Raw genomic sequence first — 144,179 nt, forward strand, 5'->3', positions numbered from 1 at the left:
GTATTGATGTGTTGCCTTCCTTTCTTTGACTAATGTTCATTACTCCTTCTCTAGATAGACCCCACCCCTTTCTTGGTGGCCAACCAAATCTAGGAACTCATGTTTTCCTTAGTCAGGCCAGGGGAAGAATTTGTCTCCTTCTATCTGGAGACCCAAAGCTCTATAGGAAGTACAAGAGAGCAGCTCCAACCCAATACATACAGAAGGGTGATTTTGCTTGGTTCCAAGCTGTTCATGATGCCATCCTGCTCCATAGATTCCATTTTGCCTTTGTGCCACAATATTTTTCAGGGTTTCCTAGATAAAACCTTCAATGATATTGATATATTTAGTAATACATGAAGTTATATATTGAAAAATTCAGATTAGTTTTATTAACAAAATTTTTAATATTGTCAGCAGTGCCTGTTTAAATGATAATACATTAAGAAGAAATTGGTGCCAGGCATGATGGCACGCACTTTAATCCCAGAAATTGGGAGGCAGAGGCAGGCAAATCTCTGGGAGTTCAAGGCCAGCCTGGTCTACAAAAAATGTTTCAGGACAGCCAGGGCTGTTCCACAGAGAAACCCTGTCTCGAAAAAACAAACAAAACAACAAAAAACTCTAATGAACAAACAAACAAAAAAGATGAGATTCCAGTTAAAATTGCCATTATTCCAATGAGATTTCTTCCTCTGAGAGAAACTATTAGAAGGCATCCATATTCATGGAGACTTTTTGCTGACTTATATAATTTGTAGTTCCTGCCTAGCTATGACTTCTCAGCTCAGCTGATCCTAAGTCCATTCACTACTGTAATGGAGTGAATTCAGATTTTTGGCACTACAAAGAGCTTTGCTGACAGGTGGAGCTGAGAGGAATGAATTCCCTGAAAGACAGGGGTTGTAGAAACAATCAGTTTTGCTGGCAGTTGCAGCTCGCATCTTCCTAGGGTTAAATGGACGCTTTTGAAACTTTCCTTTCTCTTAAGAAGGACTTGGTTCTTATCTTTCTTGAGTCTGTCTGCCCCTCCAATCTGTTGTCTCCTTTTTAGTGATCTCTCTTTCCCAGCTTGTCTCAAATCAGAGCTATTAAGGTTTACATAAACTGTCTCATGCTGAGAACTTGAAGTACTTCTCCAGCTCTGGAAGCATGAGACCCCACAGAGGAAGACTGATCAGACGCCCACCTGGCTGGAATTGCTATACGTAGCTCTTGTCTTCTCCACTCCCATACCCACATCTTTTTCCTTTCCCTGTGTAATACTGGAGCTAGTGTCAATGTGGGAAGAGACTTCTCTTTAGATGTTTAGGTGTCCCAGTTTGGGGAAGCGAAATCATTTCCTTTCCTGCTTGAGTGGGAAATGTCCTATCACAAGCTCCTGTGGTTGAGGGCCTGGTCCCCAGCTGGTGCTGCAGTTTGGGGAGGTTGTAAAATTATTAGTGGTTGAGGTCTGGTAGTGTAAGTAAGTGACTGTGTTTAGACCTGTGAGAGTCACAGCCTGCCCCACTCCTGGTCCTGAGTTCTGTCTCTGCCTAGATGCAATGGGGCAGCTGGCTGCTACACAGTCCTGCCACTGTAAGCAGGGCCAGTGTCTTCCCCACCACAGCAGGGTGTCACCCCTGACACCATAAGATCCCACCAAGGCAGAGTGTCACCCCTGACACCATAAGATCCCACCAAGGCAGTGTTACCTCTGACACCATAAGATCCTACCAAGGCAGAGTGTTATCCCTGACACCAAAAGATGATATAGATCTGCCTCCTCTTAAGTGGTTTTCTTCAGTATTTTGTCATATTTACTAGAAAAGGAACTCTTCCTTTCTCTCTCTCTTTATCTGACTCTTTTTCCTCCCCATTGGACTCTACAATGAAGATGCCCAAATTTGATATGAAATCCCCAGAATCAATTCTTTGGCCTGTAGCAGCTTTAGTTTGAGACACTTCCAGCTCCATCCCTTACAGCCCAAGAACAGATCTTCTCCGTGAGCAGCAGAATAAACATAGGAATGTGGCAGTAGTATCTAAGAATACATTACCTAAAAAGAAAAAAAAAATCTAGCAGTCCTTAAGCACCTGCTCAACCTGAAAGCATTAGCACCCACAGCCTAAGGTTATAGAGGAGAAAATTATTGTCTGTTGATTTATCTCTTCTTGTTTTACCCTAGCCAAAAAAAAAAAAAAAAGTATGAAGCACACAATATTAACTGGATTCTGTATTAGTTCCAAACATTGCCTAATGCACTATCCTCATTAATAACAAAGTACAAAGGGCTTGGTTTGGGGTCCTTATACTGCATGGACACCAGCCAGTCCTCTTGGAAGAGTAGGAAAGCAAGGAGGAATGATTCTCTTGCCTGTGGCTGCTGCCAGGCTTTTCACTAATTCCCTGCAGAAGCCTAATTCACCTCTGACCTTTATCCCTCCTGACAGGGCAGAGGAGTTACTGGCAGGAGTGATGTAATTAAATGAAAGGTCCATAAGGACTTTGGGAAGAGAGAGAACCAGCAGCAACATCAGCTCCTCAGTTTAATTAGCTAATGAATGCCTGAGTCGTTTTTATTGATGTAGAGCCTTGTTCTTGACACTCTGTCTGAATACAGAACTTCACATCAATGGAAGGAAGCAGGCTCTTAATCCTTAGGCCCACACTAAAAATTCTCCATGATCTGGATTTAACACAGCTATATACAATCCTCAGCAACTATGTTTCAATATGCCTTCTGCATTCGGGGGGTCACTCCACCTTAGCCTGAATCTTTGAAGAGGAAAACCCGAGACAAAATTCCATACTGATATTTTATTGAAGAATACAAAGGAATACAAGACACACACACACACACACACACACACACACACACACACACACACACACAGGTGAGGAATGGATGGGAAATGGCAACCCCATGAGATGCTGTTTCATGTAAAAGTGCAGTCAGCAGTGAAGGGTAAATCTAGACTGCTGAAATGAATGGTTCACTCACAGTGGGAAAGAACACCAGGAGCTTTCTATTGCTCTACCGCTTCCACCATAACCTGGTGTCAGCTGCTCTATTGTATTAACAAAACTGACATAGAGCCAATGAGAATGATGAACAGTTTATTGTGGTATTTCACCCAAAAATGAAGAAAATCAACATGCTCAGGGAACCTTAGGACTATGTTACAAAAGACAGTGGGAGCGGGAATAGAGCCATGTAAAGGCCAACTGTGATGTGTTCCTATTGAGATCACTGATTTGATAACAGCATACCAAAGTTCTAGTGGCTGGCTCTTGTTCTTTAAGAGCGATACTATGTCTGCTGTTGGAGCCACTTTTCAGTGGCCAAGGTTCCCACATATCTTGTGAGCAGAGGCGTGGGTCCCCCTTTGCTCCAGACTATATTTTCAAGGATGTTTGAATCAGAGTCAACCTCAAAAGGCAGAGTGCCTTCTCCTCAAACAATAGGTTTATTTCTAGTTTAGAATAAGAAAGACAATATGTCTCACCAAGTCAAAGATCAAGGAAGATAGGGCTCATTATAAAAGATTCAGGATGTCTAAGCTTGAGGCTCCTGTCTTGTAACACATCCATTAAGTAGGTAGATACCTTCTGGCTGTCCTGCTATTACCTTTGGCAAATGAAGGCTGGACTGCTGATGGATGTTCATTCTGACTAGTGTTCTTTCCTCAAAAACAAAGCAAACAAGCAGAAATCACTCTATTTTGTCTCCTAACTGTGGAGTATTATATTTTCTGTCAACATTCATGAAATGTAGCATATTAGCTTACTGACTAGCAAGTGGAGACTTATCTAGAATCCTTCACAGTCCTTGACCTCATACACAAGTGATTACGGAAGTTACAACTTGGTTGAAATTATATAAGTCTTCCCACATCTACTGTGGTCCAGTTGTTTGTGACAAAAAAATCACACAGTTGAATTGATTAGAAAAATTATGGTTAACAATTCTGACAAAAACCAGTTCTACAATTTTTAAGCAAGCTTTAATTAAATACTGACCAGGATGGACTTTGGTCAGGACCACTCCCTGGAATTCCCAGCAAGTGGTAATGAGACACAGATACATGTTGTTGGGGCTTTTAAGGTCTTGAAAAGACCGAGTCCTCAGTGTGGTCTTTAATTTAGACTGCCTTCTTCTGATAAGTGGCAAGGTCAGTTTCTCTGATAGAGATCCACTCTTTTCCCTTGTCACAAGAGGTCCATCAAGTTCACATTTATTTCTCTTCTGTAGCTCTCTCAATTTGATAATTACAATTACTGCTGTAACGATCAATTGTTGGCTTGCTTCGTGACAGAGATCTTACTGTTTAGCTCCGGTTGGCTTGAAACTCATTATACATCTGAAGCTGTCCTTCAGACTCTCTGAAGGCTCCTGCCTCCTCCTCCTCCCAAGTGTTGGATTACAGGTTTGTATCACCATGCCGGGTTCTAAGCCAGTCAACTAGAACAACCATTCACCTCTCAGTGGCTGTCCATCTGCAGTTCATTCTACTCAGCCATAAGTGAATAATAATGGTGACTGTGATAAGGGCCAGTCACAGCCACTTTGCTTAGGCAATAATTGGATGAGTCCCTACATCCAGAACAGGCACTGTAGTCTCAGTGTTTGAGTAATTTCTTCGGTTAACTGTTTGCCTGAAGCCAGGAGAAACCAGAAGCTGCAGGGCTTGCAATACTCTCATACTGTATTGGGGATCTTGAGGTTATTGGGAGTAGAGACCCAGGACAGATAGGGCAGAAAAGAGAGAAACATTAAAAGGTAATGGCTTTTTCCTTACTGTCCATGTGTTTGCAGAATATATAGGACCATGTAGGTCAAGTATATTTAGTAGTAGGAACTGTCAAAGCCTTTCCTACAAAATCCCAATTTCTTCAGTTGTTGCCAGGACGATCCTCTCATTGAATTACCTAATCAACTGAATATCTACATAGTCTCTTTCATCCACTGACCCACATCACCATGGCAACACTGCAGCCTTGAACACTGTAGATTTCTAGTAAGATAGGGAAGTTGTTTGCCTCCACCAACTTTGTATTTGTCCCTATTGTTTTTTGACAAGTTTAGTGTTTGCATATCTATATTAATTGTCAACTTCTACCCCAAACACTAACTTTCAGTGGAACTGCACTGTACATATATAGATCAAATTGGAGAAAATTGGCCTCTTAGAAAGGTTCATTTTTCAACTGGGGAACAAGGGACAGTTCTCTACTTCAGATTGTCTTCAGTTTCAATGAGCAGTCTACAAAGGTGATGCTCAGCTTTGAAGCCTTGCTTACCTTTGACAAACTTCAGCTTAAAACGGATGCCCCTTTTGGTGCTACATTAAAGGGTGTCAATTTAAAAAATTTCCAACTGATTGTGACTAGATGAAGATATAATTATTTATTTATGTATATTGACCTTATACTTTGTTCTTGGCTTTTATTTCTAGTAATTTTTTTTTTAGATTTCTTATGGATTTGTTGTTTAGACAATCATAGCATATATGTAATAAAAACTACTGTTTTGAGCGATGCAATATAAAGTGTGGATAACAATTGGAAACTGGTAAGAGCTCCCTAGTACTGTCTTCCTCCCAAGTGATTGATAGTATTACAGGCATGTACCATCACACCCAGCCACATTGCTACTTATATTTTACCCCGTTTGTATACGTCTTGATTTGATTTGCTCATATTTTGTTCAAGACCTTTTCGTTTATCTTTATGATCTATGTGGGTCACTGTTGTAATTTTCATGCAGTCTGTCAGGTTTTATACGTGACCTGGTACATGTAAAGAGAACTGTCCACGCTTTCTCCTCCTATGCAAATCTTCAACACTTCAACCACGGAAATTTAGTTTCATTGTGTCACTTGGTATTTGCTTTCATTATCATGAAATTTACATCTACATTCATTCAAATGTCTGTTCATGCATTTTTATGTAGTTTTACTTCCGTATTGAGGTTCCCCAACCAAGAACTCACAAGGCCATGTATTTCCCTCTGTAGGTCAATAATTTACATGTAATACTACCTTACAATAATCTATTTATGCCCTATTAAATCCAGAACTTGGGCCATCTCAATCTCTGGATTCATTTATTCATTTTTTTTTTCACTTTTTACCTTTTTCTTTTATGTCCACTTTTTTCACATCTAATAAATTTTAGTTCGATGTTGGGGATTACAAGGATATTTTTGTAAAAATACATTATGTGATTTTTGGAATAGACTTTCTTTTCATTTTGTTTTGTGTCAGACAGTTGATTTTTCTAAATACTTTTCATTTCACCAAGCCTGGATTCAGGCTCTTAGACCATCTGCAAAGCATTCATTGTAGAAAACTTCTTTCTTACAAAAGCCTTGGATGTGTGGGTCATTGCTGTAAAAGTTTTAGTAGTTTTCAACTTAAAGATTTTTTTAAATTAAGATCTCCCTCCATACACAATTTTTAAAGAATATTTGATAAAAAGCACACAATCAAAAAAATCTTATGAATTTGGTAATAATTGCAAATAAATTCATATTTACTACTTGAACTCTCATGTTTATGTAAACATTTAAAACTTGCTTTATGAGAAATTTGTCACTTGTGAAGTCTTCAGATAGTTCTTTGTACACATATGAATTTATGGAGCTTTATGATAACAACTCCAGTCTAACAGAGATTGGGGAGCTTTATAGTAGTCCTGCACCTGTAAATTATCGGGTGGTGGGGGTCATTTTACCAATGCTTCTGTTTTCACAGTAACCTATGAGATTAATTATAAAGATCACCAAGGACCTTGGAAGTGCGAGACACGATGCCTCTTGGAAAAGGAAATCAATTTACCATGAACATATGTATAATCGGTAGCAGATTATTTCTGTTTGTGATCCTGCTGTGAAAGTAACTCCGAGGAAGACTGGCAATTGGATCACGTATATCAGTTAGGGAGAGATTATCACAATGGGATGCAGATTATAAACCAGTGAAGAAGGATGCTGCGGGGAGGGAGGAAAGTCAAGTGGGAGTAATTACAAAATGGGAGGGCAAATGGATTACAGGCTCTGGTGTGGTTGTAGAACAGTCAGAGTTGGGGTCCTAGTAACAGGAGAGACCTATGAGGGATTGTAGTATGAATAACATTGCTGCTAGTTGGCTCTGGGAGTGTCTGGTTGGGATGTGGGTGGGGCAGATCTTTGTAAGTGCTATTATACTTGAATCCTGGCCCACTCTGTTGTGTTGTAGTTTCCATCCCCACTGTGAGGATAGAAACAATCCAACTGCCTGGCTAACATGTCTAAAATAAGGAGAGGTGGGAGGTTCTTGGGTTTTGATAAGGCTGTCAGGATAAAGTTCCTGTGATTAAATAGTGTTGCCTGCATACGAACAAGGAAAGATATGTAAGCATGCATGTGTGTGTACGCGCACGTACACATAGTCATATACATCTTACCTCTTGCCGTGTGATGCTCTGCACTGCCTCGGGCTCTGTCAGCAGGAAGGTTACTATCCGATGCATCCATCTTATCTTGGATCAGATTGTAAGTGAAGTAAACCACTTTACTTTGTCCTTTACCCAGTCTGTGCCGTTCGCAGCAAGGAACTGACAAAGATAGGAAGGTAGGAGGTCAAAGATAAAGAGATGATGTTACCAGAAGGATTGTCTGTGGAGACACTGACGTCAGTGAGGTACAGGATGACAGGACAGTGAGAAAGGGCTATCAGTTTTGAGGGGTGAGACGTTACCCAGAAGTACAGGTAGCTGTCATGAGCGGTACAGTGAGAGATCAGTGTGAGCCTCAAAGAAGCCGCAAGTACTTAAGAAGAGCCGTGGACCACATTCTGTAATAGACAATGAGGTGAAAAGAAGATCAAGAGGCATGTTTGGGTCCAGGGGTTACTGGTACTTAAATCATATGGTTATCAATTTAGGGAACTGATGTGGCTGCACAATCTTCGGATAACAGTCTTTATTAGGAATGGAAGGAAAAGGTGATGTATAACAGGAAGCCAAGAGGATTTTGGGGATAATGGCTGGTGGATTATTCTGAAAGGGATTGGGTAGCAGGGCTACATGAAAGTCTGGTTAAGGCTCCTGAACTCCTGTTCAGTACTGTCACCAGCAGGGACAGAGGCACAGGTCCACTCCACCATACACAGCAGCCTGAAGAGTTCCCTTCTCCCTTCGAGACCTCTGTTCAGGCCAAACCAGTGACTTTGAGGAATGAAAGAATTTGAGGGGAGCTGAAGACATTTGTGACACAAATCTTTTTGGTTTTGTTTGTTTGTTTGCTTTGATTTGTTTTGTTTTTGAGACAGAGTTTCTCTGTGTATCTTTGGATCCTTTCCTGGAACTCACTTTGTAGCCCAGGGTGGCCTCGAACTCACAGAGATACGCCTGCCTCTGCCTCCCGAGTGCTGGGATTAAAGGCGTGTGCCGCCGCCGCCGCCGCCGCCGCCGCCGCCGCCGCCGCCGCCGCCGCCACCACCACCACCACCACCACCACCACCAGGCTTGAGACAGAGATCTTAAGCACAGGGTTTAATAGAAAAAGAGGAATAGAGGAATTCAGGAGAAGAATGAGACACTGCTGAGCATGAGTATCGGCTTCTTCCAGAAGAGCTGTAATTAAGTAGTGACTTTGCAATGGTATGTGAAGGATTTGGGTGGCTCTCAAGTCACACCTCTTAAAGACTGCTAAGAATGCTTCCCACTTTATTCATTTCTTTACTCCAAAATATTTTATTTTATTTTTTAAATTATGTCTATATGTGTGCCTCTGTGTGGGTATGTACATGGGAATGCATGTGCCTGAAGAAGCCAGAAGAAGAGATAAGATCTTCCCCTGGAGCTGGGGACAGACAGCTGTTATCTGCTTGACATGGTTGCTGGAAACTGAACATAGGTCTCTGTAAAAAAAAAAAAAATACATATATATATATATATATATTCTTCTGGAAACAAAGCCTGTGTGATGGGTTTTTGAGAGTTATTGTTGATGTAGGAAAGGGGGCAGTTCTAGAAACACGAGGCTATACAACACTTTGTCCCACAAGTAAACAGGATTTACTTATTGTCCTTAACAAGGTGTCTTCTGGTGGCATCTGCAGTTTCTTGTCTTTCTCAGCAGAAAAGGCAGATCGCAGCCTAAGAGGAAGGCGCCACCTCCCCACTGCTTCCTTCTGTGCTCTCTCCCACAGTTCCCTCTCCTTCTATCCCGCTTCAGCGTGAGGGTCTGTCTGAAAGCTCTTTCCTGCCTGACACAAACAAACGTGAGAAGAACGCTGCACTTGAGATCGTGGTAGTATCTGTTCATACTCGAGCTATGTATCTCCCCAAAAGAGATATGTTGAACGGCTAACTCCACGTACTTCCGAATGGGATTGTATTTAGAGGCAGGGCCTTTCACAGGAAACTAGGTTAAAATAAGAACGTAAGAGTGGGCTCACTCCTAACACGACTGATACTTGTGAATAAGAAAAAGAAATGTAGGCATATTGGTTGCATACACATGGAACGAAGATTTCACGGGAACCCATGGACAAGGCAGAAGACACCTACAAGACAAAGAGGCAGAGGCTTCAGAAGAAACTAGATCTTTTTTTTTTTTTTTTTTTTTTGGTTTTTCAAGACAGGGTTTCTCTGTGTAGCTTTGCGCCTTTTCCTGGAACTCACTTGGTAGTCCAGGCTGGCCTTGAACTCCCTGAGATCCGCCTGGCTCTGCCTCCCGAGTCAGCCGTTAAAGGCTAGGCTCACAACCAAAAATATAAGAAACTAGATCTTTTATACTTTTTGATACAGCAGGTCTAGCTTCTAAACTTGAAAAATATGTCCTTCATTTAACCCTCCTATTGTATACTGATATTGGGTCTGGGGGTGGAAGGAGGACACACGATCTCCTTGATGTAGGTAGACTATGCTATTCACAGCCTCGCTTTGGAGCAGCTCTCTTATCTCTTAGGTACATCCTCTTGAAGAGGCAGGAAGAATTGGTTGTCAAATAAGAGATAGGAGTCTTTTCTGCTCTGTATAACTTGATGTGAAGCCCTTCCTTCCTTCCTTCCTTCCTTCCTGTGTTGTCAAGGTCTAGAGTCATTAATTTGTTTGTCAGTGTTGTTTCCTGTTCGTCCCTTTCTATTTGTGAGGTTTGTTGATAATACAATTGAATAACTTTGTCCATTTCTAACCAATAGTTATTGAATGCTTATTATGTATGAAAGACTAGTCTAAGTATTAGTGAGGATGGTCAACACAACAGATATGAGCTTCTGCTGTCACAGAGTGTACTTTCTAGTTGCTCCAATTTCTGTGGTCTTACATTTTCCAAGTAGATTTCTAATGATCATTTTCTACACAGTCCAACAGGTGATTTTTTTATTAATATAAAATTATTCTTGCCTTGCTATTTTTTTCGGGGGGGGGGGGGAGATGGGTACTGATAGCCCAGGCTGGTTTCAAATGTACAGCCTGCTGCCTCTATCTCCTGTATCTGAAATTGAATATGCCATCACACCAGCTAACCTTCTTCAAGTTGAAAACCTATCATATCTTTTTTAAAAAAGTAATTTTTGGTACCCATGCTTCTTCATGGATAAAAGTTCTTATGTGTTAGATCGGCATTCAAAACTGACATTTTAGGATACTAAAATACATGGTTCTGGGAATTAATCACACATTCATTCCTTATTAAATTCTTTTAAAAGCATCTATTCCTTCATGTTGCTTTGAGTCCCCTGCTAAAGGTCCTCTAACCCTGAGCTTGAGTTGTTCAGATTTGGGGCAGATACAGTATGGGTATGAGTCACTGATGGCAAGTTCAGTCAGGCTGGGGGTTTTCAAATCTTCAACTCTAGAATCTGGATGGGGAACCTAGTTCCTTTGCATTACTTTCTCTCTTAAAAAGCAGCTGATTCTTTAAGAATAGCCACCACTTTAACTTTTTTGTTTGTTTCCATTTTCCTTCTGGCCAGAAATGTGGGTGTTTTAAAGGAAAGCAAAGCCATGTCCTTTTGAATACCTCACTGAATTAGTCAGCTTCTAGACAGGAAACATGTTACAATCAACACGATTTAACAGAAAAAGAACACAACTGAGAGACTGTTCACAGGGGTGTTGGCAGGAGCCAGGCAGCTAGCAACACTGGGATGGGAAACCATTCCACCCAAGCCCTGCAGGGCATTGGAAGGCAACATGACCATTAGAGACCTATGCCACCCTGAAGCAATAAAAAAGAAGCTGTCAGGCTCCAGTTAAACCTGTCATTCTCATCCTCAGGCTCAACCTACAAGGCCATCCCTTAAATCCTTTTATGAATCCCAGACCACTGAGGACCCTCCCATCCTTCATCATCCCCCATCTCACCAGGGAACTACTACACACTAATTGGATAAGTCCAAATTTGTCTCCTATCTTGAGTTTCTCCTGCTCAGGGAGGCCTCCAAAAACAAACCAAATCAACACAAAATGAAACAAAGAACAGAACCCCAAGAAACAATCCCCTTTCCTATTTCCCCATTGCACAACCAGCTCACTCCTGCCTTTCTGCCCTTTTCCCTGGTTGGTAAAAACCTTTTCTCTATGCCAAGCCTGCTGCTTTGCCTTCGTATTTGCTGCTAGCTTTTCTAATCATTATTTAGAAGGACATATCCATAGTGCACCCTCTTTTACCTACCCAAAGAGATTCCTTATTTTGCTCTATATTTTTGGTCTTTGTGTCTTTCAATGGCTAATTGATCTTACTTCTTCCGAAATTAAACAGAGTCTATGTTAAATGGCTATAAATATCTTCAGTATTAATCTAGACTTTGACCCACTCGAAACCTGATTAACTGGGTTCCAATACCTCCTAACGTTCTCCTTTTATGGCAAACCTTAACCTCATATGGGGTCAGCCATGACTTTCACCTTTCTAATGTATCATTAAAATCATCAACAACTTAATTTTTTTTTTATCTCCTGCCTCAATACTGAATGTGTCATATTTTCTTTGTGGGATCTAGACCTATCTCTGCTGCCCAGCCAATAGAACTGAAATATGAATCTTGCCATCTATCCTTCTCAAATTACATTTAAGAATAAGAGTATATATTCCTACAATTGTATACATCTCCAGCCCAAACAAAAAGTCCAAAAGCTATCGCAGTGTTAGTTTCTTTTGGCCTCATTTTAGCCATATAGGTACAAGAGTGGGGAGGCCTTATGAATGCCCAGAGCTCCTTAGAACTCACAAGGCAAATAACTACAATAGCCATGAACTCTCAGTAATATGGGACCAATTAGATTTACTTATAGCCGTCATACTTCAGACCTATCATACTGTAGATTTACTTATAACTGCTTAAGCCAGAGCCTGTTTATAGACAAATGCGTGAAAAACCTTTGCTTTTAAAGAAAAAGTTTGAACAAGTACAACAAAATCTCCAAAAATATCATTAAAAACACCAGTGATTTTCAAAAGCAAGGAATAAAATGGAACCTTGGCTGGTGGGTTTTTAAAGATTTATTTTTATTGCATGTGTTAGTGTTTATCTGCATCTGTGTATGTATGTGCACCACATGTATGCTCAGAGCTTGTTGAAGCCTGAAGAGGGCATTGGATCCCCTGAAACTAGAGTTACAGACAATTGTGAGCCACCATGTGGGTGTTGGGAACCTAACACAGATCTTCTGAAGAGCAGCTAGCACTCTTAAAAAACTAAAGCAACTCTCTGGTCTTAACTGGTAAATTTTTAATAAATGTCTGTGGGCCTGTGAGATGGCTCAAAGTGTACAGATGTTTGTCTCTGGTCCCTGGAAACCGGTGGGAGGAAAGAATGGGCCCTTGCAAGTTGTCTTCCAGCCCATCATATTTACATTTAGCATACAGGAAGAAGAATGTCATACAGACTCTCTCTCTTTTCTCTTCCTTCTGATTTTTATTACTTCTGGTCAAACTCAACCGAAAGCACAAAAGAGTAGCCCCAAGTGGATACATCTATGGATGTCCGTCTCCCAGGGTAGAGCTTGGTAAAAAAGTTGAAATAATCTAGGGAGAAAAAAAGAAAAGAGGAAATACTGTCATTTTAAATGTTCCCTAGAACTACAGAAAATTCAAATCAGAACCATATATGGCTGGGCAGCTAAAAATATCCCCAAGCCTGCTTTGCTATGCTTTTCTACTTCACACTTAGTTTAAAAAGTGCTCTATTATAGGGATGTGCAAATTTGTCTTGTAAAGGCTTTGATAGTACTTTAGACTTTGGGCTTAAAAGGCAAAAATCATAAAAAGATTAGATATTTTTAGTTCTTTAAAATGTAGTATTTAAAAAAATATAAAAATAGTCACTCAAATTCAGTGCGCTGGATTTGACCAATGGGCAGCAGCTTTGTCAACCCCTGACCTAATTTCTGCTCTAATTTTTTGCTCTCCGATTTTAATGTCCCGACCTCTCACACTAGGATTCTGAGCTGAGATGGATCACCAGCTCATGCCAGTGGCTGAAGTGATCCAGTGGACTTTGAGAAGAGGCTGGGGCGCGATTGCAGGGTCTAGCAATCCTGGGAGCAAACCTCACCTTCAAGCTAGGAGGAGGAACTGTTTTGTTACTGTATTTCCATCCGAAAGTGCCCCTTGCTTTGCTTTCTCCTATCCTTGGTTACATTCAGTTCAGTTTCGTTGTCTGCTAGTAAGAGTGACCTTTCACTCAGGAAACAGAATACTAATTTGCTACCCTGCCCTTTATGTAGCAAGCCCTGCGAAGCAGTCTGCTCCACCCGATTTGGTCTCACACCCATTCTTTAATAAATATGCATGGCTTGTGGACTAATGGACTGAAAGATAAGAGCAGTGATGACACAAGTTTAGGGCAGGCATGTTCCCTTCTGATGAGACAGTTCCCAAAGGAAAGTGAATGCATACCCACGGGGGAAAAGCATATCCACACGAAAGCCGGCCCATTTCAGGGAAGCACACATGTCAGAATTACAGACCAGTGCATGGCATGTTGGAACAGTGGTAAGCCAGATACAAGTCACAATCTCGCCACCCCAATACCGAACATCAGATTTGGTAGACATTTATTGGTTATTGCTTAATGAAGATGACTCACATTTCCCGGGTGGTTGTGAATACTCTCCCCCCCCCCCCCAGAAGGGCCCAGAATTGTTATTAATTCTGTGTGCTTCAATTCAATGTGTGGTTTCCCCCTTTTTTTTCAAGGTGCATATATACGCTCAAACCCTGGATACAAGAGAGCCGGCTTGGCACTCAGTAAGCATTTTATTTAAGTCTCCAATCTCAGAGAGGTTCTCAGACAGGACCGATCCCCGTCGGGCTGGCAGGTGCAGCCTGCGGTCGGGTCCCGGGACCTCCAGGACAGGGAGCTGCGGCCGGCTGGCCGGGGCTGGGCGCGGCAGGCACACAAGCGAGGAGGAGGCGGTCTGGCTCGCACGCCTGTGCGTGCGGTGCAGCCCTGCAGCTCCCGCCCCCCCGCCGCTGCTGCCGCCTCCACCGCCGCCGCCGCCGCCGCCGCCGCCTTTCTGTCTCCTCTCTCCCTCCGTACTGGACTCCGGTGCATTTCCGGCCCGGGGGAATTTGGCTTCGACCCGGCCGGGGCGCGCGGGTGGCTGCGGCCGGGGCCCGCGGGGTGGGCGTGCGCCGAGGTCTCCGTGCGCCCGGGGCCGTGAGGCCGCCATGGCCGACGTGAGTGTCGATCAGTCCAAGCTGCCGGGCGTGAAGGAAGGTAGGCCGGGCTTCGGGGGTCCTGGGCAGCGGGGTGGCACCGGGTGGCGCGGGGCGACCCGGCCTGGCTCGCCCGGGGCTGCGGGAGGCCCTCGGCCCGGGCCGCGCGCGGCCTTGTTCTGTCCAAGGAACGCTTAATGTAGCAGAAACCACAGCCAGGCCAGGCTGGCCGGGGCCAGGGGGCGTTCAGAGTGGAGTCTTTGTTTTGAAACATGACCCTCACCCTCTGCTCTTTCTGCTCCCCTCTTCTCCCTCCTTTCTTTCCTCGACTCCCTCCCTCCTTCCTTCTCTCCCTCCTCCTCTCCTCTCCCTCCTTTTCCTAGCCTAGGGTTTGGCTGGCTCTGGGTTTTAAACATTGCAGGCTTGCAATGGCCTTAAATGGATGGACCCCCCGAGTCCTTAGAAGCCTGTCTCCCCTTCTTTTTAATGAAGACCAGAATGAAAGGGAGTGTTGTGTGACCCTCATTTTTCATGGCTCCCTTCGTTGAAGTCCAGGAAAATAAGACTGACTAGTCCTGGCCAGGCCTAGCACTGCAAATAGCCTTCATCACATGCCCTCCGGCCTAGCATTTTTTTTTTTTCTTTTTTAATTATTTTGGTTACTGACTCACCTTAACCTCACTCATTGGCTCACTAGTCTTAGGAAGCATTGAAGTTCCAGACTTAAGCATTTCAAAACCCAGACTGTTCAAGAGGGCTGTGGCAGAGCCAGAAGTTGTTCTACAGGGGCCTTTGTTATGGATACCATTTGTTTCATCTGGGATCTGTGGCCAACCATGGGGCGTGTGGAAGTGATAAAGAGTTTGTTTTCTTGGGACTTGGGGTTTAATTGCTAACTTAATGTGACTCAAATGGTCTTGATCAGGCCAACCTAGAAATCCCAAGACTATTAGTGACTGCTTGGCTGCATTTGCCCCAGAGTTTCAAAGGAGCCAGTGGCTGGTAGTCAATGATTTTATGTTCAAAGTGTAGTAGATTTGGATCTGCTCCTTTGTTTCTAAAGGGTAATAATGTCCTCAGGCTAAGCTTTTAGTGTTAGTATTTTTCCAGCATTTAGGTTCTTAGCTTGACTTTGGTTATTACAGTTTTTAGTTCACCGAGACTAAGGAGCTGAATGTTGGGGAAGACAGATGGGTTCTTTACCATGAGACCTGTCTTAGAGCTTGTCTCTCAGAGGTTGACTCTTGCCAGATAGGGGTTTTGTGTACATGTGTGTTGGTTGGTTTTATGTCTGAAGAAAAAGTGTTCCCTTGGTAGTACTCTCTTTTTTTGTGGGGGTTGTGGAGGAGGATGAGACTTGGAGTTCAAACAAAGCCTGACACACCAAGTTTCAGCTCCCTGGTGCTGTGCCTTCCCCAACCAACCCTCCATCTTGTATCAGTGACTTGGAAAGAACTTAATGTTTGTGTGTGCTCTGAAAACCTGAGGTCTTCTGATTTCTTACTAAGACATGCCTCATTCGTGCTAGTATCTTATTTCTCCAGGAGTTCCACACTTTCCATCTAAAACTGTTTTTCATCCCCAAACACTAAGAGTTTTAATACATTCCCGTTGGTTTTCATTCTGGATAACATGCCTGGCAAACTCTGATAAATTGATGAGGAAATTTAGTCTGGCTCTTTCACGTGTTTTTGTTAAATTGAAATTTGCTGCTTGCTCCCTTGGAAGGAGCCAGAAGCTGTTGAGATCATTGTCCTTGGGAGCACCTGCTTCTCTGGCGCTAAGATCATCAAAGGACATGATGGGTTTACTAGGAGCTCCCCCACAGTGGGGAGGTTTTGATCTGGGAAGTAGTCAAGTCTAATAACTTGTATCTTTCTTTCATATAGTTCTTAATTATGGCCCAGTTACCACCTAACAATATCTTCCCCCTAATTAAAGAGATCTCGAAGGTGCCCATGATGAAGCAGAGCATGCCCTGACGCTGTATAGCCCGAAAACTCTTAGCTAAGTCCACGGGATTTAGTAGCACTTTGCTTAATATTTTGGTTCAGGTTTTTGAATTTCATTAAGAAGATTTCTATCTGTGTTTTCCATTTTTCTTTTGAGTTTAAACCTTGGTGAGTTTATGTACAATTACAGTTGACATTATGGTTGGTTCCAATAGAGGCTGCGAAGAAAGTGTGTGCCCTTCCCACTGCCCTTTCTTTAAGAGAAGGTAGGACACTTTGATCTTTGATGTATCAAGAACAGAGATCAGGGTACCGGAATATTTCCAAGTCTTGCCTAGGTTATGGTTTTATGGATGTCAGAGCTTCCTTGGGAAGACCCTTTATACACACAGCTTGGAAGTGTATATGCTCAAAACCAACAAATTAGGAGACAAAGGCATTTGAGTTTATACAGGTGAAAAGAGTTGAGTCAGCTAAACGTCAGTGCATTCCTGTTTCCTAATCAAAGTAGATTTGGAACATCCATATACTTTTGTAATGGAAAACGACTCTTCTCTGTCAGTCTTTTCTTTTTCTTTCCATTCAGTGGTTCTCCAAATCTTGTTTGGTGTTCTTATTGTTCAGATGCAAGGCTCATCGTTTGCCTCGTCCATGATAATCTGCACCCTCCACCCCATTGTGTGCATGTGAGTAGCAACATGCTTAACATCTAAAATCAGTGCACCCAGGAGTGACCTGTTTTTAGCATATAGGCCCTGTTTATGAGCCAATGCTTTTTTATAATCAATAAAATTTAATACAGTTTTAGAAATAGCTATACAAAGAGTCATCCCTAGAAAGTGCTGGTTGATTTTCAGTCTAAGACTCCTAGGTGACACAGTGGGGTAAATTAAATGAATGGTGTAACTTCAGAACTTCAAGAGGAAGATATTCAAAACAGTGCCTGGCACGGTAAATTACCCTGTAGTTTCAGAGATCCAACACTTAATGCCTGCCCTTTCAGCAGCTGATATGGTATCAGCATTTGTCTGGTTCCAGGGTGAGTTTACCTTTCTTTTTCTTCAAAGATCCACAGCAGAGTATGACTTTTTTTAATGAGACCCTGATTCGTCTATTTGGAACTTTTTTTTTTTTTTTTTTAATCTCACTGTATTCTCCTCATCTACATCCATGGCTTTTATGGAACCAGCAATTATTCAGGCAATATTTGAATATGTGATTGAATGAATAACTGAATGACTACATGTATTTAAGATGTTCCCTATATGTTTAGAAAATCCATCGTAATGTAACTCTTTCAGATTCCTTCTCAGAGTATAGGCTTCTAAAGCCATTTAGTTATATCACATGCCAATAATGCCACCATTGAATTTAGAAGGACATACACTTCTACATACACACATACATATATACACATTTATGTTCATATCTATCTTGTAAGTAGAATTCATCTAATATAAACATGTAAAACATACAAAAGAAATTTCTTGCTTTATATTCTGGCTTTGGAAATAATATTGGAATAAAATTATACTAAAACCATTATTTTCTTAAGTACAAAGCAGTGTGACACATTTGGGAGCTGTATGGACAGATTTTTAAAAAACCATTTTTTTATTTTATGTATTTGGGTGTGTAGTCTGCATGTATGTCTGCACTTTGTGGGTGCTTGGTGCCTGTGGAGCGCAGAAGTAGGGCATCGGAACCTCTAGACCTGGCGTTATAGAGGGTTATGAGCTGCCATGTGGGTTCTGGAGATTGAATACAGGGCTCCTGGAAGAGCACCCAGTGCTCTTAACATTTGAGCCATCTCTCCAGCCTCCACAAATAGATTTTTAAATAAATCTGCTCATTGCCAGTGAGGGTAGCTCCATAATACAAGTGCCCTGGGCTATACATGGCTGTGATCTTGACTGCAGTTTATACTGCATGGAGTTATTTCTGATTTTGAGTGCAGTTTATGCTTCTTGGAGTTTTTTGTTTTTTGTTTTGTTTTGTTTTCTTTTCTTTTTTTCTTTTTTGTTTTTTTGGGACAGGGTTTCTCTGTGTAGTTTTGGTACCTGTCCTGGATCTTGCTCTGTAGACCAGGCTGGCCTTGAACTCACAGAGATCTGCCTGCCTCTGCCTCCCTAGTGCTGTGATTAAAGGTGTGCACCACCACCACCACCACCACCACCACCACCACCACCACCACCACCACCACCACCACCACCAAGCACATGGAGTTGTTTTAAACAATCCCCAGATTGAGCTGTCTGTGCCATGCCTGTAATCTCAACAAGCAGGGGGATTCTACATTTGAGTCAATTTTGAGCTATATAGTGAGACCTTTCTCAGAAACAAAACAAACTTATACAAGTTACAGTCATGTGTGTTCTAAAAATACCTCCTGCTAAAGAGGTAAAAAGCCCATCACTTTATTTCACTATGCAAGCAAGTAATAGTTTCTTGAATGAATAAAGTGAAAGTTGTTTGTAAAATAGAAAACAACAACAACAACACACACACACACACACACACACACACACCTCTACAATCCTGCAGGTATAGAGAATATAATTGCCATTTATGAAACATAAAGCTCACTGTCATTTTTTAAAAGATAGAATAGAAAGCACTACAAGCTATGTATGCTGGCCAAGTATTCCTTTTCATTATGAAACTCCGGGAACCAGAGATGGCAATGAGTGGTAGGACTGAACAAGTGATGTCATTAGTGGGATTTGCTGCTGTCAGTCTTCCCCTCCTTCCCAGCCCTCCTTCCCTCCCCTCCTTCCCATCCCTCCTTCCCACTCCTCCTCCCCACGTTTTCCTTTTGAATTGTTGTGTGGATGTCTAAGTAGAACTTCTGAAGTGCTTCCTGTAGTGTTACCATGTTTAAAAAGTGGAATGAAAATTATGCATGACTAGACTGTTTCAGGGATTTTTCTGAGGAGTTATTTTGGGGATAATTTTTCCTATGATGCTTCATAGCCTTTATTTTTTAACTGAACATTTTTTTTTTCATGTTTGAGCAAATAAATTATTGCATGAGTTACTGAAAGTCACACTTTTGCCTCAGTGTTTCTCTGCTTAAAAAAACAAACACTTGTTTTTTCTTGTATACTCAGTCTTCATGAAAGGGTTAATGTTTAAGGATATAAACTGTCTACAATTAAACTTTTTAAGGGATTAAACTTAAGGGAAATCATAATTCATGGTCTTTCCTTCCTATATGCATTTTCCAGATAAATGAATTTTACTTCAGTGACCCAAAGCACTTTGGGAGGTAGTCACTGTTAGTGCCTGGATGGACGATTTTAACTGGTGACACACTTAAAGGTGTCCTTGCTGCATAAATAGACAGTTAGGACACCTAGATCTCTGATAAGACCTACAAAAGGTAATTGGTTTTATATTCAGGAGGACTGTATTCCAGAGATTATTAATATCCAGGAGATTATTCAGATGATTGAAATATGAAACTAGTGTAAATGAGTGTTCAGATCCTTTTTATTTTTTTAACAGATGACAAATAAGAACTCTTTCCTTTGACACCATTTCATTTAAAAGCACGTACACACTCACGTACTCACGAGCATGAAGATGTGTGCACAGGGTAGTTGGTGACCATAGTGTCATGAAAACTTTATGGTTTACACAGTCCTTGTTTTCATATTGCACCTCTTCTTCCTTTTCCTTTGCTTCCTTTTTCAGTAGAGTTCATTGCGTTATGATTTACATACAGTCAAGTATCATTTGTTTTAGTATATGGTTGTGAATAGTTGTAGAGTCTATTTAAAAAGTTTGCTTAGTTTTGTAAATAGACTTCTGATTGAAGTTGGACAATTCTCTATATATTCTGTCTGTACATCAATACAATTTACAAATGAAGCCATTTTAAATTTTCATTTAATATCACAGCATTGTGTGCAGCTTTATTAAATACCTATATGTAACCCTTTAAATGTTAGGTAGATCTCTTGGAGATGGTTCCAGGAAGTTGTCTTAATACACAGGACTACTTATACATTGAGCATTTGGAAAATACAGATGGAGAATATTGTGGCAGCCTCAGTCCAAGGATGCTTGAATGTTTAGAGCTTTTGCAGTGACTATATATATGCTTTTCCAGCAAGTGAACAGAGGGTGCTTTCTGAGGTTTTAATGGTGCAAAAGAGAATTTGATTTATTAAAGCTGTAAATTGAAATTTTAGCAAGTAACGTGTTGTAGGGGCGGTCATGGCAGAGACGGTTCTTTATAAAGTACAAACAAAAGGTATCTTTAAACTTAGTACAAACACTATTGTAACCTTACTTTGATATCAAACTCGGGGCTTTACCCATGCTAGGCAGACGTTCTGCCACTGACTTACAGACCTAGTCCCAGGAGACTCAGCTCTTAAAATAGATTTGCTCATTTCTCTTTTAGCTTATTGCTCAGAAATTGGCTGCTTTCAAATTCTCTTCTGTGCATTTGCATAGGTGAAGTATTACTTCAGAGACTGTGCCAGAGGTGTACCTAGACCAGTTTGCCACCAAACCTTGAAAGCTTTCCATCTGATAGACATTTGCAGAAGAAGCTCTTTAATGACAGATAGGACAGATAACCAGGGAGGTCACCACTGGACTTCCTTACTTTGTCTTTGTACTGAGTCTTCAAGATGGGGTTAGTTTCCTTCAGTTTACTCTAGACATGAATATAGTAGAAGTGTGAATGGCATCGGTCTGTGCTTCCATCCCTTCTGTCTCTGCGTCAGCAGCATAGTCAGTCTTGTTTCCTGACTGTAGAGGCACTCACATTTACTAAGAATCACATTCTCTAATTTTGACACCGGGAAGCGAGGCAGAGAAAGGACTCAGTTAAGGCTCTGTTAATTCCCTTTTGTGGTTCTCATTTGTCCTCACATCTGGGCTAGCAGCTCTTTTAGAAAGTGTCAGTGTCTTCGTTTATAGGTCACATTCTGGCTTTGCCTACAAAACGTTCCTTGTTTCGTCAGTGATAGCAGGATTCTCAGTTGAGGTTTGCTTCTACTGTTTTCCCAGATGTCTGTTGTCTGGCTTCATTTTAAAAGGGGCTGTATTGTATGTGCAACTCATTCTTCTATTTTGTTGTTGTTTTTTCCTTTTATTGAAAATAGATTCTTTTCTCATATGTTATATCCCGGTTATAGTTTCCCCTCCATTTCTCCCAGCTCCTCTCCACTTCTTCTCCCCTCCAGACCCCCCAGTCCCCTTTCTGGCTGTCATTAGAAAAGAACAGGCTTCTAAGAGATAACAACCAAACAGGACAGAATAAAATATAATGAGATAAAGCAAAGAACATCACTTTAAAGCTAGACAGGGCAACCCAACAGGAGAAAGAGTCCCAAGAGCAGGCCCAGGAATGAGACACTCACTCGTTCTCACGCTCTGCGAAGTTAAAAGCTATGATATCTGTGTAGAGGACCTGGTGCAGACCCACGTAGGCCCTGTGCTTGCTGTTTCAGTCCGAGTTCATATAGGACTTGCTTAGTTCTCCTGGTGTCCTCTATCCCCTCTGCTCTTACACTTTTTCTATCTCCTTTTCCTTGGGATTCCCTGAGCTCTGAGGGGAGAGACTGGATAGAGAAATCCCAATTAGAACTGTGTGTTTCATGGTCTTTCTCTCTCTCTGTATAATATCTGGCTGTGGGTCTTGGCATCTCTTTCCATCTGCTGCTGGAGGAAGCTTCTCTGATGGTGACAGAATAAGACACTGATCTATGAGTATAACAGAATATCATTAGGAGTCATTTTATTGATACTTTTTTTTTTTTTTAAGACCAGTAGCGTTTGGTTTTACCCTAGGTATTTGGGCTATCTAGCCTCTGGTTCCTGGTTACCACAGCCGTGTTGGGTATGGGTTCCATCCCGTAGAGAGGGTCTTAACTCAGCAGACATTAGTTGGCCAACCTCACAAGTTCTGTGCCAGCCTTACCCCAGCAGTTTTGCAGGCAGGGTGGATGAAAGGGTCAAAGGTTTTGTGACTGGGTTTGTATTTCTGTTTCCCTGTTGGTAGCCTGCAGAGTACCTTCCCACACCAAAGTCACTACTTTTGGTTGCTGACATTAAAGGACTGCGGCCTCTAGGCTGCTGTTTCCTCCAAGGCTTCTGTGTTGTCCTCTCACCCATCCTTTGCTCTTGGGCTCCAGCACCTGAGGCTGCTGGCCCCATGCATGCTGCCCATTCCCTTGCTTGCATGTGCTTTCCAGGTGACTTGTGACGGGCCTCCCTGTGTCGCATGTCAGGCATTCTGTATCAAGGTTGTCGTCACTCATACCAGTTGGTGGGCGGTGCATGAGCAAGAAGGTGTCCTTTTGTTTTGTTGTTTTTATTGTTTCTCCATTAAAGCTCCATAGTGAAAGTTATCCACAGGAAGGGGGCTTGGGATATGATGATGGAGTAGGATCCTTGCTAGAAACCCTTCCTGGCTGTGTAAATGCAAAGCTTCATTGGCTGGTGAAACCTGAAGGCTACGTGTCTCCCAAGACTGTTTTGACGGTCCTAATTTGTTTTTAAGTTCATAGTTATTAAGTGAAATATGAAGTTTGCACTAAAAAATGCAGTAGAAATGATTGAGACCTCATGCACTTAGTACCAGGTTTACAAAGACTTTCCTTGTCTTTAGTTAGCTCTCTGCTTGCTCTCTACTTATGGGTTTCCCTGTGTATTCCCTAAAAATGTGGGGAACAGATGGCGAACTGATTTTGCCACACAGGAGTGATAAGAAATGTGTGCGTTTCTGGTTCCCCACGAGCAATGTATAACTCTCATTTTTATTTTTGTTTTAAGATCAGGTGTAGGAGGCTACTCCTTTGCTGTACCCATCTCTGCTGTACACTTTTCCTGTAACTGAGCCTCCCCTAGAATTACTTTGCAATATTTGTTCCAACGTCACAGTAAATTCAATTTGACATCTGCTTGCAGCGTAAAATTTCAATTCTGTCGAGAAACTTCTTTGTAAAGGAAATTACCTTGTGCCTAGATCTGTAAGACCTGGTTTTGTCTCTCTTCTTTACGATTACTGTAGCAGTGTTCTCAACCTGTGGGTCATGACCCCATTGGGGTTGAAGAACCTTTTCACAGGGGTTGCCTAAGACCATCAGAAAACACAGATATTTACATTACAATTCACAACAGTAGCAAAATTGCAGTTATGGAGTAGCGATGAAAATAATCTTATGGTTGGGGGTCACCACAACATGAGGAACTATGTTAAAGGGTCACAGCATTGGGAAGGTTAGGAACTGAGTTGCCCTAGCAACTCAGAAATGAGTCCTGTCTTCTGGTTCCCATTTCCTTATCTTTTCCTCAGAGCTAATGTTTCCTGGGCCAAATCCATGAGCTTGCTGTGAGAGTTCTCCTAGAACTTGACATTTTGTGCAGTATAGTGGTGGACATTCTGGCTGTTTCTGCTGTCCAGGTCACTTGGTAATCACGCCAGCATTGTTTCAGTGAGCCCTAATCGTAGCCCTCTGCCTGGAGTTGATGTCTCCACTTTGCAGATGGAGCCTTCTCCATTCACAATCCCTGGCCTACCTATCCTAGCTCAAGTGTGTTTCCTTCATCTACACGTAGCTACTCAGTTTTCCGTGCATCATTTGTTGAAGGAGCTGTCTTTTCTTCAATGTGTATTTTTTGTATCTTTGATGAAAAATGGCTGTAGGTGTGTGTTCTTCTATCTGGTCCTTTGATCTGTAGGTCTGGATTGTGGCTGTGCCAGGCTGTTTTTACTGCTGTAATAGTGTAGCTTGAGAACGGGGATGCAGACCTCCAGCAGTGCTGCATTGCTCAGGATGGCTTTGGCAATCCTGGATGGTTTTTGCTTCCCTATGGATGTAAGATTGTTTTTGTTTTGTTTTCTTTTTTGTTTGTTTTGTTTTTTATTTCTGTGAAGAGTTGTAGTTGGAATTTTGGTGGATTTACGTGCAATCTGTAGTTTGTTTTTCACAATATTCTACCAATTCACAAAGATGGGAGATCATTCATCTTGTATTTTCTTCAGTTTCTTTACATTTTAAAGTTTTCATTTTTTAGGTCTTTGATTTCCGTGTTAGGTTTATTCCAAAGTCTTTAATTTTATTTAGGGTATTGTGAATGGGATTATTTCCTTGACTTTGTTCTCAGTGATTTTTGTCTTTGGTATGTTAGTTTTTGTATCTGTCATTTTACTGAAAGTATTTATCAGCTCTAGGAGTTTCTTTGTGGACCTTGGGATCTCTCATGTACAGAATAGTATTATCTGCAAAGGGATACTTTGACTTCCTCCTCCTCCTCCTCTATATCTAATCCCTTTTACTTTCTTCTCATTTTATTTCTGTAGCTGGGAATCCATGTGCTTTATTGAATAGAAGTGAATATAGTGGACCCTTTGTCTTGTCCCTGATCTCAGTGGGAATGCTTTGGTTTTTGCAATTACATGTGATAGTAGTCCTAAGTTTGTGGTATAAAGCCTTCATTGTATTTAGGTATGATTCTTGTGTTCCTAGTCTTCCCCAGGATTTTCTTTTATCGTAAGTGGATGTTTTATTGTATCAAAGGTCTTTCCTGTGTCTGGGAGATAACTGAGTGATGATTTCTGTCCTTGATTTATATGTATATATGAGTTACACCCATGTCCCTAACTTGGTCTTTTGGATATGTACTTGAATTTGCTTTACAAACATTTTGTTGACAGTTTTGCATCTTTATTGATCAGGGAGATCATGTTACAACTGTTTAGGATGTGTCTTTACATGGGATGGTATTGGTTGATACTGGCTTTCTCAAAGGCTTGGAAGTGTGCCTCCCATTGCCATTTTACAGAATAAGGTTTGGAGTATTGACATTAGTTCTTCTTCGACGGTCTAGTAGACTTCTGTACTGAATTAATCTAGACCTGACTTTGTGTGGTAGGGAGTTTTTTTTTTTTTTTTTTTTTTTTGTTTTGTTTTGTTTTGTTTTGTTTTGTTTTGTTTTGTTTTTTCCGAGACAGGGTTTCTCTGTGTAGCTTTGCGCCTTTCCTGGGACTCACTTGGTAGCCCATGCTGGCCTCGAACTCACAGAGATCCTCCTGGCTCTGCCTCCCTAGTGCTGGGATTAAAGGCGTATGCCACCACCGCCCGGCGGGAGGTTTATAATTACTGCTTTTACTTCATTGCATGTATAAATCTTTTTAAATGATTTACTTCATCCTGGTTTAGTTTTCATAGATCTCCTCCCATTTCTTTTAAACTTTTCAGTATAGTGAAATGTAAAGTTTTAAAGTATGTCATGATTTTTTGAAATTTTTTGGTGTCTTTTAATTTATCCTGTTTCATTCCTGATTTTACTACCTTATGCCTTCTCTCTGTCTTTCTTTTGGTTGATTTGTGCAAGGGTTTGTCAATGTTTATCTTTTCAAAGAACCAGCTCTGATCTATTGATTCTTTTTATTGTTTATTTCATTTCTATTTCACGAATTTCTGACCTTTTTAAGGTTTCTTTCTTGATTCCTCAGTGTACCATTCATTTTTCCATAGTGTTTCATTTAGTTTCCATGACTGTATACTTGCTGTACTTGCTCTTGCTGTTGGTTTCTAGTTCGATCTCATTGTGGTCAGATAGAATACATGATGTTACTTCAATTTGTATGGATTTATAGAGACTTTGTTTTGTCCCATACATGATGTGCTTTAGAGAAACTTCCATGGGTTGCTGAGAAGCATGGATTCCTTTTGTCTTCTGGTCTGGATTTTACCCTGGGAAAATTTGTATTTGCCAGTCCTATACTTGTCTCTTTTGGGTTTCCAGCTCCATTTCTGTGTGTAGTTTTCATATGGAACTCCTGGCACAAACAACTGTGAGCTCGAGCTAGCAGATTGACGATAGTAGGGCCATCTGCCAGGATAGCTGTGTGGTGCCTAAAGGATTGTTGAGAGCATGTGTTTACTTCCCAAGGTTTTGTCATCCTTGTTGAGGCACTATGATGACTCTGGCAGCAGTCACTGCAGACCCATTCTGTAAAATCGACACTGCACTGCTTGGTAGATTGCATGGAAGAACTCTTTTACCCACTGTGCAGTTAATTGCTAGCCTGAGTTTGCCAGATTCTGCACCTGTAAGGCTGATGTATTTGGTGCATGCAGTCCCAGCAACAAGTAGGGTCCCTTGGTAGAGGACAGTTTTGGGTCTGGTGGCAGAGAAACTTTGTTGGGGCATTGGTCAAATGGATTCTGGGGACTAGAGAGGCAGCTGGTGGAGAGAAAATATTCCTGTTCCCTTTGTTTCCTAACAATAATCAGCCACTCATTCTGACATAGCTTCTAGCTCACTGTCTTACCTGGAAAAAAAATGCTGTATTTCTAAGGAGAGATATAAGCCTTTTTAAGTATCTAAATAATATTTATTTATTTTTGGTGCAGGGCATTGAACCATGGGCCTCTGGACCTGCTAGGCAAACACTGTACTCCTGACCTATCTATCAGTCCTCCCTCCAAATAATTCTTACCTTTTATGTAACAAATGACAGTGTAGTTTAGTAGTAGAGCTTTTGTCTTGGCTCCAGTACATAAAACAGAACAAAATAAAAATACCTTTAATATTCACACTTGTACACACACACACACACACACACACACACACACACACACACACACGGACACGGACACGGACACGGATACGGACACGGACACACTCTAGAGCAATAAAAGTGAAGTCTATTTTCTGCATCAGAAAAGTATGTGGACATCTTGTCTTTCTGTTCAAGATGCAGGCAGCCCTTTTCTGTTCAAGATGCAGGAAGCTGGCTATTATTGTGTCATTTTGACACAAATTAGAGTCTTTGGTGAAGAGGGAGCTTCAACTGAGAAAATGCCCCCACCTGCCAAGCTGTTGGCAAGTGCCTTTAATCCTGGCATTCAGAAGGCAGAGGCAGGCAGATCTCTTAGTTCTAAGTCATGCTGGTCTACAGAGCAGATTCCAAAACAACCTAGGCTATACAGAGAAACCCTGTCTCTGAAAACCCAAACAGAAAAAGAAGGATAAAAGAAAATACCTTCTCCAGATTGGTCTGTGGGCAAGCCTATACTGCATTTCTTTAATTAGTGATTGATGTGTGGAGAAGGCCCAGCCCATTGCATGTGGGGCGTATAAGATGGCAGGTTGAGCAGGCCTTAGGAACAAGGCAGTAAACAACACTCCTCTATGGCCTCTGCATTGGTTTCTGCCTCCAGGTTCCTGTCCTGACTTCCTTCAGTGATGGACTGTGTGTGACTTGAGAGTTTTTAAGAAGAGATAAACTCTTTCCTCCTCACTTACGTTTGGTGATGGTGTTCATCACAGTAGAAACCCTGACTGAGACACCTGTAGTGTAACTGAGCTTCCAGCCCCAGGAAGCCGTTTAGCAAAAGGAGCAGTCTGCATTTGTAGTCACCAGACAGTTGATGACTGATAACACGGTTTCCCTTTACCCTGATAGTGAATGCTTTGTGAGGATTGCTGGTTAGAACAGGAAAAGCTTACCAACAGAAGGTTATTTGGGGGTTCACTGATGAATAAAAGTATTTGTTGCTTTGATTATTGAAAAGAGCTTCACAGCAGCAGTGTGGAAACAGTTATTTGATGCAGGACAAGGTTAGCACTTCAGTTAGTATATGTGGGCAGCCTTCATGTAGGCTACAGTGGACAGATTTGTATCATTATATTGAATAACTTCGCTTCCTTCCACCCTGTCTTGGATGAGTTCATGGGGCTACTGTAGACTTCCCTCCATAGCCCAAGCTCTTAAGTAAGAAGGAACCTGTCATACATAATTCACTGTTGGTCAGCTGCCAGAACTTAGCCTAAAACTCTGCATGTTTTCTGGGAGCAGGTGTACCTATGTGTTACAGTAAGGTCATTTTATTTCTGCATATTGGCTAAACGATATCAGGTTTCCTACAGTTAAAGATACCAAAATGGTATATAGATTATGTGGAAAGTTTCCATTATGAGGCAATTCAGAATACAGAAATTAGGAAAATCCATTTAGTTTTAGTTACACGATACCTTTTCCTCTACATTTTAATGTGTTAACTTGGATTTTGCATAGCTGTGCTTCTCAGTATGCAACTGTAATTTATTTCAATTGTGATGCTTTGATGATTGTTCTGTTTCACAACTGTAACTGTGATTTTCATAGAGAATGTTGCATTTCATTGTTAATCCTAAGCATTTGACTGTGAAAATTTGGAATGGTGAAACTAATCAAACATTTTAGACATTCTGGTTTCCCCTCAACTTACACTTACTCTGTTTTGGAAATGTGCTATCATTCTGTTGGATGTTAGTTACAAAGAGGTTCTTCTGTTTCTGTCCCCTCATAATCATAATTGAGTGTCCAGCCTTCATTGAAAATAAAGAACTATCAAGCATCTGCTGTGGGATGTTCTGTATGTCCTGTGGGAGCCCATTCTTGGGTTCCTCGTAGCTTTACCCAGCAGGTCTGCATAGAGGATGATTAGGACCACGGGCCTGAGTGCAGGTGTCTGAGATGGTCTGCACTTGGCTGTGTTGGGGGGTGGTCTGTATGTCAAGTTGATCTGATTGGTCAATAAATAAAACCTGATTGGCCATGGCTAGGCACAAAGTATTAGGTGGGACTAACAGAGAGGAGAAATAAAAGAACAGGAAGGCAGGAGGAGTCACTGCCTGAAGCCGCTGCCAGGACAAGGAAGATTTAAAGTACCAGTAAGCCACGAGCCACGTGGCAAAGTATAGATTTATGGAAATGGATTAATTTAAGATATAAAAACAGTTAGCAAGAAGCCTGTCACGGCCATACAGTTTGTAAGAAAAATAAGTCTCTGTGTTTACTTGGTTGGGTCTGAGCGGCTGTGGGACTGGCGGGTGACAAAGATTTGTCCTGACTGTGGGCAAGGCAGGAAAACTCTAGCTACAAGCATCCACCCCTGGAGCTGGAGAGACGGCACAGCAGTTGGGAGCATTTCTGCAGATTATTAAAGGCCCAGAGTGACTACAAAGTCCAGTGTAGAAGCCTAGATCTGAGTTACCAGTGAGTTAATAAGACCTGTCTAGAAGAGATGCTTAATAGAAAAGAGCTAATTATAAGACATTATTAACTTTGATGACTCCAACACTAATAATAGGCTTTATTGAATTACTTCTTGTTAAATGGAAAATATTTACTTTACCCTTCCTATGGCATAATTTATTTTAATAAAATGCCCCTATTTAAAGAAAATATTTTGTGGGTATAAAGATAAATAATTGTACATACTTATATCCTGTTGTTGTATACGTGAATACATAACATAATGCTTAAATCAGAGTAAACACCTGTGCAAATATTTATCAGAATCCTTTTAGCCTATGGAAATATTCATTTTATTGCCATTTTATGTGGAGTTGTACTGTTCCATAATGCACCAGATTCCTGGTCCCTAGAACTTAGTACCCACTCAATTATATTTCCCAGATGAGACACAAAGTGATTAAAGGATTTGCTTAAGGTTTTTAGTTGATGAGTAAGTAATATGTGAATCCTGATCCATGTAGTTCCAAAGCTGATGTTTTGTTTTCCTTGGAAATAGTTCTGTGAAATAATAAACAAAATTCACAACATATCAATGTTGTCACTCAGTGTGCTGTTTACCTTGGATCTTAGCATCCTTACTGGAATCTATTTCTGTGAGCTTTGCTTTCTCCCTTCATAGTAATAGCTGACTTTCAGCTTTTGTTAAGAAAAGAAAGCTATCAAGACTCCACATGTGGGGCTGGAGAGATAGCTTAGCAGTTAAGAACACTAGGTACTCTTTCAGAGGACCTAGATAGGATTCTTCTCATCCACATGGAATGAAAGCTCAGAACTATCTCCACCTTCAGTCCCAGGGGAGCCAAAGTCCTCATGGCCTACTTAGGCACAGTATACATGTATTGTATACATATTAGAAGCAATACACCCATACACATAAAAATAAGTAAAAATTTAAATAGTCATAGCAATTTGAATACCAATAAGATGAATAAGGTTTTCTTCCTCAATAAATGAACAAAATATGAACAAAAATAAAAACTTAACCTCACTCAATTTACATAATCTTTTTCTAAAGAGCTTTGTGCATTCCCTCATTTTTTTGAATTGCAGTGTTATGGTCATGCTGGGAAACACAGGCTAGTTTCTTCTTTGCAGTTACTGCAGGGTCTCTACATAGACTTTATTTCTGGAGTAGAATATATAATTTTAAAGTAAGTCTCCTTGTCTGGCAGCTAGGAAAGTAGTTCTAATCTGTGTGGATACCTACATCATTGTGAGACTGAGTTGGTTCTAGGAAGGTGCCAGTCTTAGGGTATCTTCTAGGTACATTTTTTATCCATGAATATGACCTATTTCTGAGATATGATGATATGTCAGAGTGAACTTGTGGGACTCTCAAGACTTGCTCATGTGTTTCTGACCTAATTTTTAATTTACGTATTCCAAAGTTACTGGAAACTTGTGTAGATTCTGAAAGTTACCAGAATGCAAATGTGAGTTTTACAGTTGATGGGAAACTTTTTTAGGGATATTTCACTTCGTTTGTTTTGAGTATTGGTTATTTATTTTTACTGAAATTAATTTATTAATGATAATAGGGGAAAGCATATTAACCAAGTATATACTCCCAGAAGAGAAGTTAAGAGTATACAGTCTGGCTCAGGATAAAAAAAAAAAATCTTGTAGGAGCTAGTACTTAAGGCTTCATAGAACAACTCTCTTGTTCTATGAAGCCACAACCCAATAGGGTTTTTTCCCCCGCTCTGGTAAGTTGGGTTGAATGTGATCTTTTGGGTTTTAATGAGTACCACTGGGTTTATTCTACAGAGGTTTAAGGAGATGAGTGGCTTTTCTTTCTAGGCTAAGGCAAACAGAGAACTGGTTGCCAAACCATAAGAGGCCATAAAAGTGCCAGAGAAATACTCAGAGAGGGAAACAGATGGGTGGAGTTTCTTTCAAGATACATAAACTCAAAGTAGGATAAATAGATTCTTATTGTCTGGATAATTTTAGAGGAAAAATGCTTTAAAAAAACCTTTTGTATGTTACTGATTATATAATGTTGTATTCTTTTGAGGATGCCCTATAGTTAACAATAGTCTTATTTTTTAGACAATGTGACTGTTTCTATCAGAATGAATACCTTTAAAATAATGATGCTCTGTACTGCTTAAGTACTTAACTGATGGTTACTTCTCTCATACTACAAATGAGCAAACTTGTGTTCACACTTATGTGTTACCAGAATATTCAGTTAGAGAATCACAGAGGCGGTCTTGATTAGCCCTTCCTGCTTCTTTGTGCATTGTGCATTCACTGAGTGCCTCATAGAACCAGGGTTGTACAATATACTATGGAAATGTGTGAGAGCTCCATCTTTTTATAAGGATGGTTAGGAAATTTTATGTTGATCTGAAAATAATGAACATTTTAAAACAGGTACTTCCATTTTAGTAATTTTTACGATAGAAATATTTAATTATTTTAAGTACAAATATTTCTGAATTGTTACAAAGTAGATCAACCATATAAAACATAATTATGTGTATGGGATGCAGGGAAGACAATAACATTTAGGAGAATGCTTTTTCAATTGTGACCACTTGGATTTTTCAATGGTACAAGCATCTGAAGCTAAGTTGGCTAACACAAGAGCAACAATGTGCTCAAGACCCCTGATTGCTCGTAATTGCAAAGTGATTTAGAAATATTGATTAAAACAGGTGTACCCCCATATGTACCTGGATACACACATACTCACACATATGTGCACAACATATGTACACTTAAAGGTGGTATTGGTTTTAGACATTTATGTTGTAGAGCCTAATCCAGGTTTGACTGATCCATTTATCTAAATGAGCACTGTCCCATCTGTCCTGTTCTAATTATTATCGAGAACACTGTTACACAAGAAAACTTAGTTGATAATGAAATTATTCCATATTCTATATATAGTATATATTGTATACTATATATAGCTATTTAGTACCACCAGCCCCATGTAACAGTTTAGCACTGGAAACATGGTTCATGGAACTGAGAACTCAGTTTTAAAGTTTTGATTATAATTAACTGAGGCTGAAATAGATCCATGTGACTAGTACAGCGTGAGACATTATTGTGTCCCTAGGTCAGAGATAAATTGTACCTCAGTAGAGCCTTCAGCCTTTGGTCTTCACATGAGCTCTCACCTGATACTGTCTACCCAGTGTTGGGCCGTGTAGACTGCACATCACTGCAGTGTTGAAGGAGCCCTGTGACTAATGGATGGACCAAAAGAAGGCAGAGCTCAGCCATCACTTCGGTGATCTTCTGATTGAACTCATCTCAGACTGTGGGTGTTCTACCAGGAGAAAGCACATGCTGCTGTTACTGGAGTCTCAGTAGTTCTATCAGTCTGTGTGTCCGCATTTTCTGAGAATAGACAGGATCTGAAATGTAGCTTGCCTAGGGTAGATTTAGGTTCATTTCTGCAACAAAGGAAGTTGATGGAGTTGTGTTTTCTAAACTCATAAGGGCAATTACCTTTGGAAAGTTGTCTCTAAAAGGTGTTATCAGTATGAGTAACAATTCTTCATCCCCCTGTTGCTTCCCCCAGAGTTTTCATTGCTGCTCTGAGCCCCAGTCATTTTCCATCAGATGGAAATTCCTGACTCAGCGTTTTCTCTTTTAGTTCCTTACCCATTTTCTCTGTGGTCTTGATAATGAAGTAGATGGCTTGTGATATTAAAGTAGTACTTCTGATTTGATGACTTGTATCATCTCAGCATTTTCAGAACTGCTGGCCTGTAATCTGCTGTGTCTGTGGTTAGCTATAGTCCTGCTTGCCAAGTAAGTGGTTGAAGTTACTGGTTTTACACTTAGCTTTGAATTTGGAGGGGGAAAAAAAAAATCCCAAAACAGTGACTCAGAAATTTACTGTGATAAATTGCATAATAGTGAAAATGTTTGGATTAGATAAATTGTTTTACTTTAAAAATATCTCTCCTATTCTTAGCCTTGTATGGTGGTGGTGGTGGTGGTGGTGGTGGTGGTGGTGGTGGTGGTGGTGGTGGTGGTGGTGGTGGTGGTGGTGGTGGTGGTGTGTGTGTGTGCATGCGCCCGTGTGTGTCTTGTGTGTATCTATGTATGTCTGTATGTTTTGTGTGTGTGTGGATGTGTCTTTGTATGTGTGCATATGTTTAAACTCATACATACTATTTTTCCATTTTATTATTTAAGTTCTAACATGAATTTACTTACATATTTTATGCTAATAAACAGTTTTTCCAAGTGAAGAACTAGCTTTAATTTTCTTTTCTAGTGATAAGAATGAACTACTCTTAATATTTTACCTTTGCTGCTTCAGAAACAATCAGAAAAATTTATGTAAATTTTATTTATTTGTGTTTTTTTATAATACACAAAAGCTCTAATGGAATAGTATATATTGAATCAATAAAACCTGCTGAGCTTGATTTTTTTCCTGTTTGATGCCTTACATTTAGTTATTTAAATTACAGTAAAAACACATCTTATTATATGTCTATAAAACATTTTATTATAAAATGATTTGAAGGGATTATGGAAAATAATTGGTAAATAGAAATGTCCCAAAAAGAAAGGAATTTCAGTTACATTGTAATCCTACAGTATATTACAAAGATTTTTATGCTTTTCCGTTCTGGAACGTTCTAAAAATTCTACTTAAGTTGAAAAGTCAGACATTGCTGTTTTAGTCAGAGTATTCGATAAGGCTCACCAAGATCACTGTTGGGCTCTGCTTGTACCACAGAGAATAAATACTTGGCTTGTGGATTAGCCTCTTATAAGATACACTGATGGACATCTGTGTGAAGGATAAGCTGTAATACATAGTGCCAGGGTGGTTCCATTGTGTGCTTTAGGGAATGTGGATGCCTTTGGGCTAAAACTGAGACCCCACTGTACAGGATACCCACTTTAGGCCAGAGGATTGTGTTTTTCTGAAGACAATTTACTTAGTTACTTAACAGATTGGTTTGAGGAAGAAGGCTTCATGCAACAGAAGTATTTAAGAGCAATATAAATAATTGCTTGGATTGAACAGGGAAAGCCTTGATTTGACAACCACTGAAACCTTTTGTGATTATCACTGTTAATTAAAATTTGCTTGAGGTGATAAGTTATTCACCTTTTTTTGTGAATAGTGACTGAATTTAAAAATACTGCAATGAGTTCAGTCATCCAATACCTTTATTCTTGACATTCTCTCGGGATTAAAGGTTTCTGATAATTGATGCACTGGTGCTCTCACTGAGATGGTGACTCTCAGTTACATTTGCATTTGGAAGGACCTTGCTGAGGATGCTGGTATGGAACGTTTGAGTACTGAAGTCGTTGTCTGTCTGTTGTCCTTATTGCAGGACTATTACCTGTGAACTGTCTTTTTATTACTAGATTTCTTTAAGATTTTGTTACTTTTCCTTTCTGTTTTTGTCTTGTGAACCTTGACTTGTTTTTGTTTTCCATACGCTTTATTGATATTTTCTAGCTTTAAGCGTATTTGGCAACCATCAACTTCTGAGTCATAGGATAGATTTTCAAACCAGTGACTCAAGAAAGTGGTTCGAAGTTCTGCAATCTCCTATCACTATCTTAGCACATATTACATTCTTTGCTTCAATGTGCCACCTACATCCTAAGTCTTGCTGCTTGCCTTAACGGACTTAGACACACACACACACACACACACACACACACACACACACACACACACAGAGTTCTACATTTGGGCAGTATCACTATTTCATGATCTTGGAATATCAGGTTTATCTTATTTCTTTTTTTTTTTTATACATTTAGTGGTATGTTTTATTATGGCCCAAGGAGACAAGAGTTGATCACTGAGTAGACCATCTCCTATGTCTAGGATTCTGTCACATACAGCATACTGAATTTGGGTTGACAGAATTCGCTGTTGCTTGAAGAAGTGTTGATAGACATGAAGCTTCTTAGCCTTGTTTTGAGTAAGGTAGAGAATGTGAATGAGTCAGTATGCTAGATGGATATGGGTGGGAAAGTTTGTGTGTGTGTGTGTGTGTGTGTGTGTGTGTGTGTGTGTAAAATGAAATTATCCTCATTCTCTATTTAAAAAGCATTATCCAGACATTGTTATAGAGTAGAAATAAAGTGACTCATAAGATACTCCTTCTCTTTCAAGGTTTACAACATATGCTGGAGACCGAGATGAATGATAGTTGTGTCATGCATTAGTGCTGCAGTACCAGCATATAAACCTCATGTTGATACAGCACTGAAAAAGAGCAAGCATGTCAGATGGGTGCTTAGGAGCGAGCTAGATGTGTTGGCATAAGTTTGGATTATTGGAAATGTGGTATTTGAAATGGATATTGAAAGCTGATTATGCTTTTTCTACCCAGTTGGTGCTTTGGCAAATAGGATAGACTTCTCCCTCCCACCATGTCCCCATCACATATAATGGTGGTATGAGCTTTTCCAAACTTGCCGGGCCTTTCCTTTCTCTTTGTTCTATATATGCAGCAACCAGACCAATGAAAATGAGAACTAGTAAAGATAGGAATCATTAATTAGCCTTTTATTTTAGACTTTAAAAATTTTATATATATGACAGTTTTGTGTGTATTTATGTTTATGTACTGTATACATTCCTGGTACCCACAGAGACCAGGAGAGACACTGGATTCCCTGAAACTGGACTTAGAGACAGTTGTGAGCTTCCAGGTGGTTACTGGGAATGGAGCCTGTGTCTTATACGAGAGCAATAAGCCCTCTTTAACCACCGAACCACCTCTCCAACACCAGTGTCCTCAGTTTTACTGTGGGTTCATATTACTTGATCTTTCAGTATACAGAAATATACAGAAATAAAAGGTTTTAGTTTTTCTGATTTCCACAAAGAAATTTTAGAAGTCTTTTTGTGCTTTGTGAGTAGTTCAGTAGAATATGATCACATCCTAACGTAGACAGATTTTTCTTTGAGCACCAGCTCACAAATAATGAGATGGAGACTTATTATTAATTATGAAAGCTCGGCCTACAGTTTAGGCTTGCTCCTAACTAGCTCTTATAACTTAAATTAACCCATTTCTATTTATTCACATTTTACCATGTGGCTTTTTGCCTTTCTTTATGTATGTCCGACTCCCTCCATGTCTTGTTGTTATCTTTCTTGCTCCTTGATTGACCTATTTCCTCTTATCTCTGCCTGGAAGTCCCGCCTATACCTCCTGCTTAGCTATTGGCTGTTTGGCTCTTTATTAAAACCAATCACAGCAACATATCTTCACACAAATATCCCACAACATACAAAGGATCATGTGTGACTGAATTATGGATAGATGTGATTGAATTATACACACACACACACACACACACACAATTATATTGTGGATCTTGGCCAGGAAGGATCATCTATTTCCCAGGCAGGTGGAGCAATATTGTAAAGAATAGGATTTGTAGAGTTGGTCAGAGAAACAGTATCCCTGACTTTGTTCTTTTGACCTGGGACAAATAATGGAAGACGGAGCACTTGTGCATTTTATCTGTTCAGCACCTGCAAAAATTCCTCGTTCCCTTCTTTCTAGCCTAATGTAGTTTGAATTGGTTAGTTTTATGTGAAGGGATTTTTAGGCCACTAAAAGAATCAATGACTTCAATCATCCTCCATTCCACAGCATTATAATTGTTCAAACATCACTTAGACATTTCTTTGTTTTCAACTTTCTCTTGTCATTTGTCAGAGAAACCAATTATCCAGAGTTTTATTTGCTATTTTGAGGTTCAAAATTGGCCAGATGGTGAAGAGAGCAGTGGCTGAAGGTCTCTTATGGTCTTCTGTTTCAGCCAGTGGTTGTACAGATGATGGTGGGTTGGTGTGGATGTCGGTGCCAGTGATGCTGAAGTCATCTTGCTGCGCACACGCGCGCATACGTACATATATACATACACATGTGATATATATCTTCAGTATTTTTCAACTTTCCTAATGATGTGACCCTTTAATACAGTTCCTCATGTTGTGGTGACCCCCAACCATAACATTATTTTTATCACTACTTCGTAACTGTAATTTTGCTACTATTGTGACTCAATGTATATACCTGTGTTTGGCGGTGATGTTAGGTGACCTCTGTGAAAGGGTTGTTCCATCCACAGGTTAAAAACTGCTGTCTTAGATATATTAGTCTAAAATTCTTTAGTACTATCTCTCCCCTGAGGGGAGATTCCTTGATGTGAAATGGAGGACCAGAGTGGAGGAGGCTGGGTTTGTGAGGTCCCATAAGGGAAATTATCCTTGATTTTTCTGCTCCAATAAAAAAATGACTACAATGTTCTGCTTTCAGTCTCCTAACAAGCATGGCAGATACCTTAACGTTACTGCTTGTCCAGAGTGAATTAATTGAGGTGGAGTCTTGCTGGTGGTAGACGCCTACTCCAAGTAAAGACTGTGGGAAAGTAAATTACCTCCCATTGGTTCTTCTGGGGCACTGTATAAGTACATATACATACCATCTTTCCTGAAATTTAATTTCCTTCTTCCTTCCAAAACCCACACATACATTTGTATTAATCTAACTATCATTTAATACTACCACTCCTTTATGACATTCTGAAATGCATATTATTTATCTCAGTTCAAATTTTATCACACTAATATTTCAGACCAGAAGAGGTGAATATAATTAATAATGTTTGTTTGCTAGGGGATCTTGCTCAAGCCCCTTCTTTTTGTTTCAGTTTCTTCATAAATCAAAAGAGCATGTTGATAAACCTTGATATTTAGATGATTAGGAGAAATAAACAGGCAAGTCTTACAGATGTCAGCTGTGACTGTCACACATTCTCCATACGGAATATGTTTGGAATATCCTCATTGAGTGACTGAAAGCAAACACAATGCCACACCCCTCTCTCAGAGGAATCAGTGAGTATTCCATCTGATGTTAATGATATTTACATGAAAAAGGACAGTACATAAAATTCGACCATTTCATAAAAGGGGAGTTGAAGGAAATAGTCTCTAGTGAACACATTAGTAGACTAGGCATTTGTATATGGCAGTGCTTCTGGCTTGTGTTGGATAGGTTGATTAGTGTGTGTGTGTGCGCGCGCGCGCGCGCGCGCACACGCGCACACCCCCCCCTATATATTTACTATGTGTATATTAATTCTGTAGCTACACTGGAGTGAAAGGGAGAGTTCTTACCAAAAGAATATAGTTTAACTAAACTTTTGAGTGGAATTAGTTTAGCAAAATGTTACTTTAAGCTTTTGAACCTTACTAAGACTTTTTCTTACCACTGTAAATAAATTGATGTTAAATGCTTGATATTTGGCTAAAGTTTGAGAATGAGTTCATTTGTTGGAAAAGGAAACGGAATTTCTGCTTGCACTTGGATATGTTCATATGTCTGTGCATGCTTGTAGAGGAGCTAGGAGGGATTCTTCTCTTTGACTACACAAAAGGTAGGAGAATTCAATGACTTAGGCTCTGTCACTTCTAAATTTCTCAGTAATAAAAAAGGTTACATCCTCAAAACAAGTTTAAAGAGAGTACTTGGCTCACAAGCAACAAACATATTTTGAATGTGCTTTTTAAACCAACACTTTAAAACATTTTATGTAAAATACAGACTAATGTTTTCCTTTATAGGTAGAAAACTGAGGTGGTCATAATATGTTACTATTAATGACTAAGAAAACATTTTAAAAATACTATTTTAAGACTTTACACTTGGTTTCTTTGGGCTGGAATTCTAATCATTGATAGTCAACTTTTCTAAGTTGTTGATATTTAAAGAAATTTCCGACTGATTGGCAAGAAGAGGATGGATGGGGTGCTATTTGTGTAAGATGTAGTTCTGTAATTATGTGTGTGGAAAGTCCCACAATTACTGTAGGGAGAATTGGGAGACAGGCAGTGTCTGAAGCTCAGAGGTGAAGCTGTTGAGCAGATATGTTTGTAGGGACAAACGATGAGAAAACATAACAAGAAACAAGTTAGTGATTGAAGAAGAGGAAAAGAAAACCATAAAGGACAGTTTTTTTGTTTTTTTGTTTTTTTTTTTTTTGATGCATTTCTTTTAGAAACTGCCCCGGGACTACTGTGGGGTTTGCTGATGCATAAGCTAGCATCCGTAGGGTCTTTGCAGCTCACTCCACTTGCTGTGATTCCTAGACTTCTGTACTTCAGAACACTGAACTTGAGGAGATCTGAGGCAATTTTGTGTTTTGCATTCGTTTTTTTAATTAGTTTTAACTTTCCTTTGACACCCATCTCACATGTTAATTTAGAGTTCTTTGGTCTTATACACAGGAGTAGTGTAGCTACTTTACATGCCAGTTCATTTTTAGTTTTCTGAGGAATTGCCACTTATTTATAGTGGCTGTACATACATTATTACATTCTTTTTCTTAATGAATCAATTTTTCATACACTATTCTAATCACAGTTTTCCCTCCCCTTTGGTCATTGATTCAACTAGATGTAACTCATTCCTGGCACTGGAGGTTTTACTTAGTGCTGAAAGATGTCTGGTTGGAGCATTGTCTTCCCTGTTCTTTGGTGACTCCATTCATAGTTATTCTTATATGTGCATATTATAAAAAGCTTCTACAGTAGTAGATTTCCATATGACCTCTCAGATGACCCTTATCGTTAGTTATCCTCCTTCATATTCACTTCCTTACCCTGTCGTGCATCTCCCTTCCCATTTAATCTTCTTGTTCTTGTCACACCCCTCACTGCATCTCTCCAATATGCTATTATCCTCTTCTTGGGGCATCCTCTTTTCCCTCCTAGTTCCTTACTCAACACCTAACCTTTGTGATTATATGGATTGAATCACGCTTATTGGAGACTTAAAAGCTAATATTCACATGTAAGAGAACATGTACAATATTTACCTTTTTGGATCTGGGTTACTTCACTCAAGATGAGTTTTTCTAGCTCCACCCACCCATTTACCTGCAAATTTAAAATTTTGTTTTTTTTTAAAACTGTTCACTAATATTCCATTGTGTAAATATATCACATTTTTATTAGCCACTCATCAGTTGATGGACATCTAGGCTGTTTCCAGTTTCTGGTTCTTATGAATAGAGCAGCAGTGGACACGAATGAGCAAGTTTACATTCTTATTGACACAGTGATAGAAGATTATTTCTTGTCCCCATCGTCACCATCCTTTATCATTTGTTCTCTTGATGACAGCCATTCCAACAGGTGAGATGGGATCTCAGACACATTTACTTTACATGCCTGCTGGCTAAATAGTCAACAATATTTCAGCTCTTTGTTTTCCTTTTAAAAGGCATCTGTTGAATTCACTGGTTCACTGGCCAATTAATTGACCCGTTGACTTTTTTTTTTTTTTTTTTTTTTTTGTATTTGCTTATGTGTTTAGACATGATCTCATGTACTATAGGCTTTCCTCAAACTCATGATGAAGCAGATGACGACCTTGAATTTATTGATCATCCTACCTGTATTTCTTATGCTTGGATTACAGATGTGTGCAGTGGATAGAATCCAGCACTTGTGAATGCTAGGCAAGCACTCTACCAACTGAGTTCTACTCTATGCCTTCTTGGTATTATTTGTCACTCTATATATTCTGGACATTAATACCCTGCCTGAGGTATACTTGGCGGAACATTTTCTGTAGGCAGGGTTATGTTCTCAACTGTTTTCTGTAGTTTGCTCTTTTCAATTGTCACTGCCTACTTAGAGCAGTATTTCACTCTGGGGTGGTGGCAGCTTATTTTCATACACCTGACTTGTCGGTGTATTCTTTTTTCAGGCTCCCACATCTCAGGATGGTGCCTACTAATGGACCTTGAAGTCACACAGTATGACAGAATAGTTCCTCTCCACTGCAGACCCATCCTTCAGTAGGATTTGAGTGTGTGACTGCTATGGGCTTGTTCTGAGTCTGGTCTCTTCACCAGGTCTCCAGGGCTAATCCTTTGGATGAGGCTTTTATTTCCCTTGCTTCTGCCAGGGAACTATGCTGCTGGAGGTGTTTGGCTTGGCTGCTTCGGGCTGTGTTGCCTTTCTTATTTCCCACATATTTTAGCTGTTGTGTCACTCACTGCCTGTGTGAATATTGGAAGCTCTTCCTCTTCTGTCTTTGGAATAGTCTATAGTCTGCTCTTTCTTATACTAATTTTTTTTTTTTTTTTGGTTTTTCGAGACAGGGTTTCTCTGTGTAGCTTTGCGCCTTTCCTGGAGCTCACTTGGTAGCCCAAGCTGGCCTCGAACTCACAGAGATCCGCCTGGCTCTGCCTCCCGAGTGCTGGGATTAAAGGAGTGCGCCACCAACGCCCGGCTCTTATACTAATTTTATTAGCTGGATCATATGGAGTGCCTTCTAGTTAGCCATCTTTCCCAAAACTATCAACGTTTGCATTTAATCAGCATCCATTAGTTTTCCTGTGTGCATACATTGTGTAGAGAAGGTATGGAGATAAGCCCCACAAAGTCCCTGCCCTTAAGATTTTGCAACACATGGAAATGCCTGGTGAGTGAAAGTGAACATATCAGTGAAGAAAAATTTGAGAAGTAGGTACATTAAATTCAGTTACCAATGCTTTGTCATATGTGCCTTAAGATGAGCTAGAATGCTAACACTGCTTACTTCACCTGGAGTAGGTTAGAGAAGGGCCAAAGGTCTCGTCCATCTGCTGAACTTGGCCAGGCTGTGAAGTGTTTTCTGCAATGCCATTCTGGTTACTGATTTACAAGGATGCCTGCATTTGTAACGCTTCAACTTGCTTTAGGGTAGTGATGCAGTGAACTCAGACGGAGGCCTTGAATAGAAATGCAGTTGATACAGAAGAATTGTGCATCAGACTAATAGTATTTCTGTCTAAATGAAATTATGTATTTGGAAGCTGTTAGAAAACTCAGTAAACTTTGGAATTTTATGTCAGTCTGTGTGTTTGACAGCATACACTTCCTATGATCGTCTTACCCAGCCAAAGTCCTAATCATACTTTGTAGATACCGATTCAGCCTCTGCAGTAAAAAGACTTAAGGCCAGTTATCAGTGATTGAATATGCTTCAGTCCAGCCATTTTGGTATCTGAAAAAATCATTAAAAAGAAACAGTATTCAGGTGAACGGTAATTCTTTGAACTGTTATAGGCCTCAGTATATCTTCATTTTTGAAGATCAGCCAATATATACTATCAAAATAAGTGAATTTAAAATTGTACTTAAAGAATCTGAAATTAAATATCTGAAATATAAGAAATACATTACAAAAAATTTAAGAAATACAGAAACCAAGAATCTGGTACATATAATTTAGGTACATGTATATTTATTTATATTTGTATCTGTAATACTGAAAAATAGTTTTTCCAAAGCATAGTCCCATGTACTATGTATAATAGACTTTGTTTTTTGTTAATTATTATTCCTGCTTTTATATGGAATCTCACTGTGTGCCTCATGCTGGCCTGAATGTTCAGTCTTTCCTCATTAGCCCCCGAGTGCTGGGATTACAAACTTGCCATTCTTCCTGCACCCACACTTCTCTTTTCAAAATACTTTCCTCAGATATAGTATTCAGAGAGTAATGTAAAAACCTGACTTATTTTAGGAGCGTAAATGTTTCCGTTAATACTAGACTAAAGGTCAGTAAATAAGGCCGTGCATTTGGTTATATTCGTCATTAGCAATACATTGAGAAAACTTGTTTCCTATAAATTGAAAGCACACATGGATTAGCCAAGAAAAATTCTGTATTAATTAGTTGAAGGGTTTTAGAGACTCCATGTTAATTAATTAATTAATTAATAAGAATATAGTCTTGTCTTTTACAGTTTATTGGAATTAAGAAGGGCTGTCAAATTGTCGGGGAAAGAATGAGCTCTTACTGATTAACATTGACTTGAATTCCAGCTTTCCACCAGTGACGACATTGTAGAGTCCTAATGTGGTTCATCTGTTTGTCCCAAGACATAGCATAATCTGAAAACACTTTCATTCTGTGAGCTAAAGAGTGACTCAAACTGGGCCTCAAGTCGTTAGAATTTTCTAAGAATATGCCTGATGAGAAGAAAACAAATTTCAACTGGAATTTATTGGTGAAATTATTAAGGCCACTCCACGTAGTTAAAAGGAAGATTTATTTAGTAGGTAACTTACAAATGAAGGGATAGGTAGATTGCAGGGGTCTGGGGAAGGTGTATTGCTGTCCAGCGGTGTTCTCTGGAGCTCTGCTCAGTCCACCTCCACCGTCTAGGGTCCAGGAACAGAGAGAGCGCTCGCCCATCCAGGTCTCGGGTCTCCAGACGCCTCCCCTGGCCCCACCTTGTAGGGAGACAGTTGCCAGAGTCTCAATGGGGGTTGGAACTTCCAGATCCAAGCTGGAATGGCTACCCACTACAGGAATTACTAGTTTAACAGTTACATTTGAAAAGGGATAAGTGGATTATATTCAGTTTAACATGTCTATTGGGCAGAAGTGATTCCTATGCTGTGAAACCATTTCAAAATAATCTTGACATCTCCAAGACCCCCCTACATGTTTTCACATGATCTGTGGCTGTTAAATTAGGGCCAGATCCCTGGTCTCGAGGATTCCCATTTTCTTTGGATTGCAGATTATTGGGGAACAGCCCTTGGCTTGCATAGAACTAGAGATTCCATTCTAACTTATGTGTACAGACATTAATGAAGGTGACTATCTTCAGAGTAGAGATCTCCAACCCTGAGAAACAAATAAAGTGAGATCCCCCCAACCCGCCCCACCCCCTGAAATAGACACACCTCTGTAGAAGAGGATCACTGAACTGTGGGTTGAGGTTTAGTAAGATGCTGTGACTCTTGACCCTGCCAGAAACCAGCTTTTCCGTAGCAGCAATGTGTAAAGCATTGTTGACTGGTTATTTTTACTGCAACCTATAGAGGTGGCTGGGAATTTATAAGACCTTTGCCATCTGAGGCAGGGGAGGAGAGCTAACCATTGTTTTGTGGCACACTTCCTTCATGTTTAGCAGGCACTATTTTTTATTTTATGATTTCTTCATTTTTGTTTTCTGTGTATGAGTGTTTGTGTGCATTTTTGTATGTGCAACACATGGGTGCCTGGTGCCTGGTGCCTGTGGAGCCTGAAGAATGGGTTGGATCCACTGTTGTAAGCTGACATATGAGTTGCTGGGATTCAAACCAAGGTCTTTTGCAAGAGCAATAATTGTTCTTAACCACTGAGCCATTTCTCCAGCCCCATCACTAGAAATTTCTGTGAATGATGAATTAACACTTTATTAGACATTTTATGCATTGCGATTTATTTAACGTAAAAACTGCAAAATATTAAAATTGTTTTCTTGAAGTACACAGAATTATTTTTATGTAGAAGCACAGTAATACTAATAAGTTCTCCATTCTGTTGTTCTTCTTCAGTGTGTCGAGATTTTGCTGTCCTGGAGGACCACACCCTGGCTCACAGCCTGCAGGAACAAGAGAGTGAGTAACAGTTCTAATTCATGAGCCTGCAGCTTTCTCTTTAGTGGCAGCGTGAGGCTGGTTTCTTCCTGTGAGGTAAGGAGAAAGTCAGTAAGTATACCTCACATCTACCCTGAAGGATAGGTCTTGGCAAATGAGAAGGGTGAATAATGAATTCTGCATGTTTTGAAGTGAGTCAGGGTAAGAATAGTGTTTACTGTCTGGAGGAAAAGGATACACAATCCCTTCCTTAGGAGGGAGACAGTGGTTGTAAATATATCTGTATGTAGTATGTCAGAGGCTTGCCCTTGGACTAGAAACAGGGGCATTTTCTACAGGCAATTCTAGTGTCTATGTTAAGTTACACTGTGGATTTGTTTGTTGTTTGAGATGGGGTCTCACGTAGCCCAGGCTGATCTGAAACACCCTATGTAGTCTGATCCTCCTGCCTCTGTGTCCCATGTGCTGGCATTACAGGCATGTAACACCACACACCCAGTTGATGCCATGTTGAGGATAGGACTCAGGGCTTCCTGCATGCTAGGCATGCACTCTGCCAACAAAGGTGTAATCCCAACCCCACATGGGGGATTTTTCTGAATACTTATTTAGTCTTTTAGTGGAAAGTAAAACTCAATTAGATGGCAATTTATGAATTCATGATTTGTGAGTTCTTGGAATGGCAAGCGAGTTTAGTAGAAAGAACAGAAATAACAGTGGCCAGCTTAGAGTGTCTATATAGACATCCTGGCATTGCTACTTTTATGTCACATGATCAAAGGCAGTGACTTACTCCTTTTGGTATTTTTATTCAGTGGAGTAATTTTTAAAGTGCTTTTATCTATTGTTAAAAGCATAAAATGGAGTGGTGGATATATGGCGAGGTTCTTCTTAAATTAATTAAGAGTTTTTTATTAGCCAGTCAACACGTGGTAACTCCTCTTTCAATGGTTCTTCCAGTTGAGCATCATTTGGCATCAAACATTCAGCGGAACCGTCTGGTCCAGCATGATCTGCAGGTGGCTAAGCAGCTCCAAGAGGAAGACCTGAAAGCCCAGGCTCAGCTCCAGAAGCGCTACAAAGACCTGTGAGATCTGGGGAATGTTGTTGATATGAGGCCTGCCTCTGGGACCAGCAGCTGGGGCAAGGAGGCCCCTCCTGGCTCTGTTTCTTTTCTGGCTGCGATTACAAATTGGGTGGTGGCTGTCCGGAAGTTTTCTTTGGAAATTTTTTTTGTTACTGAAATATGCATTGGGAAGTGTTAGTCACAGTAGGCATACTTTTAGCTCTATGACTTTGAGCTGATTGGCTGGTCTCTTTCAGTTTAGACCTTGTACCCATGTCATGAAGAAAATAATCTCTTCTCTTCTGACTGTAAGCTTGTTTGGGGAAAGCACAGGGACAACGAGCACCGATTCCTTGTGTGCCATCGTGGGCTCCTTTAGTTTTCGTTGCCATGTTTGCTGCTCTGTCCTCCTTTGATTGCCTTGCTTTTCAAGAAGCACAGTGATCTAGAAAGCACTGAGTTGTAGTATGATAGGTTATAAGTGTTAAATGTGAGAAATGCCACATTTCTTCATAGGACCCCAAGGGTGGGGGCTCCTAGGCAGCTAGAAATAATGGCTTTCAGCCTTTGCTCCCTGGCTAGCTGGCACACTAGACATTTTAATTAACTAATGGTACCTTTCACTCTGATAGGGACTTTTAGCTACTTCTGAGCCAGGGTGACCAGTGTTGACCGCTCTATGCTCAGGTAGTCCTCCTTCCCCATGGCTCTGTATATTTAGCCCACTGAGCTAGAAGTAGCCCGATCTAGAAGCAGGCTTTGAAGTTGTGAAGCTAAGCCTAAGCTACACTTTCATGTGTTCTGTATCACGTGTGACCTTTGGAATTTTGATCGGCTTTCCACACTGTGCTTCTGCCTTCTTCCTGTTCCTTATCACCTTGTTTAAGGTTATTCCTTTGTTTTCATGGGTAAGATCCTAACGTACTTGACCTGGAACATGAAAGTCTAAGCCATTTTTTATAACTTCTTTAGTGGCATGAGAAGTCATGGCATAGCTCATGTCTGACCGAAATCAGGTCTGTAGACTTTTCATTTAGGGATTGTTTCTTTGCTACCGTGTCTTAAAACGAAGTCTGATGTGAGCTCTTGTATTCCCTTGTTTGTTTTCTACCACCTAGTGTGTGTATACACATTAGTGTGTGTAGACACACTTCTACTTTTAGATACATCTACCAATTTCCAAGATTATTCAAAACCAACATTTTGTGATATAATCAAAAATGATTTTTATCTCCTTGGGTTTGTTAGAATACTTGGGTTTTAGTTGCTCCAGAGAAAGTTAAGGTTCCCCTGACAATACTTTCTAATGTAACATGCTGACTCTGAGTATTGAGTATACAACCATGTCTAAAAGAATATTTAAAGTTCAGTTATTAGAGGGAAAGTGAAGGGAGATGTATTTATTTAGCAGTTGAACTGCAAATTATAATTTGAATTTTTTTCTAGCTTGTTTTGAAGTAGTCATTTCTAAGCATAATTTTGTTCATCTTTCCTAGATGCTACTTTGTACAAGAGATAACTCCCCAGAGTTATCACATTCTGGAATTTAAAAATTCTCATTTTTCTTAAAACCTAAAATCAGAAGACTCTGTACCAAGGATCATACTTTATAGTTACTTCTGAGAGAATCAGACTTCTTCAAGATGCTAGGAGAGATGGCTCAGTGGTTAAGACAACTGGCTGCCCTGGGAGCATGCTCACATTACCTTCTGTACCTCCAGTTCTAGGGATCTGATGATGTCTTCTTGTCTCCTTGGGCACCAGACATGTATGTGGTGCCTATTCACACATGCAGGCACTCAACACAAACACATAAAATAATTGACTATATCCTAAAGGTGCTATTCTAAAGGTTCTTTTTTCTTACCAAAACAATTGCCTTGGTTTCTCCCATCTGAATATATAAAAGACTTACTTTTTTTTTTTTGTTTCCTCTGTATTGAGCATCGTGTTGGGTCCATAGTAGTATTGCTTTAATTTTTGTTTTATGTATTAATATGAAAATCAAACAAATAAGAAGAAAACTAAAAACAAGAAACTATGCTAGCAACAGTGTTTCTAATGTCCAAAGCATTGAGAAAACTGATATTTTTCAAAGAGGTCTCCAATTGTTTACTGTTAAAGAACGCAAGCTCTTTTTGTCCTTTTAAATTTTAACACATCTTTTAGTGTTCATTTCCAAATTTAAAAATAATGCAGATCATGTTTTATTTATACAACACTTTTAAAATCATACTACTACCACTGATCACAAAATTATTGATGTTTTCATGAACTTTCTCACATTCTTTTTCTGTGTGCTCTGTATTTGAATATTGGCAGGTATTGATCTCCTGGGCTATACAGCTTCTGTAGAATTCTGGAAAACCCTGTACCTTCTTGTAGAGTGGCCCAGTTGGCTGAAGCAATACTACTTTCATTACAATATCTGAGGGAAATGGCAGTTTTTCACACAGTCACTTTGTGATCCAGCTTTCTACTTGGTTCAGTTGGACATTGGTCCTTTTTGTCACTGTCATGCAAATTGATTAAAATATGTAACAACTTGCAATGAATAGTCAGTAAATGGTTCTGCTTAACAATAGTGTTCCCTTGTGTTCTTTGTTTATATCACCTTTGGCTTTGTTTTATAGTGAACAGCATGATTGTGAAATTGCTCAGGAAATTCAGGAGAAGCTGACTATTGAGGCTGAGAGACGACGCCTTCAGGAGAAGAAGGATGAGGTATGACTTTGGTGAGGGTCTACATCCATGGGAGGGGTTTAGCTCAGTGCAGCCTTTCTGGATGGCAGCAGGACTCTGGAGTGCAGTAGGGCCTAGGTGTTGTTTTCTGTGGACCACTATTTATGGCCTCATGATGGCTTGTGTTCTTCAGGAAGTCTTGTCATGAAATCTGAGTTTGTTTTCTAGCGCTACTGAAAGAAGTTATCTCTAGCGTGATGACTTAACAGGGTAGGAACAGGAAGTCTGTCTGGCATGAGCTTCCCTGTCCACATCAGCTTCCATCGTTATTGGCATAAGCATGAAGCCCATGACTGGTTCGAGGACCCTGTCGTATCCTACATGACCTTAAATGATTATATCACAAAGGCCTCAAAAGGCTCTGAGTAAATGAAATGCTGGGAGCATTCTTCATCTTGCCAAAACTGCATCTGGGTTGCAGCTTTTTTGAGGAAGCCTAGAGTGTAGCTCACACTAGCATGAGCAGTCAGTTCTTGTGACCTGGCATTATTCTCACAGCTTTTATAGGCTGACCTAATGTATTTGATTCTTCCATCCTTTTTGTTTTTAAAGTTGCAATGAATATAGTTGACAATAGTGCTTCGATTGTGAGAAGAGGAATTTAATTTGCAGACGTTTGCTGTTGTGTTGTTTATTTGTAATACTCTATACTGAGAATTTCATTTGCACTAACTCTGTGTCTACCTTCTTTCACACATCTTAGGCTGTTGGTCATCATTGTACCGACTTATAGCAATGTAGAAAATGATTGGTCAGTTTTAATGGCAGGTTTATAGTATGATTAGTTATATATCCAGAATCACCTTTCATAGCTACAGGGGGTGATGCTAATAATCACATACAGTGGGACTGTTTTGGGCTAATTGACATGTGTGTCACTTCAGGTAGATCAGTGTCATTAGTAAATTAGCCTACATACAAAGAGTCACCTTTGCTTCCTAAGATTCGTTCAGTGTCACTGAGTGTGAGATATCTAAGTATATTTATTTAGCTATTTGTTAAAGAAATAAATTATGATTATCTGATAATTATAGCTACAAGTAAGAATTAGGGTTGACTTCTGATCTACTCTGTTAGTATCCCAAGAAAACTTTTCTTACTGCAGGATGCCATACCTCTTTATAGTAAATGCTTTCTTTTGGGATGAAACCAGGCTGAAATAAATAATTGTATTTTATAGACAGGAAGCTTCTGTCTGTAAATTAACAGATGGATTGGCCTCTTATAAATGCTACGTATATTCTCTGACTCTACCTCAATTCAGGAAAACATGAGATAGAAAAGAAAGCCAAACACTTGATTTTAAGTATGTGGGTTCAAGAAAGCAAGGTAGTAATTAATTCCAGTTTGCAGAGCAAGAAAGTGAGTCTTAAATAGTGACTTGGTTCCAAGTTATAGTAAGATGCAAGAGAAATTTGTTTGTTTTTCCTATTTAGTTCTGACTTATATGTACTGTGGCACAATATAAAACGTGGTTTAGAGTTGAGATGCTCAGGCCTAAATTTTAGCGTTTTAGCTTTTAACTGTTTGGTGTCCACCTGTTCAGTTAAGTCTGCAGTCTTAGGCTCCAGAGTGGCCCGTCAGGTCCGTTGATAGACCTTTGCAACTGAAAGGCTGTGGTAGGGTTTCAGTGAGGTGGGATGTAAGAGGCCTCTGGTGCTTCCAAGTTGAGAACTGCTTTCCTTTTAGCTTTTGGCTGGCTGGTTTTTCCACTTCCATCCCTTGTAACAATATAGATTTCCTTTCCAGAGTATATATGCAAAATTAGGGGAAATTAAATAAGTCTGTTCCTTTGTGGTGTGGTTTAAGGCTCTTCTTTTCAGGCCTTCCACTTGCTTGCCCTCCACTACATTTTGACCTATCTCTCCCCTTACTCTAGTAGAGTCAAAAGTGAACTGAGAAACAGTCAGGGAGATTTCAGCAGCTAAGTCTTCATGATTAGAAATAAAAACAGCCTTCAGATTGTTCACTGCTCAAACTCCTGCCTTAGATCAGGGTGGCTGCTGTGGAAAGAGAAAAGTGTGACTTAGTGATTACTGTGTCATCAGTAGTGAATGACAGGTTACATTATTGTCACTGGAGGATGGAACAGCATTCCTCAGAAGCAGAGCAGTAGTTCCAAGTCTCCAGCCTGGCTTTGACACATTTCCTGTCACTAATGAGCTGTCCTGTTTTGTTCTCCTCTCTCCTTCACTTCCCTTTGTCTTCCTGTGGAGACTCTGAGTCTCTGGTTCATTTTTCGGTAGCGTGACTGTGGAAAACTAACTCCTCTTTGGATTTTCACCGGGAACTTTAGATATGTTGTGTCAACTCTCCTGAGCAGTCTGCCCCTCCTCAAAAAATAATAAGATCAAAGCCTCTTTCCTCTCAGATCAGAGATATTTTTCTAAACATTGCTGGTCATGAGACATAATAGAAGTATGCAGTTTTGTGTATGTGAATGGACATTTTCAGCTATTAGCGTGTTTATTACTGTTGTGTGTGTTAGCAGAGCAGATGCAAGCACAGTAGCCTCTGTGCAGGGAGACGGTGGAGAAAGGAGGGCCAGGGAGGCTGCTGGTTAGCATTGGGAACCCCTGCGAGTCTCCATTCCCCTCCCTCCTCCTTGTTTCCTTCCCTCCGTCCCTGTGCATCCTCCTCCTCCATTTCCTCCTCTTCTCTCCACTCTTCCCCTCCCACAGTCCTCATACTTTTTCTTTTCTGTTTGAAAACAAAACTCTCATGTCACATCTTAAATACACTAGCTGAGTTTTCCCTAGGTGCCCGCCCGATGGAAAGCCTTGCAGCTTTGGGTTGTACTGCACTAGTAGGGTTTGAGGTCCAGACATGTGGGTTGGTTCCATGTCAGGGGGTATCACTTTGGTCACAGTAGGGGCATTTGTTTGTGTTAAGATTTCTTAAAGATATGTTTGCCCATTTTGTTTTATAAAACATGAATTCTACAAGGTTCATATTTTTTTTAATTCAATAAAACAACTGTCATAAAACAAAACTGAAAAATCCTAGGTTACTTCTTAAAAGATGTCTTCTATCCGGTTTTGAAAATGTTAAGATGCATTTAATTTATTTATTATGGGGAGCAATACTGTTAATTGAACTCAGAGCTTTGGGTATGCTTGAGATACTTTTCCACTGAGCTATACCCTCAGCCTTCAATGTGCATTTTAAAGAGTTAACTTTTACAGTGAGTGTTTTGAACTGAGTGCTTTGTATTTGGAGGATCTGCTGAGACCGTGTGCTCTGTTCTAGAAGATGTGTTCACAGGAAGGGAGCTGAAGATCAAGAAGGCTGTACATATGCAAGGTGATCAGTTGACTGGCTGCATCCAGCTTGCTGACCAATACCAGCTGCCTTTAGTGTCAGAGGAAAGCGCTTTGCTGGTGGTCACGCTGTCCAGGAGTGTGTCAGGCTGTGGTATAGTTGGAAAGCAGGAGGCGGACTCCTTTGGGGGCCTGTGATCTGGGTATCATGGCAGTTATTCAGTCTGGTTCGACTCTTCGACTTTAGAAAGCCATTTCTTCTGAAGCACCTAGAATCACTGAGAGCTTAGAAGAAAAGAAAACTTTTGCTGGTTAAGTACCTGACATGTATTCTCTTGCTCACCAGATAGGCCAGCCAGTGCAGTTGTAAAGGAGGTCGTGATTGTTGTTCTGCTATTCCTCAAGGAGTAGACTGTGACTGCTTTATCACCAGGGCTGAACTCAGTACCAGGAAAGCAATGAAGAGTTTCCGGAGTGTCGTTTAATGGTGTTTACTGGCAGTTGGGCCTGATGGTTTTCTCTTGTATTCTTTTCTTCAGAGGCAGCATCCATGCTTACTATAAAGCACAGCAGGCACTTGGGGAAATGCTATTGGGGTGGGTAGGAAATAATGTAACTCAGGAGGCATTGTGCTTCTTTCTGCTTCTGTGATCAGCAATGTAAGAACTTCAGAGAATATGTATAGAGCATGATAGTTATGGGGTACAAACTATCTTATGCCCCCCCCCCTTTTTGGTTTGAGTATCATTTAGTAAGATCTAAGGCAACAGTTCTGGCTCACTGGTATGGATGAAAGCAGGCAGATTTACTCAGATGATTGTTAAGTTCTCAGAAACAGTTGACTTAATTTAAGGTTGAGTAGCTTATACTTTGTATCATACCAAGCTTAATTGAAACCTTAAGAAATTTGTCTTGAATAACTACTGTTTCTCTCATTATGTCACTTTTAGACAGTCTGGCTTGAACTCGACTGAGAACAGAATCACCAAAGGGACATTTTTCTATCAGTACATTAGAAATTCACTTCCCTGTGTAGAAAAGCATAAAGTGGGATTGTACCCATCTCCTTTACCGCTCACTCTGAGCTGTGGCATCATGTGGGTACTTGCTCAGATACCTGGCATTGTATGATCTGAGAGTTTAAAAAAATTACAAACTTTCTTCAGGGCTGTGTGTATATTTCATATGTATAAGTTGGTTAAAACCATTTGTTAATAGCATATTAAAGTTTGAAACTGGACATTGACATCCATATTATCAGAATGATAAAAATATCTGTTACAGTCATTACTAATTTTATTTCCTGGTAGCATTAGCATCTAACTTATATTCATTTGTTCATTCATTCATTTATTTTTTTCAAGACAGGGTTTCTCTGTGTAGCTCTGGCTGTCCTGGAACTCGCTCTGTAGACCAGGCTGGCCTTGAACTCACAGAGATCCACCTGTCTCTGCCTACTGAGTGCTGGAATTAAAAGCTTGGACCACCATGTCTGGCTCTAACTTGTTTTTTTTATGTATGTGAAACAATTCTGATTCCTTTGAATGAGTTATTTCAAGTTTTTGTTTTGTTTTTACGTCTTTTACTATATTCTTTTGGACACATTTAGAAAATTTCCGAAAGAAGAAAGGTACTTTTTTGCACCATTAAGATCTGAACACTGTTTATTCCATATATAAAGAGCTACCTCAAGTTACCCATGTTCTTACCATCACTTGTTTGATGAGCTTTCTTGTCCTGTTGTCTGAGCCTTGAAGAAACTGATGGAGCATGGAGCTTCTCTCCAGAAAAGTACACAACATGCACAAAAGTCTTTCATGGGCAGAGTCTTGACGTCCAGAATACTCCCACCCCAAGCAGAACTGTTGATAACCTTTCATCTTCTTATATAGTTCAGACCACAGACCCTGAAGATGTTCAGGAGTGCCTATGATCCACCCGCCATCTTTTGCTGAAGTATTTCTCATCTTGTGTTCTTTAAGCTTTTGGACATTCCTTGTACCAATTAAGACCCTAACAGCCTTGCTCATGCTCTCTTCTGCATGTTGCCTGCTGAAATGTCATTCCTTGTCTAAAGCCTACCAGTGCAGAGCTGCAGTGATTCCTTTAAGCATAAGAAGTATTCTTTCTGTGGTGTCTCTATAGGTATTCAGTTGTCTCATCTTCATGTTATTGTGGTTGTAATATTTGGGGAGAGTATTAGAATCCATAGCAACTGCTCAGAATAGAGCCAATGGGTACCAGGCAGAGGCTTAATCTTTCTGTTAATACAGCAGTATTCCTCTGAAAAACCAGCTCAGAATCACCACATAATTATTTTTACAATTTTTATAACTAAATTATAAGCCAGCTTATTAAGTTTTGTAGCTTGCTATTTCCTTGCAAATCCAAATCTATTTGGATGAAAGACTTCAAAAGACAGATTTTAAAAATTATGCCAGAATTAGCTTTAGACAAAATTGCTATGACTCTTTTCATAGATTTAGCTAGCTTTATGTTTTAATTAGGGAAAAAGTAAAGGCCAGAGTGCTTTTCTAGAATATGCATCCCTCTTGCTGAGCAGACATGTTGGCATTTGAATGACATTTCATGAGTGCATGGAAAGCTGAAGAGCCTTACACAGCAGAGGAGAGCAGACAGGAGGAAGTCCAGTTCCCCTGCGTCAGCCTTGTTTACTCTCTGGTGACCACACTGTTTTGACTTCCTTTTTGTTTTTGTAGGACATAGCACGTCTTTTACAAGAGAAGGAGCTACGAGAAGAGAAAAAGAGGAAGAAGCATATTCCAGAGCCTTCTGGGGGCAGTGCTTTTGGAGATGGCTGCTATTATGATGATGGAGGTAACAGCCAATGCCTGTACCATGACCTCCCCTGTCCTTAGCTCAGCTCCAAAACTCCCTTTTCAGTTGGTCCACAGAGTCACCTGAGGGATTACGGGACACGGCCCTTATTCCAGACCCTGGGTGAATTTAGATTTGTGGCAGTGTTCTGTTTGATTTTTAAATTTATATCCTATTTTATTTTAATGAATGACTGTATTTCTAAATAAGAAATATAGGATGGCCATGTTTTTACTTAGAACTTGAATATGGCTTATATGGCTTTGTAACACTTAACGCACTCTTGTGTCCTGGAGCCATTGTAGTGCTGTGTTATCGTCTGAGCACAGAATAATGTAGTGCGGGAAATGCTGGCTGCAGCTCTGGATTTGACCCTTTCCTCCAACGGTCTGAGCAGTGCTGTTTGAGGAAAGAAGGTGCATCATGCAGCAGCCACTGGGTGAAAGCTGCCGTTGCTCTTCGTTCCCCTGTGATTACCTGCAGTACCAAATTTACGGTCTTGATGATTTCCCTGCCATTTGATTGGCATGTAGAATAACCTGTGAGGGAACGAAGCCCCTCTGCAGTCCCACGTGTCTAGTGGTGCTTTTCATTGTGGTGGTGATGGTGTGGTGTGGGGATTATCTCAAAGTGTGTTGGGAACAGAACATTTGCAAACAGAGAACACAGTTCAGCTCTTTCAAAGATTTGTCAAGTGAAGGAGATTTATTCTAGCATCATGACTTAGTAATTATCGAGGTTCGATTTCAAGACTGTCCTTCCAGGGATAGCAGTGAACACAACTAAAGACAGCCTAGACAGTAAACATTGTCACATCAGTCATCCTAGAGGGCCTTGAAAACCAGTATCAGCTGCTTAAAAAGATTCTGTCACCTGAAAGTGTGTCTTTGCCTTTACTGAGCAGACTCAATGTATGTATAGGTGGTAAGATTATTGTAGTTTGAGAATAATATTGCCCAGTCACTTTTTTCTTGTTTTCCCTCACATGACTGTAATTGGTTAGCAGTCAGCTCTCTGGCCTGTTTGGGAAGTGGCTTGATTTCTTCCTCTATAAACTCAGCTCTTTTTAAAGAGCTATTTCCATTATGCTCTTTTTCTTCTGAATTGTATATTCTATCTTACACAAAGAAAAAGAGTTTGTTACATTGTTTTCTATACTTGGGACCAGAAGGTATAGTATCTTTTTTAAAATTATTCTATAGTGATGAATAAAATCTTAGAAATTCAGAACTGGTGGATTTTGTTTGTTTATCACTATAATAAAATCATTTTATTTTATATGTATGGGTGTTTTGCCTTTACATATGTCTTTGCATTGCATGTGCCCATGGAGGCCAGAAGAGGGCATCAGATCCTCTGGAACTGAGTTACAGATGGTTGTGAGCCTCCTTGTGGGTGCTGGAAATCAAACCTAGATTTCGTCTAGAGAAACAACTACTTGAGCCCTATTTTCAGCCCCTCTATTTTAAAATTTTAAGTCTAAAAAACTTTAGAGTAGAAGAAAAGTCAACTAAAATGTACATTTTAGGTACTTGTATTAAAACCCATACTAACTGGAGCTGGTACTCAAGCATGTGTGTTTAGATTCCAGTACTGGTGCCTGAAGCTACTTTATTATAGGACACTATGTAAACTTTTTGTAGCTTTTCTTTTTTTCTTCAGGAATACCTACAATTATATTTATCTTAGCTAGAGAATGGAGTGGAATAAATGCTTGTTTCGAGGTGCTACAAGAATATGAAGGAATAGAAAATGTTGGCCGCTCTGAGCTTGTGTAGACACTGGTATTTCTTTGGCTTTGGCAGTTATGTATGTTGTTGACTATACGGTTCTCATTACACACCCCAGAGTTACACCTAGTTGGTTTCCATAGGGACCGTGCTATTCAGCTTGTCATTACAAAGCAGTCATTATGCTCTATGTAAGGATTCTTTCCCAACACACGTGATCAATTCTTGGATTCTGCTTTAACTTCTTTTAAAGTCTGATTTTTGCCTTAGTTATGTAATAATCACAGTCTATCAATATGCTTACCCTTTCAACTTTTGCTGTACATAAGCTTTAATAAATCTTAAACAATGATCTATAGATTATAAATTTGAAATTATCCAAAATATTTGTGAAATGTTCGTAGAAAAAATAGCATAAATTATTCCTTTGTGAATCCATGTTTATCTTCAAAGCCACTTGCCTGGTTTCATGTTCATATTTGTGATTATTTCTTAATACATGAATAACCTTTGAAGACTATCACTTTAGTCCCTTAGGACAAGTTGTAGTTTGACAAAGTTATTGACTCTGACTTCTCTAAGACATTTTTCTCATCTCTAAAATGAAGTTATAAAAATATGTTTCTCATATAGATTTTGAAAAGATCAAATAATGTAATTTTGGTGGGTGACTTGTAAACTTTAAAGTAATGTATATGTGTACATATATACACATATACACTTGCATTGTGTTTAAACAAGATCTTACTTTGGATGACAAACATGGAGATGCACACTTAAAATGTAGATACAAGTGTGTGTGTGTGTGTGTGTGTGTGTGTGTGTGTGCGTTACACAACACACATAGATTGCCAATAAAGGCATTAGTTGTATTTGCCAAATAACTTGGTCTCAAGAACATCCAAATGTCTTCCTGCAGCCAGAAGGGGTTGGAAGAGTCTAGCAGAATCCCCTACTGTGGTCTCTCCTACCTCAGATTTAAAGATGCCATTATAGGTAAATGATAGAAAATAAAACTACTATCAATTAACTGTTTAGGAAGAATTAAACAAAATTATAGTCTCATAAATTTATCTCCAAGCAAAATCCTTTGTGTTTGCTCTGAGCTTAATGATGACTCCACTCATCCACTCCATGAGCACACTGGTATAGAGACTGTAAACCCACTCTCTGAATGTGCTCATCATTAATAGCTTGTCAGTATTACATTAACTCCAGTAGCCAAAGAGTTAATGAGAGTTGAAAGAGCAGATGTTTTTATCATAGAAACTGTTAGGTTTCACTTTTATGTCAATTACAAATTAGGCTCTGAATTATGGGGAAAATCGTCTTATATCTGTGAAGAATCAGATTTTACTCTAGACCCATCTTTGAAGGAATGTTCCTTTTCTTTTAGGAAATGTAAAAGGAAACTGAGGTGGTTGAGTTTTTTTATCACTGTTGAATTTAGCACTTCCTTTCCTTCTTTCTATACATGCAGTACTCTTACATACTTTTCTTTATATTAGAGTCAAAACACCCATCCCAACCAAGACCCCTTCACTCTGCCTACTTGTGGAAGCTGTTTCAGAATTCAGCAGATGCCTGATTAGAGCAAGGAACAGCTTAGTTAGCTGAGCAGTTTTTTCATAGAATGGAAATTTGTTTTTACCATTTCTAAAGTGTAGTAAAAATGCTTTAGAAATGTTAGAGTTACTATGGTCTTGCAAAATGCTTATTAATTTGCTTTCTTGTTTTTATAATATGCTTGGGCCTGATAAGACCCTATAAAAGCATGTATGTAAGTTTCTTTTCTTTTGAACTGGGGAATTTGTATTTATAGCTTATATTTTATTTTTATACATAGAAGACAGTATAGATTATTTTAAAATATATTTGGAAAATGATGCAGTATATGTATTCCATATGTCATTCCTTTTTTAGCTTTTTCCTTGATAGGATTCAACTAAAATGAGGAACAGAATTACCTCAATATAACAAGTCATTTATTCCTTTACATTCTGCTCTACTCTGTCCTCCTTCTACACCAAACTAGAACCTAGGCTGTCCCAGAAATATCTGAGAATGCTTGTTTTGGACACATGGTGGGGTGGAAGTAGAAGGTGGAGACCTGTGGGTCATTTTGAACTGAGCAGAAGTTAAGAACATTGTACTGTATCTTTTCTGTCACTTCAGTGAGAATGCTCAGAAATCTGAGCCTGAAATCTCACCCTTTTAGAAAACATCACTGTTTTACAAGACTTTACAGCCTCTAATTGTTAGTACCTATTCTAGCTGCAGATTGATTAGCTTTATAAAGTAGAATTTGATGTCTTAGTTAGGATTTCTGTTGCTGTGAAGAGACACCATGGCCATGGAAACTCTTATAAAGGAGGAACATTTAATTGGGGCTGGCTTTTAGTTCAGAGGTTTAGTCCATTATCATCATGGTGGGACATAGTGGTGGGCAGGCAGACATGGTGCTGGAGAAGGAGCTGAGAGTTCTACTTCTGGACTTGCAGGCAACAGGAAGTGGTCTGAGACATTGGCCTTGGCTTGACCATATGAGACCTCAAAGTGTTCTTCCACAGTGACACACTTCCTCCAACAAGGCCACACTTCTTGATAGTGCCACTCCCTATGGGGGGCATTTTCTTTCAAGTTACCACACTGTCCATCGTTTTGTTATTGGCCTTATAAAGTAGGATTTGATGATAGTTGTCCATCATTTTGTTATTGGCAAATATGCATGTGCTAAGCTCTTCCTAATCATGATCAGATTCTTTATGATTCAAATGATTTCACTTAAATTTTGCTTTTTACCTTTTTGGCTATGTATGCATGGACCATTCCAGTTAGTATTTATCTCCACATCTCAGTTTGTGAGGTTTCAAAGCAATTTTATCCACCTAAAAATATGTTAGTATTGAGTCCCAGATTCCCTGTGTAATGAATTTATACTCTTATTAAGCTATCAATTTTTATTTTTATACCCTCTACCTCCACTAAGACCAGCCAAGGTCAAGGAGGGCCAGGGAATTGGGTTCTGGATACTCAAGGTTTTCTAGACTCCAAAATGATGGGAAGACTATAAAGCAGAAGAAGGAGAAACCAAGACATCTATTGGAGAACTTGGAAGAGCTGGAGGAACCCTGTTCTTCAGAGAAATTGGGCAGAGGGAGGGATGATGCCCAGACTGCCATTGATCAGCATGAAAGAAAGCGGACTGGTCAAGAGAGGCTCTGGAAACCTCCACTTCCAAAGATCAGTGGTGAGGTATTTCTGAGCACTGAATCTGATGACTGGGAAGTTAACAGTAGCCCTCGAACTCGGAGTTGGGAAAAACAGTCCCGGCACCATGGCAGACTTTCACCCAAGTCTTCACAGAAAACAGGGCTTCCCTCTAAGGAAATTGTGTGTGGGAGGGACCTTGGGCAAGGTGACCACAGAGAAAGGAGACGGAAGCCCAGGACTCCTCCCTTCTCAGAGGATGAAGAACTTCACCACCATCGTGATGCAGGTAATGGATCGCCCTGTTGGAAGTCCTGTGGGTAAAGTCAGTCAGTTTAATGAGCATCGTAAGCAACCTTTGTCTCTGTTCAATTTGAACTTCTGTCCTTAAAATGAATCTTGGAGCCAGGTATTGTATGAGGTTCCCGTTGATCTTTTGTCTCTAGGAGGAAGGAAATATCTGTACTGTTCTCCTGTAAGAGCATATTGAGTTGGAGGATTTTCCAGGACCAGTTGCAAGTACGGGAGCCCATCCCAAATGCTAGTCATTGTTTGCCACAGCCTTGCATCAGATACTCTGATTCTAAATTGAAAATTCTTGGATTTTTGGTTTTATTAAGCAAACCAAGAAGATCTGGTTTAGCGAAGGCTTTTAAGGACCAGCCTTAAAGACCTCGCAGGGTCCAAAAGAAATGCTCCAATAAACGAAGGAACTAGGATCTGAGAGATAAGGAATGAATCCACTCACACTACATTCTTTCCATCCATGTCTCTTCAAAAAGTAAGTTTTTTCCTACAGCGAGGATGCCGGCTTATATACATTTACAACAGCAATTCTTTTGGCAATGCAATGTGAGTCTTGAATTTCTCAGGATCACCAAGGCAGATAAGATTCACACACAGAGCAGTAACTGTCAGTTTTCACTCATGGAGTGGTTAGTGGAGGCTCCTCGATAAGGTCAACTAGAGATTAAATCACCAAGGGAATCTAAGAGAGGAATTCATGTGCTTAAACTATATTCCTAAGTGTGGCTAGGTAATAAGCTAAAATTCTATAATCAGTGAAAGTCACGAAGAAGGTAAAAACTGTCATTTTCTTCATGCGCCGCTCCCAAGTGCCTCCGGTGCTGCTTTTCCAGCGGGCGGGGTCAGTGTCCTCAGTAGCTAGGCAACCTGCGTAAGCAGTAGAGGAATAATGCAGCTGCTGCACTTGTGCCAGTGTTGGCTGGCTCAAAAGAAGCTCTCAGATCTAAGGGATACAACTTTTGCCTTAAGTGGTTAAAACGAAGGGAGGATCTAAGCCTGCTCTGCACAAGAAACGGAACCTGGCACCTTCCAGCTGCGCTGGCCACTGTGGCACAGGTTTTCAGCATGTCTGTGGGAAAGTTTACTTTCCTCCAGGAATGAGCAAATCTGATTATCTTTCCCGTTATTTCCTCAGGGCAAAGCAATAAATCTCTAAGCCAAAATCTTGTGTTAATAAACCAAGGTGAAAGTAAGTACAAGGAGTTAAGAATCTTTTAGAGCGAGGTTAATCTAGGTCATTGCTTCTCTTATCTATAGGTGCGGTAAAACTAGGGCATGCTTGTTCTCTAAGTGGCTATGAATTATCATTTCAGGCATGTAGTAACTCTTATGTCCTTGGTGTATCCGGAAATGTCTCAAATGAGATACTTTTGCTTGGACCCTAAACACTGACCAAATGCCTGCCAATAAAGATAATTGCAGGAAGACAGACGTTTACATTGTTTAAACGTTTACATTGGAGAAAGGAACAAAGGCCAGTTGTGGGAAACAGGTTTTGATTGTCTGTTTTCACACATAGCTAATGGATGTTATTAATGTATCCCAAATGCATAGGGGAAATTGTGCCCAATAAATAATCAAACACTTCTAAACTGTGGGAAATAAATCCGAAATTTGTAACAGATGGGAATAAGCTATGACTTCTGCAGCAAGACATCTATAGCAAGAAACAGCCAATTCATTCAAAAGGCAGTAACTCCAACATGACTTATATCTTGGGTCTGGGCTTAATCCTCCACCAGAACCCTTGGTTCTGATCGGTTGACCTTTATCAATGATGGCTGAATCCCTACTGCACAATCCTGCGGCTCCCAGCACTGGTTGTAATTGACTTAAATGTTTATCCTCCAGTGGGACTAGAAGTATTTTATCCTTTAGACCTCATCTTTCTCATCTGTAAGTGAGACATCAGAGAGGCGGTCTTTTTAGAATACTTTCAGAGTATGGACAATCAGATCATTTTTATCAGAGATAGCTAGGGTAGGGTATTTTCTAAAACTGGAAATCTCTGAGTCAATTTGGAATATTTTAAAGCTATAAGTGATACTTACATAATTAAAACTTAAAAGTCATTGTTTTAAGTTACCTTTTATGGTTTAATGTGCAACTCTTAACTCTGAAGTTCTTCTAAGTGCTAAGATACCCAAGTTCTCAACACCTGTAAAGAAACAAAGAGGGTAAGGGCTGAGGAGTTGGCTCCCTTACTATATGGTATGAGAACCCAGACAGAAGTCAGGCAGCCTTAGCAGATGCCCATAATCCTAGTACTCAAAGACAGACAGTGGATCCCTGGAACATGCTGGATAGCTACCCTGGCCAGAAATGGTTAGTTCTAAATTCAGCAAGAATAAAATTGAGAGGGAGGGAGCAAGAAAAACACCCAATAACTATAGGTGTCCATACACACATGCATTAACACTGCACATTCTCACTTAGTCAAGCCTCAGGGTTTTTAAAGAAGTTTGGGGACCTGAAACTAAGCATCAACTTAGTCTTCAGTTCTGGGGCTGTAAGTAAATGTTTGCTCTGTTAATACAAGGGTTTAGAGAACGTGGTGGTTATAGCTGCTAAGATGATTACAGTGAGTACTGCATAGTGCTTATCATTTTAAACTCTGCCTGCTTTAGACCTTTTACTTCCCAGCTCCTATTGGCATTTGATTTTGAACCTTCTCGGTGTGGTCAGGAGATTACACTAAGAAATTGTAATTGGGCACTGGTGTCAGCTCTTGCTGTTGCAGACAATCACAGTTCTTACAGGTGTGGTTGGTATGGTGCGAGATTCCTGTCAGTTATCGGTGAATGAACGAGCAGGACAACAACACTGGGTCCAGGAGCGTTTGCAGAAGAGTGGTGCAGGAAGTCGGCTGAGAATGGAGCTGTGGATTCAAGGGAGAGTTGGCTGACTCCGTAGAGCACTTAAACACTGTCTCACTCTGAGAGGCACTTACTGTGCTTACATCTGTGACAGCTTATCGGTTACACAGGTTAGCTTCTCACCCTCCAGGGCCTTAAATACTGCACTTATCTGTTGTGAATTCTGACTCAGATACATTAGGATGTGCCCTAAATGTCAAATGACTTCTTATAAAATATGCATACACAATACCAAAAGCTCATCAGTTACATTTTGTTTTAAATCATACTTAGTGTAAATTTATCTCCAATGCTAGCATTTTTAGTTTTTTTGGTTACAGGTGCATACCTCTATTCCCAGCACTTGGGAAACAGAAAAAGAAGGATCTCTGAGTTGAAGTCCATTCTGGTTTACATAGTAAGTTGTAGGTCATCCAGGGCTGCATGGTAAGACCCTGTCTAGTGAGCTCTCCACTCCCATTTATCTTACTCTATCAAATTCTTTTTAAAGAGAACCATTCATTTGTGTTTCTTTCGGGGAGTCTTTGCGTCTCTGACTGTAGGATGTTAACTGGGAAGGGTAAGAAACAGGTTGTATGAAAACTGGAGGTGTTGCTCTGCTCAGAGCACTTGCCTAGCATGGCCGTCTGCAGCACCACACAAAAAGAACAAGAACGAGGGAGGGAGGAGGGAGATCAAGAAAGAGGGGAACAGCTGAGATGTGGCTCCTCTGTTTAAGAGCAGTTTCTGGATTGTCTTTAGAGAGCCAAGATGTACAAGTCTTCTCTGTTTTTATAATGACAACTCTCCAGTGCACTATGTACTTAAAACACCTTTCATTGCTTCAGGTCTAGAGGACACTGTAGTTGGGGAGGCAGTCCATTGTCTTAGGGCTGAGTGTTTCTGTGAAATGAGAATTGCAAATGCCAGTGATGTGCAAGAATCTGAGTCAACTGTCATCATCTGTGTGGTTGGGTCTGAGAGACAGAGTGCTTCAAATTCCGACTTTATTAATGGAATTCTATTTCTTTTAAACTGGTAGTAGTTGTGTAATCATCCTGAGAGCTTAATAATACTGTTCATTTGACTGCACCTCTGTTCGTATTTAAAGTGATGTTTCCATAGTTAATTTTGTTGCATAGAATAGGAGATCCCACAGGTGAAAAATGTTGGGTGTTTTGAAAGCTGAATGTATCTAGTTGTAACATTTCACTAGGTGGAAAACCAGGCATAATTTATCATCCTCAGCGAGGCTTTAGGCTGTTCACTGAACTTGTTTCTTTTCTGTAGATTGGAATATGGTACAGCAATTTATCCATTCACTGACTTTACCCAGTGTCAAGTTCCCTACTTAAGTTTAGTTGTTTTCTCTGAAATCTGCCTTTCTAAATACAAATCATACAAATCAAAATTCAGACAAGTGTATTTACCCAATTGCATATGCCTTGTTCTTGAGAATATCCCAAACCAGTCAGAAAGCTGTTGTAAACCAGGCCAGACCAGCATAGGATTCAGTACCACTAGAGGTGGTTTGTAGTGATCTGTAGAGTTAGGTCCTGGGAAGTGTGAGTTAAGAAAGACAAGGTTTCTCATCATTTTTATGATAAGATACACACACATAAGTCTCTATTTTAAATTTCCCATAATGTTAGGTAGAATGTCTATTAAAGTACATTTTATAAGGTAAGCCAGATTCTCCAAATATAATTTTATTTTCATGTATGTATATGTGTTAGCAGCTTATGAATCAAATATAATGAGGTATTTTGCTAGCTATTTTAATATATACTTATCTTGATGGCCCACTGTGCTGAGCCAATTGCTCCCATGTTGCTTGAAGATAAGAATCCATTGGAAAGGCTTAAAAGAGATGCCCAATGCAAGAGCTCACCCAGGCTACTCAGGTTAGAATACATTGTGTTGGAGACAGTATATTAATATTGGTCAAGTACTCATAAGTGATTCAGGTAGGTGCTAGTGGCTCTGAACAGTACTACAGAGAGAGCTTATCAGAATAAATTTTGTATCCCTTTGGTGTCCATTTACTGATGATTATACTAGATGCCTGGTCTATGAATTTCATGAAAAGATTTTATTATTTCTGAGGTAATATATTCACCCTGTTGACTAACTGTAACTTGTAAAGGTGTAAGTAAAGTACTTACAATTTTGAAATGACGTTAACTTTTGCCTTGTTTGAAATTTATAGAAGGCTGTGTGTTCCTTTAGCATCACAAAGTGACAAAGCATAGTTGTCAGTCAGTTCTCTTCGTCCCTGTCTCTCTAGAGGATCACAGTTCTAAGGTCATTGCACTCTCTGATATTTTCTCTGTGTTATGTTTTCCAAAAAATTCTGTAATGTCAATAACAGATGGGTCAAAGCTGTAGGAAAGATCCAGAGCAAATGGTTTTGTGTATCAGACAGAAGGTAAGCAGGGTGATTTTTGACATGTTTTCACCCCATTTGTAGAAGGTCCTGTCTGTTCTGCAGGAAGATGTGTAGGCTACAGGACCTGAGAGGAAGCCTTTCTCTTGGTTGTCTAAACCACAGTAAAACTGATTCTGGAGCCGCCTTTTCTCATCAGTCTTTTCAATTTTAGTGGCTTTTTCTTCTGTTCGGTTTCTGCTTTGAAAACTTGCTTTCATTCTAGTATCTTGTGTGACTATTTGCTGTTGAAGAAACTGTGAGAAATGGTTCTATCAGGCAGATTTGGGGAGGTAACTTTGTTAAAATGTTTGAATTGTGTGTTACTATTTCCATGCCCAGGAAAAATTCATTTCAGTGTACTCCTCACTGAAATATCCAATGTACAATCTATAATTGTCAGTGTTAAATATTAAGAGAGAATGTCTTTTTCCTAATATTTTTCATCTTTTCAGAAAACAGCCCCAGTTACTTCATTAAATTGAGATTTTTCTAGGAATGCAACCAAGGGGAGTGAAAGAAGCTGTCTGTACTCCTGCGCGAGCGACCCACAGGGACCAGGAATGGTATGATGCTGAAATTGCCCGGAAATTGCAAGAGGAAGAACTTTTGGTGAGTACATTTAGGGTAGAGTTCAAGGGAAGTGGTAGGACTGTATGTGTAAGCCAAATCCTAATTCAGTCTATAGTAAACATTATAGAGTTCCATTGTTGACATTGTGGTTCCATCAGCTGAAACCTGGTGTCTTTCTAATGGTGGGGAAATCAAGACAGCGGAAGTGGAGGTGAATATCATCCCACTTGCCCATGGTTTACTTTCTGTAATTTTGGTTATCTGTGATTAAAAATAAGTACCTTAAGTACAGTATTATTAAAAGTGGTGTCTTTCATTATTGGGGTTATTAATCTTTTCCTGTGACTGATTTGTAAATTAAACCATTTTTGAGTTTGTACGCATAGACAAAACAGTGTCTGTAGGGTATGACACTGTCTGCAGCTTCAGGCATTCACTTCAGCTATAGGAATGTATCTTATTTGATGTGGAGGCCTTTTACACCCAGCTGTGTGTACTGACAAGCATTAGCAACAGAACTCTGTGTCCTGATTTTTGTGTTAATAAATTTTGGTAGCTGTCTAAAAATATCCTGTTGAATGAGTTGCGAAGTCCCTTCATTCTGGCTGGTGAAAATATGCCCACTGACCATCAGCTTCAGAGATTCAGCTACAGCTAATTTCTAACTCTAGTTTATTTTATATAAGTTTTTTTTTTTTTAAATGGACAGCACAGATTCCAGTTATCTGTTGTGTTTCTGATTCACAGGCTACACATGTGGACATAAGAGCAGCTCAGGTTGCCCAGGATGAGGTCAGTTCATATTCATGAGATTTCCCTAGATTGTGAGAAACAACCTCAAATCTGTGACTCATGATATTGCCTATATCTTAGGAAATTGCTCGACTTTTGATGGCTGAAGAAAAGAAAGCTTACAAGAAAGCCAAAGAGCGAGAAAAGTCATCTTTGGACAAAAGGAAATATGACTCTGAGTGCAAGGTAGTGTGGGGCCTTTTCTGTTTTGCTTCGCTTTTAAATCGTGATAAAATGAGAGATGAAAACGGGACTCTGCTTTTACGATGAGCTCTCAAAATCTGTTTTGGATATATAAATAAATACGTGCATTACATATATGACTAATATGTCATGGTTGTTTCACAATGAAAAACGTCTTTGAATTGTTACTGCTCAGATTGCAAAACTCACTTTGATCATTTTCAGGCCGAGACTCAAGAGCAGGGATCTGTTTTCATATACTTACATTGTAAAAGGATGCATAGTTTTTACCTGCTTTCCCTCCTTCCACAGTGAGCTGCATTTGCCCTGCTTTCCCTGTGTGCCTCCCTTGTCCTTCTGCCCTTTCTCACAGCTGTCTGTCTGTGTTTGGCAGCTGGAGGACTGGCAAGTAAATTCATATCCCCAGCAACCATTGCTTACGTCTCAGTACAGGAACACTTTAGCAGGACTGGGACTATTATCTTTTCCTCCTTAATGAGAAGTAGTTACACATCATTCCTCTATAAGTTAACCTAATTATTGTGTACACTGGCTGCAAGTTCAATTTAGCAATATCAGTATTTGTGTGCAAACGTACCACTCTGACCAGTGTGGGAATACAAAGGTATCCTTTCCTGACATTGAGAGGAAGACAGCTAGTTGTGTGCATGCTGACAGGAGGATATGCTGAAGAGGCAGAGCAGGAGGGTCACTGGAGTAGGACAGATGACAGACAGCTAACGATGCAAAGCCAAGTATAGTAGAAGAGCATGCAAGGAGGAAGAGAATTACTGAAGTAAGGAGGTAGAGTTTGTTTTAGCTTGGGAACATGCAGCCTAGAGTATGTACTCGTGACACACCTAATCTCTGCACTGTTTTCTCTCTAGGTCTCTGGTCCTGCCTCATAGTTTCTGTAATTATTGTGAGGGAAAATAACCCTGAAACTGTACTGATAATGTCACTTAACCTTTTCCCTTTACTTAGTTGCTAAGTACCAGTCTTAAAACAAATGGAAGTATGAATTATATCTCTTTATTAATTTGAGATGTGTTCTAATTAGTGTATTTATTTCCTGAGTTCAGCATCTCCAAATGTTTCTGCTACATAAACAAAGCCACAGATGTTCAGATTCTCTGACCAAGTGAAGATAGTTTAGCTTCCTTGCTAGTGAGTGTCTTGCCTTTTGCAGTTTGCATATTCTATATTTTGCAGCTTTCCATATTTCATATTTCCATTTTACTGGTACAAATCCCTTCTTAGAAAATTTGACTTGAAATGTGCTTTACTTGGCTGGTTGGAAAGTTTTCACCCTGAGTCAGATATACGGAAAAGAACATAAGAGTTCAAATCCAGATTCCATCAGCTGTGTCTTCTGGATCTGGTCAGCTGTGCAGCTCTTCCATTACTGATTTCAGCTGCAAATACCTGTGAGGATCACAATGTGTGTAGTGTGTGTGCGCGGGTGTGTGCATGTATGTGTGTGTGTGTATGCCTGTGGTGTGTGACCCACTAATCTGGTGACCCAGGCAGGCTGCACCAGACCATTGTGTCTGTCAATTTTTGGCCCGAATGACTGCATAGAAAAATATTTTGTTATTTAGTTAAATGTAGCCTAAATTTCCTAAAGGAAAGCTTGTTGGGGAATAGATATTTTCTAAAGTTCACCTTTCCTGTTGTTTGGTGTTTTGTTTTTCTGTCCACAGTCAAAAGCAAAGTCAACACACACAAAGACAAAAGAGAGTGAAGAAGCACACCGTTCCAAGATTGACAGGCCGTCACGGTAAGATGACCCCTGAAAAGGAGAAAAGGAAGTTAGCTTTGGGGTAGTGAGCATCCATCAGTTGTCTGAGAAGACTGTTCTTTTTTTTTTTTTTTTTTTTTTTTTTTTTTTTTTTTTTTTAAAGACTTATTTATTTATTATGTATACAGAAGAGGGCGCCAGATCTCATTACAGATGGTTGTGAGCCACCATGTGGTTGCTGGGAATTGAACTCAGGACCTCTGGAAGAGCAGTCGGTGCTCTTAACCGCTGAGCCATCTCTCCAGCCCCGAGAAGACTGTTCTTGCTAGCAAAGAGCCAGAACTCTGCAATTGAAAGGTAGTTTCAAGTATCACAGATTTATTTTCAAACCCTGTTCAGAGTCTTACATTGGATTCCATAAATTATTTATAATGGACACTGGGATAGAAGGAGAATTCTTTCTTGTTTTTTGTTAGGACTACCTCTTGGCATTTAAGAAGTTGTGCCCTCAACTAGAGAGAGATGAGATTAACCATTTTCTAAATTAAAATTTCAGATTTTAAACTTTCGTTGGGGCTGAGAAGATAGCTCACTGGACAAGGGCATTTGTGTGTGTGTGTGTGTGTGTGTGTTGTGTGTTGTGTGTTGTGTGTGTGTGCCTGCATGTGTATGTGCAGTTAATTGTCTTGTTGCAGATGAGTCTCCCTGTAGCAGGTAGCTGGCTGTGCTCAGTGTTCTTCCTTATACACACAGTCACAGCATGGAGGAGCTGCTGTCTGGAGAAGCAAGTTCTTTTTTCTTTATTAGTTTATATTGCCTTTTCAGAATGTTTGATGGAAATATGAGGAGAGAGAAACAGTACATACAGAAGGGTGGCATGGAGAAAACGGGAGATGAGTAAGGGAAATTTGATCCACAGAAATTAATCTGTAGTTAAATAGGAACAAGAAGCTTCTGTATTTAGCAGGAGCAAAACTATAAATAACAGTTGTGATATGTATATTTCAAGAATGTATAGGGGCTGGAGAGATGGCTCACAGAGGACCTGGCTTTAGTTCCCAACCACCTACATGGTGTCTCACTACCACCTATAATTTCAGTTCCTGGGGGCACTGAGTATGCAAGTAAGTGGTGCATGCAGTACATGTAGGCAAACACTCATATACGTAGATAAAAATAAATACACCTTTTAGAAAGGAATGATGGGACTGGAGCAGTGACTCAGTGCCTCAGTGGGAAAGAGCACTGGCTGCTCACAAGACATGGCTTTACTCCCCAGCACCCACATGGCAGCTTACAACCATGAGTAACTACAGTTACATGGGAGCCAACACTGTTGACCTCCACTGCATACATGCGTTTCACAGACATGCGTGCAAGCAAAAACACCCATGTGCACAAAGAGTAAAGTACAGTAAATATTGTAATAAAAACAATAATAAAATAGGAGCTAGGTATGTTTAATCAGATTTGAATGTTAGACAACACACATGAGGGGTGAATTATGTTACCTCATAAATATGTTCTATTTTTATGTTTTTATGTATGCATTCAAACTGGTTTAGATGAACCAATAGGGGCTGGGGATACAGCTTGGTTTGTAGAAATGTTGCCTAACATAAGAGAAATGCTGGGTTTGGTCCCAGCACTGCATAAACTGGACGTGGTAGTGCTTGTGTGTTGTTCCTAGTAGTAGGGAAATGGAGGAAGAAGGTTAAAAAGCCACGGTCACTGTTGTCTGTGTACAAGAAACCAGGTCTCCAGGAAAGAATAAAAAAGAAAGAAAATACACTAGTATTAGTTCAACCACCCTGAATTAATAAAACCTTGACAATAATTATAACTTAATAGTTATTAAAATTACTGGGCTTTAAAGATGGCTTCCCTTGTAGACATGAGTCCTGATCCCCAAAACTCAGGCAAAACTATCCTGCTTGGTGGTCACTTGTAATCCTTGTACCTGGGAGGCAGAGACCACATCCTCAAGGCAAACTGGTTAGCTGGACTAGCCAGGGTTCAGTGAGAGGCTCTGACTCAAAAAAAAAAAAAGTAGAAGGCTATTGAGGGAGACATCAAACATTAATATTAAACCTCCATGTGCACATATGTGCACCAACACAAGTTTGAACACATGCCCATACAACATATATATATATAAAAGTTATTTTTAAAATGTGCATTTAAGCTTATGTGATTTCAAAAGATAAACTCCTTTCAGGAAAGGATACTGGATATAAATTGCTCTGGTGACAATAGGAACATAATCTATGTAAAATCTGTTGTTCTTTAGCTTTTGCTTAAGCACATATAGAATGTTTACATTTATAGTTCTGTACATTCCTATAGTATCTATGCAAAGGAAGAGACAATCTGGTCTCGGGAGGTAAATATCTGGTTTTTATTTAGTCACATGAGTTCAAATGATTTTTAGGGGTGTTTTTGTTCAGCCTTCAAAGTCGTTTGCCCCTTTTGAACACTAATATCTTTGACAACAGATAAAACGGGGCACTCTGGGATGGCTGTTCCTAAAGGTTCATTAAAATGGAAAACAAGTTTGCAGAATATAAATAGGTCCTCTAAAGACTCGTGGGCATGTTGAAAGTGAACAGCCAAGTGATCTTTTACAGTGACTGTTCAGAATTACTGTGGAGTCAGTCGCACAGCCATAGATCCATATGTCTTCTGTGTACTGAAAGGAACACTTGTTCTAATTACTTGCTACAATATTGTGTATATGAGGAAATAAATGAATAAGGATTTTATGAAACTATTTCCTAGTATAAACCTCTCAGTTAACAGGTTTGTGAGGGTGTGCATTTTGCATAGCATCTGCTTCCTCTTTCACATTCAGTCATGACTGAAAGGTTGGGTAAGTATTTGCATAGACAGAGTTAATGTAAAGGAGAACATGGGCTTCCATGGTCAGTCTGTGCAGTGCTTCACCTTAGCAGTGGCATCAGTCAACAACAATAACAACAACATCAACAACAAAACCAACAGCAAATTCTCATGAGGGGCTTGGAGTATCCACTGTCAGCATTTTAATTTCTTTTGTTATAACAAGTTTTTTTCCTCTTCCTTGTGGGAATTAAGGATCAGTCAGTGGCGTGGATTAATTCCAAGTCAGAAACTGCAGAGGGCGCGCTTGTGCACACTGCAGAAACCACGGGATTTTATACTGAAGACGCCAGTGACTCGTTTAGTTTTTACCATAGAAAAGTTTAGAACGTTGACAAGTCTCTTTCACTTTCTAGCACATTCACAGGAATATCACGATATTTATCTGCACTCATACTTAGACCTCAGAGAAACAGTCTTTAGGAGTGAAGATTTCTTTGTTGTTAGGAAGCTTACAATCTAACAGATTATTAAGTGACATGGGTCAAAACACTGGGTGAAAAGCCTAGCGAGCCGCATAGCCTGACTCAGGTGCAGGCAGCCAGAGGATGAGGAGCTCTTAGCAGTCTTACTAATTAAAAATAGAATTTCATGAGAAGAGAAGGAAGCAGGTAATTGTATCAGAAGAACTACTGAATAAACTTGATTAGTGAGAGTTTTCCCGTCTTTAACAATCCATATTACTAACTTGGAAATAATCCTCTCCATTGCAACATAATGACTGTGTAGGAAACAGTAAGTCTAGGTGTGTTCCTTGTACCACCCAAGGAAGTGCTCTGTGAAACAGTCTCTCCTAAAAATGGCTGCATAAACAAGATCGGAACAATAGCAACATCAGTGGACATGTTAATGTGGAAGGGAGGGGGACTCTTGCTGGGTTCCACCCCTAAACAAAGAACTGCAATCAGCTACTGACTGCTGGGAGGGGGGTAGCTCTCCCAGGGATGAGCCCCCTGCTGGTTGTCCAGCTCAGGGTAGTCAGCGGGAAACCATAAGCACAGAAAGAACACAGATGGACTCAGCAGGTTGTATTGTATGAAGGTGTGTGTGTGTGTGTATTTGTGTATTTGTGTATACATTATACATGTGTTATATATGTATGTAACAAATATAAGCAAAGGAAAAGTGCCAACTTGAGAATGGGGAGGGCCGTGTCAGGGGCTGGAGGAATGAAAGGGAAGAGGAAAGTGATGTAATTCTTTTTCAATTAAAGTTAAAATATATAATATTAAAAAAAAGCTGAACAGAGCAACATAGCAAGAGAACTGAGGGTATCTTAGAGTGACTTGCTTGTTCCTGCATGGACGTCCAGTGCTTTTGTCTTCAGGTTTGGTGAAGACAAAACCTGAAGTCCCTGGTGAGACTTAGGAAAAACTAAGGAGACCTCTCTGCTCCAGTGATAAACGATACCCTTTTCTTGGTCTTGACTCTCATCTTCAGGCCCTTGTGTCTCAGTTCTTCCTAACATGCCTCATGTCACTTTCTGAGGTGTTAGGATGTCAGTTAACATTGAGAAAACAGACAGACGGCAGAGACAGTGTTTGTAGGCACATGATTCAGAAGGAAAGTATTGCCATGCTTACTGTGATTTTATGCATGTAGCAGGGACAAACATAAAAACATACAACTAAAAATATATTTTCAGGTGACATTTGAATGTTTACAATACAAGGATAAAGAGACCATTCTAGCTGGCCCTGGGTTCTCGTACTGTGTTGTTCTGTTGGGTGTTGGGCTGCACAGAGCATAGACTTTGATCTACTGCTTCCATTTGAGAGCATACAGACACACATGTCATATGTGCAGGCTCTGCTGTTCCTGCTGATAAACACGTCAGAGCACTGTTTCTGGAATCTGATGGTTAACAACTGTGTTGTCTGTGCTTAACAAGTGTGTACACTCGGGTCAGCCCCTCACCTCACCCGCCATGCTTCCATACACAGCTATGATGTAGGTTCACACTGAGATATGTGGAGTTCTCCCTGTGTGTACACGGTGTCATTTCAAGTGATTTCTGCTAGGGATAAGTGGAGAAATTCAAACATAATTGCTTTAATTTGTAGATTCCCAGTCAATTTTGTACCAAACTGGCTACAATGTACTTACACCTTATTATTATACAAAATATCCGATAGTATGGATATAATATTAATATATTTTAATCTGGCTCAATGTTTTAATGCAAAATTTTGACTATGCCTTTGGAAAATTAAATGGAATTAAACTGGTCTTTCTTTTCATTTTCATTAGTGCCAAGTATTTGCAAAATTATATATTAAATGATTAAATTAATAAATATTTAGAATTTTAAAATTTCCTTTTTTGACGTTGTTTCTCCTTGACATAAAACCTTGTACATGGATTGCACAGAAAGTACCCTGTGTTTTTAAGATAGACTTCGCCACCTAGTGGATAAAGAACCCCATTGTTCATGAATGTTCTCCCATTCTTGGTCGGCGCTGCCCTTTCTGACTCCTTGTTTTCTTCTTTTTCTTAGCTGTATTAAGTATTTATTTAGTCACTTCTTTGTTTCCTTGGTAAAATCTGGCAAAGTGAAGTAAATGGCAGGCCGTACCTCACTCACATTTGCTTCTGTGGCCCACTGCCACACACGTGGTAGATAGTGGGAAAATATGCTTAGTGAGTTAGAGGTGACAAGTCAGTAAGACAGAAATAATTTGTTCAAGGACATGCAGCTGCCCAGGAACTAAGCTGAGAATTCTGAAGCGTGGTGGTGTTCCCAGCATTCCCACTCTACAAAAAAGCCTTTGCCATGTTGCTCAGTGAGAGATGGAACTGTAGTAAACATCACTTAGAGGTTTTACATTCTGGCTCCCTGCAGACCACCACCACCTACAGTGACGGGCCCTGAGGACCTGGACCATCCCCATTTTACAAACCAGCACAGTGCCGCTCGTCATGTCTCAAAGCCAGAGTCCTCACACAAAGGTAAGAAAGGAATCACAATCCGTGTGAGCAAGCTGAACTCGTGTAGTAGGAACTGAAATGATGTCTTCTAGTTCTGGGGGTGGGAAAACGAGCCCTCTTCCTCTCAGCAGTTAGTGAAACTCCAGAAGGCCAGCAGTAATTCACTCTAAATTCCATACCTGGTTCCTGCATCTGCACCATTTCCTCCCTGTGGAAGTCACTGCTCTTTCGTCACATTAGTGGAAGGAACTACAACCCCCACTTAGATTGGTTGGCTCCTTTATCTGCACAGTTGAAACAACTGAAATCTGAAGGCTGAAGGTTTTCATGCTGACATATTCTTCAGTTTCAGATTTTGGAGCATTTGAGATGCAGACTTTTCAGACTAGGGGTGCCTCAACTGCCAATCTGTAGTCATGTTGATTAGAAGGGAGAAATTAAGGATAGTCTATACATATGTTTCAAAGCAAAGTTCTGAAACCTAAAACAGTTTTGATTCAAGCATGTTGATAATCTACATCGCTGACAGTAGGAATGAGGTTTACAGTGTGTGCACATGCATGCCACACAGCTTCTCACAGGTGAAAGGTGCAGTGAAGAAAATGAGGGAAGAAGTAGAGAACTATAGTGGATTAATAACTATACAATGGAAGCAGAGTTGGTTGCATTTGCTTTTCTACACAGAGACACACACTCACATTCGACAGTCATATATTCAATGAAAGTTCCTTTTTAACTTCCTTGTCTACAAAAGATTGGTAGTAAAATAATGAGTCCAGAATTGTCAGTTATGAAAGAAGTCTGTGTGTGGTGCTCTGTTGTAGTCCCAGCACTCCAGAAGCAGAGGTGGAGAAATTGGGAATGGCAGGCAAGTGTAGTGAGACCTTGGGAGGTGGGGGAGTATGTGAAAGATGATTGCAGAAGAGGTTACAAACATTAGGTCTGAATATTTGATGGAACTTCTATGAGGATTTCTTAGGTGATATTTGTATCGTTCTTTTTCATTCACTGATGATTTCATCATCTCTGGTGTAGCTGTTTGCTGGTGGGTTTGTTTTTTCTTCAAGCTGAATGTATATCATTTGGGGGCAGAGTGTGTTTTTCTTTCCTCCACGTACATTTGCTGCCAAGTATTAAAATGACAGGATGGTTCTATACATGAGTATTTTATAAGCATAGACTTTAAAAAAAAAAGAGCAAAGAGAAACCACTTGGAGTATATAGAGATGAAGATAAACCCTGGGTAGGGAGACAATGTTTCAAAATTTTTATCTTTCTTCAATTTATTAAAATTTATTATAAAGAACTTACAAATGAAAAAACATTACACAGCAAAATTAACCAGATCCAATATTTACACATTTCAGTGAAATCGTATAGTTAGAAAGCTTTCAGGTGTGGAACTCCACATTGGAGTTTGTACTTTCATTCTCAAGTATTTACTTTGCACTTTGGCACCATCAAGAAATGAAAAATCCATGACAAAATTAAAACTAGAAAGACAGCCATATTCTCCCCTGACTCAATTGCCCATTACCTACATTTTAATTGTTTTTCCTTTTTCTCCTTTCCCCAGGTTTCCATAATAAGCAGTAAAACAAAACAAACAAACAATGGGATCTGCCTTGAAAATGGACTTGCTGTAGCAGATATTAACTGAACGATACAAAATGCATTCCACGTTGGCTGTTCTTCTATGTGCCATTCCTGGGAGTTACTCTCCAGTGTTTTCCTAACTATAAAAAATTTCAGTTCACTTCAAATGTTTTGGTTATTCTGGTCACTTGGGCAGTGTAAGAAATATAGGTTCTGAATATTGGCCACCTCTTCTCTGAATAGATTTCCTGGGATGTAATTAGAACTGTGTGAAATGACACTTGGTAGGTATAGGATATTGGCATCTAGGGACTAGGGTTTATTCAGCAATTAGAAGTGTACAGAGATACATTATCAAGTAAATCATAATATTTTGATCAAAGAAAACATAGTGAAGTATATGAAATAGCCACTTTGTTGTTTATTAATATGATACTTTGAAGGATATAGTCTTTGGCTTTTATCCTCTTCAGAAAAAGTAGAATCACCACAGTAAAATATAGGGAGAAATGCCCAGAGCAGTGGAAGTCGTCTGTTATTCTGAATACGTGGATTGGAGCAGGAGAGGCTCTAGATAGCCGGGTGACCCGTTAAGAAAGTTGCTCTGGTGTCGTTCTTGAGCACTGTGCTGTTATTTCCTCAGTAGCAAGTCTTTCTGAAGGCTTTAGGCAATGCATCACGTGCTGATATTTACTAGTAAAAACCTTAATTATCTGATACTTTCACTCAGGTTCATGAAGAGTCAACTGAAAATTAAAGAAAAAAAATAGCCTTTCATAGCCTTGATTTTTCTAATTTAATTGTGGAGCCAAAGGAAATAGAACAATTTTCCTAAGAGTTGATGCCATCAGTCTTGCTGTGTCCATCAAGCGCCTCGCTCCTAGGATGGAGCAGTTTTGTTGGCAACCACTCAGTGAGGTTTTATGCACCTGTCATAATTAGACTAATTCAACATGCAGTTGAATTTGATGAAGTGAGTCATTATCCAGGTATATAGTTCTGCTTTTATGTTGATGGCCATTGTATTCCTTTCCACAAGACCTTTAAACTCCCCTTTAAAACTCCAGTCTTTGTCTGGCTGCTAATTGATAGAAGTGTTTATTTGTCCATACCACTTAGTTAATATAAATGCCAGCCAAGCTACGTCTATGTCTGATTGGCATTCTCCCAGCTGGACTTGCTGTTCTTTTCGTTGTATGGATTTTTTTTTTTTATTGTTGTCATTTCAATAAGCTGGTTTTTTAGGAAGGAAGAAAATAGGTTGCTGAGAGAGAAATCATTTGGGGACTGCCTTCCTTCCATTTGCCTTGTCTTTCCAGAGGGTTTTAACCTTGGGGTGGATTCTGGGAGGCTGCTCCCAACAGATTCTGATCTCTTATTGTCTGCCTTTGGTTTCATGAAGTTCCATATGATAGAAATTCCAGTGCATAGCAGCTAAGAGTGAAGCTCTGGGCAAGTGTTGATCCGAGAAGACGCAAACAAAGCGGTGCAAACATTTTGGAAGAGTGGAGAAGAGGGAACTTAGAGGCCTAAGTGTGGCCATGAAATGCATAGAGGAAGGTCTTCCTTCAGACAGATGGAAAGCCTGGCCTTAAGTTAGAGTCTGCACATTTGTTTCCATAGCAAAGCTTAGTCTTGTTGCCTTTGCTAATCTCTATCTTTCTTTATCTGCCCGGTGATTTTACATCATGTTTGTTAAAGATAGTTTGTAATGGTAACCTTAAAAAGTATAGTTGCATTTTTATTTGATAACTAGACAAAACAGGCAACATCTTTTTGCCATATTTTTGTTTTATGAATGTTTATTTTTCTATCTCATGAAATGGTCACTTTTACTTTAAAAATGCAGGTTTTTTGTTTTTTTGCTTTTCATGTACTTCAATTCATCATATTTATTATTGTAAAATGGACATGTTTCTGTTTGAAAATTCCAAGGCAGAATGCTGTAGGCTTACCTTTTGCAGTGGATGGTCAAAGATGGTGCTGCCCTGGGATAGCCAGCTTAATATCAGTATTGGAAAACTTGTTACTTTTTAAAAGATTTTTTTTTTAAGGAGTAGAATTTTAAACTATTTTGTTTATTTTTTGTAAAGTAAACAGATTTTTAAGAGTATTGGTAATTATTTACTTAGGACTAACAAGATAGAAAAAATGTTCTGAATTATTCTTAATGTTCTCAAATTTTTGCTATCACTCAAATAATGCATCTTTGAGATGATAGGAGCAACTAATAGTTCTTAATGAACTGCCACTTTTCACTGTGGTTTCTGCTTTTTAATTTGTCCTTTTGATATAAAAATGAAAACATCTATTGTGTTCCTCCTGTTGTTGAAGTACACGCAGCTTAATTATTAGGTACAGACTGTATTCTCTTTTACCATCAATATATAGACTTATTCTTCTGGCCTTGAGAATTCCTTTGTTTCTAAATTTCTCTGTAGGTCATGCCCTTATAACACCAGTATTACTGAGTGAACACAGTATGTTAAGGAGCCACATCAAAAGGCTACTTGACATGATACTCTCTCCTTCCCTTTCTTAAAGTCTTTTAACTGTTAAGTAGAAAAGAGGGTAGTTAAAAGTCAGATTAAATATGTTGACTTGAAAGAAAATTGATTCCAGTATTGAGGCTATTGTATTCCAACTACTGTTAGTCATATTTGCTTTGTTGGGAGAATAGATAATCGCTTCTTTTGTTCTCAAAGAATATTGAGAATTTTTAAAGTGACTTCATCATTGAAATGCTATGGCTGAAGTGATTTTATGACAAATGGCAGTATAGTAATGAACTAAAAAACAAAACATCAACAACCAAACCATAGACTTTAGATGTCTTTGAGAAAGATCTAAAATAGGAAGAGATATGTGTATAGACAGACACTAGAAGAAACCTTTTCATAGTGGCATTGGTCCCAATGGCCTAGATAACCATATTCTAAAAATGTAACCTGTGTTCCACTGGACTCTTCAGCACTGTCATAGCTTCTCGAAATCTGTTTGTGCCAAATTGAAAAAAAAAGGAAAAGCCAACCTACTATAATATGGTGCATTAATTCTGTTTACTACCTAAGTGGTTACCATTTTACAGCCTTGATTTTTAATGAGTAATACCTTTGTATAAAACTCACTTTGGGAAATACGAAGATCTAGTATTCTTGATACTTATTTTGGTTTTTGAGACAGGGTTTCTCTGTAAAACAGTTCTGGCTTTCCTGGAACTCACTCTGTGGACCAGACTGACCTTGAGCTCACAGAGATCCACCTGCCTCTGTCTCCCCAGTACTGAGATTAAAGGTATGTGCCACCACTACCTGGCTATTCTTGATACTTTTGAAAGATAACTTCTGATTGGCTGAGATCATCAACCTCATGAAGGGATGAGGCCCATGCAGAAATAACTCAGAGAACAAACAGAATAGAGCTTGAAATAAATGGCTTCTTCCATGTGGGGAGGACAGTGTTTATGGGGGGAGCATTGATACTGAAAGGAAACATTGCTCACCTTGATTTTACTGCCTATGTGTGCCATGGCATGTTCTTTTTAGAATAATCTCTAAAAAAATCAAAACCTGATCTTTCAGGGAAAAAAAAGATTTTTAAAGTATATAATGTGTGTGTGCTATATGCTGCTCATAGCAAAGATGTGACTAAAGAGTCTCTCCCTATCTGTTGATACCTGTGTGCTTTAGAGCCATAGCTGTGTATCTGACTGGTGACAGGATGCTTGTTTCTTCCAATGCTGTGGTATGGTAATGTAGGCAGAGAGAGCCCTATTATCTAGTGTCCTGTTAATGCTGCATGGAGCAGTAGTATCCAAATATGTTGTGGAAATTTTTGTTTGTTTGTTTGGTTGGGTTTTATCATGGTGATATGTAAGACAATTAAAGGGAAGACTCAGAGGCTTTTGTTGCCTCTGCTGTGTAACTCATCAGAAATGATCACTTTACTTGTAGGTTTTCCAAGAAAGCAAGACTAAGCTTGGAAAACATTAATAATAGAGTCACATTTCTGATGAGCCCTGCACTTTATGTCAGCAATGTCTGTGAAGATCAGTTTTGCCTTAAATTGCTTTAGTCCAGCTGAGGCCATTGTGTTTGGTATATAAACAACTCCTCCTGTGAGCGCCCCATTGGCTTACAATTCATAGAAGAGCCTCAAACATCATCATCATCATCATCACCATCTGGAGCTTTGAACTTCTCGCACTGTACTTGGGTTGACTTATATTATTAATAGATGTATTTCTCAGTTCCCTGAGTAGCAGAGGCAGGACCAGAAGAAGCATTGCAAAGGGAGAAGTCCCTGGCTGGAATATTCATACTCAGTGATAACTCTCTGAACAGTAGAGAGCTTCCTGTTGCATTTTATGGTGACTGTGCAAGAGATATTCTAAGGGTTCTATGGTTCAGTGACAACATTAGGATTATTTTTCAGAATTTTAACAATTATCTTTGTGCATTAGAATGTTTATTTACCATTAACAAAAACAGGAGAAAACCAAACAAACTGGAGGTACTTATTTGACATGGTGATGTGAAGAGTGTTAGAGCTGATTTCTTTTAAAAGAGAATAAGATAGAGAAGCTAGAAGAGCAGCTTTTAGAAGCCATGTTTGATACCACAGACAAGCACAGTCATGTAAGCAATCACACAAGTGTTTGCCACTGAAAGCCATTCTCTTCCCTTAGAGATCCGAGCACTGCTCCTGAACATCTTCATCAGTGGTTTAATATGCCTTTGTGTGTTTGGAGCAAATAGAAAGTGGTTTTCTCTTTAAGTTGCTTTTCATGGTATGCTGATTTCAGCATTCTAGATCAGGGCAGAATTAATTATGTAACTGTATTGTCCTGCTCATTATTGGTGAGATTCAAATATGAAGAAGGGTTTGAGTAGCAAATCAGTAAGAATTGCAAACAGTAAAGAGTAGGCATTGAGAGGCTATACGGTGATGAATTATATACTTTGGGTATATTCTGCTACACTGAATTCAGACTGCAATTGCTGAAATTGATTCTTGCTAAAAAATTGTTAAGATCATTGGGTATTAGAAGTTTTGTACTTCGGAGTAAATTTTCTCTAAAATTCCCACAAGCTGTAGCTTTAGCCCTGCTGTAATCTGAAAGGCAGATGTCCTTTCTCAATGAAAGCTGTATTTTTCATGTAGCTTTTAATGAGCAACCAGATATTAATTTCATGAAATAATGTAAATAGTAGAAAGTAAAATGGGGAAGTGGCATATAAAATTGACATTCTAAAATGACAAGTCTTTATAATACTGGGCATCTCCTAAGAACAATCTATCCCTGCAAAACATTGGAAAGGTGCTAGAATTGAAAGTACAAATTTGTTACATAAATCAAGTTTCTCAGGAAATTTGAGGTGATACTGCCATTTGTCTTATAATTTTGAGAGATAATCTCTTGAGTTAAGCTCTGCAGGAAGCACACATTTCATTTGGTAAGAGCCTTTTAGGTATGGTGAAGTAGATATGCTTATGAAACACATGAAATGAAATTCCAAGTGCTGGTCAGTTTATAGTCAAGGGAGAGGGGTATAATGACTGTGTAGTACGTATTTCAAGGAGCTGATCAGAACCTCAATAGAATATTGTCTCTTGTCTGACGAAAGAGACCACCTCAAACCACATGCCTATCTAGAGATTGAGTAAAACTGTGAGGGACACTATGTGAATGCCTTAAGGTGACTGGTGGAGGTACTGGTGGGCATGTATGCACCCATCTGAATTAGGCTGTGGAAAACAGTCTATTCCAAACCATCTTCGTACAGCCCGAGTTGTTCCTGACCATAATCTTGTTGAGGAAGATGAGAAATATGGTGCTGGCTACTTCAATTGTCTGGGAGGCTGACATCATTGGTTAACATCACTAAGGCACTATCCAGTGCCCAAGCCTTCCTTCAAATACCACTTGTACATCTACATCAATTCATCTATGCAAGCTTGTGTTTTTGTGGTTTGTATTTTACACCTGAACATCAGGTTTAGCATTGGTGTTATAAATAATTTTTAAACCAAAGTATTGTATGAGTAAATCTGTGTGCTTTGTTTCCGTGGATGGTTTGAGGTAATTACCTATCTTGTCTTCTCTTAATAAAGTCATCTGTTTATTAAGGCAATGATGGCCTCCTGTTTTCATCACTACACTTAGAGTCTGAGAAAGTTATAGCAGTTTATTTTATTTTGCTTTACTTTTTGATTGAAGAACTCCACCTAGATCTTTTTAAATACTAGTAAAATTTTACCATTTACGTGTTTTTTGGTTGAACTCATATAACATAATCCTGTTACATTGTACAGTGAAAATTTCCACAAATACTCCAAAATGTACATCATCAAAGTACCCCTGTTTTGTGTATGTTAGTTTGTTGACAGAATTGATACGTTTTATGAGGCGGTGATACAAAACACATAGTCTGTGGTTCACACAGTAACCCTGTGACTAAATTTACACGTACAACTAACTCTGGTAGACAGCTAAGTGAATTTTGAGAAAAATAGAATTATTAATTGACATTTATTTAATATTTTATCTTTATATGGATGGTTCTTACTGTTCCAATGACTGGGATGTAAAAACATTCTGCAGAAATAAATCTCTTTTAAAAATATAATGCTGTTATCATTTACAACTGAATTTACTGTTGAAGACCCCTGTTGTGTTAGTTAACTTTTGTCCACTCGACACAAGCTACGGTCAGCTGAGAAGAGGGACATCAGTTGAGGAAATGTCCCCATCAGATTATCCTATAAACAAGTCACTGACTGGGGCATTTCCTTATTTGATGTGACCTGGCCCCGCTCACTCTGGGTATTGCCTTTCCTCATGATCTTGGAGTATATAAGAAGGCAAACACTCCTGTATTGTCTTAAAGTCATCCATGGATTAGGTCAATGATGGCCTCATGTTTTCCTGATTGAATGACTAAGAATATCACAGCAGTGCGCCCCCCCCCCCTTTTGATGAAATGGCACCAATAGATATTTTAAGAATACTAGTAGAATTTTATCACTTCAGTGATTTTTGTTGTTGTTAAACACATGTACAGGGAAATTTTCAACAAGTTGTCCAAAATATAAATCAAAAAGGCACTATTTTGTGTGTGATGTTTGTTTCACATTTGAGACATTTGCAGAACTCTGAACTTCCAAGTAGGGTTGTGATTTTGAAATTATTTCACCTCCATTTCAGAGGACAGACACACTAGTTATTTCCTCTCCACATTGCATTTGGATCTCATGTTTTGACATGCAAACACAAAGAAAGCAAAAGCAGTGTACTGCAGGAACCTACAGCCCCTTGAATCTCTGTAGTTTTGCTTCTACATATAAGACTTTAGGGCTGACCACATAATATTGTATAACCAATCGGGGGCTCGTTCCATTTGAAGATTCTAGTCACGGTGTTATTTCTGACAGATTTAAGTTTCTATGTTTCTTTGTGAGGAGTGGAGTTCACAGTTGTCCCACTTCTGGCACCCTTCTTACTCATTTGTTTTAAGAGAAATGTGTTGTTTTCTGTATTTGGGGCCGAACTTTTTTTTTTATTACATAAAAAAAACTTAGGAAATTAATATACTATCAAATACTTGTTAGCCACTAAATTGATGATTTTTTTTCAAGACAGGGTTTCTCTGTGTATTTTTGGTGCCTGTCCTGGATCTCATTCTGTATACCAGGCTGGCCTTGAACTCACAAAGTTCCACATGGCTCTGCCTCTCAAGTGCTGGGATTAAAGGTGTGCATCACCACTGCCCGGCATTGACGAATATCTTAACTGTAGCATGATCTACAGGATATATTAGAAAAATACGTGGTGCTGTCAAGATTATCTATCAAAGCTGAATAGAAGGATGATGCTATTATGTACATATAGTATGAAAAGTTGATAATGAAAATTTTAAGTTAACTATAGAGAGGGGAAATTGTGTTTAGGAATTATAGAGGCTGTATAGAGAATATTCTTGATTTTGAAAATTCTGTTAGAATTAGGTATTCTAAATAATTATGAAGCAAAATTTTATAAATATAGTAAACTTCATATACAGTAAATTATTTCAGCTCTCCACATTTATGTAACTACATATTAGCCCCAAAATTCTCTGCTTGTATCTTTGTAAGTATGTTTATTACCTCACTTATTTTTCTGCCTATATCTATGTACCTATGTATATTTCACCCCTCTATTTCTCTGTCTGCATTTATCTATGTTATGTATCACTTCTCCCATTTGTCTGTATCTATGTACCTGTGTATGTATCATCCCCCATTTCTATTCCTGTGTCTATGTAACTGTATGTTTCTTTGCCCCATTTCTCTGCCAATATTTATGTCCCTATTTATTTAACCACACCACCGTTTCTCTACCTGTTTCTATATACATATGAATTTATAGCCCCCTAGTTTCTCTGTCTATTTCTGTGTATCACCCCTGCCAATTCTCTCTCTCCATATACTCAGATATTTTAAAAGTATATTCAACAGTATCACTTCACTAATAATACCAAGAAGCAATGAATGACTCAGTAGAAATAACTTCCATTCATGGTCATATGGCTATTTTATATAATACTTCCTACAAAAAAAAAAAAGGCAACAAGCCTTCACACACACACACACACACACACACACACTGGCTGGTCAGTTTTGGCTTTTAAATGTACAAGATGAACGTAAAAAAATATTACACTTCTCAAAATCAAGCAGGGAGCATGTCTGGAGAGAGAGCTCAGTAGTTACTACACTTGACTTGCAGACCTGAGAACTTCAGTGTGGATACACTGGTGCGTGCAGTACTGGCACAAATATTACGGTAGTAACCATTCACTTTGTGATTGAATTTAAGTCTCCATGAGTCAGAATGAACCCATGTTTGGCACTGTAAAGTGGTCAAGAACCTGAGACTAGGTAAAGGCATAGGCTAAGGAGAAAACCAAATACATTATTCTGCCAAAGGAATATAGCTATCATTACAGAAGTTGCTTCTTGCAGTAGATTGGATCTAACATAGACAAACAATTGCAGAGAGTGAGAGACTTTGGAGCATTCTCAAATGGGATGTCTTTTACCAAACCCCTCCAAGGCTCAGGGTGTATGTGGAAAAGGGGATGGAAAGATTGGTAGAGCCGAATGTGATGGATGATTACAGGGAAACAGTGTCTTCGTACACAACAGACCCGATCCTTAGATGAACTCACAGAGACTGTGGTAACACCTATTAGGCCTGCACAGATGGGGTCCCAGCACTGAGGGTGGAAAGTGACTCTGGGTTCCCACACACAATGAAGAAGCTACGTGCAGTTGATAACCACCAGAAGAGGAAAGTTAGTCTTCTCCATCGGATTCTCACTGGGTATATTGACCGCTCCTCAGGGCAGCTCCATGCCCAGGAGTAGGAGGCCAACACAAAACCAATTAAACGGTATTTTGTGGAGATTTCTTGTTTCATTTTGGTCAGTTTGGGATTTTTTTTTTTTAAAAAATCTTATTAGTTTCTTGTTTCTGTATTTTGGTTTTTGTTTTTGTGGAGATATTTTGTGTACCTGTGTGTAGGCGGTCTGTTTCTTGGTTTTGTTGTCCTTTAAAGAGAGAAAAAGAACAAATATGGTTGGGGTAGAGAGGTAGAAAGGATCATGGAGGATCTGGGAGAATGGGAAGATGATCAAATTACATTGTATAAAAGCATTTTTCAGTAATAAAGAAAAGGAAAAAAGTGTCTGTCTGAACTAGGTGGAAGATTAGACCAACATCTGAGCTTGTGCCTTTCATCCACATGCTGACCATTGCATGTGCACACCCACACTTCAACCCCCCCCCCACACACACACAGGTCATGCCACACTAATATTTACTAATCCCCTACAGCATGGGCTGTAGACCAACTCATTATTTTGAAAACTTATAAATGATGTAGATAATTGAATAACTATCCTGATTTAAGAAAAATAGGATTTGTACTTCAGGATAATGAATAGGTCCCAAGGGTTAATTGCCCTTGCTGGAAGCATTTTAATTAATTCCTAAATGAATGTGATAGGAGACTATGTTAATTTTTAGACATATGTTTGTATAAAATGAAGGTGAACTAGACATTCTATTTCATATTGTGGAGGTTGTCTTCCATTTCTCTCCATCGTATGCTTTGAAACACTCTATCAAGGAACGTAGAGCTCATCCCTTAGGCTGGACTGGCAAGTCTCAGTGATCCTTCAGCCTCTGCCTCCTCAGCACTAGGATTACAGATGTGCTACCAACCTAGGTTTCCACATGGATGCTGGTATCCGAACTTAGGTGCTCATGCTTACTCAATATGTACTTTACCCATTGAGACAACTCTTCAATCCCCCAAAAAACATTTAAATAGCAAGATAAATTTGCATCCCCCCCCCAATCCAGAAAACTTTAAAAAACAACAAAAATAACCTCAAAACTGGATATACTCAAAAAGAAAATGGAGAGAGGACGGAGGTATTTGTGGTGTTTTAGTTGCAAGCCAGCTGAAAAGAAAAATCTGTGATAATTGGAGAAATATGAACACTTTTGATAGTTGATGATTTTAAGAAGTGAATGTTAATATTTTAGGTTCAGTCATGATCTCAAGATTAGATCATAACCTAAGGACAACAGTAGCATTTCAGGGCATATAAATACAGCGCAGTAGTTCAGCTGCTCTTTGAGTGGACTGGGGTGAACATCCACATGGCAGCTCAACCATGTGTAACTTCAGTTCCTGGGGATCTGATGCCCTCTGCTGGTCTCTGGGGGCACTGCACATGGTTCACATTTGTACATTCAAGCATAACACGCTTACTCATAAAATAAAAATAAACAAATCTAAAAAAGTTCCAAGTTGTATTTCAGAAATAGCAAAATTTTTACATATGAGCACAGATAATAATGGATATGACGTGAGTGATGAATAGGAGATAGTGATCATATTTGAACCACTGAGAATCTGTACATCTGATTCTTCATATTATTTTATAGTTTATTTGAAAATGATCCTGATGTTTATTAAGTGAAAGGAAAATATACTTTTCAGATAAAATCTCCATGCAAAATCTTTACTGACATAAATGTAGGTATATGTGTTTCAGGTAACATAAAATTCTTCATGAAAAGACAAATATGTTAAAAAAATAAATTCAAAAGTCTATGCTTGCTGGTAGGTGAGTACTGACTTTTAAAACAATTGCACTTTGTGGATTTAACATTCAAGTAAAGTTAAAGTATATAAAGAAGATGTCCATAAATGATGAAGAATGGTGTTTAATTATACCAAGGTCATATTTCTGAAGCTTTTTCCTTAAGCATCTGAGGAGTTTGTGAAATCAGAAATCAGTGTCAGAAGACCCAATGCTGGGCTCTAGATTTTATGTGACTAACAGGCTTCCAGTGATATTTTTATCTTGCCTATCTAAGAAAACATTTTCAGTAGGAAGAAAAGGTTTCTTCAGTATCTTGAAAGAATCAAAAGTACTATTGTGCTCTGATACATAGTTTTGCATAATTATAATTAATTATAACAACAAAGAGAACAAGAGAGAATATAAAATAACCAAGAATCTCATTATTCCAACTTCTAGTGAGAGTCCATACTTTTGGGCACAAAGTATATGAATCAGATTTACAGCTTTCAGCTAGGCATAAAGGGACAACAAAAGCCAAAGATTTCTAGCAAGCCAATCCCCCAATGCTCAGGAAAGCTGCAGGGTAGGGGAAGCTTCCTCCGCAAATGCCCAAGCACTGCAGTTTAGGGTCGCTGAAAGTCAGCCTACCAGAGTGTTAGACTCTAGGAAGATGTGACAATTGAGCCAACGTGCTGACAGTGCCTTGTTTGCAGAAGACAGTAACAGAGCCCAGGATTTCTCACTGATTCCCTCCCTATCTCAGGCTGACTTAGAACTGTTTTCAGTCTTTCGTGAGAAGTGCACAAGAGAAAAGTGAGGGGGGCTGGGTCAGTAATGGCTATCCAGAGAGTTCTCTTGCCCGGCAAATGAGTAGTGGGGGAAATATGACAGTAAGATGTCATCGATCGGAAAGGAACACAGAAAAAGGGGCCAAAGGGAGAGCCAGGGTCCAAACAATGGATTCAAACGCAGTTTGAATGGCTTTTCAAAATGTTTTGGGGCTCAATGTTCCTATTGAAAGAGACAAGACTATCTGGATGCTAAAGTCCACCTAGCTGATTCTTTGTAAGAACTACTTGAAATAGTACAGAAATAATGAAAATAAATTTTTAAAAAAGTTTCATATAAACTATCCAAACATGATACATATGTGTGTATATATATATATATATATATATATATATATATACACATATACAAATATATGTATATATGTATATTTACTAGAGAAGCAGAGACAAAAACCACATAGATAAATACTTAATCTCCCCAGGAACTATTTGACAGAATGAACCAATGCCCTTTCCTTCCAGTCAAAGCTGTTTGGACAGACTGCACATCAAGCAAACAGTTACTCACCACTCTGCTGCAGTCATTCTGAACCACATTATCCAAACCCTTGACTCCATTGTAAGAATAAGAGAGCACTTGACCATTGCACAAAAGCTCCAGCACTAGGCATGGGAACTCTGTCTTCAAGCTGTTGGTCACCAGAGTCCAACAGACTCTCAAAACAAGACAGGCTATTGCCATTGTCCTTTGTTTCCTCCCAGAACTTCAAAATAGAATCCTTTTGCTGAAAGCAACACACACTTCATACACTTGAAGGATTTGATATGGGTCTAAACTGGAAGGTTCCTCTTTGAGGATTAGCTCTCCCAGTATCCAAAGGTGCTGTGCAAGCTTCCACAATCAAGACTTGTAGCCAGCTGTATAGCCTATAAACTACAACAATGACCAGCCCACCAAGATATCCCCAATTATGCAATATATATTCTTATATGTTCATTCTCATATCTCAGGCTGGCTTCATATTCATTGTGTAGATGAAGCTTGCCTTATACTCCTGATCCTCCTGTCTGTACCTGCTAAGTGCTGAGATTACAGGTGTTGGGGCTCTAAGGTAAGTTTCTGTGTTATTCTTTAAGATTGCCAGCAGAGGGCGCTCAGAGATGGCAAGACAGCTTATCCTTCCCACTCATAGCTGATGAACTGACTTGGCTGAACAAACTATAGGAAAAAAAATTCGTATGTTTACAGAGAGCTAGTTTATCTACAAATGCACCAAATGGGTATGATAAAAATAACTCGAGAATATTAATAAGCATAATATAAACTAATTAAACCACTCACTGAAAAACACTTAAAAGCTTCTCTATATTTTGTCCCAAGCTCTGTTTTGTATTTACATAGAGTTATAGTTACACTAAGAGGGATTTGAAGTGGAAGGAACATATGCATGCTTAACCAATGTTGACAATGACAAACAAGAAAGGGAAAAAACTTGAAGAATGTGGAAAATGTGTTAACAATATAACAAAGGTCTTGGTAAAAAAAAGAACTGGAGACATGTAGTATAATGGCATATATGCATCTATATAGAGAGAAAGAATCAGCTACATGTGAACTATGGTTAAGTCATAGGCCACATAGGGGTGGAAGAAGGCAAGTTTCTTCAAGGCAGTGGGTATTTCCCATACTGAGAACCAAGGGGACCTTTTGGGAGATTGAGGAATGACATGTGAGAGGGTAAGTTATCGTCTACACTAAGCTGGTGACACTTGGGAGCTTGTAGAAAATGGTGACAGTTTAGAAAAATGGCCGAGGGGAATGATGGAGAGCCCAGGCTAGGAACTGCTGAGTACAGTGGATCCAGAGAGCAGCTGTGATCGGATTCCACGTTTATGGTGGCATCAATCTTCATGGCTGCTTGGTTTTAGCAGCTGCATCAGCAACCCATATGCAGAAGCAGAAATAAATGGATGAAAGTGACCCATTGAGCAACAGGGAGGTGTAGGGCCAGATGTAAGGAAAGAAATTAAGGAGAAGCACCTTGGAAGTGACTGGGGCTAGGGGAAAGAGGTAACGTTGTCAGAGGACAGGAAACTATAGTAATATATGAGTGCATGTAGTAGGAAGTGAAGAACTTAATCTAAAGAATGAACTATTATGGTCACAAAACAGATACTTTAGATATGGAATAGGCTTGCAGGTAAAGGAGTAATATCTTCAGAGGAGGAAGGTAGCCAGGATGAGGGTACAAGGACAAACAGCCCAAGGCGGCTCAAAGTGCCATTTCTGTAAGCACTGAGCTCTGGAATATGGAAGGAAGTGCCATCATGGAAGTTTATAGTAATATAGGAGAATCGGATCTAGGGGAAGCAATGCTTCCTTGATGATGATCTTACTTCCGGGTGGAGAGCTCACGACCCTTCCAAAAAACCATTTTACCTTGCTCCTTGCCTGACTTTTTCTTTCCTTGTGTGTGTATATTTGCCTGTGTGGTAGTGGGGAAGAGAAGTTGGGGTAGTGTGGTGGTTTGAAGGAAAATGTCCCCCAAAGGGAGTGGCACTGTTAGGGGGCATGGCCTTGGTGGAGAAAGTGTGTCACTGTGGGGGTGAGCTTTGAGGTCTCTTTTGCTCAAGTTTACCTCAGTGTGACTTCCTGTTGTCTGCAAGACTTAGGACTCTCAGCTCCAGCACCACATCAGGCTGCATGATGCCATGTCCCATCATGATGATGATGGACTGAACCTCTGAAACTGTAAGTGAGTGTCTTTCTAAAAGTTGCCATGGTCATGGTGGTCATGGTGTCTTTTCACAGCAATAAAAAATCCCAACTAAGACAGGTAGGCATACCCACAAGACTTGAGTCTTTCTTTGTTAATGCAGCAGATTTATTTTCTACATCTTCAATTTATCTTCTCTGTGACAGCTTTCTAAGCATATGGAAGATAATAACTATCTTTTATTAATTTCCAGTTCTCCTAACAGAAGCCTTAGGATCATCAGTTTCTCTTTTCATTTTACTTATTTTTGTAAGTATTTTTATTTTATGTTTGAGATTATAATACAATTATACCATTGTTCCCTTTCTTTCTCTCCCTCTAGTCCCTCTCATATATCCCTCCTTGTTCTCTTTCAAATCCATGGCTTTTTTTTTATTAATTGTTGTTACATGCATATATGTATATGCACATTAATTCCTATTCCTAAATATAAGCTATTCAGTCTGTATAATGTTACTGTGTGTTTCCAAGGCTGACTATTTAGTATTAGATAACTAATCGGTGTGTTCTCCTCTGGGGAAGACTATTTCTCCCACTCTCAACATTCCTTAGTTGCCTGTAGTTCTTTGCCCGCTGTGGCAGACTTTTCTTAATACAACCCAGGGCCTCTGCACTTGTGATTTCCTCCTTTAAGTCATCCCTGTTGGCACCTCACCTGCAGGCAGGGTGTGAGTTACAGGAAACCCAGTGGGCCAGACACTTTTTAAGACATGGGCATAGCCCATGCATTAACAACCTGCACTGAGTGACAACATAAACTGATTGACAGTCTAGATCTCCCCTAGTCTTTCACTCTCCTTGCTCACACACCACTATAAACTGACTTCCCAGAGGTTTGGTCCACTGTGGGGCATGCCTTGACCTTTTCCCAGGTTAATTTTGTTAGATTTGTTTACAATTACAATTTGATGAAATTATTTTTTTTTTTGTGTGTGTGTGTGTGCATCTTATTTCTGAAACTTTGGATTTATGTGCGGCTTTGATAATCACTGGCTTGAGCTCGGATGTCCAGGAGCTGCTTCATTTGGTATTCTGGACTGTGCATGTTCCTTTAAAGCACCAGAGATTGGAATCTTTCTGCACACACTGGAAGCTGGGAGGAAGGAGGTCTCATACAGTGTCTGGCTTCTTTATTGCCAGGGATGAAATAGAGCTAATGGCTTGCAAACATCACTGTGTGTGCTGAGCCTGCTCCATGAGAACATTCTTCTCGTCGGAAGCAATGGGTTGTTTTTATGGGAAGGATTACTTCCTGACTAAATTGTTCTCATCTAGCATTTTGAAGTTAACTTCTTTAGTTTATAAGGCATATATGCTAATGACTGGGGCATACTTTTATTTTCTCACTGGGAAAAGTGAAATCTGTCAATCTGTTGATCTGCTAGGGGAAAAATGAAAGTAACAAATCTATTAAGTATGTCAGTCTCCAACTTGTTTAGTAGATATACTGAATAAGTTGAGGGAACTATTAATGTTTCATTGTTAATGGATCCTAATTTGTACTCGCAGAACAATCAATAGCCAGATATAACACTGTAGGTTGGGGCCTGAACATATGATAAACCCTGGTAACCTGAATTCACTTTGACTTCACACTTCAGTATTGCCACACCAAAGGAGGAAGCTGTGAAGTGGCGAGGCCCAATGAGGCAGAATGGATGCAGTTTCTAACACAATTATTTCATGACCTCTGGGTATTAAGCCAGGAACTTAAAGACATGGCTAGTATGCACATGTAGCACACGATGTACATCAAATAGGAAGCAGGACCATTGTCTGTGGGTCTGTTCGACTCTTCCAGTTCAGTTTACTAATCTATTTGGCTTTGTTGCATGAAGCCCTATTCTAACTTTACAGAACTGAGTCATTAGCTAAGTGGGTGAAATGCAGTAGAAAAAGACAAAGGGCCTAGCCAATGAAAGGAAGTGAGTTTGTGTGCTCTGATCTATGTGTGGGAAATGAAGGGTTCCACTAATGGAAATATGAGCTATTTCCAGAAAATCTGAAGTAGACCTATCTTTTTTTTTTCTGAAGAAGAGGAATAGTTGTGGGAAAGAGAAAAGCCAGTGATAGTCAAGGTAAATAAGGTCAACTAAAAATGGGCATTATGCTTATGGAATGGAGGGAGAAAACCAACCCATCAATCAGATAGTGTCATGATGACCACCAAAAGCCACCAACTCATGAGGAAGCAGCCTTCTTGGTAAATGGCAGATCTTCCGCTCTCTTTCTCTGTACTCTCTTGCTGTATTTTAATTGGCATGCTCGGCACTTATGACCTGTCACAAGTAAGAGACAGTTTCTGCAGATGTAGCCTGGTCAGGTGTCTTAATGTGACACCAGGGCAGAAGTGACAGGGGAGGAGCTGCATATGCGCTGGGCGTCTAGGCTGTCAGGATTTGACAGGGCCCTGCCCTAGTGAGGGCGCTGGCCTGTGCCAGAAGTTAAGTGCTGAGACCTAGAGGCAGCAGTACTTCTGAGGTAAGAGTCTATGCACCAAGCAGCTGGCTGGGAAAAGCGACCTGACAAACAAGAATCATATCACATCTGCCAGAGAAAGTGATCAAAAGCAACAGAGCTCAGGCAGCTGGGGAAAGGTGACCCTTGGATGCGTGGATGCTTCCAAACAGAGCTGATCCTGAAGACCCAGAAAATGAGCTCACTCACTCACAGCAGGCTCTGTGATGATAAATACCATCTCTAAGCTGCTCTCTCTCTCTCCTTCTCTCTCTCTCCTTCTCTCTCTCCTTCTCTCTCTCTCTCTTTCTCTCTCTCTCTTTCTTTTCCTCTATAAAGTTTATCCTTCATAGTATACTACTTATGAGCTATCAAGGCATAGTATTTATTTGTGGATTGTGTCTATTCCAATTGTACTCCAGTCATTTCTTGGGGGAAATATATTACTTTGTTGAACACACCAGAGACTACACATGAGTTTTCCTTGCTTCCTATCAGTTCATCAAAGGCCAGATGTTGAGATGAAATGAAAAACTGTTTGTAGGAGAAGGCACACTGTAACGACCTGCTTCGTGATTCTTTGGTCACACACTCCACTGCCTGTTTCCTTCAGTATGTGACTATGTAAGGAGAAGAGGTCACTTTCTCGGGAAGATAATTTAATTTTCCACTTTCTTTATAATCAAAGAGTTCCTGGGATGCGTTCTTAGCAGGACAGTTAACCTTTTAAAATAAAATTACATTTACTGTAATTAAACCGACTGTAAAATGTTTATTCATTAATGGCAAAATTAAAACAGCATTTACTTAAAGAGTACTGTATATCCTAGAAAACCAACCTGTCATTCTGTTGGGAAGGACACACTGAAGACAGTTTGGCCCCCAATGTCACAGGATCTGCCCATGTCTCCCACCTTGTTAAGAGCTCAGACAGGCCTTGGATTCTTTCCCCTTGACTCACACTCTCCTCCTCTTCTCAAACTGCTGTCCTGCCTCCATTTTCAAATAAAAAAATCTGTTGTCCATTGATAATCAATAAGAGGCTTCCGAGTCCTTGTTATTCAAAGTGTGTTTTGAGAGCTGATATCACGGACGCCCCAGGCAGCACGTTAAGATGCAGAATCTTACTTAGCTCCTGTCTTTAACCCATGGATGCAGAGCTTGAATTTTAATCAGCCCCCAGAAGCTACATGTACAAACTGAAGTAATTGATACACAGAGTGCTCAAGTAAGGCTTTTAAGTATAATTGATGGGTCTTTCATTAGGGTGTGTTCTTCAGGACGTATAAAATTGGAAAGTAATACATCAAATATGTTTCTGTTTCACCAACTTAGTTTTCTCCAGGACAGAAGTTTGGGCACAAGGTTGTCCCAAGTGGACGATGACCTTATCTAGCACACAAATCTCAAAATGGCCTGGTACACCACAGTGACCTCAGATAAAATAGCCTTCTGTGGCTTCTACTCAAGGCCTGTCTTAATGTGATGTACACTAGTAAGGGATTGTAAAAGTTTTACAAAGATTTTTTTTTAAAGTCCCATGAAATGATAGGAAATTGAAAAATTATCTTCCTCTGGAGAATGATCAATTTATTATAAACTCAGTCTTAAATGTGTTCTACAGATTGATGGCCAGGGAAACCTCATATGCCTCTCATATAAGTGAATTTTCCCAGCAGGAAGGACAGGCCTGATGGTGCAAATTTAAAAACTATTTTGTTCCTACTGTAGGATGTAGGGATAGGAGACACTTTGGAGGCCCCAAACAGTAAACTTGTGTGGTTTCCTTATGCTCCTAATTCAGCATGTGAGCAGAGTACTCTACTGCAGACCCATGGCTTTGTCCATCCAGCTTTCAAGGATGCTGCAAAGATCCTTAGAGTCAGGCAGACAAGTACTGCAAATGTGCAGCTGCCAGAGCCAACATCTCCTAGGGAAGCTCTGGAAGCAGGAGGACCTCAGGAACTCAATGGCAGAGTGCCAGGTAGAGAGAAATGAAGGCATCAAACCACACCAAATGAGAATGGTGCAAACTCTGACCAGCAAAGCCTTGGGGATGGACCCAGTCTTCATCCTCATGTGTCTGGCCTGGAGGATGTGGAGTCTGAGATGATCCTCGAGGCTGACAGATAAAGTACTTTGGTATTATTGTTGACTTAGATGTCTTTAGGATCTGTTACTTCTCCCTTCTTTCCTAAGGCTCCCTTTGCAGTGGGAGCCCCTAGCCTATGCCTGTCCTCACCAAAGTATTTTGGAGGCCCATGATTTATTCAGTGTCAAGGGTTAAATTGATGCTGGAAAGAGTTAAGATGTCTGAGGCTACTGGGACTGAATGAAGGTATTGCATATCCAAGGAGGACCTGAAAAGACATGCTGTACTTTGAATGTTTGTATTTTTTCCCCATATTTATTGAAATTTGATTGCCATATGCCAGGTGGAATCTTGAAGGGTGATTGGGCAATTAGGCCTGTGCTTTCCTGAGTAGTGCTATAGTTAGAATATGGTTTATCCCTTCTGATCACTTTAAATTTGATTGCCACAGAGTTGGCACTGAAAAGTGGTGCCATTAAATGGCAATTAGGAAAATAGACTGATTTCATGTCTTTCTTGATACGGTGGGTTTGTTCTTGTGAAAAGCTTGTAATAAATCAACCCTGCAGTTATGTCTTGCATGTTCTGTGTTCCATTTTTACAACGCTCTATGATGAAAGACCACTAGCCATTCACCTTTTTTGCCAAGCTATGGTGCACCAGATTTAGCTGCCCTGTCATAGACATACCGGTTTCCAGAGTTATGAACCAAATAGACTCCTTTCATTTGTAAGTTACCCAGCCATCTGTATTCACATACATATGCATAGAATGTGTGCAGTCTTAAAGGCAAGTCATAGGTGCCTGTGGTGAGACTGTGTCTGCTAGACATGACAGGAAATCTATACCCATGAAGTCTCAACAACACAGTTGTCAAACAAGGGCTGCATAATGACAATACCAATTGACGTGCCAGTGTGGATATGGAAAATTTCATGAGGTCTCACCCCCATATGAAGAGCTTCAGGCAATCAGTGGCTGCTGTGGGAGAGAGAATCAGTCTTCTCAAGGAACGAGCCTTCTGAGATATTATCCAGTCCCAAGTGATCAGCCCTAAACACGGGTACATATGAGCAGTGCTAAACAGACACAGTGGATTTTGTGTGTGTAATTAAAGAAGAGGTTATAAATTTGTGAGAGAATATTTCTGGACACACAGGAGAAATAGGAAGGAGAAGGAAGAGGTGGAAATGACATAAATACAGTACTCAATTGAATAACAAAAGGGCACGTCATTTCCCTTAACTGTCTGTCCACTCCACCTTCTTCTGTGCCATGGTAAGTGAAGATGCTCACTGCCAGATGCCAATGCCTTAATCTTGGGTATCCAAGCCAGCCTCCAGAGGAAGGAGAAAAAAAAGAACAGTTTTATTACAATTTTTTGAGATTATAATTACATTTCTCTCTTTCCTTTCTTCCCTCCAAACCCTCCCCATTCTCCTTCAAACTTTTGCCCCCTTTTCCATTATTTCATGCATGTATGTATATACATGTGTATACCTAAATGTAATCTGTCGGTCTGTATCTTACTTGTATGTATGCTTTCAAGGCTGGCCCATTTGATAAAGTTTCCCAGGTATCGTTTCAGGCATGCTGTGGTTAACTTCACAAAAGTGACTAGCCAGAAAACATGGGTGGGAATGGGGACATAGGCTACAGAGTGTGAGCATTTGAGGAGCTCACTTTACTTGGGTAAAGTAATTTTAGGATTTCTTTGTGTTTTATATACAGCTATGCTCTGAGTCTCATTTTCAAAATGAAAATGCAGAGTAATATAAATTTTTCTATCAGATTGTCACATGACCATCCTTGTGGCATTCCATTTTCATTATAATATAGTAATCTCCATGAAATGTGTTCATGACTGTGTTTGTTTGTTTTGTTTTGTTTTTACAGTAGGATCTCCTTCTCTGGCCCAGGCTGACCTCTAATTGCAATCCTCCTTCCTCAGCCTGCTGAGTGCTGGAACTACAGGTGTGTGCTAACTTGTCCAGCATGACTGTTTTAATTGACACAGATTGCTTGCACACACTGTGATGTTTTCCCTTGTGTGTATAGTGTATGCTGATAGAATCTGCTTTCTTCTACTCTCTGCTCCACCCCACATACTTCCCAGTCTCTACTTTGGGGCAGATGTTTTGTAACTTCACATAAAAGAGAAAACATGTACTTCATGACTTACATTTTAATAAAATAAAACTTCTGACATAATAGGCATACCATGATTCAAGTGATGCAAAGTGTATGCACATATCTATCAGAGCTATTAAGAGCACTTTGCTTCTCTTGCAAAGTACCCGGTTTTGGCTCCCAGCACTTACATCAGGCAGCTCATAATTGCCTATAAATCCAATTTTAAGGGATCTCCACAGGCACACATACACATGTTCCATACACTTGCATAGACAGTTCGTCTTGTTCTGTTTTAGATACACACATACAAATTACTAAAAACTAAAAAGCAAAACAACAAATAAACAAGCAACTAAGTTGGATAAATAAGATAGAGCAAGTGCTATGTACATTGGAAGACACATTTATCCTGTATAACACTGGATATACTAACTTCAGTCTTTGTCAACTTGAGAGCTTAAAAGCACTATCTCACTATAAGAGTCCTATGATTAGCCAATAGAAAAAGTCATCTTTTTAGGTGCTTACTGGTTATGCATGTTTTTATGTAGCTTGTCTTCCATTTGCTAACTAATGATGGAGTGCTAAAGAATTCTAAGAGATGACATGAATGGGTTCCTTTCTTTGTCTATATAGGTCTGTTTCAACAACATCTTAGAAGGAACCCTTTAAAGTGAAACATGCCTGCAGAGGCTGAGGGGAGCCCCTTGGAAATAGCAGGAAAAAAATCAATCAAGTTGTTTGGAGGAAACTTTGTATAAGATAGGAAATAAAAAAGAGTGAAGGCTAAAAAGAGCACATGGAAACCAAGAGAGAAGGCTGCTGACAGTGAATGAGTGCTAAAGGCAGAGCCCGAAGCCAGGAAGAGAGCTAGGGTCAGAATGGACCCAGCACAGCTGGAAACTGATAGCCAAGGCATGAGGGGGACATCTAGGATAAGGAGGGTTCTGGTGAACTAAGTTAATTTAATAGAATTCTTACTGAAGGCAAGTTAGGGTGACAGACATCTTATAGCTTTGAGGGATTCAGTTTTTTTTTTTTCTATAAAGAATTTGATCACATATTTACAAGGATTTCTGTACTGGCCTTATAAAATTACTTTTCTAAACTAAGACAATGAAGAGATGAGTACAGGATCAGATGAAAAGAACTCAATGGGGCCCGAGTATATCTAAGTAGACTTGGATGGAGGAGAGAATATTTAGCATGGGCAGATGCACCAGGAGAGGCAGAGACCAGAACACGAGAAGAAAACAGGTGCACACCATCTTCCTCTGCAGGTGGCTAACTCTACAGGGGAATTATAAACTTTGTGTACATTTCTAGAAATAACTCAGTAGAAAGGCTAAGAAAAAGTAAGAGGACTGGGATTATGATGAGGGCTCCTATCATGTATGCAAGAGGTCCAGGGGGGCTATGAACTAATACTGCCACATGCTAGAGGTCCAGGGCTATGAACTAATACTGCCAATGCAAGCAGTGTCTCAAGCTCACAAGTCTCTTGAATCACCGGAGGCCAGGCTCAAATGTCATCTGGAGCAAAGGCCAACAGACAGGAGTATGTGGCCAAGCAGGTTCTTGGGTCCCTGGAAGACATTTGGGCCTTCCTAAAGGACAGTATTTTGTACGTTGAGGAAGTTTCTGTGCTGTTTTAGTCAGTTTGGGATACCATAACAAAGTATGGCAGAGTGCATAAATAACGGGGATGTATTTTTGTTCTGATGTTGGAGGTTGAAAGTACAGGATTAAGGTGCTGGCGTGGTCCAGACCCAGTGAGGGGTCTCTGTGTTGCACATGGCTAACTAACCTCACGTGGTAAAAGAAGATGAGAACAGAGCTCTCTGGGGTCCATATTGTAAGAGCATTAATTTCATTTATGTACCCATTGATGTTACCCTCATGGCCTAATTGCTCCAATAGTGATGCACCGATACTCACATTGGAGTGAGGCTTTCATCATATGAATGTTAGGGCACATAAATAATCTATTGCATGCTCTGCATGCTTCTGATGTAAAAATTTCTCTGGATGCCCTCTGCAGGGAAAATGGAGATTTCCAGGAGCTAACTTCCCCATGTGTAGTAATTTCTGAATACTTATTTTCAATTGTTTGTATTTTTATAATATGCATCATTAATATCAAGATCTTGAGACTGAAAGAGATATCCAGTCATATGCCCCTTTACATAGGGCTGATATTCCCCAATAATCTCCTGCAAATTCACTGAGGAAAGTATATTTATATAAACTGAAGAGCAGTCAGTATACACACACACACACACACACACACACACACACACACACACACACACACACACACACATACACACCACAGGCCTTCTTTTATCTCTCCTAGAGTAAGTTTGCCTGAGGGTAACTTTGCAGAGATCTCAATCATGAGACTTTTTGGACATGAATAGAACATAGCCTATAGTTACAGGGTTTTTTTTTGTTTGTTTGTTTGCTTTTTTTTTTTTTTTTTTTTTGAGACAGGGTTTCTCTGTGTAGCTTTGCACCTTTCTTGGAACTCACTTGGTAGCCCAGGCTGGCCTGGAACTCACAGAGATCCACCTGGCTCTGCCTCCCAAGTGCTGGGATTAAAGGTGTGCGTCACCACCGCCTGGCTTTATAGTTACAGGTTTAACTTAGTTCCCCACAGTGTTGACCTCACTTAGGATCAATTTGTGGATTCTTGTGCCAACCTTGATATCTTCATAGACATTGGTAAACTTAAAAAAAAAAAAAAAAAAGGGATACCGGCTAATGCTATTTGCCTGATGCAAGGCCCAAGTTCTCTTGGTGCCTTGAATAAACTGAGGATTAGACATTTCAAATGAAGGGGGTTGTTTACAGGCGGGAAACACATTATGACTATCTTGGGAGAGACAGAAGTCTTGGAACTCCCTCTTCCAAGAAAGGAATGTGATCGACTCCTTTCCACTCTGCTGAGAGGAAACATTAAACCACACATTTGGGGGGCAGGCAGTTGTAAACCTGTATATGAAGTTCTAGAACACTGGCTCTCTCCTGGCTATATGTCATCTGTTATACAAGCAATGGGGAAGACATAAGGAATGTGGGATACTCCAGACTCCATGGGAAGAGCCTGAGAAAATCACTAGCTTTCCCACTGCAACCTTATTGCCTGCTGCAGGATTCACTAAAGAACAGCTTTTGCTTGTAGGCATGGCTAGCTATCTTTGGCAAAATTTCACAGGTCTTGGGTTATTTAAGAGGACAACCCCAATACTTAGAGGATCCGTGGGTGTTTATGTAAATTATTTATGGCCTGAAATCTTGTACATTCTGTCTCTAAGGGAGTGATGCAATATGGATGAAGCCCAAATTCTGCCTTTCAGTATATAAACCATGTTTCATATTCTTACAGAATGGTCTTCTCCATGTGGAGTCTTTTGGATAACTCAGTGCTTTTTAAACCTTAATGAACCAGGAATCTCTCAAGGTGAATTGAATATGTGTGGGAGTTTATTTCCATTGTAACTTCCTTGTAGAATGGTGTTTGATGTTCTTCTTTTATCAGGATAGATCTGAACTGTGTTTTCTGCTTCAAAGCAGTGGTTCTTGTTTATTTAATTTGAAAACAGTACAGAGGAAGTATGATTGCATTCATTTTGCTGAAGAAGATTGACTCTGAAAAGTAAGTAACCTATATTGATTTAAATATTAAGGCAACTCCACGTAGTTAAAAAGGAGGTTTATTCTGTGGGGTAACTTACAAGTGAAGGGATAGGTTACAGGGTCTGGAAAAGGTGTAGTGCAGTGCAATGGTGTTCTCTGGAGAACTCTGCTCGGTCTGCCTCCAGTGTCCAGGATCCAGGAACCAAGAGAGCTTACCCATCTGGATCTTGGGTCTTTAGGGGTCTTCTCTTGGCTCTGCTTTGTAGACGTGACAGTTTCTGAAACCTCAAAAGGGGTGGCACTTCCAGGTCAAAGCTGGAACAGTTACCCACCATAAACCTACTCAAGATTACATGGTGAATGAATGAGTCTATTCACAACATCCATATTCGACCTTATGTGTAATTATGCCATCCATTAGCCCAGAGGTTCTGAAACATTGGCATGCACTAGAATTACCTGAAGAAATTTGTAAAGCATAGATTTCTAGATGCCCACCCCCCGGAGTTTGTGACTCACTGTGCTAAAAACCTCACTTTTCCAACACACTCCTGAGTAGCATTGATTATTATAGGTTGAGTTCTTCCACCCCTGATCCATATGTTGAATTCTAAAGCCTGTGATAGTATTTAGAAGGTCTCTAAGGCTTTGCCCTCATCAACAGGATTTAATGTCCATCTAAGAAACCCCAGAGAACCTCGTTCATCTTTGCACCTGGGGTCAGTTATCACGAACAAGACAGTAAATACTCACTGGCTATTCAGTGTGCCAGCACCCAACCTTGACTTTAGATTTCTCAGCCTCCAAAGTGTGAGGAACAAACCTCTGAAAGTTATGAACATATTGCATGCTCTGATGGACTGAGACACTGGTGCTATTGATGCAGAGAGGTATTCTGAATTCTCATTTCCAGATTATCCTGGGGTCTTGAAAATGCTGCAGTTCTGTAGTTATGACTGGAGTTCATATTGCCTTTTAATTTGGAGAATATTTTCAACACCTTGCATATTGCTATAGATAATAGAACATTTGAATAACTCAAGGGTAGTTCTAGGTTATGTTAGAGTTTTTATTCCTGTACTTTCTTCTTTGAAAGAAAAACTTTAGCTCCTTAGGGAGGTATGTAACTCAATAATTTGGTTTTATTTCCCTGTGAATATAGGACAAAACTTTGCTGGAATCTAACTGAAATAATTTTTCCTCTGAAATCTCTGGAAGAAATTCTTAGCAAAACTTTCCCCTTCCTTTAAAAATTATTTTTAGGGAGCTGGAGAGATGGCTCAGAGGTTAAGAACACTGACTGTTCTTCCAGAGGTCCTGAGTTCAATTCCCAGCAACCACATGATGGTTTATAACCACCTGTAATGAAATCTGGTGCCCTCTTCTGGCCTGCAGGGATGCAGGCAGAGCACTGTATGCATAAAAAATAAATAAATATTAAAAAAGAAAAGAACACAATTTGACCTAATGGAGTGAAGGCAACAGATGAAACATATATTTAAAATAACCAAAATTTACATATTAAAAAAATTATTTTTAAAGTTCCCGACTATACCCTTCCTGCTTGGCAACATGGGGGACCACCCTTCAGAGCTTCCTGCTGATCTTATCCTAACCCATCACCTATACAGTGTCTGTGTGATGTGTGATCATACAGAAGGCCCCATTTCCTACAGACATTTTTTATTGGTTAATCTAGAGTATTAAGTTGATCATGCCAGATGAGATGGGAAAATTATATGAACATTTCCTCCAAAACATGAATACTACTGTATTTGAAAAAAAGTCAAATAGTAGGAACAATATATTGTAACATGGTTAATCTGTCTCTAGATATATTTATATAATTAACTGTTGTGTCTGTCTAAATACTTGAAGGTAAGTGGGAAAGCTCTGGATATCCCTCGCATCTGTGGACTTTGTGTGTATCTGTTACCACGATGTTCCTGGGTCTTGATTCCCTGACAAGTTACATGTTCCAGAGATCAGAACTTGGAATCCTTGCATTGTTGTTCAAATTGCACGAAGCTATAAAACCATGTCTCAAATAAACTTTAGTGGGTGGCCTATTACTTCTATTTATATTTTCATTCCAAAATAAATTTAAGATATCATTCTGAGGCCGGGCGGTGGTGGCGCACGCCTTTAATCCCAGCACTCGGGAGGCAGAGCCAGGCGGATCTCTGTGAGTTCGAGGCCAGCCTGGTCTCCAAAGCGAGTTCCAGGAAAGGCACAAAGCTACACAGAGAAACCCTGTCTCGAAAAACCAAAAAAAAAAAAAAAGATATCATTCTGTTTTCTGAAACTAAAAATCTCACATTTAGAAGAACACTGTCTTTGTTCCCAAAGGTCCACCCATATGATGGTACTGCTTTCCTTTGCTTCTTCACTAAAAATAATATGAATAGCTAACGGACCAAGGTTTTTGAAGTGACTTTAAAGTAGCCAGAAATTGGTTGTTGATGTATAAAACTCTGAGCTCAGAAACTCATGGTGCATTCTGTATTTTTTTTTCAGAAAATACCTAAATTACCCATAAAACTTTTATGAACAAGGCAATTTTCGAAGTTGAAAAGCATAAAATAATGTAGAAGCTTTCAAAGTAAAGAAAATAAAATCACTACTTACCTCTCCAACACCCCCTCCTTGCTTTTGTCCTAGTTTTGAGTTGAAAGCTATTTTAACATATTGGTCTCCTCTCCTCCTTGCCTCTGAGAGGCTGATGTTTAGAGAGGTCGGCTTTGCCTTGGTTGACTTTAGGGAATACATCTTTAGCACACTGGGCTCAGCACATATTTGTGTCTGTACCATTTTCTGGCTCCAGAGGACCCGCCACTGTCATTAACTTTTTCCGAGTCTTCCCTTCAAGCCCAATTTATAGTCATCAGAGGAGATGGTAAAGACTGGCAGAATGCCATTCCTTTGAAAATCATGCAATATGAACCAGAACCCCGGTGGGAAAGGGAAAACAGGCTTATTTAAAATACAGTGGATTGCTTTGGGTTGTCACACAGAGGCGGGTGAGATGAAAGAGGAAAAATGAATTGCCATAGACTAGGATAATAGTTCCAGACAAGCCTTGGAGAAGGAGTAAAGGGGGGGGGGGCAACATGCGGCCTTCTGTGGCTGGCTTGAGGGCCACAGTAGGAAGCGTCACTGAATAAGTAGTTAGAGGGAAGAGGGCAAGGTAGACGGATGTCATTTTCCTTCTATTCCTACTTTCCTACAGTTCCCCGTGAGTTTCCCACAGTTCCCTGCAACTTTCCCACAGTTCCCTGCAACTTCCCCAATGTTCCCTTTAACTTTCCCATTGTTCCTCTGTAATTCTGCCTATTAAAACAATTCACTTAGTCACCTGACAAAGGAATCTTGAAATGGAGCTTGCTGTGAGTCTCCTCATCTCAGAGAGAAAGAAATGTAGAGAAAAGAGAAAATAATAATCCACATAGTCATAAGAGTTCGTATTCAAAGACAGTAATTTTCACTATATTTTGTATGGTGCCATCATTGTTGGGCTTCCTATGTAAATAAATATTCTATGAAATTTGTCAAGTTTTTGTTATTCCTATTATTATTATATATTATCCTTTTTAATGTTTATTCTCTAATTCATTAGTCTCTAGCTCTCTGTTTTGGTTAGAGAATATTTTCAATTAATATTCATAATTTAAAGGATAGAATTTTTTATTTCTTGTGTTTGTTTATTGCTGACTCTCTATATAAGGCATAATTGCACTTGGTCTAATAATACAGAAAAATATAAACATAATCAATTAAAAAAGAGTAAAAATCTATGACAAATCATTTTCCTGTAGTTAAAAGACTCTGAGGACATATACTAATAGGATTTGTAGAGGTGCTTACAGCTTCTCTGGTGGATGGACCTTAAGTTTTTAGCCATTTCCTCACCCAAGCCAATTGTTTCCTGAAAGAATCTAATACTACATTGAGACTGTATTGGAAATGATGAGAAGAGATTTGTTTGTTATACACATGGCTTAAGCCCAGTTGTCCTGGCTGGTGTCACTATGGAATGTTTGAAGTGTAAGAATGAGTAAAAGGTACCCAACAAGGAAAACAGCTGACTGGAGTGAGACAACATCTGAGTTATAACTGGGGACTGGAGAGGTGGCTCAGCAATTAAGAGCACTTGCTGCTCTTCCAGAAGATCCAAGTTTGATTTCCATCATCCTCATGGTAGCTCATTGTCTATAACTCCAGTTCCAGGGGATTCAATACCATCTTCTGGTCTCTGGGCACTGCATGCATGTGGTACAAAATACCATACACATAAATAAAATCTCAAAATATTTTAAAAGTTATAATTATAAAATGCAGTAGATAAAAGACAAGTACTGTTTTTTGTCTGTATAATAATTTTGGAAATATCCTCCCGTGTACTTGGAGGAAAATGTTTTAATTCTTCAGCAGAGGGATTATCAAATAGCTTCTGGTAGTGAGGCCAGCAGTACATACAGATTCGTGTAGCAGAACCTCATGTAGGAGAGTGTGACTGCAGTCTGTCGTTGCCACCTGAGAGAGAGTTGAGCTAGTGTGGAGCTCACGTTTCTCCTGTGTAATAGAGATCCCAGAGAGCCTGCTGTAGTTCAGAGGTTTTGCTTTACTGTCCATGACTCAATGTCTGCTCAGTGGCCTTCATACTCCTTCCTACTCACACTGTCCTTAGCAGGTGGTGAAAGTCTGGCTCTTTCTCCTCTCGGTGAGTCTGTGCTCCCCATTTTCTCTCAGTATAAAACTTCTTTGCTTCTTTTTCTCTCCCTGACGAAATCCAAACTCTCTTTCAAGACTCAGTTCAAATTTTTGAAGGTTCACAACCTCTTCCCAGATTCTGTTACTCCTTGAAAAATTGCCTTTTTCATTGTCTGTGTTTCCTACATCAAGAATCCTTTATTTCAGGGGGTAAGTTCCTTTGAGAATACTGCTGCGTAGTACCATGGGTGACAGCCTTACATGTGTCTCAGGAAATTGTGCATAGTACACTTAGAGAATTTCACATTAAAATTAGATGATATTGAGCTGGGATTTTCAGAGGTCTACTTTTTCAGATGTTTAGTGCATCATTTTTTTCCTGCATCTTCTCCATTTCTATCCTCCCTTCCTTCAATTTTTCATTTCTTTCTTCCTTGCTTCCTTCCTTGCTTCCTTCCTTGCTTCCTTCCTTCCTTCCTTCCTTCCTTCCTTCCTTCCTTCCTTCCTTCCTTCCTTCTTTCCATCCTTCCTTCCTCTTTTCATATTTAAGCTTATCTTTTCTTTATTCAAGTGGTTTCTTTATTTTCCATACCTAAATAAGCTATTCTTCTCTTGAGATGAATGTACATCTTGATAAATGAAGACCACTGAAAACATAGATTGATATCAAATGCCATTACTTACTTTGAATAACTTAGTTGAAGCAAAACTGAATTGTTCTCTGCATCTTGTCATGTGTTTAACATCACCGTAGGATTGAGCAGTGGAAATAACTTGGTGCTCAAAGACACAGGGTTGATTTAAGGGTTTGTAGCTGGTATGTATGTGGATATGCTAATTAATAGAATATCCTTTAACCTACCACAACAAATGAATGTATTTGTATGATTGTAGAGACCATGAAACGTCTATATGAACCCATTTTCTGAACTTTAGATTAAGTTGTAGATGTTATTAATTTTTTAATGAATAAGAATCCATATAACTTAAGATCATATTTAAATATGAACCTCAAAAAGGTCCTAGAATCTCTAAACTTCAGAAAAGGAAAGAGGAGAAATTTGTGCAGGTCTGGGTCAAGGAAATTTATACAAAATGTCTTATTTGTTGCTCCTTGTATATTATCTCATTTTTATAAAAGCAAAATATAAAATTAATCTTCCTCATGTGCTGAATTATTATAGTCCATAGAACTGCAGGGCAGTGGAAATGGAAATACTCTTATGACAGACACAACTTGTTTAGCTTCTTAACATCCTTTGGCCTAGGTTCTCTGTCTTAAATGTTCTATCTATGATCCTGGGGATAAAGAGCTCACTAATGGTATGTCTGGAAACTCTGTTCCTCTGAGTATCTTTTCTTGTGAACCACTGCTTTACATTTCCTTAGAATACTTAAGGCTCTGCTGGCACTAACTCACTCCGGGTTGTGCCCACCCAGATTATTCTCTAGGTGGCACATGGGCCAGGAGCTTAATTCTGAGAGCAGGATTGCCCTTATGGTACCCATGGCACTTTCCTGTGAGAGCCTAATCCCAAGTGAGCAGTACAGAGAATCACTACTCTTGATTTTTGTCTTCAGAATCTAAATGGGGTTCTAAAAATTCCATGAAAGGACCCAGAGGCTACAAAATTGAAAATTAAACCCACCATTTACAATAAAGGAATGGAACAAACTTAATTTTTAAACTTCCAAAGTCTTTTGATGTTTCCAGTTACAAGATGTATTATGTATAAAAATGTTGTTTTTTCAAGACTCAATTTCTTCTTTTAATATGAAGAGATTGTACATTTTAAAATACCCTTTATCAGCTGGGCGGTGGTGGCACACGCCTTTAATCCCAGCACTCGGGAGGCAGAGCCAGGCGGATCTCTGTGAGTTCGAGGCCAGCCTGGGCTACCAAGTGAGCTCCAGGAAAGGCACAAAGCTACACAGAGAAACCCTGTCTCAAAAAACCAAAAAAAAAAAAAGAAAAAAAGAAAAAGAAAAAAGAAAAAAAAATCCTTTATCCTCTAAGATGCATTTGATTATCAAAAATGTTTTAATGATATTTATGTACAATGCTTCCATTTAAAATAATTTCACCTATCATCTATGTATGTATTTATGCAATTATCTCTCTGTCTTTTTATCATTTTGGTACTGAAGATTAAACCAAGTGCCCTGTACATGCTAAGCATTCATTCTACTTGTAATGTATAGCCAATGTCTCCAAAGAAAAGAATTTACCACAGAACCAAATCCTTAAATGTAAATGGAATACCTATTTATATATAATGCTTCAATTATGTGTGCCTAGTTATAGCAATCTTTCATGCTCAAAAAAAAGCATGTTTCAAATTTTTACATGCGTTGATGTTTTGCCTGCATTATGTCTGTGTGAGGGTGTAGAATCCCTTGGAACTGGAGTTAAAGGCAATTGTGAGTGCTGGGAATTGAACCCAGGTCCCCTGTAAGAATATCCAGTGCTCTTAGCTGCTGAGCCATCTCTCCAGCCCGCCACTTTGAAATTTTTGACAATTTGAAAATTGGTGTTTGTTTGCTAAACCTGTGTTTTTTAATTTTATGCAATGAAAAACTTTATTTAGTACATATGAACTTGGGTATGCAAAGTTATGAAGCAAGCCTGCAAAATTATGAACAAAAAATGTTAACATTTGTAATAAGGAAAAATTTCTGATTTATTTTTGGGTTATATTCTTACTGAGATGGCTAATATGGGTTGTCAATTTGATGGGATTTACAATCACCTAAGGGACCTCAGGGCACATCTGTGGGTGAGTTTCTAGATCGAGGTTTTGGGTTGGAAGACCTACCCTAAATGTAGATGACACCATTCCACGGGCTGGAGCCAAGGACTGAATGTAAAGGAGAAAGCAAACTGAATACCAGCATTGATCTGTACTTCTTAATTTCAAACGGAATGTGACTAGCTGCATCCTGCAACCATGCTTTCCTCATTGTGATGAACTGTATGTATCTCCTCCAACTGTAAGCCTAACTAAAGTCTCCCTTTCTTAAATAAGTTGTTCTGTGTGTGTGTGTGTGTGTGTGTGAAAGAGAGAGAGAGAGAGAGAGAGAGAGAGAGAGAGAGAGAGAGAGAGAGAGAGAGAGAGAGAATGCATGCTAACTTTTGTGTGAGTGCATGTATCCACTCCCAAACAGGAAGTTCAGAAGAGGGCATCTGGTGTCTTTCTCTCTCACTTTCCATCTTATTCTCTTAAGGCAGGGTCTCTCACTGAACCTGGCATTAGAACTGCAGCAGCAAGCAACAGCTGTCTCCACTCACCGCAGGGCATGTCTCCATGCCTTACATTTTATGTGGGTGCTGGGGTTTAAACTCAGGGCCTCATATGTGCACAGCGAGCCTTGTACCCGCTAAGCTGCTATCTTGTCAGTCCCTTTAGTTGCTTCTGTCTGCTATTTTTGCCATAGTACTGAGAAAATTAACTAGTACACTTATACAAAAATTAAGCACTTATAAATTTTAGAAAGAACATATGCATCTTTTCATCACATGGTTAGCATAAAAGAATATTAATAAATAGTACTTGAATTATTTCATTCATCACAAATGAAGTGCCAACCATCTCAAAAGGTAACAGGGAGGTGAGGAAGACACTGCCCATGACCTTAGAGGATGCTGAATATATCTGCCTAGAGAACACAGGTAAACAAAGTAATGGTCAACCACAATAATTAACAAGATCCAGTAGCTAAGATTGCCTCAATGGGTTTTGAGGATGAACATCAGGAGACTGTGCTCAGTCTTTGCACATGGGTGATGCTCTAGCTGAATCAAGTGAAGAGGCTGTGCTGAGGTGCCACTGTTTAAATAAGCCTGAGTTCTCAGAGACTCAGAGCCTGCATTTCAGTATGGCTGGAATGTCAATATTTGTCGGGTGTATTTCAGTCTGATAAAGCTTAGGTTGTAGGGAAAGTGTAATGAGAGGATGTTGCAGAGACTGGCAGTTCTGCACTGGTGGCCAGTGTTCAGGGGGAGTTATTTGATTCTGGAGACTAGAAGAAGCAAATTTGTTCTTTTGAAGCTGGAGAAATAGAAATGCAGCTTGACTGACTTTGCATTTCACAAAGTTCCTATTGATAATGTCATCGGGGTTATATTAATGGTGGGCAAGCCGGGGCAAAGAGCAGAGGTAAGTGGTTAAAGTAAACATCAAGGGTACAAAGCACTGGAACTGTTGGGTGAGAACCATCTGACAGAACTGAGAAACTTTTGTGAGCCAATTCCACAGCACTTGGTGAGACTGGGAAGGGGGAGAAAGAATTACATCTTGTCTTCTGGATTAGACAGTGCACTGATTGCACTGACTGAGAAGGGATGGGGCGTGATTTGGGTTTCACTGATTGAAAAGCCCTAAGGACTATATGGAGCATAAACATCTCTAGAATGGAAGTTCTAGAGTCCTGCGAGGAAAGCACCATCGGAGCCATTTGGATCACAAAGTAAATCTGGGCTTTCATGGCATCACTTCGATCGAAACAATTGGACTAGATAGTGTCACCTGCAGATTGAACACAGTGAGCAGGACTCTGAAAAATACAGCCTATTTAAAGGCTACTTGAAAGAAATCACAATGCGAAGTTGGGAAATATTCACAACATGGATAGAAAAATACACCGATTTGTGCATTGATCACCTTCCAGGAGATGATTTCAATAAACGTTTGGCTAGATTTCTGCATATCCCGGAAAGAAACGATAGGGCTGACATGTGTTCATTTTATCAGAAATAATGGAGTAACTGCTTAGTGAGAAAAATTGCCCTGGAGAGAGAAGTATAAAAATCTCATGGTTCCAGGCGATGGCAGAGTGGGAATGAAAATAAGCACACTTCTTATGTGTTTTTGGTTGGGAGCTTAGCCTTTAACAGCTTAGCTATCCCTCCAGCCCTAACAAAAGATCTCTAGGCAGAAGGACAATGGTGCAGAGATTCAGATTCAAACTGAGGTTGCTGCAACCACAATGCAGAGTGCTAACTACTATACCATCATGGCAAGCCATACTCTAGTTTAAAAAAATAAAAAAATATTTTTTTAAAAAAGAAAATGAGTAGGCTTTTTTATAAAGAATGACTTGAAGACCCTGCAAGCTCGAGTTTTGAACATTCAGAGGAAAGAGAGATTTCTTCCTATTTGTGAAGAAAGCTAAAGTGGTGGAGGACTGTTGTGGGCGCTGACAGGAAGGATGCTGTGAAGTTGCTAAGAAGAGTAAGATTTAGGGCACAGTTTGAAGGATTATACTCAGACTTGATAGCAGATAAACTTTCATAGGAAACTGGAGAGCAATGATAAGAGCCAGAGGACATAGGGCTGTTTACTGACAGACAGTGGGGTGCGGGGCAATCAGGGAACCAGTGATGACCCAAAGACATCCTCTTTGTGAACGAAAAAGCCTGATGCAATGCTGGTACTTCTGAAAATTTCTAATGCTATTTGATTAGCACATTGATGTCTGATGGTCCATTAAATTTAAATGCTGTGCATAACAAAATATTTTTCAACAAAAAGTTGTGTGGAGTAAGACATTTTCTAATTATTTTATATTACTGTAACAAAAATTTGGGCAATTCTTTATTCAGAAACTGAGTTCCATAATCCATCTTTTTCAACCAGCTCACAGCACTCAGTGTTCCTGTGTCTCTTAGAGGAATAATCTAGAAAGTTTCTATCTTGGGTTAAAAATATTAAATTTTTCCCATGTGGATGTATAAGAGAAGCAGAAGAAAAAGGACTATTCATAGAGTTTGTTCATGTAACATGATAGTTGAGTGGAAATAAAGACTAATTATTGTGAGACTATTTATTATATAAGTAAACCTATGTGATAATCTAGTAGGGACATAGTGATAATTCATGGGTCAGGCATCACATCATAACCAGTTATCTTATGCTTTATCGATCCATCTGAAGAAAGAATATTTTTAAAACTTTATCTGAAAATGATAGTCATACATATTTTATATGTGTGTGAGTATACATTTATCAATGTAATGTTTTGATATATGTTTATTGTATAAAATGACTCAATCAGGCTAATTAACAAATCCATTACTCCTAGAAATTTTATAAGCTATAAATTATTCTGTATATTTTCATTCATATGTGGAACCTAGCTAATATGTGTACATATGTAAACAAATGAATATACAAATACAGTGTAACATGTAGAAAGGTAAACAAGAATAGATAAGTACTAGGGCAATGGTTCTCAACTTGTGGGTCATGACCCCTTCAGGATTTGCACGTCAGCTATTTGCATTATGATTCATTACAGCAGCAAAATTATAGTTATGAAGTAACAATGAAAATAATTTTATGGTTGGGGGTCACCACAACATAAGGAACTGAATTAAAGGGTTGAAGCATTAGGAAGATTGAGAATCACTGTAGTAGGGGATGAGAAAAGACTGAATTCAGGGAATAGACCTGGGTTTGAAAGAAGATATAATTTTTTTTTTTTGCTATATCTTTGTCATGGATTTTTTTGTTTTGTTTATGATGGTGGATAAAATTATATTCAATAGTGAAAGTGTCAGTGTCAGCAGGTGAATGTATAGAACTAGAAAATACCATCCTAAGTGAGGTAAATTAGACTAATAAAGAAAAACATGTGAATTCATTTATAGGTAGATATTAGCTGTGAAGTCAATGTTAAGCAAGGTATAATCCATAGAATCACAGAGATTAGGTATAGAGTAAGGCGTTAGTGGGGACAGAGGGAAAGAAAATAGAATAATTGTTATGAACAGACTGGGGGAATGCTAGAATGGGAGGATCAAGGAGAGATAAGGGAGCACAGGGAGAGAGAGCGAGAGCTAAAATTAAGGACCATCTGAGTAGTATAGAAGCATAATAAATGGAAACTCCCTAAAATATATGCACATATGAAGGCTATCTAAATGGAATTGCGAAATATTGGGGAGACAGAGCTCCCACTAGACATCTCTCATCACCAATTGAAACTGCTAGTACTGAGAATGGTTTACATCTAATTGATTTGTTGGCCAAAGGGTTCCTATGGGAACCCACAAACAGCCCAAGCTATTGCCAAGGCTATAGGTTACTCTCCACAAACTGACTGACAGGCCCTATTGCTGAAGATAGCATCTACACAACTCACTGAGCATGCAGTAGTTGAGTTGGTGCCTATGTAGAACTTTTACCCCTACAGACTAGTGCTTTTGTTACAGGAAATTACTCTGCATGCTACTGAAGGAAAAATGTAAACACCCAGCTACAAAGATTTCAATCTACAATAATGTCCTACCTGGAAGATATGGGAGGGCAATGGTGGCACACAGCCTATGGGAATAACCAACCAGTATCTAATCTGCCTCCACAAGATAGAACACATGTCTGATGCTGCTTGATCAAGAGCCTGAGACCTAGGGTAAAACCAAATACTACTGTTTTACTAAAAGAACATTGTAATAAAGTGACTCCTAATGACATTCTGCTATACACATAGATCAGTGCCTTGCTCAGTCATCATCAGAGAAACTTCTTGTGTAAATGGGGAAAAAATACAGAGACCCACAGCTGGACAATAGACAGAGAGTGAGATACCTAGGAACACTCAGTCCTAAATGGAATGTCTCCATCAAATCCCTTCCCTCAGGGCTTGTATGCAGAAGAGGAGGCAGAAATAGTGTAAGAGTTATAGTGGATGGAGGACACCAAGGAAACAAGACTTTCTAAACACAACAGGACTAAACCACACATAAACTCAGAAACTGAGGCAATATACACAGGGCCTGCATGCATCTGGATGTAGTCAGAGTTTTTGTGTCCCAACTGCCTGCTTCCAAATAATCAGCAGCTGCTTCCCAAATAACTGGCTCAGAGACTTAATAAAATGGTACATGCTCAGCCAATAGCTCAGGCTTGTTACTAACTAGCTCTTACATTTTAAGTTAACCCATATTCCTTATTTATGCTCTGCCATGTGGCAGTACCTTTATTAGCATGGTACATTCATCTCTTGTTCCCTCTGCCTCTGGCTGATGACTCCTGACTCCACCCTTCCTATCATTCTCAGTTTGGCTTTCCTGCCTAACTTTATATTGATCAACTATTGGCCAATCAGCTTGTTTATTAAACCAATCATAGTAACATATATTCACACAGTGTAAAGGAATATTCCACAGCATCAGGGTCCCTGTGCTAAGAGGAGAATTGGGCACAAGCACCCATACCAAACCCAGAAGCTACCTCCAAATGAAAACTACTTGCAAAAGAAAATTTAGTTTTCTGCAAGGGAGTCTCACTGGAGAAAGAAACACTTTTTTTTTTTTTTTTGGTTTTTTGAGACAAGGTTTCTCTGTGTAGTTTTGGTGCCTGTCCTGGAACTCACTCTGTAGACCAGGCTGACCTCGAACTCACAGAGATCCACCTGTCTCTGCCTCCCAAGTGCTGGGGTTAAAGGGATGTGCCACCACTGCCCAGCAATAAAGCACTCTTAAGGGTAGGCCCTATGACCCACAATAGATGGCCAACAAAATATGAACTCAAAGGCACCTTTGGAGGTTCCTTGACTCATAATATTGTGTTAGGTCCTTTTCTTTTCACTAATTGTATCTCGTGTTTATTTTTATTTATTCTCTTCCCCCACTCTCTCCTACAGGCTCTTTGCATATATATAGTGGGTTCCAGTTTAGCATTTTTCTGGATTCTTGAGTGCGCTAACAAGTGGATTTCTGCCTCTATAGATGTTTCTTGTGCCTTTTCTTGATCTCTTTCCCTTCTTTCGTTTTGTCCTATTTTGAAGTGTTTTATTGTTTTACTGATGAATTATATTTTATTATTATCCCTTAGAAGCCTGTTTGTTTTCTAATGGGACACAGAAAAAGGGTGTGTCTGGATGGGAGGGGATGTCCGAAGGAACTAGGAGTAAATTTTCTTCACCACCTTGGTTGGTTTTCTTCAAATTATTTGAAAGACTCTTGTGAATAGAATTGTTTCTGTGGTTTCTTTCTCACTGTGTTTGACATTGCTATATGGATCTTGCATCCTATCTTCTTGACGATAGTGGGAGCAGAGGGAGGGGAAACCATGTTCAGTATACATTATGTATATGTCATCTGCTAATTCATGAACACGAAAGGTCATACCATCTTCTAGCGCCCTCCACATTTCTTTTAGCCTGCTTTGAAATGCCTTCAGTACTACTGTAGCCTCTTTAATTTGTAATCACTTTTTAATTTAATTTTATTTTTGGTTTTTCAAAACAAGGTTTCTCTGTGCAGCCCTGGCTGTCCTGGAACTCACTCTGTAGACCAGACTGGCCTTGAATTCACAGAGATCTGCCTGCTCCAGCCTCCTCGGTGCTGGGATTAAAGGCATGTGCCACCACCACCCAGCTATTGTGTTCACTTTTAATTCACATTACACATTCTCCCCTTTTATTGCAAATAGATTTTTTCTCCTCACATATATATCATGATTACAGTTTTCCCTTCCTCTACTCCTCCTAGTTCCTCCCCACCTCTTCTCCCATCAAGGTCCACCCCTCTCTGTCTCTCATTAGAAAACAAATAGGCTTCTAAGGGATAATAATAAAATACAATAAGATAAGACACAAACTAACACCTGAGAATTGGACAAAACTAACAAACTGAAGGGGAAGAAAAGCACAAGAAACAGAGACTGACTCATTTACACATTCAGGAATCTCATAAAAACACTAAATTAGAAGCTATATTATATATACAAAGGACTTATAGGGTTAAAAGAGAGAAGAAAAAGCATAAAAATAAATAAAAGAAAAATGAAAAGAAAACAGTAAAAACCCTGACACAACGTTATGATATAAGGAACCTCCAATGGGGCAAGTGAACTCATCTTCTGTTGGCCGTCTACTGTTAGGCATGCAGCCTGCCCTTAAGAACAGTCTGTTTCTTCAGTGAGACTTCCTTGGAGAAAACCAAATTTTCATTTGCAAGTGGTTATCAGTTGGAGATTGCTTCTGGGTAAGGGATGGGGACAGTCCACTTCTCCTTCCAGATCTGGGGTTCCGTCTGGTGCAGACTCCTGCAGGCCCTGCACATGCGGCCTCAGTTTCTGTGTCAGCTTACGTGCTCTAATCATGTTGATTTAGAGGGCCTTTTTTCCCCCTTGGTATCGTCTATCCCCTTTGGGTCTTAAACTTAATTTCCACTCCAGTACCAGGACTGGGTTATATCTAACCGAGTTTTTGGACAAAGAGGTCGGTCCCTCATGGGAAACCCCAGACAACCAAGGCTGTATATCCAAGACTGTAGGTTGCTCTCCAGAAACTGACAGCAAGGTCCCTTTGTTGAAGACAGCACCCACACAACTCATTGAACATGGAGAAATCAAGCTGGTGCCTATATAGAGGCTTAGATCCTTCACCCCTACATTCTAGTGTCTTTGGTGTAGGAAGGTACTGTACATGCTACCAAAAGAAAAACATAAGCACCAATCAGGGCACAATCTCTTTGATCTACAATGGTGCCCTTCCTGCAAGATATGCTAGGGCAATGGTGGCAAAATGTTTGTAGGAGTAACAAACCAATAGCTGCTTTGACTTAAGGCCCACTCCTAAAGATGGGACCTGTACCTGAAACTGTTGGAGTGACCAAGAACCTGATCCAGAGTGCCCAAGGACCTAGGGTAAAATGGTAAAACCAAATATTGCTTACTGCTCAAAAAATTAAAACAAACAAACAAACAAAACATAACAATAAAATGACTCTTAATGGCATTCTGCTATACTCATAGTTCAGTGCCTTGCTCAGCCATCATTAGAGAAGCTTTCTTCTACAACAAATGGGAACAAATACATAGACCCACATGATGTAGAAAGTAAGAGACCTTGGAACTCAGCCCTAAACAAGATATCACCATCAAATCCTTATCATGGCTCAGAGAACCACAAAATACATAGTTACATTACAATTACTTATTGTGTGCTGTGGGAAATATGATATGAGAATTCATCCTAGTAACTAAGATTGGAATAAAAGATCCTAAATTCATATCAGTCATATTGCTGAGGTAGGTGGTAATATCTGGCAAATTGTTGGAAGTAAAATCACTTGTAACTTGTAAATTTATTGTTATAAAATATGTTCTGATATTGTGGAAAACTACAAATGTATACACTTATGTTTCTGGCACGCTGCTTTCATTACACTTATTGATGCTGCCTCTGTTTATATTTCTATCAGACTACTGTTGAAGCTTCTTTAAACTCGAATCTTTTGTATCCATTCTGATATCCACACATACACATATGTATATCTATTTATAGATAGATCTATTTACTGTGTGATGTTTGACATGTAAAATGAGAGTTAACATTAATAATCAAGATTGGAAGAGAAGAAACTGTTCACCTTGGTCATATGAACACAGAAGCAGGGTTATCAGGCAAATTTCTACCTTTAAAAATGCTGTACCTTGTGAATTTATTCTAAATCAATAATAAATTATGACATTGTGGAAAGACACAAGCATATTTGAAAAGCATATTGTTTCTTGAGTAGTGTTCTCAAGACAATACCCATATTTGTGCAAAGTTTGAGACTGTGGTGTGACAACTTAACATTTTAATATTATTATCTCTATAAAACTACTTTGAGAGTTTCTAAGATCATCATTAGTCCTGTAGAAGCATAGATTTTTCCCTCCAGGTATAAAATGATCATCACTATTTTGGAGTAGAAATTACCTTGGTCTAGTAACCATAGCAACTAATTGAGTAGAACAATACAGTAATAGCTACTTCTGCAGAGTGGTAATGGAGCTATTGACACTCCCTAGTAGACAGAAGAAGGCAGTATTACATGAACCTCACCTTGGATTCCAGCCATGACTTCCTCTTGCTTCAGTCTCCTCTCCCCACAATTGCAAGTGATCTTAGGGGATTATTGAGATCCTGCTGTGTTCTACCTGATGTTACTCCATATTGTACAAAACAGTGATTGTTTTTAAGATTGTGCCTTGCCCTGAAAGACTTGAAAGCTGAGTTTAACTCCATTTTGAGTGCAAACCTAGAGGATGATTTTGCACCTTGGTGGCAATGCAAATATATTTCTGGACTCTCTAATTGAGGCACAAAATGAGTTATTTGTTAAAGTAGAAAATATGCCATTTTATTAACTTATCAAAGTAAATTGGGACTGCATAATAACAGGGAAACGTTAAAATAAAACCAAAAAAACAAGGCTCAAGAACATCTTTGATACACTAAATGGAGAAAAGGGTGAGACACCTTCCCCAGGATAAAGGACATCTATCAAGGTGATGGCATTAGTCACTACAGACTTGTCGTCTAATCACCTCTTATTTATTTCTAAAGAACACCAGGCAGGGAACTTTCAGCTTTACTGGGGGCGGGGGGAGCGCTTCATCTCAGCTCAGTCCTCACCTAATGCAGCTTACTTTCTACATATCCATACCCCAGCATCCTCTGGCCAGACCTGCCGTCCATGTGTCTGCTTCTGTAGAAGATGTCCATCCATCTAGACCCAGCAAACCATTCACCTTCATGGTTTCTGTGATCTTGCACATCTCTCCTTTAGCTTGACTCAACACCAAGTTTCATCTAAGATCTCTGACCTTGTGATGTAACTCTATAGCACATCTCCCAGCAGACATGCAGTAGGGCTCATTATCTGATTCCCACAAGAATCTCCTTACATTCCTATCAGCATCCTGCTTCTGCCTCTGCATCTTTGAAACTCTGGACTCTGCTTCTGACTCTTTAACTCTCTCCCACTTGTGTGTGTGTGTGTGTGTGTGTGTGTGTGTGTGTGTGTGTGTGTGTGTGTGTATGCATGCACATGTGTGTGAGGGATTGTGGAATGCATGAGATCTGAGAGTTAATATTAGCAATTAAGATTGGACTAAATGAATTAATGTCTCCTGTTTGCCTTAGCCAGCTACTAAGGTAATCAAAAGTACTTGGAAAATTGCTGTCAACATAACTGCTGTACTTTGTAATTTCATTTGTACTAAGAGAATTCAGGTATTATGAAAAGACACAAATGTGATCATCTATTTGTGATGGAATTGGTGCTTTAAAAGGACTCAATAGATTTGCTTAGGAGACATTAAGTCACAGAAAGTTGAATTTAGATAAGGATGTGCTGCATCCAAAAGACCCTGAAGATAACTAGTATGCTAATGAGCTCTGTTACAGATAAGGGAAACAAAGGATGCTAATATTTGTTCACCAAGAGTGACCTCCAATTAGGCTGCATTCCCAAAGCAAACAAAGAAAACTCTTGACTTAAAACTGGCCATTAGGCCTTTCCCTATATCAAAGAACATGCCTCTAAGGGCAGCTCGAGATCATTAAGTTCTTACCTCCATTAAGTCCCTTGTGCTGTCATTAGGAGAACCATACTTCTGTCAGGTAGGCAAGCTCAACCTGGGTGATAACTATTTGAGAAGAACAACACTGATGTGCATAAAAAATAATGTGGTAATATCTTTGCTGTATAAATCTCCCATCTGCCCAAATGATCAGACTTGCAGTCTTTTGTCACTATTTAAATTGTTCAAAGTGTAATCTGGGTCTGGGACATGAAAGATATTTAAAGATAACAGTGTTTATGGAATTCATAAGCCTAAGGTGTACCTAAGTTAGCAAGATCTTCTCTTCATGGTTGGCTTTTCTCTGAGCATTAGCCAGAGATAGAAGTGAGCTGTATTAAAGAACAGAGTGACACAGAGTGATTTCCCACTGGGAAGGCATATTAATATTAGTTCTAGAACACTTTGAGTGGTCAGTTACCACTCCAGAGAAAACTGGAGGGACAAACTGTCTCCTAAAAAATATGCTGGGTGTAAAGATTACTTGTTCTGTCAGGGATGCCTTCAAACACAAAGTTTGAGAAAGAGTCAGTGGCGGTGGCTGTAACCTCCTTGCTGACCTAGAGACTACCTGACATGGGTAGCTAGCCTGTGTGAAAGGTACAGCAGACCAAGTGAGGCCAAGGAGCTTGAAACAGCCTCCCTGCACCTATTAGGGGTGGGGAGGTTCATGGTGGCCCACAGCACTATCCTAGGATAATCAAGAAAAATGGATCATGAAAAGTGATTGTGGATTATATAAAGCTAAATAAAAAATAAAGAAGTACTGACTCTCATCTCTGCTGCTGTACCCCAAGTTACTCTTGTGAAGGAATGATAGAAGTGACAGGGTGTTTTCATGCTTTATTAGACATTGTTAAGGTTTTCCCTTGTTATCTCCTTAGCTACTGACTCCGGAGCCCAATTTGCACTTGTTTGGAATGGGCAGCCGCGCCTCTTCAAAGTTCCTTCTCACCTTCTACCAAACATGTTTTACCACATGGGCGATACACCACTGTGGTGTCTATTGGTTGTTAATCTGAAACACCTGGGATGCGGAAACCTCAATTGACAAATTGCCTCCATCAGATTGGCTTTTGGGATGTTTTCAGAGCATTTTCTTAATTGTTAATTGATGGAGGATTGCCTTGTCCATTACCGGCCAGTGTCACTCCTGGGCAGCAGTCCTAGGTTGTTTAAGGAAACTCACTGAGCAGAATCAGGAATGAAGCCAGTAAGAGGTATTCCTCCATGCTTTCTGCTTCAGTTACTGCATCCAGATTCATGTCTTGGATTCTGACCTTGGTTTCCCTTGAGGATGGACAATGATCTGTTAGCCAAATATACCTCTTTCTCCTCAATTTGGTTTTGGTTAGTGTTTTATCATAGCAACGTAAAGCAAATTAAGGTAAATACTAACCTCCAAGTGTCTCACATTAGGAAAACAGCAACTAGTGAATTTAAAATAAAGTATCTTAAATGGGTAAGGAAAAGCAAGGCTGTTAAATGAACATCCCAGACAGAGTGACTGTCTCCCCATGAGTTGTTGTTCAACAAGACCCCCAAATGTGTATTGCCACTGCTTTTGGCTGTATTGTCAGAACCTCGATGGTAAGACTGTAGCTGAAGATACCACATTGCCTGGTTAAGAAAAAAAAAAAAAACCACTGAGAAATCAAGCTGAAATTGAATTGGGACCTCCATCCTCACTGGCAAGCTTTCATGATGCCAGAAGATGTACCCTACAGGATGCTGGCAGATAATCATCACCAAGTTCTACTCTGTTGTGAACCCTGTATTTGACACTCACAATATGCAAGGTAATGTGTGTCCACTGGTGCAACGATCATGCAACTGCTATGATTGCAACCAATATCTTTCTGACTGGATTTAAGGACTGGTTCACAGGAGGGATTGTTTTCTGGTTCTATTATCCAGCACAAAAACCTGTAGCTAGAGAGGTCATTTTCAGTGGGGAAGCAGACGCTATAATTTCTTTAAAGGCTATGATATGTCCATCAAGTTTATAAATATTTGTGTTTATGCCTGCAGACTGTTGGCATTGATTGTGAAAAAAAATTCTTACAGTAGGCCATGACACCTGATGATGAGACTCATAATTGGTTAAAATGATGACTGTGGTGGTATTATTATTGTTATGATTGTGTATAAACTGGTAACATGACTGCTCCACAATATAGTTAAGAGGAAATATTTTTTTTTATTTTTTTATTGTAGATATGAAAGAAATAGCCAGAGGCACCTGGAAGAGTTCAAAGCAGCAACAGAAAATAGACTGAACATGGCCAGCAAGTCTGGCCAAGACCTGGCTATGAGGGAAGCAGGAGTGTGTGTATGTGTGTGTGTGTGTGTGTGTGTGTGTGTGTGTGTGTGTGTGTGTGTGTGTGTGTAGGTGATAGAAAGAGGGACATCACAGGGGAGCAGAGGAAAGGGGAGGAAGAAGGCAGAGAGGAAAGCCTAAGAGAATGAGCATAACAAAAATAGCAGGGCTATAAGGAGAATGAGTAGGGAGTGGTAGTAGCTGGCCCATGCACTGGGGTGTTTAGGTTAGGGGAGGAGGTGAAAAGAGCTAGGATATTAACATGAACTTTGAAATGTGACAAGTACTTTTTGATACTGAAGGATCCTGGAGGCCAGCATGTGCTGATAACCATTTGTCCTTTCTATCTTTTGGAATTTGGGGAAATGGAGTTTCCTTTGGACCTGACAGGTTTGGGTCTGGGCTATTTGTTTGTTTTCAAGTTATCAAGTATTCAAGTACTCATCTAATTGAAAAAAATCTCACACAGATTTGCAAAGTAAGTCTATTCAAAGCCAATCAGTAGTTCAGGTCAGATACATTGTTAAGAGTGATCGTAGGCCACATGAGTGTGGGTTATTGTTTGGGGCTTCTGTTTATGGGGCTCTAAACAGGGAGGTGTGTGGGTGCTAAGGGCATTGCATGTGTGGCTCTTTCTCTTGATTGATAGACTAAGTTTTATAATTCCTTTTCTTCTACACATGTCCCTTTTCATAATGCATCTGATTTAGTAGTTTAATACCCAATTATGCATAAGCACAGGATGGTAAATAAGTGTTTTCCCCTAAGAGTTTACTTTGATGACAGAGTTTGCCGCTTAAGCATTCACCCGTAATCAACCTAGGCCAGGTCAATCCCATTTCTTCTGTTCCCTGACATAAGTAGAGTATAATTGGATATAATCCATTTAATTATGATGGTCATTAAGGGTAGAAGAAACATTTCTTTGTTCAGGCAGAAGTGTTTGTACAGCTTGATACAGGCGAGAGTCCTAAGTTGAAAACAGGGTGCTAGATACATAGTTTGGAGACGGGTATATGTGCATATTTTATGCAGGTAAAGGTCCTGGGCTGCCAACTGTATCATTAGAAGAGAGGAGTGAGTATAACATAAACATTAGCCAAGTGGAGTTCCGGGTTGCTAAACTATTACTTATACTTGCTTCCCTCAGCAGGACAACTCTAGTGCTCAGAAAATAATCTTGCACATGTCACCCCTTCCAAGTCTCAGGGAACATTGCAACCGACAAAGGAGTAGAAAGAATGGAGGAGTTAGAGGGAAGAAGTGGAATGATGCAGTATGGCTTTTCCTCTCCAGGTATAATACTATCTATCGCCTCATCATTATTTTGGAGTAGAGATTACTTTGAATCTGTAGTCATGGTAACTAGTTGAACAGAACAATAGTGGTAAGTTTATGATCATCGTAGTGGAGGTGCTAACATTCTTCAGTAGGAAGAGGGAGGAAGGGATCCCAGTACCCTCACCTAAGATTTCAGACATTACTCCCTTCTGTCCTCAGTCCCAGTTGCAAGAGATCTTAAGAAATGCTAGAGTGATTAGGAAATGGAAGGTTAAAGGAAAGTGAGGTTCCATGATCTATCTTTTATGAGGCTCTCATCTGTGATGGGGGTGTGACTTTGTGGTCATACAGATATTTTGTTGCTACCCATACTCCTATAAGTAACCCTATATCTGTGCTCTGTGACTAATCCCCCAAAACTAACTGGTTCACCAACCTAGACTTCGGTTAAATTTGTATATTGGTCTTTCATGTGTTCCCTACCTGGGTTGATTAGACATTTTCTTATGTCTTCCCATGAAAAGTTAATTCATTTACTACTGCTGTGCAGGATGTAGAGAGCTCAGGGATGTCTGGGCCTTTTGCAAAAATTTAGGATGACGGGAAACAGGAAGCATGGCTTTTTTGTCTAATCTATGATTGATATGATCATTCACGATGTCATTGTCTTTAAGCTTCCCCGCCATGTCCCCCATCAAAAGAATTTTTCCTAACAATCTTCAGACATCTTTGTATTTCTCTAGTGTATGCTATAGACATGTGTAGACGTAGAAGATGCCAGGAACCTTTTAATAGCATTCCTTTCTTTATCTGATAAATTTATCTCAAGTTTGGTGTGTGTCCTTAATCCTAAATATAGAATCTAAGTTTATCTCCCAGTTTCCTTGAAGCTGATGTAGATACATGTATCATAGACACTCTCAGTCTGGAACAGTCTTCGACAATTATGTCATAAGTGGGCTCTGCCAGAAACATGATCACTTCATTTCTTTTCAAAATGTCAGAAATTACTGCCTGACAATACATTAACAAGGTGAGGAGTTTTCATTGTCAGAAATTTGCCACATACTCACGTTTTTCCATATAGCTCTAAGGAAAACACAGGGTCTTCTATTCCAATATTGATTACTTATGAACTCTCAGATTACACATTACATATCACATACTTATGTTACCGAAGGTTAAGGAGGCTATAGATTTCTCAGAGGCCAGGGTTAGCGGTTGAGGGAGTTTGAAAAGGCGGAAGTGCAAGCTAGTCTGGGGGGTGATAACAAAGCAGGTGGAGATCTCTGGAGAGACATGATAGCAGCTGTGATGGGTACAAGGTGAGACTTGGACTGTACAGTTGAATGCAGCTGCGGAAGTCAAGAGCATGACAAGTACCAGACAAATGAATAGTCAGAGAGACATCAGGTCCAGATAGAAAAACAGGAAGACGGGCAGATGGTGATTCAAGAAGATTGAATCAACAGTGAGGACAAACAGGAGAGCTCAGACTGTTGGTCCCTTGATGTATACAACCAGATGGTCAGCTGACCAGTTGTCAGGACACTTGCCGCTGAACTGTTAGGTGTCCACCTCTTTACTGAGTCCACATGAGGCAGTTGCACCCTTCTGTCTCGTCAGTGCTTGGGTCTGGGTTTCCTGATAGAACTTTAATTTACCCACGTGCCTCTCTACAGTCCCGGTTTACTCTGATAAATTTAATTGAGGAAGCCTTCCTCCTTCCACGATGGCTGATGTTGCAGGTGTAGAGTCATCCGCCATCATCCAAAAGCTGCTTGTAAGGTGGTCTATCCAGGAAAAACAGGCTCAGAAGCCTTGTTTTCAGAAAATATGGAGTAACTTAGGACAGAACTGTTGCCTGATAGCGACACCCTCTTCAGAAGACAGCAACACTTGATAGGAGTCAGACCACAACAACCATGTTTAGGCAATCCTATCAGACAAGGCTTCTGGACTTGGGGATAGCAATGTCCGAGGTTCTGGCACTCAGCATTCCATGTAGTAAGTATATCCCTGAAATGTGACAGTGAGGCCTGTAGGGACAGTTCTGGATCTCATTCTTGTTCTCCATCTACACCCTCCTCTAATATTTAACTTCGAGCCCTCTATATACAAAGCAGATCTCTCACCTCCTTCATTATAAGGGTTATTGTGGTTTAATAGTCTGACTCTTGATAAGAAAAGGCTATCGATCAGCCATCTTGCCTACCCTTTTGTCTCTTTGGTTGATACAGGACCAAGCCTTATATCTCTTTGACATTTATCTCATCTTCACCACTATTGGGCTTACAGTGTCTTAATTACAGTAAATTACAGTATCCTATAGGAGCCTACATTCTTATAAGAATTATTCACTTCTTTTTGTCATAAACAAAAATGATTTCTCTCAGAATTTTATAAACATTACCTTTTAGAAATTTTTTTAAAATTGATAAGCAAGTTCAACATCTTTATATTTACAACATGGCTGTCAAAGTTTTTGAACAGGATGGCAAAAGAAAAGGAGACCAGAAAGATTTATAGGCCATAAGTGTAAGATAGGAAGTCCACATGATTTTTGGAACTCTAGAAAAATAGGAAGCAACATTTTATTGTTTCACCTTACCTGTCAGAATTTGTTTATCCTTATCAAAACAAACTTGCCATAAAGAGTTATAAAGAGTAACTAGATGTCTGTGTTTATTGTAGATCCCGTTTATCTGTGGATTTAGATAAACACAACTTTAATTTTTGATTTTTTTTGTTTGAAAATTGGGACTGGGCATGCTGTCCACCTGAAAAGGGTACTCATCAAAAAGACAGTGGAGGCATAGAGATGCTGTTTGTGACAAGTAAGGATTGTAAAGATTACTATCTCTAATATGCATTTTTTCCCTAGAGTTCTGTTCTATTGAAAATTCCTAAATGTTCCAGAGAATTGGAACATCCCATGGTAAGTAACTGCCTCTTTGAATTTTAAGGGAGACTAACCTGGTATGATAAACAGCACTATGTGTATAGAATGACATTAGAGATAAGAAAAATTTTAATTTTTCGTTATTTAGAATAACTTTCTCTGATAGAATTCTAAATATAGCCTGATTTATGATCAAAGGGGGAACAGTATGTTTTGTTTCATAAAATTTGGAAAATAAAGGGGTGGAATAATTAGTATATCTGAATTCAGGTCTTTACACATTCTGTTTGAAAGTATTTTCCTTACACTAAGTTTACTGTTAGTTTCTCATTCAGACACTTTTGGTGTGGGAACAAAGTTGCCTACTGGAAGCACTTGATTTACCTTCTTTCGGGTTAATAAGCCTCAGAAATATAGTTTTCCTTGTATAATAGTGCCAGCAATATCACCTATGTTCTTACTGGCCTAACCAAGTAACATGCCCTTCATGAATCCCACCATTGTGGTTATAGAAATGGGGTTCTCTGATAGCCCACATTTGGATCACATGTCCAAGCCCACTGGTGAAGTTACAAGAGATTTTGAAATTCAAGAGTTAGTAGTGGATGGGTGGGAAGATTCAAAATTCACAAGTTGGGGAAAAATGTATCCATTTCAGATATTCTGAGAAGTAGCCCAACCAACATATTATGAAGTATCTGTAAGAAATTATTAAAGTTCCCATAGAAAGGTCATGTTCACTGTAGCTTTTATGTCTAGCGATCAATAATTTGGATGTTGCTCCTGTCATCTTGAGAGCAGCATGCATGAAGGCATGGTGACTGTGCTGTTGTGGAGGTACAGAGGACCAGAAAGGTTCCCACATGGTGGAAAGGAGAAAAACTGTAAAGTGGATACAAGATGTGACTATGTGGAGTCTGTTTTTGTTTTTGTTTGTTTGTTTGTTTGTTTGTTTTTAGTTTGGTTTTTGAAATTTCTATGAAGGGCTAATGGCATATAGAGGTTCTGTGTCATCCTTAACAGCACTTTGGAGGTGCCTTCCAAGAAAGCTGTTCAACCAAAGTAACTGAGTCTCTACAGGGAAGTAGGATTGAGTGCCCCTGTTTTCATCATTATACTTTTTATTCATAATAAACAACGTGAGGAAATATGGGATTTTCCAATGTTAAAAGCAGATGTGCATAAATGGGAAGAGGCTGGTGTAGCTAGAGTTTTCCGCCTTGCCCACAGTCAGGACAAATCTCTGTCACCCGCCAGTCCCACAGCCGCTCAGACCCAACCAAGTAAACACAGAGACTTATATTGCTTTCAAAATGTATGGCTGTGGCAGGCTTCTTATTAACTATTCTTATATCTTAAATTAATTCATTTCTACAAATCTATACCTCGCCACATGGCTGGTGGCATACCGGCATCTTCACATGCTGCTGGTCATGGCGGCGGCTGCAGTCAGTCCTTCTGCCTTCCTGTCCTTTTATTTCTCCTCTCTGTTAGTCCCGCCTATCCTTCCTGCCTAGCCACAGCCGATCAGGTTTTATTTATTGATTAATCAGAACAACTTGACATACAGACCATCCCCCAGCACAGCCAAGTGCAGACCATCTCAGACACCTGCACTCAGGCCCATGGTCCTAATCATCCTCTATGCGGACCTGCTGGGTAACGCCACAAAGAACCCAAGAAGGGCTCCCACAGGACATACAGAACATCCCACAGCAGGCTGGTTTCACCTTTGTTTGGGGGACATATGAGTCTTTATCACAATACTGTGTTAGATCTATCATATGGATTCATAAAGTAGAGTACTTGCCTAGCGAGGTCAAGGCTCTGGCTTCAGTCCCCAGGATGACTACGTATGCCCCAAAAAAGAATATCTCTTGTGTCCTAAGGTGTCTCCTTCCCCAGACTGATCACTTTTGCTGATTTCTTTTGCATCTTTCTAGACTTTCTTCTTTAAATTCAAGAAGACATTATATACTACTTCCCATCACCTCCTTTCTTAAGTTCCTACGTGCCTTTTAAACAGTATGTCTTTGAGTGCTTTTTATGTCCCTGCATAAAGTATTTCTTCATGCTCTACTTAGCTTCTGGTATTCCATTATTTCCAATATTCATTCTTAAAGATAATGATATATATGCAGATACAGCTGAAGGCAAGAAGCAGAAGGAGAAGTGCAGGTAAAAGGGTAAATGATTCCATAATTTATATTTTCAGTCACGCCTTCTCTAAGTGTCATATAAATTTATCTTCAACCTGAAGCATGCAGAATGGCCTGATTCTTCCCAGGCTCATCAATAGCATATTTAAACACAATTAGATCTTGATGATTTAATACATTAAAACTGCTATTGTGGCTCAGTCTTCCATTCTTATGTTCTTTTTAAGAATAAATACTCAGATGATTGGCTTCTGGCATGCTAGCATTTTTAGAAATTTTGTTGATCTGCTTCCTGGTGAGGCTATGGAAAAATCATAAAAAACAACAACAACAAAACAAACAAACCAACAAAAATAACCACCTAAAGCTCTGGGGGAAAAAATCCTAGAGGCAGGCAGCATTTTGGTAAAAAAAAAAAAAAAAAAAAAAAAAAACTTTAAAAGAAAGTCTTAATAAATTCAGTGAGAAAGGCCAGAATCTGAGATGTTTGAACCAGGATCACTCCCCACCTCTGTTTACTCAGTTCTGTGAGAACTGACACCAGACTGCACAGCATACTGGCCCCTACTCCCCAGCTCATATTCAGAGGCTTTTCTCCTAGAAATGCAAGATTTCAAACCCTCCCACCCTGCTCTGGGGATTACGTCTTGGGCTAGCCCAGCTGAGGAAGGTTCTTATCTCATGCTCATCACTCACTCAGAAAAACTAGGTTCCATCATGGGTACAATGTTCTGAAGACACTGATGTTTTCTTGAAGACAGTTTGCAATTACTTATTGAGAATTTTTGAATATATGCTCATCAAGGAGACTGGTCTGTAGTTTAATTATTTCATTGTTTGCATGCTGTATATAATATTGTATTGCTGGATCATAAAAAGAACTTGGAAATATTCTTTCTTGTTACATTCCATGAGTCATTTCAGAAGCATATTTTAAATTTTCTTTAAAAGTCTAGGAAAAAAAACTACAGTCATCCCTTCTTTTTTGGATTGGGATGTTTTCATTTCTTTATCCAATCTCATTGCTTGCTATTGGTCTGATCTGTTATTTATTTATTTGTTTGTTTGTTTGTTTATTATTTTTCAAGACAGTGTTTCTGTATGAACCAGTCTTGACTATCCTGGAACTCACTATGTATAGACCAGGCTGGTCTCGAACTCACAGAGATCCTCCTGCCTGTGTCTCCCGAGTGCTGGGATTAAGTGCATCACCACTTGCCTGGCTCTGTTTAATTTTTTTAAATCACATTTGACTTTAATGTTGGTGGGTGCATACCTTTAGAAACTCTTCTATTTATTCTGGGCTTTCAAATTTGGCTTCTGGAGGTATGTTCTCTGGATCTAGATTTTATCGGTTGTTGGGATATCTACTTCTCCCTTCTTGTACCCTTTCATTAATTTTGCCCTTCCCTTTCTTTTGTTTAATTAATTTGGCTGAACATCTGGCAATATTGATAATCTTTTCTAGGAACCAACTGTTTAGTCTTTTGTATTGCTTATCTCATTTTTATTCAACTTCTGCTCTGATTTATTTAATTATTTCTCTCTTTTGCTTTGGATGCTGTTTGCTTTGGGTTCCCAAGGTCTTAAAACTTATAATTAAGTTGTTTATTTGAGCTATAAACTTGTACCCCATAGAATTTTAGTATTTTGTGTTTTAACTCTGATTCAATTTTGGGCATTTTTAAATTTTTTTGTGATTATCTCCTTATTGATCTATTCATTATTCAATGGTGTATTGCACAATTTCCATACCTGTATTAGTTTTCTATTGCTGTTGATACGGAGATTTATTCCATTGTGATCAGATAAACTGTAGAGAGTATTTCAATTTCCCTGCATTTATTGAAACATGTTTGGTGTCCCTGTATGTGGCCTAGGTTAGTCAAAGTTCCATGGGCTGCTGAGATGGATGTGTGATTCCTAGAGTTTGGATGATAACTTGTGTAGGTATCTGTTAAGTGTATCTGATTTATGGTATGATTTTAGCTTTAATATTTCTCTCTTTGCTTTTTGTCTTGTTGGGAAACTGAAGTTACCATCTTCAATGTGTTGGGGCTAATCTGTTGTTTATTATTAGTAGCATTTACTTTATAAGGTTGGGTGAACCCAAGTTTGGAGCATATATGTTTAGGGCTGTAGTATTCTCCTATTGATTAGTATGAAGTGACATTTATCTCCTCATATTAGTTTGGCTTGAGTTCTCTTTTGTCAAATATTAGAATGGTAATTCCCAATTGTTTCCTACTTCCATTTGATTGGAGTAACTTTGTCCATACCCTTTCACTGTTAGGTAGTGGCTCTCTTTTGGGTTGAGCTATGTTTCTTCGAGGCCACAAATAGAAGATACTTTTTCTTTTTTTAAAATCCACCTGCTAGTCTTTATCTTTTGATAGGGGAGTTGAACTAAAACATTCAGAGTTATATTGATTGCTCTCATTTTGTATTAGTTGTTTTCTAATTCTTTGCTTAATCACTGATATGAAATTGTGATTTTTTTTCATTGTCATTCTTGGATGTGCTTATCTTTTTTGTTTCAGTCCTATGTATTCCATCTGGTAACTGACTTGGTTGTCATAAATTCTGTGTGTCTGCTTTTATTATGGATTTTTTCTGTTTTTCAATGATGATAATTAGTTATGCTGTGTATAGTAGTCTGGGCAGCCTTCTGTGATCTTTCGGGACCTATGTGTATCAATCAAGCCCCTGTGGCCTTTAGAAATATTCACTGAATGTCAGTGGCTATTCTGATACACCTGGCTCCATATGTGACTTGATATTTCTGTACTGCAGCTTTTCAATATGCTTTAACACACTTAGTGTTTTGGCTGTTACATGATGTGGAGAACTTATTTTCTGGTCTTGTCTATTTGTGTTCTGTATGCCTCTTGGACCTGGATAGGCATCTCTTTTCTTAGAATTGGCAAATTTTCTTCTATGGGATTTTGAGAATATTTTCTGTGCCTCTGTCCTGCATTTCTTATCCTTCTATACCCATAATTCATACATTCAGTCTTTTTTATAGTCTTTTTTTTTACTTCATGCATGATCTGTTTATGAGTGTTTTAGATTTATGATTTTCTTTGACCATATGGTCTAATTTCATTACCTTATCTTCAAGTCATGATATTCTCTTCCCACCTGATTTATTTTGTTGGTGAGACTTTGTACTGAGCTTTTTATTAGATTTGTTGAATAATTTAATTTCAAGTTTTATTTTGATTTGGGTTCTTTGCAGAATTTCTGTCTCTTTATTGAATTTTATTTTCATATCATGAATTGTTTTCCTTATTTCATTCATCTGTGTTTTCTTAGTCTTCATTATGGCATTTATTCATATCTTGTTTGAGTTCCTTGAACATATTTTTAATAGTTATGTTGAGTTCATTGTCTTGTGTGCCGTTTTGCTTTCTTCAGGTACATTACTGTGGGAGTACGTTACTAATATTTGGAAGAGACATATTTTCTTGGATTTTCATTTTATTTCTTTTTTGTGATGGGATGTGGACATTTGAGTAGGTTGTTGGTTGTACCTCTTGGTGTGGATGTCTGTACCATCTTTGTTGAATAGGCGTTATTTGCTATTACTCCAACTTGGCAGGTTTTGGGTCAGCTGGGTAGTGTATGGGTTTTAGTCTTGGAACCATTCAGTGGTGATTGTGAAAGGAGTATCAGAGATGCTTCTAGCTCAGCAAAGGGCCAGGTATACTTTAATTACACAAACAAACCCTCTGTGTAGCCATTAGATTTTTGTTGTGGTTTCTAAGAAATTGAGGTTGGTATACCAGAATGAGATGAAGGTGACACTTACCAATGGAGTGCAAAGATGCTAAGCACAGGCTTGCAAATGATAGTGTTTACCGCCCCAGTGCTGGGAAAGGGGGAAATCTCTCTTGGAGAGTGCCAGGGCCTCTGGCTAATATCCTCAAATGCTGTCATGTGAAAGAGGTCATGTGAAAAGATGGTGTGAACAGGTCCTCATATGTTGGTGGCTTTGGGTCATGGAGAGTGAGAGTGTAAGACAGAGCTCTTTTTTTTTAACTGCCATTTTTGTTTATCTGTATTACCATCTTCTCATTAGTTCTAGTAGCTTCTATTCTACTTCGGAGCCTCTATATGAATATTAGTTGGAAAATTTTCATTGTGGGTTTGTGTGTTTGTTGGTATTTTTACCTTTTTACTTCACCTGTGATTTTAGCTTTCAGGTAGAAGCCTGCCATTTTATGTAGTTGTATTAATAGGTCACAATTTTATGTGTTATGGATTGGAATAATAGAAAACTCTTTCCTGTTCTGAAGCAACAAACTTATCCTCCTGTGATTACTTCTGATTCCTTTATGGTTATATTAAAATGAATGCTTCTACTTTACTCTATTTAGAATTTTCCCTGACAAAATTATGAAGCATGTACGTAGTGCACTTTTTGGCACTCAGCCAATAGCACCAGTGCTCTTTATTACTATGTCATTATCTCTCTGCAGACCTGAAATATCGCTCTTGAGACTCTTTTCCTCCTGTTAGGTTACCTTGAACAGCCTTGATATGAGGGCTTTGCCTTGTCTTACTGTATTTTGTTTAGTCCAGTTTGGCTGCAGGCTCTCAGAGGCCTGCTCTTTCTAAAGAGTGGATTTGAGCGGGATGGGAGGAGGGGAAGAGCTTGATGCAGTGGAGAGATGGGAACTTGTGGTTGGGATATATTGTATGAGAGCAGAATCTATTTTTAATAAAAAATCATTAGATAACTTCCTGATGTGTTTATTTCATTGTTTGACAGTCCTCCCTGTACCATCCACTGTCCTTTAGTCTGTCCAGTGTCCAAGCTTTTACAGTACTAAAAACTGTGATATATCTTGTACCGACTATCTCTCAGCAGATATATTTTGCTTTGTTGCCTTTCATTTTGAGAGAATTCTTGTATATCCTTACTTAGCTTTATGAATGTTAATCCACAATCAACCCACAAAACCACAAAAACAGCATGCCATTTTTGAATAACCATAAATAACAGAGGCTGATTCGTTATTTTTCTTAAGTATAGTCTTCCTTAGGGTTTTGTTGCTGTGAAGAGACACCAGGACCATGGCAACTCTTATAAAGGAAAATGTTTCATTGGGGCTGGAATATGGTTCATAGATTTAGCCCACTATCACAGTGGGAAGCATGGCACCAGACAAGCAGACGTGGTGCTGCAGAGGTAGCTGTGAGTTCTACATCCGGATCTACAGGCAGCAGGAAGAGGAAGTCACACTAGGCCTGGCTTGAGCTTCTGAGATCTTAAAGCCCGCTGCCAGTGACACACTTCCTCCAGCAAGGTCACACTTTCTAATAGTGCCACCCCCTGTGGTCTTATGGGGCTCATTTTATTCAAACCACCACAAATATCAAGCTACATTATAAATAAAATGAGTGAACGTTGACAAGCTTCTTACGTTGGTGCTTCTACTTCTTAGTTTGTTCACTTGTTCTTTCGAGATTAGTATTACTTTAAAGTTTTTACTATATAAGGTTCTTTTTTCACTATATATAAACTTACTGAATTTTCTTAATAATTTTACCTTTTCTTTGAATGTTGCTATAAGTGTATTCCCCCCATTTTATCCTCTGGCATTCTCTGTGTACTTGGATCCTTTGATTTCTGATTTAGAATTTGATTCCCTACTACATTACTGAACCTCTGATTCTGACAGGTTCCAAAGCAATTGCTTGTGTTTTCAAAAAATACATTATCACATCACTTGAAAATATCATCTAAGTTCTCATTTCCTGAGTATAAACTTCTTTCTTTTTTTTCTTTGAGTTGGTTAAAGTAATATTAGAGAAAAATGACTCCACAGGGAATGATTGCTTTGCCCACAGCCTACTGAAAATGCCTTATGTGTCAATTTAAAGCATTGTATTTTTTCCTGAAATATATAACCTTTAAAATCATGAATATATTATAAATCTATTAGTTTATCTTTTAGTATTTTGTTCATCAACACATTTAAACTTGTTCAAATGTTTAACTGGATATATCAAGTCATATTATTCTTATCTATTTTAAGATATTATAGTTTGAATAAGTGTATATATAATAGTTTGAATAAGTATAATTATATAAGTATGTTAGGTATCCTAATATTTCAATAATAAACCCAATTTAGTAATAATGTACTTACTAATTGTTAGGATTTAGCAATTTTATATAATAATGTATCTTATTATACCACTTTCCTACATCTACATACTGTATTTTGATCAGAACAAGATGATAATTTTCAGTAACTAAAGTAATAGTGCCTTGGTTTTACTGGTAGTTAGATAAAATATGAGATAACTGATGTCATTTAAATATAATAATGGGTGCTCATTACTTTTTATTAAGATTATTTACTACTTTTAAGCCCTTTGGATATATGGTATTGACATGATCACATCTTGGCTTACAGGCACTTTGATATGAAAGGGCAAAAACAGAAGATTCATAATCTCAAAAGGGAGAAATATTTTGAAAAGGCAGGAACACTAAGTGCTAAAAATCTTAGAGGGTGGAGACATCTCAGCTTCCAAGAACATCACAAATGCCTTCACCAAGTATTTGGCACTTTGAATAGATGGCAAATGTTGATAAATATTTTACCATGTGTCAATTGGGCAAAGGATGCCAAGCTGTAGGACTAACAGAAGCAGAATTTGGAAAGTAAAGTGTGATACAGTGAATAAGGAGAAAATCAGTTTCATTAGGGTCATTGGAGGGATTGTGGGGAAGGATGTCATGTAGCTAAAGAGATGTCAGCCCATACCATATTAATTACAGAAATTCTTTCAAAATGTACCATATTTTCAGCTATAAAGAGTCTCAGGTGGGTAGAACAATGAAGTAGCCCGATAAAGAACAGCAGCAAGAAAGTATAAAACTACTGATGAATTGCTCTGAGTTTTCTTTTTCCCAGAAAGCAAATCCCTCTATACTCTAAGATGACATGAGTCCGACACCGCCCCAGAGAAGAAAGAAAAAGTGCTGACTGACAGTCACGATTGCACATTGCTGCTTCTCATTTTTATCATTGGCCACACTGCATCCTTTTGATGGACTTAAAGGATGATTGACCCAAATCCTGAACAGAAAACTCCACATCTGTTCTGAAGAGATAAGATGTCCACGTGAGTGAAGAAATAGGAAACAGAAAACCAACCCAAACAAAATAGGAGATGACTCCCAACTTTATGACTTAGTTACAACTAGAAAGGAATGAAGGACGGAAGGATGAAAGGGCAGAAGGAAGGAAGGGAGGAAAAAACTAGAAAACCTTTTTCAATATATTATTATTTTGAAAATATATACAATGCTAAAAGAAATATCTTAAATTTGACCAGCTTTTATGATTTTCAATGTTGTCCCACGTTTATATTCTCTGTTCCATTTATTTTTCTGCCTTCTGAAATTATTAGGGCATGAAAATTTAGCCCAACTTATTAGAAGAGGACACGGAGATTGAAGTATCAAGTACCTTCTTGAGAAATCAAAGACATTTGAAGAGCCATTGCTGAGTCAGAGTCCTATGGAAATCGTTGACTGGCAAAGTATTTCAGAGCTAATTGATGAAGCTTGGACTCAAATGATTCATTTTAATTCCTAGACCAGGACATTTCCCTCCACATCCCACTGCTTCTGAAGATTAAGTAAGAGCTTCTCTTTTGATCATTGCCTCCATGTGATTTACTAATACTCAACCTATATTTCCTAAGTATGTAGTCAATTTGATCAAACTTTCCAGAGTCAGCATACCTCAGCATGGTTTGTTTTATTCTCCAATCTCCTAAATAAAAAAGTTCTCCACCTGCAAAGGAGTGACATTTAAAATGAAGCCAAACAATTTTCGGTTTTTTAAATGTCAAAGATGGTCAGGGATCTTTTTGAGCTTGGAGCTATGGCAGCAGTTTTTTTTCTTGAATGACTCCACAGTTGAAGCACATAAGGGTCGATATAATCTCTCAGCCTCTTCTGTGAGTTGCAGTTTGGAAATTCACTTAATCCCTCACTATCTTAAAATCAGTATCATGTGCAAGCTGAGCCATCTGAAATTCAATGTTTATAGTTATATATAAAAAATCATTGCAGGATAAAAATCAGCAGTGAATCCCAATGCTTCCTAGCACTTCAGAAAATTATTTTATAGAATGAAAGAAACAAGAGGCAAGAGCAGTTTGATGCTATATAAGCTTTAGATGGTCTAGATAATTTAGAAAATTCTTGAAACAGAGGAGAGTTAACTACAGGCTTAGAAAAGGTTTATGATTGTTACAGGACAGAATGCCCTTTCTCCTTAGAGGCATGACATATGGATTGCAATTTAGATTTATATGCCTACCTTTAAAAGAGGATTGAAGGAGTCTGACAGACTATCAGACTCATTGCTTTGTGAACCTACTCTCACATTGTGCAATTTGAGGGAGGAAAGAAAACCAGAACCCCTTCATGTTCTCTATGACTGAATTTACCATTTTAAGGCTATAGTTATAGTTTCCATTTTCAAGCAAACATTTTTGTTTTCATTCTTTCTAGATGTTGGGATGCAAAAATTGTGCTACTTTTTGGTTTACCTTCTTATTTTGGGAGAATACAAATTTCTTTTTTAATACTATTTATTAACATGCACATGCTTGCTGGCTTAGTACACAACCCACTCAAGGGAAGAGGCAGAACATACCCAGCTACCATACTTGCATTTCTGAGAACCAGTCATGAGCGTGTTTGAAAGCAGCACCCTTCTTCTTTTACATGGTATTTCCATCAGACTTGTATTGTGGGTCTGTTTATCTGGATCATAAAATTTTCTTTTCTGTTTTTTTGTTTGTTTGGTTTTTTTCAAGACAGAGTTTCTCTGTGTAGCTTTGTGCCTTTCCTGGAGCTCGTTTTGTAGACCAGGTTGGCCTCGAATTCACAGAGATCTGCCTGGCTCTGCCTCCCGAGTGCTGGGATTAAAGGCATACGCCACAACCGCCTGGCAAAATTTTCTTTAATGAAGAGCATAGGATCTGGCCTTGTATTTACAGCAGCATGGTCATGATCAACCAAGAAACATCCGTGCTTAGAAGTCATAAGAGACCTTCCTTAGACCTGGGTTTGGCTCTTGGTAGACCATATGGCTCAAGGAGGCAGATGATGGTGTCTCTGGGGATGTCAGGACCTGGTAAAGATGTAGTTCCTGATCCACACCTGCCTCATGGTGACAAGTAGCTGGTCTTTCTTGTCTGTCAAAGATCTGGAGTGGGGAAAATAAATGGAAATCACTACTCCACATTGTCATTGGTTCACATTTCTCAATCTGGGACATACGGATATCACTTAGAATAGACAAATTCAATATGGTGATCAAAAAGAACTTTACCAAATATGACAGACAGATCATAAAATCAAAAGTAAAAGTTTTCCATCCCACTTGTAATCTCTTTACCTTCCTCGATTTACATTTTTAGGAGGGGAATTCTTGAAATATCCTTAAGTTTAAGACATAAATACATAATTCCATTTCCTGATTCATTAAGTGTGCTCTGTCCCCCAAGGATTCGTGTGTTTGAAATTTGGCCTCCACATCATGATGTTAATGTTCAGTGTGATTCTAAATGCTGAGCCTAGTGCTGATTAGGCCATCCTGTGCACTACTCTTAGAGAGGATTGAGATTGTCATTCTGGGGGATCCTTGGTTAGCTCCTGTGAAAAGGACCTGCTAGTAATGTGCACACCTGACCATTCCCACCTGTCTGAGCTCCATTTCCCATGTGATCTGCTGTGTGACATGCAGTCATCTTAGCACTTAGCAGAACCAAACTGATACCAGTGCCAAACCACTGACTTGCCAGATCTGTGAAGCAAATAAATCCCTTCTTTTTATTTACCTTATTATCGTGTGTGTGTGTGTGTGTGTGTGTGTGTGTGTGTGTGTGTGTGTGTGTGTTTGGTGTTTATGAGATGTATGTTATCATGCCATACATGTATACATGTCTGTTCAAGTGCATGTCTGCCATGGCCTGCATGTGGAGATCAGTGGACAACTCCCAAGAACTGGGCCTGTCCTTCCTGACCTGTGGGTTCCAGGAAGAAAACTCAAGTCATCAGGCCTGTGCGGTACAAGTTTTAACCACTGAGCCATCTTGCCCACCCAAGTCAAGTACCCTTTCTTCCTAAGGAATATACTTTCAGATACTATGTTAAAGTAGTGTAAAATAGATTCACAGCACTTGCAAATAATTTCAAAAATAAAAATTATACCATATTACCATCAACTAATTTCTGTTTTCTCTATTTCCCTCCATCTTGCTCTTCCTCTGAGTTTTATAATTTCTTTCCAACATTTTCACACTTCATAGACTTAAGGCTTCATGTGCTGTTTACAAAATTGAGCAGATAAAAGCCTGTGGTGTTAACATTATTGGGATTGTATAAATATTCATTGCAGGGCCAAATAATGTAATTGGGTCTGTAGAGAAAATGAAATTAATCCTAAAGTATTAAATCCGAGTCAAAGAGAATCTTCTGCCAGTTGGGGCTAAACAAATTCTTTCTTTCATCCATTAATTGTTCAATGTCATGCCATATTATAGGTTATTTCATGTCTGCAGCATGAGCAGGGAAGACTTTCAGAAATCCTGGGAGACTGAAGAGTCTGGAAGAGAATGTCTAAGAGGAGGGGTTGGGCTGGGAAGAGGGGGAGAGAGAGCTGGGGCTGTTTGACCAAGAATAAAGTTTTAACTCTTAGAGCAAAGAGGTCTCCCATGAATGTGTGCCTGACTCTTACAGAAGTGAATGAGCAAAGTTCAAGATAAAAATTGTATTAAAATTTCTGTAGAACCGGTGAGGTACAAGCCACCATTGCTTTGATAATTTGCTATTCTGTTCAGTAAGGTACAGAGAGGTCTAAAGGAATAATTATAGAACACTGTCCAGCAGTGAAATCTCCAGGACTGTAAGAGAAGCACACAGTGTGATTGGCAGTGAGGCCTAATGGAGCTTGTGAGTTGGCAGGTGTGTTAACATCTGAGAGTGATGAGAGAATTGCAGAATCCAGGGAAAGAACTGGTGCATGTAATGAAAGGATGCTATCAGTGAGAGGCTAATGTCAGAACAGTGTGTAGCCCAGCAATAGGGATTTTCCCAGCATAAGTGTGGCTCTGTGTTTGATTCATATTAGCCCCCATTACACCCAAATGAGATGCATCTGTGAACTTAGAAAAAGTGGATGTGCCTCCAAAGAGCTATAGTCCCTCTGGAGAGCAATTGCTATCTGGGAGCCAAAATTTATTGGGAATGGTTGTGTCTAACCGTTATGAGTTTGTGAAGGAGAAGATTGGATAGAGGGAGAAAAAAAGGTGTAGATATTGTATGGATGATGCTCATGAGAATTCTTTTAGGAAACAGGATAAAATAGGTGGGCAGAAAGACTGAACAGAAATCACACCAGGGTTAGTGGTTAATATCTATGATGCCAACATTTGGGGTGTGGAGGCCAGAAGTTCAAGATCAGTCTTAGATACACATAGCAATTTTGAGGCCAGTGCAGGCTACATGAGACTCTATCCAAAATTAACATCAACTATACTCATTATTTTTCTTTTATGTATATATTGGTAAATTTTGTGAATACTCTACGTTTGCTCTTATTTGAAGACATTTCTGTATAGCAACATTGTGTAGCAATTTCCATCCTTCTGCAGTGGGGTTCATCATGGTTCAGGAAGAAAATGAAGGTATTAAAACTCAGGAAGAAAACAACAACAACAACAACAACAAAAACCCAAAAAATAACTCACAAGTGTTAGGAAGTTCCAGAAATATTAACAACTCACAGTGAACCTTTCCAAGATTATATGAGCAATAAGGACTACCATGGAGAGTAGACTCCCAGCCCAGCCAAGTATGCAGAGAGCTCCAGGGATGCAGTAATCATGAGTTCTCACCCATGCTAAGATGGGCATTTCATTGATGTAGCTGCCTTTGAGTCATCAAAAGCTAGGCTTGGGTGGGATCATCTATCTGGTCTGTCACCAGTGCTCTAATTTGGGTGAGTGGATGTTTGTTCAAGTCTGCAGGAAAAGTCACACTGCTTGCAATTATTAGAAAAATCAGAGTAATCTGGTCAAAGGAATTAAGTTTAAGATCTTGCACAAGTCTCTCACAATGACTTGAGGCTTCTGTCTTCAAGCTGTTGTTTGAGAGTGCTTCATTGCAAGATGTAAGATTGTACTGGAGAGATATAAAAGTTGTCTGCAAACTTTAGGGTTACAGATCTGCCAGGGTTCATTAGCAGGAATGTCTATTTTGAGAACTCTGGATGTTTCCTTCAAACACCCGGCTCAGGCAAAGCTTCTTATCCCTTGTTCATTGGAGCAGCAGTGATAAATGGAATCCTGGGGCCATTGATCAGTAGTTATCTGGCTGGGCCTACTCTAGTGCTCAGTGTATCTTTATTCTATTTACTTCTTTCAGGAGCCTTAGAGAAGGGTATACCAATCTCTAGCAAGGACAAACTTGTTGTATAAACTGTCATTGGCAGAATTTTCTCACGAGCTCACTCTAGGTGAATCTAGACACATTCAATTAATTAGTGCTACCTTTTCATTGTTGAGAATTTTAAAATAAACTTCTGTCACTGTAAGTCAATATTTAGATTTTCATCAATGTTTGTTTACTAGACTTCAGTGGTGGTGGTGACCATTAGGGTGAAAAATGGAGACTACCAGAAGGAAGAGAACTTTTAAAGATGGGGAACTTAAATTTGTTTCTTTCTCTTTCTGTGCAAAATTTATTTATTTTCTGATGTTTTGTGATTTAATATGTATGTATGTATGTATGTATTTATGTATGTATGTATTTGTGTGTAGTTCTTGGAATCAAATCCTGGGCCATTCACATGATAGTAAGCACTTTACCATTGGGCTTTGTCCTCAAGTCTTTGGATTTGTGTGACGAGGTTTCTCTAAGACACTTGGCCTAGTCTTGAACATGCAACATAATAAAGGGTGGCCTCAAACTCCCCATCTTTTTTGCCTCTACTTTCCGTGTGCTAAGATTATAGGAACAAACCATTGTGGCTATTTATTTAAAAATATTTTAACTGACAAATAATTGTATACATTTATAGAGTATCATGTGATTCTATTATATATGCCTACATTATGGAAAGAATGAGATTGGTTTAGAAGGAAAAAGTAATTATTATATGGAGCATGTTCATGATCCCTTTTTGAGGTTATGATTAGAGCAGGGAGGTCTAGAAAAAAGCAATCAACATACTAATTGCCTCATCCAGTTTTTGTGTGTGATAGGCCCATTTAAATTTTACTCTTTCATTTCATCACTTCACTGTTATGAACTATGGAAAGGAAATTTGAGTAGATATGACTGTAGGCTAGAATTGTGGTTCTAAGACTGGGAGAGGGAAACAACATGTTGGTTATAAAGCATGGAGTTACAGTTAGAAAAAAAAGAAGTAAGTAGAGTGCCCCACTTCCAGCATGCTGATCATGGTTCCTAATAATGCACATTTTAAAAATGCTGGAAGATTAAAGCTTCAATGTTCTCACCATCTGATTAATTTCAAGCAAATTGCTCCTAAGCATTTTATGTCCCAAATAAATTCCTCTCTTCTATGAAAAAGGAAACTGTTTTAATTAAATAGAAAAACTACTGTACAGTAAGTCAAGATGGGAGCTATTGTTTGGTTGTCTTTGGGGCTCTAGGCAGACTTCTGTCTGTTATTTTAATATTTGCTTATGATAGGGTCAGGTATGATAGCTCAAGCTTCTAATTCTAGCACTCAGGAGGCAGTGGCAGGAAGATCTCTGTGAGTTCAAGGCTAGGCTGGTCTATATCTATTATCTATATCTATATCTATATTGTTATATATATTGCTATATGTGTGTCTGTGTACAGTGTATGTGCCTGATGCCCATGGAGGTCAGAAAAGGGTGTTGATCCCTGACAGGACTTTATGGAAGGTTGTGAGCCAACATGTGTGTGCTTGGAACTGAACTCCTATTCTTTGCAGGAGTAAAAACTGTTCTCAACACCAAGCTATTACTCTAGTCCCAGACTTCATCTTACTTCAATAGCATTTCCTTATTAACATTAGCAAAGGATTCTTCCAACCATTGTTATAATATTTTTCATGTCTGCATGGACTGTTGAAGTTGATAGAATAATGGTCCCCTAAAATACATCTTATTCTTCAGAATCTCTTAATATGCATTTACTTAGCAAATGCAACTTTATTCTATGACTAAAGGCTTTGAGATGAACAATTATATTTTCTTCATATTATCTAGGTAGGCCTTTGAAATTCAATCATCTTCCCAGGTGAATCTGAGTGAAGAGAACATAAAGGATGGGCAAAAACAGGTGAGGAGCTGGCTCCCCTTCAAAACTTTGAGAAAGGAGTGTGTCTCTATTAACGCCTTGATTTTAGCTCAATGATTAATATTGTAATCTACAGATCTGTAAGATGATACATTTGCATTATTTTAAGCCATTGAGTCTTCTTCCTTCCTTTCTTCCTTCCTTCCTTCCTTCCTTCCTTCCTTCCTTCCTTCCTTCCTTCCTTCCTTCCTTCCTTCCTCCCTCCCTCCCTCCCTCCCTCCCTCCCTCCCTCCCTCCCTTCCTTCCTTCCTTTCTTTCTTTCTTTTTGTTTTTGGATTTTTCAAGACAGGGTTTCTCTGTGAAGTTTTGGTGCCTATCCTGGAACTTGCTCTGAAGACCAGGCTGGTCTCAAACTCACAGAGATCCACCTGTCTCAGCCTCCCAAGTGCTGGGATTAAAGGCATGTGCCCCCACTGCCCAGCGCCATTGAGTTTTCTAATAACTTGGTAAGCTGTACAAAAAAATAAATAAATACAACATTCACATCACTTATATTGGCATTTATGTGTCTGTCATTTGGACACAAAAAATCAGCCATGGATTTTTCAAATTGTCTTGTTTGTGAGAAAGTGAGTGTGCAGGTGTTGATGTGTGAGAACACTAGTGTAACAGTAAGATGACATCTTCATGGGAATTACTTCCTTCTCCACCTTAGAGACTGGAATTAGTTCCTGAGGTCTGAGCACTAATACTTCTAATGGCTGAGTCATCTCTTTGGCCCTAGTTTAGAAATTTTTCCTTCATTGATCTTGTAATGAAGCAGAAGTAATGTAAACTGTGCACATTGAATCAACGGGGGAAAGCTGAAGTATGAAGAGGGTGTAAGCAGAAGCTGGGTGAAGAGTTAAAGAAGGGGAAAAGTGTGTGTGTGTGTGTGTGTGTGTGTGTGTGTGTGTGAAAGAGCAGAGAAAAATGACATCATGAAAATTGCCTTTGGAGTCTTAAACATGGAACTGTAAGAGTATGGGAATTTTGAGCCTGCAGATAGGGGCTTATATTCACAGACACTGAAACTACCCACTCACCATTCCCGAGACCACAAAATGTAGTCAATGTGGAAGGTGTAGCAGACAAGTCCCATTTGGCTTGAGTTTGAGCACAAGAAACTAATGAGCATTTTACACAAGAATGACTATGAGGCACAATGAGAAATGCTTCCTATTATGCAGTGTAGAAAACTATATATAAAATTACTTCTCTACTGCAACTTCAACTCTTTAAATTATGCCTACTGTAAGCAAGCCTGGAAGGAAATACTTATCACAGAAAAATGCATAAACCAATGGTGTTAAATTAGAGGAATTCTAATTAATATTTCATTTCTGTTTATTACTCCAGGTAAAATAGTTGGAACTGTGTGGAGATAGGCTGTGAATGGGTACATTTTGCAAAAATGAGGCTTTAAAAATATATGTGTACAGCTTAAATATCCAAATAAATTGTGTATTAAAATCAGTGACCATTGTGCATACTTTTTAGCTCCCAGGAATGCAGCAAAACAAAGACAGCAAATTTATTTTTTTCCTTTCTCACAACTTTACTTGTAAAAGGAGGCCAGAAGATATGTACAAAGTGTCACTGTTCATGGAAGAAGATATATGTAAAGGTATTCAGGAGAAAGGACAGCTTTTCCAGAGGGCAGGGTGATGACTAAATGTGATTATTGCTAGAAAAAGTAAAATGTAACATATTTTTTAAAATAAAATATGAAATTCAAAGATTAAATAGCACCTCACAGAAGCCAACTTGTACTCAAGGGACTAACTTATTAAGCAGTTTTGTGTTAGAAAACAAAATATATCTATGTATCCAAAGAGCAATTTATAGCAAAGCTCACCGTCTCGG

The 144,179-nt window shown here is 39.3% G+C and overlaps 1 protein-coding gene across 4 annotated transcripts; it reads left to right on the forward strand.

The window, feature by feature from the left end:
- The first annotated feature begins 14,198 nt into the window (after positions 1–14,198).
- Positions 14,199–82,304, forward strand: Ccdc50 (coiled-coil domain containing 50). 4 transcript variants are annotated; one of them, XM_006985093.4, is made up of 12 exons: positions 14,199–14,679; positions 44,986–45,048; positions 45,988–46,114; positions 48,727–48,817; positions 54,816–54,933; positions 59,653–60,162; positions 65,956–66,071; positions 66,780–66,824; positions 66,906–67,010; positions 68,711–68,787; positions 74,489–74,595; positions 76,151–79,195. In XM_006985093.4, the coding sequence occupies exons 1-12, from the start codon at positions 14,631–14,633 to the stop codon at positions 76,168–76,170; spliced, it is 1,428 nt and encodes a 475-aa protein (XP_006985155.1). In that variant the 5' UTR covers positions 14,199–14,630; the 3' UTR covers positions 76,171–79,195. The 4 variants fall into 4 exon arrangements, with proteins under 4 accessions (XP_006985155.1, XP_006985154.1, XP_076404775.1 ...); XM_006985092.4 differs by lacking the exon at positions 59,653–60,162 and having other exon boundaries at positions 14,491–14,679; positions 76,151–82,304; XM_076548660.1 differs by lacking the exons at positions 74,489–74,595; positions 76,151–79,195 and adding an exon at positions 69,574–69,721 and having other exon boundaries at positions 14,491–14,679.
- The last annotated feature ends 61,875 nt before the right edge of the window (positions 82,305–144,179 follow it).

The sequence above is a fragment of the Peromyscus maniculatus genome, chromosome 12, assembly GCF_049852395.1.
Source record: "Peromyscus maniculatus bairdii isolate BWxNUB_F1_BW_parent chromosome 12, HU_Pman_BW_mat_3.1, whole genome shotgun sequence".
Lineage (NCBI taxonomy): Eukaryota > Metazoa > Chordata > Mammalia > Rodentia > Cricetidae > Peromyscus > Peromyscus maniculatus.

What these genes read in the sequence shown, in the direction of transcription:
- Ccdc50 (XM_006985093.4), top strand. Translation starts at nt 14,631, where the DNA reads ATGGCCGACGTGAGTGTCGATCAGTCCAAGCTGCCGGGCGTGAAGGAA. An exon ending in AATATGACTCTGAGTGCAAG is followed by an intron (nt 67,011 to 68,710) that starts GTAGTGTGGGGC and finishes TTCTGTCCACAG; the next exon opens with TCAAAAGCAAAGTCAACACA. An exon ending in AAGATTGACAGGCCGTCACG is followed by an intron (nt 68,788 to 74,488) that starts GTAAGATGACCC and finishes GGCTCCCTGCAG; the next exon opens with ACCACCACCACCTACAGTGA.